Source organism: Amyelois transitella, chromosome 17 (assembly GCF_032362555.1).
Source record: "Amyelois transitella isolate CPQ chromosome 17, ilAmyTran1.1, whole genome shotgun sequence".
NCBI lineage: Eukaryota > Metazoa > Arthropoda > Insecta > Lepidoptera > Pyralidae > Amyelois > Amyelois transitella.
Genome location: NC_083520.1, coordinates 9,731,277 through 9,841,576, shown reverse-complemented (window position 1 = coordinate 9,841,576; position 110,300 = coordinate 9,731,277). Strand labels below are relative to the sequence as shown.

Genomic DNA, 110,300 nt, shown 5'->3' with positions numbered 1-110,300 from the left:
TGGAGAACAATGCTGCCTATTAACAGTGAAGGCAAACGTCAAAGGTTTGTGGTCCGTGTAGATGGTGAAGTTTGCGGTTTCCACCATATGCCGAAAATATTTTATCGCTTCGTAAACGGCTAAAAGCTCTCTGTCATAAGGGCTATACTTTTTCTGAGTTGATGAAAGTTTGTGTGAGTAAAATGCTAGAGGTTGCCAAACGTTATTAATACGCTGCTGAAGTACTGCTCCGATCGCAACGTCTGAAGCGTCTGTAACAATTGCGAGTTCGGCCGAGTAATCTGGGTGAGCAAGGAGTGTAGCTTCGGATAATGAAGTTTTGCAAGCTTCAAATGATTGAACTAGCTCAGGGGTCATGTCAACTGGATGCGAGCCTTTGATTTTGGGTCCCTGAAGTAATGAATTCAACGGCGCCTGTAGTTTAGCAGCGTTAGGAATGAATCTGCGATAGAAATTGAGCATTCCCAAGAAACGCCGGAGTTCTTTGACAGTCTTGGGAATAGGGTACTCCCTTACAGCCTGGACTTTGTCATCGACAGGTTTTGATCCTGCAGCAGACACCATATAACCTAAAAACTTGACAACATTTTGGCCAAATGTGCACTTCGAAGTGTTGATAAGCAATCCATACTCTTTGAGACGTTCAAACAACTGACGTACGTGCTTCCTGTGCTCCTCTGCGCTTCTCGAAAAAACGAGAATATCGTCGATGTAACCATAACAGAAATCTAGGCCAGATAGAACTTCATCGATAAATCTTTGAAATGTTTGAGCTGCGTTTCGTAATCCGAATGTCATGTACGGAAACTCAAACATTCCAAACGGTGTCGTGATCGCCGTTTTGGGAATATCATCTGGATGTACAGCAATCTGATTATAGGCTTTCACCAGGTCTACAGTTGTGAAGATGGAGCATCCTGCAAGCTGGTGTGCAAAGTCCTGTATATGGCGGATTGGATAGCGGTCAGGTATGGTCCTAGCATTAAGTGCCCTATAGTCACCACAGGGTCTCCAGCTGTCATCTTTCTTCTTAACCAGGTGAAGAGCAGAAGACCAAGGGCTTTCCGATCGCCGGGCTGTACCAACTGCTAACATGTCCTCAAATTCCTTTTTAGCTGCCTTAGCACGGACGGGATCAAGACGTCGTGGCTTACATGAGACTGGATGTCCAGGTGTTGTCCTGATATAATGTAGCGTGGTATGTTTTGCAACAGATCGCATACCTGCAGGTCTGGTAATCTCTGGATATTCACGCAGAATCTCATGGTACTCAGTTTCACCCATTACTGCCTTAACTGAAGCAATGTCGTCAGTAGTTCCTGCCTTCTCAGAGATCGCAGCCACGTGCAAAGTAGTAATGCCGTCAACTAAACGTTGATTTCTGCAATCAACCAGTAGATTGTAGTGACTTAGGAAATCCACACCAATGATGGGTTTCGATACATCAGCTAAAGTGAAACTCCAAGAAAAATCTCGACGAAGACCAAGGTTCAGGTGCAACTGTATAGGTCCATAGGTATTAATAATAGTTCCGTTCGCTGCAATAAGATCGTACTTGGATCGGGTACAGGGCGTCCTGACAGCTGATCGTGGGAAAACGCACAAGTCTGAGCCAGTGTCCACCAGGAACTGCGCTTTCGAGGCACGGTCGGTGACGAAGAGACGGCCTGTAGATGAGGGGCAGTCGTTGGCCGCTACTTCCGACCGCCCTGTTCGTTTCCCGTGTGGAATGAGCAAGGTTGTCTGCATTTATTCGCTTTTGATCCAAATGTGTAATGGTAGAAACAATGAGGGTGGTCTGGCGGTGGCTGTCTCGGCCTCGAGCGACTTCTTGAGCGGTTGAACTTGCGGAATCTAGATTTGGAGCGCGATCGATTTCTGCCATTAAAGTTGCCGGTAAGAGAAGCTAATTGTCTAGTCAGCTCACTGACCTGTTTTGCCAGTTCATCTAAGGTCGAGAGACTTCCAGTAGAGGTGCTTACCGCGCAGGCTTGAGGTGTTGTAGGAGCGATCTCATGTACCTTGTCCGCCAACTCTCCCAACTTATCTATGGAAAGATCCATCTGTGAAGCAATTACTGTTTGAATATTTTGAGGTAAACGACTTGTCCAAATAGTGGTAAGAAAATCCTTAGGTACAGAGGGACCTGCTAAGCTCTCCAAATGACGTAAAAATTGGGAGGGTTTCCTATCGCCGAGTTCCTCATGCATCAATAATTGTTTAACGCGCTTTTCTTTCGACGCGGACAACCGTCTAATCAGTTCCGTTTTTAATTTATTGTATTTGTCCCTTTCCGGAGGCCTAGTTATAACATCTTTCACTTCTATTGCATATTGATGATCAAGTTGTGCCACCAAATAACTAAATTTAGTTTCATCTGTAGTTATTTTCGAGAGTTCGAACTGACATTCTAACTGGGCGAACCACAACGCCGGTTCTTCGGGCCAAAATGGTGGAACTCGTACACCAACTCGCCAAACCTCATCAATTTTATCCACTTTTTCTGAGACAGACATAATAAAAATAAAAATCGCTCACCGCTTGTATAGACCAAACCCTTTAAAAGAAAATCCGTTTTGTTTTGTTTCTTTTTGACAGAACTTTTTCTAGAATGTTTGAGAAAAATTCAGAAGGAACAACAAAAATTCTTCTTTGTCGGGGTCACCAATGTAGAATGCCTGTGATTCCTTGAATTAATGTTTACCTTCACAACCTTCTAACAAAATGAAACTGAAGAATGTATATAAATGTTTAATAAAGAAATGCGATTTTAACAAGAGCTATATGTAGAGCGAAGTATCGGCTCGGCGATGAAGTCTCAAGCGGCGTCATGCGCGCGCAGACATCGTTCTTAGTTTTTCAAATTCAAACGGCACGCCACAGCTGTATTACGCTATTTTAAATCTTTTAAATTCATGTTCGCGTGATGAAATTGTAAGTACATTCTAATTTAGGCCTACTTATTAATAAATGGATATTAATAAAAGACGTCTGTGAATCAGAAATAGAAACGTCAAAATAATTATCAAGTATAGCAGTTTTTACTTAATGGTTATGGCAATATTCATTTCATTCTGTCTGTGATTAGATTTGGATGTTGTGATTTCGATTTCATATAAGTTTTCAAATGAGAGCACAGACGTACTTTATATATGTTCGCTAGACCAAATATAATTTATAAAATGACTTGTAAAGGACAAGTTAGTATGTGTATGGTTATGACTCAGTAATATCCTCTCGATTTAAATTGCCGACATGCCAATGGCAACGGGCTATAACTGAGAGAAAAAAGTACCGAAGTGAAAACAGTTGACTCTGGGTCTCGTCACTAATTTTAGGTCTTTTTCTTTCTGAAGTTGGATGAAGGAGTGTGTATACTGAAGACATAATGTTTATCAATATTTGAGAACTCATCTAATAGTATTAGTAATAGTATTAAATGTCAATAAAGTTCCGCGTGCCGTATGGTTTCCGGCACTATAATAAGATAACGCTATCTCTTACCTGTTAATGTTGTTGAACTTGGGATTCTTCTAGTAGGCGATGGGCTAGCAACTTGTTACTATTTGAACATACTAGAACGTGGCCTTTCAGTATTTTCAAGACTGTTCGCTCTGTCTACCCCGCAAGGGATATAGACGTCATTATATCACAGACTTTCGCAGCTATTAAAGCGCCATAATGACAAAAACTTACAAAACATGTTTTACATCGCATACAAATATAAACTCCAGAGTATGTACATTATAGAAGTCAATGGAAGTAAGCGGCGTGACTATTCACGAACAATGCCATTGGAGTTTATTTACGAACTTCCCTATCTCACTTACCCTGCGGCTAACTTCATAGATAATGTCACATACGGATGGCGGTTGAGCTCGAATCATCAAAGTTTACTGTTTTGAGCAGATTTGACACGAGAATCTTCGTGTGACAATGAGATTCCTAAATTATAAAATTAATTAATTTTTCCTATAGAACATTCGTCTCATTTTTAAGAAAACCAGCAGGTCGATTCACGAACATTGACAAGACATATATATTATGCCTCAACTTTATTCTGACTCTTACTTACGGTTAACCTCAAAGAAAGAGAGAGAGGGAAGTTAAGAATATGAAAGCTCGGTGACCGGTTGCAGGGGACAAATTACAACGTGAGTAGATAGTAGAGATAGCAAGTAAGTAATTATGACAAGTTGGCAACACTGCTTTCAATATGTCTGTTTATCGGTCGTTCATTCATTCGCCTTGCTAAAAAAGGTTGAAACGAGAAATGTTGGCATTTTATTAACGAATAAATACGTGTTATCTTTTTGTTACAAGTTTATTTCTTTTAATTAACAACAATTGTAAAACCGAGGTAGGAATATACCTAGTAATTGATGGCACTGACGTTGCTTGTTTACTTTGTGAAGTAGGCATAGGCAGCCCGTAGAGTTCTTGAAAACGCCGTGAAATATTGACGAAAGCAGAATAAAGTTGTACCCAAGAAGTTCGCCAGATAAATGTTATTAGTGTTTACTGATGGTGTAAACGAATCGTGTCATTTCGTTAGTAATCTGCATTTGGATGGTCTCTCCTTTTCGTGCTCATAGTTGCAACAGTCTGCGGTTCCGTTTTGCAACAATCATTAGAGCGTTGAAAACGTGTCAGACTTCCCTACGATAAAGGTTGCTGAATTATATCTATATAAATTTACCACATTACAATGTTTTTTCTTCCAGGTGAAAAGGACAATGGGTATACAATATAACTTGTAAGAAGTAAGGTAAATGTCAATATATTTATTTGTTTGTGATATCATGTGTCAATGTGGTTTATTTATTTACTAAATTTATATTTCAGATAGTATTATGGCATCAGGGGCATCATCATTGGAAAGCAATGGTAGCAACGGTGAGTATAAATTAACTGAGATGGCATGATGTCATGATCCATGTATTCTTGTGTAGTGTTACTGTATATGTACTTTCTGATAAGATAGTTATGCAGTTTAAAACTGTGTTTGTTGTAGTTATAACAGGAATTTACTTAGTGGCAAAAGCTAATAAACTTGGGATTCTTATTGTAGGAGATGGGCTTGTAACCATTCACTATTATAATTTCAATTTCGTTATTTAGTTAAACAGCTGAATGTGAATAGAACAGAAGACCGCTGAAATTAATAGAGACACTGTTGTTTTTTATTTATTAATTCTTTTGTACAAGCTTTTAACTTGCAATGTTTATAATGTACATATATACCTACAAACTTAAAAAAAACATTCAAACATACAGTTTCGCGGTAACTATATAAAACAATATACTTGGGAAAGAGTCATTATCATAATAAATGAAAAAAATATATCATTATCCTTTCAGAGTCAATATCACACAGTTACGTGAGCAACGAACGGCACAATGCAACTCAGCTGCCCACCATTCCTATACCGATCGAGTATGATGTCCTCACCCCGAGCCAGTGCTACGAAAAGCCAAGTAGTTACACGGTGAAGGCTCATGGTGCCCATGTGATGAGCGGGCCGTATGAACCGCTGGCACAGTATGACATGCTCAGCAAACAGACCACTGAGAGTATCAAACAACAGTGCGAGATAAATCAGCTGCGGAGACAGCATACAGAGACGTCAAGGCGGTGTGATCATGTTATGAAGGTTGGTTTATTTCATTCTCTATGTTATTTAAATGATATTGAATGCCCATCAATGTTGTAAAAAATATCATTTCCCCTCCCTCAGGAGTTGGAGTATGTCCGCGGTCAGCACAGAGCAGCCATGAACCAGTTGGAGGTGTCCGCACAAGAAGCCAACAGCCTCCGAGGCAAATACAATGACCTGCTGAATGATAACCAACGGTAAGTTCTTGATTAAATAACAACAACATAAATTGGAAATGTTTAACTCATAGACCTAGAAAAAAAGGAGGATTCAAATTCAAATTCAAAATTTTTATTCATTATTATAGGATACTATATATCGCTTAATAATTGTCAAAACGTATGGTTTAACAACATTGGTTGACGTCAAATAAATTACTTAAAAACTAAGTTTACTGCCGCTTCCAAGGCGTCAGTGCAGAAGAAGCGGTAGCAAACTGCACTGCAGCATTTTCTTCAACAACGTCAACTTCACAATATTAATTAAACTTAGAATAGAATGTGGATGAGAGAATACATTGTTCAGATTTATGTATTTATGAGATTTAATATTGAAGAAAGAAATATATATATATATATTTTATGGATTGCCAATTTTAAAAAGATTTATGTACAGAGTGTACTGAATTTTGATTTATTTTTGATTGAGTGTGGCTCAAAAAAAGTGGAAGTATCGTAATGGCGGCGGTGTATGCCATTTCGTGAGATAAGCCATGACGTAATGGCGGCCGACTGTCACACTATTGATGATTCATTTTGTCATAAAGTACAACTCCTCTTTGCCTTTTTTTCTACATATATGGTTTTACTATTTATTTAATTAAATTAATTGTAACAAAATATGACAGAGCACTTTTATATAGACGAGATAGAGAGAGAGAGAAAGTGTTGCCAGGCGACAATTTGTATGTGAAATATGACCAGGATTAAGGCCAGTATTTTAAACAGTTAATTTATTGAATTTTTAAGCTTGGAGCGCGAGGTACAACATCTTCAGCAGGGCAACACTGACGGCAGCCCGGACTTGAGACACACGCTTGGCAAATACGAAGCACTCAAGGAGGAGTTCGAGTGTTACCAGAAGAGGTATTAATATATTTATAGCAACACCTTAAGTGCCGTGTGGTTCCCGGCACCAATTATAAAAAAGAATAGGACCACTCCATTTCGTTCCCATGGATGTCGTAAAAGGCGACTAAGGGATAGGCTTATAAACTTGGAATTCTGCTTTTAGGCGATGGGCTAGTAACCTGTCACTATTTAAATCTCAAATCTATCAAAAAGCCAAAAAGTTGAACAAGTCAGTCTTTTCAAGACTGTTGATTCTGTCTACCCCGCAAGGGATATAGACGTGACTGTATGTATGTATGTATGTACACCTTCAGTAGACTGCCAATATCAACAGAAGGCTCATGTACTTTTTACATACAAACTTGCTTTTATTTTCACTTATAAAATGATACATGTGCAAAAAGTGAGAAATTCCGTAGTAAATTTTCTATTGTAAAAGAGTTCAAACTAAAATTTATATAATTTTTAATTAAAATACAACAACATTTTATCTTAATTTGAGTCAATACTCTTTTTAATTTTTGTAATTCATTCCAGCCTTTAATTTGTCAGGCTGACAATGTAGTCGCATTGACTCTTACACACAAAAGATAATTTTCTTATTGCATATGTAATTATAATTTTATTTTCAGATACGAAGACTTAATAGAGAAACACAATGCGACCTTAGAGAAATTCCAGATAATTCAGGACGAGAACAAACGACTCAAGACTCAGTGCCATGAGCTCACACAAGAGAGGAATTCTGTCGTAAGTTGATGACATTATCTTAACATATGGAATAATAATATTGTGTGGTTCCCGGCACCAATACAAAAAATAATAGGACCACTCCATCTCTTTCCCATGGATGTCGTAAAAAGCGACTAAGGGATAGGCTTGTAAACTTGGGATTCTTTTTAGGCGATGGGCTAGCAACCTGTCACTATTTGAATCTCAATTCTATCATTAAGCCAAATAGCTGAACGTGGCCATTCAGTCTATTCGAGACTGTTGGCTCTGTCTACCCCGCAAGGGATATAGACGTGACCATATGTATGTATGTATGTGTCGGAGATTGTATATATGCTCCAATCTGTGAAATCTTTGGTTGCGCGATTTAGACTCTTCGCTGCTATTGGCTAAACGCGTCACATTCTTCGCTATGATTGTGTGTGACATTTGTGATGTCGTCACATAGTTTATACTCGTATAACTCTTTCTTAACAGTTGCATTCACCTTATGGATCTCTTTTATGTATAACATAAAATAAAATGCTGTATGTGAAGTATTATATGAGACTGTTAGAAAATTTATAGGTTTATTCTACTTTACTCGTATTACTCTGCCGTTGCCGGTCCCAAGCCCGGATGAGAAAAGAGGAGGGTTGATCTGGAGGAGAACAACCCAGTCGTAAAACTCCAAACGCCGAGCATCGGGCGGCGGTTAATTAACCCGACAACTCTGTCATAACGGAGCGGTTACGCGAAAGCCGAGAGGACCTAAATCGCCTCTAAACGTTTCGCCCGTGGAAGGATTTGGGTGCCCACCACGCTGTAATTACCCAAGAAAAACTCTTCATGGAAAGTTTAACAGTGCGGAATAGTTCGTTGGACGATCCGATTTACAATCGGCGCCTTTCGGTTACCGGGCCGGAAGGTGTGAAATTGGCTACCGAAGCTGCTGCTGAGACGGGTCGCCGGGTCTCAGTTAGTGGACATGCTACTGGTGAACCTAAGAGAAATATCTCTATCCAACGACATCAACGGATTGCTACCTGGAACGTCCGAGGCCTTCTGGCATCGGGGAGGCTGGATATTGTAGAAAAAGAAGCAGAAGAACATAAACTGACGTTACTGGGGATAACTGAGACGCATATGAGAGGCCAAGGTCACCAAACGACCTCAAATGGAAACACTTTATATTATTCAGGATCTACAAATTCCAGTTTTTGCGGTGTCGGTATGTGGATCCCACGCTACCTGAATAACTATGTGCTGGGATACAACCCAGTTAATGACAGAATACTGACCCTCAGAATAAACACACGCCCTTGCACGCTTAACATAGTCGTGGTATATGCGCCAACGGCAGATGCGATTGATGAGGTCATAGATGATTTCTACACATCACTGGAATCAACGCTTTCCAAAATACCTGGTCGCGAAATAACTTTATTGATTGGCGATTGGAACGCAAAGGTAGGCAACACTACTCTCGATGATCACATAAGGAGCGTTGTCGGAAAATATGGGCTCGGTAAAAGAAACGAGAGGGGAGAAAGATTGTTGGAATTTTGCATCGAAAGAAAAATGACGATCATGAATACATGCTTTCAGCACCACCCAAGGCGTCTTTATACGTGGATTTCCCCTGGAGATCGATACCGGAATCAAATCGACTACATCATTATCAACACTCGTTGGAGAAGCTCTATTTTCAATGTGAAAACATTCCCAGGTGCTGACTGTGGTAGTGACCACTGCCTCCTTGTGGCCGGATTTGCTTTGCGTTTGAAGTCAGTCAGAAAAGGTCCCCCTTTGAGACCGCGCACACTACATCCAGCTGAAAAATTAGCATTCAGGGATGAAATGAGCTCTGCCCTAGCAGTTCTAATGCCTCCGACAAGCGCAAATGCGAATGAACAGTGGAACCACCTCAAAGAACTGGTACACAAAACAGTAGACAAAATATCCGAACATCGAGTAAAACCCAATCGACGGCAATCTTGGCTCTCTGATGAAACGTGGGGTAAAATCCAAGACCGGAAAGAGGTGAAAAAGTCTGGTTTGTCTAAGCAAGAAGATCGTGTCGCATATTCGGAATTGGGCCGACTAATGCAACGCCTGTGCCGCCGCGATAAAAACAATTTCGTTGGGAACATTTGTCAGGATATCGAGAACCATGCGCGAAAAGTACAAACAGCGGACCTTTTCAAGAAAGTAAAGCTGCTCTCGAAGCAATCCAAACCCAAAACATGGGTTGTGGAAGACGAGAATGGAACCCGGCTGCAGGACTTGGATGAGGTGGCTGAAAGATGGCGGAAATACTGTGAGGAGCTCTACAAAAATCCTCTCGATAACTCAGAACCTCCAACGCAATGGGAGAGTGGTCTTGCTCTGGACCCGCCTATTCTGCTTTCAGAAGTAACATCAGCGATAGCTGCCCTGAAGGATAGAAAGGCACCTGGACCTGATCAAATAACAGCAGAGATCATAAAAGCAATGGGAATTGAGGGCGCTAAAGCAATTCATAAAATCTGCGACGCTATTTGGCGCACTGGAGAATGGCCCCATGATTGGGCTAAATCAGTCATTCTCCCGCTTCATAAAAAAGGCTCAACTACCAAGTGCGAAAATTACAGAACTCTAGCCCTAGTATCACACGCCAGCAAAGTATTATTGCACATTATCAATAATAGAATCCGCTACTTCCTGGATTGGCAGATACCACAGGAGCAGGCTGGCTTCGTCAGGGGCAAGGGCACGCGTGAGCAGATCTTGAACGTACACCAAGTGATAGAGAAGTCGTATGAGTTCAACACTCCCACCATCCTGTGTTTCATCGACTACAGCAAGGCTTTTGACTGTGTTACCTGGTCGATCCTATGGCAGATACTAGAAGAACTTGGTGTACCTAAGCACTTAATAGCATTGATCCAATCACTCTACCAGAACAGCCAGGGTGAGGTAAAGGTCGAAAAAACTACTTCCAAGCCTTTTAAGTTTGAAAAAGGCGTCAGGCAAGGTTGTATATTATCCCCTGTTCTATTTAATATCTACGGAGAGTATATCATCAGACGGACTCTGGAAAACTGGGAAGGTGGTGTCACGATCGGCGGCACCAGAATCACAAACCTCCGGTACGCTGATGACACAACCTTGTTGGCAGCTAACGAGGCCGAGATGATGAGCCTCCTTACTAAAATGCAAAAGATCAGCATGGACTTGGGCCTCAAAATCAACCACTCTAAAACCAAAGTCATGGTAGTTGACCGCGCTAACTCACTCCATCTGACTGGTGCTCTGGGTCTGGAAACGGTGGATAATTTCATCTACTTGGGTGCTAATATTAGTAACACAGGCTCATGTGAAAAAGAGATCAGGAGACGCATTGGCATGGCCAAAAATGCAATGTCTCAGCTGGGAAGAATCTGGAAGGATCGCAACATATCTCGGAAGACGAAGACCTCGCTAGTGACCACTTTAGTATTTAGCATCTTTAGCTATGGCTCCGAAACATGGACTATAAAACAAGCAGATCGTAACCGCATTGATGCTTTCGAGATGTGGTGCTGGAGAAAGATGCTCCAGATTCCATGGACTGCATTTCGCACAAACAGGTCTATTCTTCGTGAACTCAACATCCAAACTAGGCTTTCCACCATCTGTTTACGAAGAATCCTGGAATTTTTTGGCCACATAGCCCGCAAAGATGGCGACAATTTGGAACAGCTGATGATCACCGGCAAGGTAGAGGGGAAACGATCAAGGGGACGTAGCCCACTTAGATGGACTGACCAAATACGTTCGACTCTGGATAAGGACCTACATGAGGCGCTCCACACCGCTAAGGACCGGGCAAGGTGGAGAGACGTAGTGCGCTCTAAACTGACTTGTCTCCGGGGAGTTCACGACCCTCAGTAATGAGGTTTACGACGCAAGAAGAAGACTCGTATTACATTCTAAATAACTGGAAGTCTGACGTAACGCTATCAACAACACATTAAGTTGTCGAAATTAGTGACATTGTAAACCAAAAGTTCATGGTCTATTTGTACAAATCCGATTAAGTACCGGTTTCACATGCCTGTCATTGAATTAATCGTATAGACCAACTATAACATGGTCGCGGTGTTGGGTCATGGTCATCACGTCTATATCCCTGGCGGGGTAGACAGAGCCAACAGTCTTGAAAATATTGAGAGGTTACGTTCAACTGTTTGGTTTAATGATTGAATTGAGATTTAAATAGTGACATTTAACCTATCCCTTATTCGCCTTTTATAACATCCATGAGCAAGAGATGGAGTGGTCCTATGCCATTTTTGGGTCATATAAAACAGTTTTTCTCGTGGCGTTCAAAAGTGAATGAACTCTTTTTGTCCAACAGATTCGCGAACGTAACGTCCTGAAGCAGCAAGTTGTCAGCATGAGCAGACAGTGGGAGGGGCGCAGCGACCGCAGCGACATCAAGCGGCTCACTGACGAACGCAACGCCGCCATGGCCGAGTATGCGCTCGTCATGAGCGAGAGGTGCGCCTCTGTGACTGTCTCCCTCTCTCTAGCGGCAGACAGCGACCGCAGCGACATCAAGCGGCTCACTGACGAACGCAACGCCGCCATGGCCGAGTATGCGCTCGTCATGAGCGAGAGGTGCGCCTCTGTGACTGTCTCCCTCTCTCTAGCGGCAGACAGCGACCGCAGCGACATCAAGCGGCTCACTGACGAACGAAAGTCTGGCACGAAAATCCATCTTAATCACCATACGCATACATATAGCTGAATCTTCTTAACAAAACATTCATTCATACAATCAAGTCTATATCCCTTGTGGGGTAGACAGAGACAATTTTTTATTTCATTCGGTTTATAATAAAATCTTTTTCTACCCAGAGACACTGTGCACAAGGAAATGGAGAAGTTATCCGACGAGTTAGAGGCGGCGTTAAAACGTGTCTCGGCGTTGGAGACCGCGCTACAAGCGCAAAGGGAGGAACAACGAGCGGCCGCTCTGCATGTAACTACATACATACATACTTATAATCACGTCTTAAATCCTTGCGGTGTAGACAGCCAATAGTTCAGCTGTGTGGCTTAATGATAGAATTGAGATTCAAATAGTGGCAGGTTGCTAGCCCCTTGCTTAAAAGAAGAATCCCAAGTTTGTCCCTTAGTCGCCTTTTACGACATCCATGGGAACGAGATGGAGTGGTCCTGTTCTTTTCTTTTTTAAGATCTTTATCATTATTTAATCATATGCCATTTAATCATAATTAATTATTAAAGCTATGAATAATCCTTAATCTCGGTTTCGTTCTCTTTGAGAAGTTCTGTAGGGGAACCGCGCGAAAGACGATGTTGTGTCAGATATATTTATGGCCCAATACGCACTGTGATTGGCTAGTTGCATATGACGTTTGAGATGTCGCCATAGACGTTATTGGTTGAGCGCGTCGTGTTCTCACTGTGATTGGTTGATTGAGAGTTACGTTAGCGAAGTCACAGTTAGTTTATCATTACGATCTTTATTTGTCCTTTATACAGGTGACATTTAAAACAACTGCATCCTTTTAAACATAGACTATACCCATGCTTCTGAGCCGTTTGAGCTTATTTTTATTTAAATTAAACGTCATCATTTTCACATTTAAAAAACCCTCAAAAACTACGTCACACGCTTTAATACATACCTACCAATACTACAAAAAGAAATTAAAACTAAACATGTAAATAAATGTCTGAAAATAAATTATTTTTCTAGTATCAATATCAAGTAAGTACAGAGTTGTCGAAATCGCTCAGCTGAATGAATTGTGTCGTTGACCTCTGAATCTTACGCACCGCTTTTCTGCCGGCCGGGGTGATATGACGTATTTAGGATCTTGAATTTTGATACTTTTATTTTTTTCGTACTTTCTGAAATATGAACCGATATTTTTCTTTTCACGTTTTTAAATATCCTTTAGATTAGTACACTTAACAGTAAAATTTATGCAGTTGAATTAAAAGTCGCCCTGTATATGGTCACCTCTATGTCCTTTGCGGGGTAGACAGAGCCAACAGTCTTGAAAAGACTGAATGGCCACGTTCAGCTATTTGGCTTAATGATAGAATTGAAATTCAAATAGTCACAGGTTACTAACCCAACGCCTAAAAAAGAACCCCAAGATTGTAAGCCTATCCCTTAGTCGCCTTTTACGATATCCATGGGAAAGAGATGGAGTGGTCCTATTCTTTTTTGTATTGGTGCCGGGAACCACACGGCACATTCTGTTATATAATATGTTGATTGAAAAAACTGATACCCGCAGGCGGAGAGCCTGCGGCGGGAGATCGAGTCGGCGCTGGCGGAGCGCGACCGCGCCATCAAGGAGTGCTCCGACCTGCGCGCGCCCGCGCCCGCCGCGCTCGCCAAGGCGCGGTCAGTGCGCGCGCGCATGCATACAGACATACATACATACACACCATACATACCATACATTATTATCATTATTAGGCAGTTACTTTAGCACATACATACATAAAATCACGCCTCTTTCCCGGAGGGGTAGGCAGAGACTACCTCTTTCCACTTGCCACGATCTCTGTATACTTCCTTCGCTTCATCCACATTCATAACACTCTTCGTGCAAGCTCGGCGGTTACATACACACATACATACCATACATTATTATCATTATTAGACAATTGCTTTAGTACTATGACTTTTTATGTCGTATCGACAAAATTCGATGACGCTGAATAGCTCAGTCTACCGTCGAGTCAAATCGAATGAAAACTCGACCTTATTGCATTGAATTTAAAATACAAAATCAAAATATCTCCTGAGTTTCTTCGTGTAAAAACCTGACTCACCCAATACAGAGTCCATGCTCAAAGGCGTACCCCGGACTCCTCTCCAGATTGGTGAGGATGCAACCGGGACTAAAGCCAGGAGGAAGAAGAACACGTCTGTTTTCCACCTAGGTATTTTTAAGGAATTTCCACTTGTTACAAACTTAATACTTCTCCAGTTTCATTTACACTCTTTTCATACATTCTCGGCGATTAGGCACTCCTTACATCTCCCTTTTTATCAAGTTATCAACAAATGCTTTTTTTTTACGACCCTGCGTTCATAATTGGATTTCCTTTACAAAAATCATTGTTAAAATCAAAATAACGTAAATTTTTTTTTGTTTGGAACCTAATTACACTTCACTAGTGCTAAGAAGAAATATAACATATTACGAAAAAACAGTCATTGTATTAAGAATAATACATATGTATATACAATGACGGACTTATCCCAATCGGGATTTCTTCCAGTCAACCAAGCGCATATAAAAAATCATTGAGGATGCGTTATAATAATCAATTTGTTTAATTTTTTTTTTCACAGACAAGACAACTCTGCGTATCACCACTTGGGACTTACAAGCGGTGGGGGTAACGACGGATTTCTCAACGGACAACACTCCAATGATCCATCATTGGACAAGTTGCAAGGTACATTATACATACATACATAGGTACATATGGTCACGTCTATTTCCCTTGCTTGTAGATAGAGCCAACAGTCTTGAAAAGACTTAATGGCCACATTCAGCTATCATGCAAATAAATTATTCTATTCTATTCTATTCTATTCTGGCTTAATGATAGAATTGAGATTCAAATAGTGACAGGTTGCTAGCCCATCGCCTAAAAAAGAATCCCAAGTTAAGTACATTATCTTATGTACATACAAACATACATACATAAATCACGCCTCTTTCCCGGAGGGGTAGGGAGAGACTACATCTTTCCGCTTGCCACGATCCCTCTATACTTCTTTTGCTTCATCCACATTCATAACTCTTCATGCAAGCTCGGCGGTTTCTGGTACTCCTGACGAAGCTGGATTTTAAGCTTTCCAACGATATTTTCCAAAAGCTATCAAGTCATCTACATAAATCTATTTTCCATTCAGTGTGAATTGCGCCTAGTAAGAGAGCCAACGTACGGATTGTACCTTCAATAGTAATTCAATAAATGCATTACTCTCTTTATGCAAGCTCGTCAGTTTTGGGTACTCTTGACCAGACCTTTTGCTAGAACGTCTCCGATTTGATTAAGTGATTTCATTTAATTTTATCCTTTACTAACATTATAAATGCAAAAAGCTACACCGATTTTAATTTATTTAAATCGGTCCAGCTGTTCAGTTGTGTAAGCGAAACAGACAGACAGACATACATATTCAATTCAAAATGTATTAAATTCAAAATTCTTTAATCAAATCTTCTGAATGCTTCCCAGGGTTGGTGGGAATGTCGTCGGACTCCGCAGACAAGGAGCGAGCGGAATCCTTGGAGCAGAATCCAGAAGTGGAGAGACTGCGCAAACAGCTGGACCGGATGCAGAACCAGCTGGCCGATGTCAAGCGGGAAGCTGAGGTGACATACATATTTCTTCTTCTTATTTATTTATTTATGTACACAAAATTATATACAGAAGCATTTATTACAGTAATTCTAGTACAAAAGTGCTAGTTATTTCAAAAGAAATCTCTTCCAGTAGACCCATGAGCTTCTTCTTGCCGTGTGGTTCCCGGCACCAATACAAAAAAGAATAGGACCGCTCACGTCTCTTTCCCATGGATGTCGTAAAAGGCGACTAAGGGATAGCCCAACAGCTGAACGTGGCCTTTCAGTCTCTTCAAGACTGTTGGCCCTATTTACCCCGCAAGGGATATACACGTGACTATATGAATGAATATGTTAGAACTGGAGTGGTCCTATTATTTTCTATGGGTGCCGGGAACCTCACGGCACGTTTCTTTTTACTCAGTAATACATACAGCATGTTTTAATCAAATATTTAGTTGGCCTCGTGGCGCAGCGGTAGTACGCTTGTCTGTGACACCGGAGGTCCCGGGTTCGAATCCTGGCCAGGGCGTGATGAGAAAAGAACTTTTTCTGATTGGCCTGGGTCTTCGATGTTTATCTATATAAGTATTTATTATAAAATATAGTATCGTTGAGTTAGTATATCGTAACACAAGTCTCGAACTTACTTTGAGGCTAACTCAATCTGTGTAATTTGTCCCGTATATATTTATTTATATTTATGTATTATTTAATATTCTTTTTTGTCACAGGTGTCTAAGAGAAGACGCGACTGGGCCTTTTCGGAAAGAGACAAGCTCTTGCAAGAGAGGGAAAGTGTGAAGGCTTTGTGCAATAGGTTAAGAAAGGTATGTATATTTCATTTTATAACTGAGTTTAATTAAACTTTAGCGTTGCATTATACTGTTTTTACAATTACTACGAGTATTTTAGTCGCTCGGTGATCACGGATTGTTGTAACATGATTTGAAACGTCTGAGATAAAGTTAAATACGTTTATTGTTTGTAGTTTTTTTTTAAAGAATGTTTATTTATAATGTCATATATTTACCTACATACTGTACAAATTATGTCAATGTTATGTCAAAAATTCACATGCACTTATGTCAAGCTCGGGCCACACATGTTTATCATTAATATAATCCTTCATGCTGTAATTAATTTTACTAACAAAATTATTGTCATGTTGTTCACATACATACAATCTTATGATCACGTCTTTATCCCTTACCGGGTAGACAGAGCCAACATTGCTCTGGAGCTTGGATTTAAAAGGCTTTGAATATATTAAAGTATTTATTATATACATACTTAAAATATAGTATCGCAAATAGTTCAAGGCTCACTCAATCTGTGTAATTTGTCCCGCCTATATATTTATTTATTGTTTTGATATATGGTGCAATAAGGAATTGTCCTTGTATGGATTGAAATGGTTTGATGCAGGAGAGGGACCAAATGGTGGGAGAGCTGGCTGATGCGCGGAGACACGGCGGGAAGCATAGCGAAGCGACTAAGGACGTCAGAAACGTAAGATTATACTTCTTCCTTCTGGCTGTAGTCCCGGTTGCATCCTCACCACTCTGGAGAGGAGCCCGGGATATGCCTTTGAACATGGACCCTGGATTGGGTGAGTCAGGTTTTTACACGAAGTGACTCCCATCTACCCTCTGCAACCTTTGCAGGGGAATCCGAAGATGTTTTCCCTCACCATAAGAGCATCAGTTAGTAAGTAGTGGCACTTATCTTACATACACACATAAATAATCAGTTCTATACATATAAATACACGCACACACATACATAAATATATATATTTAAAATAACCATGTATATATATATATGTATATATACATGTATATGCCCTGTTCTTTTCTATTAGTGCCGGAGACTACACGGCACAACCACATAGTATAGCCACCTGCAGAATATCTTGAACTTCCTTCGGTTTTGCTTTGTATGAGGTTATGGTTCTCTAGAGGCGAATCTACAATCGACGTAGTATATCAAGCTAGACAAATTTACACAGAAAAAGGCTTTATTACAATGTAGTAAAGTTCCGTCTAGGAGAATTTAACATGCGGTTGTGCGTACAAATAAAAGACTAGTTTAAGTGTAGTGATTTAAGTGATGTGACGTCAATAAGTGATACCATGTATCCAATTTTGAAAATAAATCTATTCTATTCTACCGTTGAGTTATTATCTCGTAAAACGAACTTGCTTCTAGGCCAACTCAGTCTGTGTAATCAATATCAGTCGAGTAAAAAAAAATTTTTTTTCTCTAGGATTTCGAATGGGACCTGATAGACGTGGAACTGAGCGGTCTCAGTAAAGACGGCGATCTGGGATTCGAACTCTCTGGCGGCAGGGAGGATCCGTACTACCCCAACGACTGCAGTATATACGTCACGGCGGTGAAGAAAGGGTCGCCTGTTGAGGGCAAGATCAAGTGAGTTTTATTTTATAGTAGCTGACCCGGCAAACGCTGTTTTGTCAATTATTTTTATATATTATTACGGAACCCTATTTTATTCCAAAATATAATATAGTCTATGTTACTCGTGGATAATGTAGCTTTCGAATGGTAAAAGAATTTTTAAAATCGATCCAGTAGTTTTTGAGCCTATTCATTACAACCAAACAAAGAAACAAACAAAGTTTTCCTCTTTATAATATTAGTGTAGACGAGTACATATATGTAGTTACGTCTATATCCCTTGTGTGGTAGACAGAACTAACGGTCTTAAAAAGACTTGATAGGCCACGTTCAGCTGTGTGGCTTAATAATAGAGTTGAGATTCAAATAGTGACAGGTTGCTAGCCCATCGCGTAAAAAAAGGATCGCAATTTCATAAGCCTATTCCTTAGTCGCCATTTACGACATCCATGGGAAAGAGATGGAGCGGTCCTATTCTTTTTTGTTTGGTGCCGGGAACCACACGGCTTTATTTTATAACTATACTTTTTAATATATATTTTTTTTAATTTTAAGATTAAATACCATTTGCCTTTAATTCCAAACTTAAAGGGAATGTTGTAATGTGAAAGAAGATATAGTAACAGGAATAGAAAATGGTATGTTAAGATGGTTCGGTCATGTGGAGAGGATGAATGAAAGCAGGTTGACAAAGTAAGGAGTGTGTGGAATGAAAGAAATAGAAAGAAGAGTGGGAAGGCCTAAAAGAACTTACCTTGATCAAATTAAGGACGGCCTGGCAAAAGGTCAGGTTAATAGTACCCGAAACCGCAGAGCTAACATGGAGAGAGATATGAATGTGGATGAAGCGAAAGAAGTGTGCAGAGATAGTGGCAAGTGAAAAGATGTAGTCTCTACCTACCCCTTTTAACGACGTATTTAAAAGTTGATTATTACGAAACATTAAACATTAAGTTAGACCAGATTTTAAACTTTTGCGTTGCATTATACTAAACGCGTAGCGTACTGTTACAAGAGGTATAAGGGTGATTCTACGTTAAGAGGGACAAGAGGCGGCAACATTAAAAAATCATACATTATTTGAAAATTTGAAGGAAATGACAATAATAAATTATAGTAAATAACAAAAACTATGATACCACTTAATTGCAATATCTAAATTGGCTTAGTTTGGGTATAATTGCATGTTAACCGATAAAAAAGTATCTACCCTGGCCTGTCCCTTTACTATTCTGTAACAGAGTTTTTGAAATTTAATACATTTCTTATATATCCTGTTCTGAGCTTTATTTATTTTAAAAAGATGCGTAATCAATCGTTTTAAATACTTAAATCAACTCAAAAATAAACATAATTTCTATTTTTTAAAATAACGCAAGTTTTGTCCCTCGTATTTTATGTCTCTTCCCCTGGACATTTTTGGTCCTTTTAAAAATGGCGTTAAAGTGCGAAGGTGTAGCAAATTTAAGTCTTGGGGCATTTGTTTCAAAGTTACGTTAGCTACAAACGTCGTCAGAGCGAATCGCGTGCCCTCATTGGCGGATAGTCCGACCACGTCACTCGTCTCGCGCGGATGTGTCAGTCAGTGCCGTCTCTCCACTGGTAAGTTTTATTGAATTGTTATTCATACTAAAAGTTTGTTTGTAATTTGTTATTACTTCAATTTCTGCCTAGTTTACCGTATTAGTTTGTTTTTGCGTAACAGTACAAACTTTTCTGATAGTATCCTTTTTTCAATGAAAACGTCTCTACCCTGCCATATTTCCCCTGCCTCATGAAATGCCAGGGTAGAAACCTTACTTCCAGGGTAAATACGGAAGTACCATATCAGTCCTTTCTTAGTATTGTACATATTTATCATTCGTAAAAGAGTAATTTGTTAACATAAATACGTTTTTTTTTAATTTGAGTTATGGTGTACGTTACTTCTACACTATGTAGTAGTTTTATATTCGGAGTTTTATACGCTATTTTGCTGTCTATTTGGGCAGGCTTGACTTAAAATAATTATGTGTGTGGCTATAAAATATCCCACGAATAACATATTTAATATCTTTAAACTGTAACTTCTCTTTATTTTAGATCATGGCTCCCCGAAAAAATCTAATTCGTGAGGAACGTTCAGAATAGAAGCGTGTGCCTAAGATTGCGGTACCAACGCATAAAAAAATGATCCCGAAAAGTATGCGCAGCAGAAAGAAAAGGAAAAGAAGAAATATGAAAAAAAAAAGAAAAAGGAACTATTAAGTCTGTAAATCAAATGACATCCAGAGAAAAACGAAAAGCTAAAAAATTATGTCAAGAAAAAGCAAAACAACGGAGATGACGTTTAGCACTTCAAGATATTAGTAATGTAACCCCACCTAGTTCAGACAATGAAGTCTCTATCAATAAATATAATAACCAACGAATGCAAGCTGGGTGGCAGAGGTCGATTCGTGCAAGACGTGCAAGAAATTTATTGATAAAAAACAGGCTTCTCAAAGCTAACTTAAATCAACAGTACAAACAACAGTAACCAATTTGTATTTTCTAAGTGATGGGCCGGTCACACAATACCGAAATAAAATCATGTTCCATGCATTAGCAACAAAATTACATGATTTTTACCCAAATGTCATAAACTTTACATGGAATTACCACAAAGCTGGTCACGGCAAGGGAGCTCCTGATGAAGTAGGTGCGACGTGCAAAAGAACTGCGGATAGAATTGTTGGAGCTGGGAACGACATTTTTGAAACAAGATTTCACGAACTCCCTCCAAAAAAACTGTCCCAATATAAAAGTGGTGACTATTAGTGACGATGATGGGATTTGGAAGCTTTCTCAGGTACCATGAAGGTCCATCAAGTAACTTATAAATAAATAAATAAATATATACCGGACAAATAACACAGATTGAGTTAGCCTCGAAGTAAGTTCAAGACTTGTGTTACGAGATACTAACTCAACGATACTATATTTTAAAATAAATACTTATATAAACATCCAAGACCCAGGCCAATCAGAAAAAAATCTTTTCTCATCATGCCCTGGCCGGGATTCGAACCCGGGACCTCCGGGGTCGCAGACAAGATCACTTTGTGCTTGGTACCATGGAATTTACAACAAATACGAGACCGCGCCTTAATGTTGACAATGTCTATGGGTCTGAATCTGACGACGAGCCATAATCAACTACAGACTGTCAAAGCAGCTACAAACATCTTCTCTGCCTTGTGCCACTGTTTCCGAATATGCAAGCCAACTTGAAGACGAACCTTCAACTTCTGGTTTAAACAATAAATTCAACAATGGCGATTTTGTCTTGGTCAGAATTTTACATAAAGACACAGAATATCGATACGTAGTTATGTGCACAGGGATTGAAGAAGATAATGAAGAACAAGTAATATTCTGTAAAATTTGTGACAACACTGGTAAAAATTTCAGGATTGATGACAACAGCGTTTCTTTCATCTCATGGGACCAGATTATAGAAAAGATACCAACCCCCAACATAAAAATAAAGGGCAGCATATTTATTATGAGTTTCACCAAAGTATTAACGTATTTGAAAGCCATGATCTCATTTGTTATCTTTTTATTTTATTTCTTTAAATGGAAGTTCCAATTTATGTTTATGATTTAACAGAGTATTCATGCTCTATATTCTTATATCACATCGCATTACATGCAACTTATGTGCCATTAAATAATAAATATTTTCTAATATAGGAGGGAATGCGTGTAAATTAAACAAAAGCTGAATCGATACTGATTTATTGATCATCAAGTATATAGTATATAATAGTATAACATATTACAATTAGGGCTACACTACACCACGGGGGTGCAAAAAGAATAAAAATAAAAATATTAGTTTTATTTTTATGATTATAAACAAATACAATGTTATATAGGTATTCGTGTAGGTTTCGTCGACGAAAATTACCTACTGTAAGAATATTAATTAATACAAAGTATACCTATGTGCTAAACAACACAGATAATCTTAATATTAGACGATTATATTATAGATATAGGTATGTATTTAGGTATACTGTTGACGACTACATTTTACAAGGTAAGTACAATTTTTTTTTTTTTTTTTTACATATTTAAGTATACGATTATTGTACATATTTAATAAATGTTAACATAATGTAAGTACTTAACGATGTATTATTGATATGACATAATAAACCTTTTTGTCCTATTTTTGTGTACTACGTCTACTTTATTATCATCTTTTGCAATTTTCACATTACATCCTAAATCTTCTATGACAGTAAAAGGACCGAAAAATTTACAATCTAACTTTTTACCTACTTCATTTTTAATTAATATTAAATCTCCAGTATTATATGATACATCATTTAATGTTTTATCATATAAACATTTCCTCTTTTCTTTACTATAAATTAAATTCTTACGAGCATCTTGAAGAGATACTTGTAAACGATGCTTTAAATGTAAAGGATAATTTTCTGGATTATACAAGGGTTCTATATTATTATTATTTCTAACTCTACAGGGAATTTTACTAGGTTTACCAAATACCAATTCAAACGGTGTGTAGTTCGTCTCTGTGTGAACAGTATTATTGTAGCTATAACACCAAAATGGAAGCCATTGACTCCACGTATCTTTTTGATCATCACAATGTATGCGTAAAAACGCACCTAGGCTCTTATGAGAAATTTCAATAGCTCCTAGCGATTCGTGGTGGTAAGCTGTAGATGTCAACTTTTCTATACCTAATAAATTACAAACCTGTTCCATTGTAGATGAGACAAACTCCGTTCCGCGATCTGTTGCAATAGTATCTGGTATTCCAAACCTAAGTATAAAATTATTGACAAACGCATGTGCAATACTTACCGTCTCTTTATTTTTTAAAGGATAAGCTTCGACAAACTTTGTTAATTCGCATTGGATTGTCAAGATATAGCGATTATCATCTGAGTCTCTCTCTAAAGGTCCACAAAGGTCTAAATAAATTTTCTCAAAAGCATTGGAAGCAGTTGTAGTTATCTCCATTGGCGCCTTGGTATATCTACAATGCTTCATTTTTTGACATTTGCTACATTTATTTACAAAATCCTTAATATCCTTATCTAAACCAGGCCAAAAAAATAACCTCTTAATGTTATTAGTCATTCTACGAATTCCAGCATGTCCACTGGTTGGTAACAAATGGAAGTCATGCAAAATATACTGTTTGTCTTCGTCATTCTCTATTCTCTTAACACTCTTTATTATATAAAATCGTGGACCGGTCCAATTCGTTCTATTATTTATTTCTTGTAACAAATCATTTATGAATGTTTTTATCTCATTATTTTTTACTATGCATAGTTCTTTTACTTTGATTATTTTACAAAATTCCATTAACTTAGTCACAAGTTCGGCTCGCGTAAAATGTGCCCTAAAGTCAATGTTTATATAAATAGTATTCTTTATTTTGCAATAAATGAAACATTCTTTTTCTAAATCTACGTTATTTTTGCTCCTCAATTTATCTAAATCCTTTTTTTCTATAAAAGTCAATTCCATGTAATCGTTCGGTATTTTAAACAATTCCACAACTCGAGGCTGATCAGACCTTTCATCAGTGGGATTACTTAAAATAGAACTTTCACTACTTTCTTCCAAATTTTTACGTTGTCTCCTAGTCAAAACCATTATAATGTCTTCGTTCATGCTTTTCAATGTATCTGACGTAATATAAACTCTAGACAAAGCATCTGCAACACTATTATCTTTACCTTTTATATAGTTAATCTTGAAATCGTATTCTTCTAAAAGAAGTCTGAATTTTAAAAGTCTACTGGATGGGTCTTTCATTGAAAATAAGTAAACTAATGGTCTGTGATCTGTTAAAATTGTAAAATTTCTATTGTATAAATATGGTCTAAAATACTTTATTGCCCAGACTATAGCAAGTAATTCTTTCTGAATCGTAGGGTAATTTAATTCCGCTTTGTTTAAGGGTCTACTGGCATAAGCTATAGGTTTCATATTTTTATTACACAACACTGCTCCGACAGCAATACCGGAAGCATCAGTCTGTAAAATAAACTCATTACCTTCGGAAAAATCCGGAAAATCTAAAACAGGGGGTGAACTTAATTTTTCCTTTAATTTTTCAAATGCAACTGTACACTCTTCCGTCCACTTAAATACTTCATTTTTCCTTGTAAGCTTGTTTAAAGGTGCAGTTATTTCAGCAAATTTTTTTATAAATTTACGGTAGTAATTACAAAAGGCTACAAATCTTTTGATTTCGTCGGTATTAGTAGGTTTTGGATAATTTTTAACTACTTCAATTTTAGCTGGGTCAGGAAGTACACCCTTTTCAGAAACCAAATGTCCTAGATACAGTATTTCTTTCTTTAAGAATACACATTTTTGAGGATTTAATTTCAAATTAATTTTTCGAAGCCTTTCAAACACATCTGTTAAATTACGATTATGAATTTCAAGGTTACGGCCAAAAATTACAAGGTCATCTAAATATATGAAACATTTTTCATAGTTTAATCCTGACATCGCTATAGACATTACACGACTGAAAACACTTGTGAACGATGTGCAGTTTCTACTGTCTTTATCTAAGCTTATTTGAAAATACCCTTGATATAAATCTAAATGTGTAAAGTAAATTGAACCTGCTAATGAATCCAATATGTCTGTTATATTGGGTAACGGGAATTTATCATCAACAATGCAATTATTTAATTTTCGGTAGTCAACAACAAAACGCCATTTTTTGTCTTTGCCATCCGATTTCTTTGGAACTAACATTATTGGACTAGACCACTCACTTCTAGACTCCTCAATGATATCATTGTCTAACATATTTTTTATCTGATTGTCTATCTCTTTTTTTAAAGATTGTGGTAACCTGTATTGCTTGACATAAACTGGTGTCGTGTTTGGTTTTAATGTAATAGACTGTTCATTAACATTTGCAGAAGATAACTTATCTCCTGGCAAAAAGAAAATATCTGCATATTTGGAACACAAAAGTTGAATTGAATCTCGTTCTTCAGTATTTAAATTTTTTAAATTTATTAAATCTAATAAACGTTTTGCTCGTTCTGAGTTTCTTGAGCAAGACTCGAATTTATATGTATCGTAATCTGACAACAAATGTAATTCTGGTTGAAATGTAGGCAACTCAATTTGATGTTCATTGGTGTTTAATATTTTAATTGGTATTCTATTATTTGTTACTCTAACTATAGATCCTGCCATGAACAAATTTTCCGCTAATTGCTTTGGATAAACAACATAATCCTTGTCACTACTAGAAGAAACATAAACATGATGGAATGATTCGCTTCGTGCTGGGATAAGTAACACTTCTCTAGAATAATCGATTGAATCATAAAGTGGCAAACAACATTCCATTCCGTTTTGGGATACAGTGACTACATTTGAGCTCAGATTGATATTTGAACCGTAGTAACACAGAAAGTCTAAGCCTAAAATTCCATCTGCCTGTAATGGTATGCTATCGAATACGTAAAACTTATGATTGAATACTATTCTAGAATGATCACTATTATGCTCCAAATTAAGATAAATATATCCTGCCGAACGAATTTGTCCGCCTATTCCGTTCACGATAGTGTCGTCTTTATTTAAAGTTACGTTTATAGGTAAAGAATCTCTTTTTATGACAGATAAAGATGCACCGCTATCAACCAAATAAAAATGTAATTTCCTATTAACATAAAAAGACAAAAATTTTGTTTTACCATCTAAAGTCAAAATGTTATGTTTAAGATCGAAAAAACTTTAATTCATTTGTACTAGATGTTTCGGGTTGAACCTCCTCATTCGTTTGTTCATTGTAAAATACACGATGATTCGAACCACGATTCGAAGAATTTTTCATATGTCCCCTACCACGGGTATTATAACGAGTACGATTCTGACCGCTTCTATTATTAAAATGTCCTCTATTAAAATTGTTAAACGAAGTGTTTTGACTGCCACGAAACTGATTTCCTTGTCTAAAATTTCTTACATTGTTATGCTGATACCTCGAATGTTGGAATCTGCCATGCTGCATGCGAGTATATTGAGGATACATACCTCTTCCACGGCGCGAGATCTGCATGATACCTGCTGAGGCCGTCGTCGAAGACGTTGCAGCTACCTCCTCGTCTTTAGCCGCCTGGATCGCGTCCTTGAGATGCTCGTAGTTTCGAGCTGTAATGATGGTGCTCAGACGGGAATCCCGCAGTCCATCTGAAAACCGTTTCACCGCCAACTTTTCATTCAAAGGTTTCAAAACAGCGTATTTTTCTGAATTACCCTCTGCTTGCGAAATTGTCAAATCGGAAAACAATTTTTCGATTTCTGCCCCATACTGATCAATTGTACGCCAACCCTGAGTAACATTTTGCAATCGCGAATGAATTGATGTAAAAGATTTTTTAGATAAAAGAAATTTTCTTAAGTCTTTAACAAGGTCACTTACAGATGAATATTCCTTTTGCATACGAAGTTTAGCATTTTCTGTAAGTCTGCTTTTCAGCACAAATTTTATCAAAATTTGTTTTCCTGGATTGGACAACATTTCAGCATACATTTCTATTGAGTCAATCATGTTTTTCGTATTATTTTCATTACTGTTCATTACAGAGATAAACTCACAGGCCGTCTTCAAATCAAACTCCATTTTTGAGTCTAAAAATTCAGCAGTTTCACTATAATTACTATCACTATCACTACTTATTTCCTCTTTAGGAGTTGAACATAAAAGTTTAATATTGTCGTACACACTACGAATTTCAGTTGTTATGGAGTTAATACTATCTACTGTTTTACTACTCAATCCTTTCTCTTGACACAAAACTTTTACAATACTATCACAACGTTTCAAAATTAAATCTGACTCACTTAATTTATTTTTTATAACGTTTCCCTTGTACCTAGATTTTCCTTTCTTAATCAAATACTTCTTTATTTGTATGATATCTTCCAAGCATTTTAATAATTCTCTTTCCATAACTTAGTATAAAATAGCAATAGAAAAAGTAATATAAAATTACGTACCATATTAATTCCCGTGAGCTCCAGTAGTAGTGGCACCGAGACGTATCATATATGGACATCGCTATGTAAACAATACACGGTAAAGTAATAATTTTGTTAAGTACTTATCATTATGAAATATTATTTATACCACAATTATGCTTTAGCTTTAACACTTTAATATGGATAAGAATAATTTGTATATAAGTATAAAACGTATAAGTATATTGGTAATTTAATATAGAGGTATAATTACTTAATGTCCACTAAATAGGTAGGTATCGTAATCCGTAAATTCTGCCGTATTCGCACTCAGTCCCGACTTCTATACCGCAACAACTCTTAATTTTTATTAACGTAACGCATCACTATATATATCACACTGTACACACCCGAGAGATTTAAAACGCACGTAGTAGGATGAACATCAGGACTGGGTCTGCTAGTCACGTAGTTGGTCGTCATCGTCAATCACGCTAGGCCTGGAACACAGGATCACCCCTATCCTGCTGCCGTCGTATGATACTAGAATATCTGGTCAATATTGCATCTCTAACTTCTTGTCGTATCACAAATCCCTGCCAATTTTTAAAAATTCTGTATATGAATATCAGGCCGCCCGTGGCCACCAAAACCAGCAGTAAGACCAAGATTATATTATTGGTGTTCATATATTTCTCGAATTGGGTCGTATTACTCCCTCCAGATGCAACTTGGGCAATCACCACATCTTCGTTCTTGTTAGATTGAGATGCACCCATTTTTCGTGAAATTTACCAAATTTCCTCCGTGTAACAATAGCGTTGTGATCGCTTCACGAATCTTATTATTGTACTCTTCCAAATGCATTTTCGATCACAGAGAGCCACACGGCCACACACGATGATAAAATTCCGTAGTCCTTAAAAGGCGCGGTATCGGGTCGCGAGCGCGGAGACAGACTAGGCAAGGGTCGCCATCTAATATAGGAGGGAATGCGTGTAAATTAAACAAAAGCTGAATCGATACTGATTTATTGATCATCAAGTATATAGTATATAATAGTATAACATATTACAATTAGGGCTACACTACAATTTTCTTTAAGAACTAATAGAAAAAAATATTGTGATTTTTGTTAGTAGATACTAAGTAATTTTGTTTTCTATGTCCTAATAATTAAAGTAACATTAAAAGACTGTATTGAAATTAAGTCTGTTATTATAGTTGTAAACTATTACAAAAAGTTAAATATTAAAGTTGATTCTTATGAATAAAATTGATTTTCTTTCAATGTATATTTCCCCTGTAAGGTAAAGTATCCTTCCCTGGCCTTCATGTATCTACCCTGGATCCTGTATCTCCCCTGGTACGTAAAAACTCTTGTAAAAATAGATAAACTAACTGGCCATCTTCAACAAGTATACAAAATATCTGTTTACATAGTTCTTTATTGGAAAAATATGTTATTTCAAATATTTTTATCGTGCCACTCTTCCTAATATCAGATGCTCCTTTAACGTAGAAATACCCATAATAGAAGTCTTTAAAAAAACCAATTTTTTTACATATTTACTAAGGATATAGAAACTTAGGTATAGAACACTTCACGAGGATTATTATCCTTGGGCAATCGCTCGGTAAGAGGTCTGAACATGAACAGAACTACTGAGTCAAAAGTGCACGGGCAAAATGCTGAGTGTGCAAGCTTAGCGCCTAAGGATGCACTAAGCCTGACATTTTAGGGATGTATTAATTACTCACACGTTTCGAATCAAGTTACAATGATCGTGGCCGTACGTTTTGTATCACGTAAATTAAAGGTACGGTACGTACGCTACGTTAGGTACGTTAATCAATAAGTACATATATTAAACAGGAAAAAAAAAATTGTCTGCACATTGAATATATCTGAGGCGCTCCCGGCAGAGGGCGGTCGGGAATACCAGTAACGTACTCAGCCCCAGTAAGGGGGGCGGATATAAGACGGATCCGGATATTCGGCGGGAAGCACAAAACCTGCCGGTAAAAACTTGTAGAGAGTCAAGCATAGGCGCGCCCTTACAGAGAGCCTAAGAGCATTAGGGCGCCCTTCTCCCACGATTCGCACCGTATAACAAGATGTTGGTAGGTGCATGAGTGGTGGCGGGCCCGGCAGAGCCCAGAAAGGGTAAATGTACATTGAATATATTTTCAAAAAAATAATTTATTACGATGAAGAAATAGTAACCGAGCATGAATTTGCAAAAAAATAGTCTGCCTGTTTGCACACGCTAATATATCCGGAATAGTATAGCTCTTATGTCTGGCCAACATATGGGGTATAATTTATCTTGGATTCTGGAACAGCTGATGTCGAACCCTAACAGCACAGCTAAACTATAGGAAATATCGAAGTACCGTCTTTTAACAAAAGTTGTTCAGCCTGATGAGCATTTTCTGTTGGCGTATAAAAATCGAAGATCTAGAAAACCTTAAAGAGATAGTACTGTAAATCGATGAGTGGATGAATGAATGTGGAACGAGTGAATAAATGAATGTGGAACGAGTGGATGAATGAATGTAAATTAAGCGAAACAAGTATTCAGGGATAGTGGTGCCTGGAAAGATATAGTGTTTGCCTAGCTGCTGTCAAGAAAATAGCTGTGATTTAATGCATGTATAGCGCAGTTTGGGTGTAATTCCTGTTTATTTGTCGTGTCGTATGTCGTAACAACCTGGGATGTTATACAAAGTGACAGAAGCGTGTGGCGTGTCTGTGTAGGCCAACGGGACTTCCTTATGACTTGCGTTATGTTCAAATTAAATGATCAGGTGTCTAAATATCTATATCATTTGGTAGTTGTTTGTAAATATCGTATTATTTCTGCTCTTACCCTAACACCCTGACTGTTAAACAGAGAGATGAAAGAGCTTGTGTATGAGGAGTGAATGAATGTAGATGAAGCGAAACAAATGTCGGGGTTGTGATATGTGGCAAACGTAGTGTTGCCATAACCAGCGCTGCTGCGGTTAAAATATCTAAAAAATGTTGGTGGTTGTTTGTAACTATGGTATTATTTGTGGTGCCCAGGGTGCTAGACAGGGTGACGGAGGCGTGCGGGGTGTCCGTGTGGGCGAGCGGGGCGGCGGCCGCGGCGGCGCTGCGCGCGCAGCTAGCGCGGGGCGCGGCCGGGCTGCGGCTGCAGCGAGCGCGCGCCGCACGCACCACGCTGCAGCTGGCGGACGCGAGGGGCATCGCGCTGCAGCACGGTCAGCACGGACACACACACACACACACACACACACACACACACACACACACACACACAGCTAGCGCGGGGCGCGGCCGGGCTGCGGCTGCAGCGAGCGCGCGCCGCACGCACCACGCTGCAGCTGGCGGACGCGAGGGGCATCGCGCTGCAGCACGGTCAGCACGGACACACACACACACACACACACACACACACACACACACACACACACACAGCTAGCGCGGGGCGCGGCCGGGCTGCGGCTGCAGCGAGCGCGCGCCGCACGCACCACGCTGCAGCTGGCGGACGCGAGGGGCATCGCGCTGCAGCACGGACACACACACACACACACACACACACACACACACACACACACACACACAGCTAGCGCGGGGCGCGGCCGGGCTGCGGCTGCAGCGAGCGCGCGCCGCACGCACCACGCTGCAGCTGGCGGACGCGAGGGGCATCGCGCTGCAGCACGGTCAGCACACACACACACACACACACACACACACACACACACACACACACACACACACACACACACACACACACACACACACACACACACACACACACACACACACACACACACACAGCTAGCGCGGGGCGCGGCCGGGCTGCGGCTGCAGCGAGCGCGCGCCGCACGCACCACGCTGCAGCTGGCGGACGCGAGGGGCATCGCGCTGCAGCACGGTCAGCACGGACACACACACACACACACACACACACACACACACACACACACACACACACACACACACACACACACACACACACACACACACACACACACACACACACACACACACACACACACAGCTAGCGCGGGGCGCGGCCGGGCTGCGGCTGCAGCGAGCGCGCGCCGCACGCACCACGCTGCAGCTGGCGGACGCGAGGGGCATCGCGCTGCAGCACGGTCAGCACGGACACACACACACACACACACACACACACACACACACACACACACACAGCTAGCGCGGGGCGCGGCCGGGCTGCGGCTGCAGCGAGCGCGCGCCGCACGCACCACGCTGCAGCTGGCGGACGCGAGGGGCATCGCGCTGCAGCACGGTCAGCACGGACACACACACACACACACACACACACACACACACACACACACAGCTAGCGCGGGGCGCGGCCGGGCTGCGGCTGCAGCGAGCGCGCGCCGCACGCACCACGCTGCAGCTGGCGGACGCGAGGGGCATCGCGCTGCAGCACGGTCAGCACGGACACACACACACACACACACACACACACACACACACACAGCTAGCGCGGGGCGCGGCCGGGCTGCGGCTGCAGCGAGCGCGCGCCGCACGCACCACGCTGCAGCTGGCGGACGCGAGGGGCATCGCGCTGCAGCACGGTCAGCACGGACACACACACACACACACACACACACACACACACACACACAGCTAGCGCGGGGCGCGGCCGGGCTGCGGCTGCAGCGAGCGCGCGCCGCACGCACCACGCTGCAGCTGGCGGACGCGAGGGGCATCGCGCTGCAGCACGGTCAGCACGGACACACACACACACACACACACACACACACACACACACACAGCTAGCGCGGGGCGCGGCCGGGCTGCGGCTGCAGCGAGCGCGCGCCGCACGCACCACGCTGCAGCTGGCGGACGCGAGGGGCATCGCGCTGCAGCACGGTCAGCACGGACACACACACACACACACACACACACACACACACACACACAGCTAGCGCGGGGCGCGGCCGGGCTGCGGCTGCAGCGAGCGCGCGCCGCACGCACCACGCTGCAGCTGGCGGACGCGAGGGGCATCGCGCTGCAGCACGGTCAGCACGGACACACACACACACACACACACACACACACACACACACAGCTAGCGCGGGGCGCGGCCGGGCTGCGGCTGCAGCGAGCGCGCGCCGCACGCACCACGCTGCAGCTGGCGGACGCGAGGGGCATCGCGCTGCAGCACGGTCAGCACGGACACACACACACACACACACACACACACACACACACACACACACAGCTAGCGCGGGGCGCGGCCGGGCTGCGGCTGCAGCGAGCGCGCGCCGCACGCACCACGCTGCAGCTGGCGGACGCGAGGGGCATCGCGCTGCAGCACGGTCAGCACGGACACACACACACACACACACACACACACACACACACACACACAGCTAGCGCGGGGCGCGGCCGGGCTGCGGCTGCAGCGAGCGCGCGCCGCACGCACCACGCTGCAGCTGGCGGACGCGAGGGGCATCGCGCTGCAGCACGGTCAGCACGGACACACACACACACACACACACACACACACACACACACACACACACAGCTAGCGCGGGGCGCGGCCGGGCTGCGGCTGCAGCGAGCGCGCGCCGCACGCACCACGCTGCAGCTGGCGGACGCGAGGGGCATCGCGCTGCAGCACGGTCAGCACGGGGACACACACACACACACATCCCATACACACACACGGACGGACGGACACATAAACCTTTTAAAGACAAAAACGAAACTGTTTTCAAAACGAACATACAAATATATAATCACGTCTTTATCCCTTGTGGGGTTGACAGAGCCAACAGTCTTAAAAAGCTGATGGGCCACGTTCAGCTGGTTGTCTTAATGATAGAATTGAGATTTAAATAGTGACAGGTTGCTAGCCCATCGCCTAAAAGAAGAATACCAAGTTTATTAGCCTATCCTTTAGGCGCCTTTTACAACATCCATGGAAATGAGACGGAGTGGTCCTATTGGTGTCGGGAACCACACAGCACCAATAAAAAATAAATAAACAAAAAGGCAAAACGAACACAAAAAGAGAGGCCAAATACATAAAACATAGTTAATTAAAGAAGTCCATTTTGATGAAAAACTCGCCGCTCATAGAGTATAATACTTGTCTTTTGTATACAGAAATATAAATTAAAATTATTCATTTTCGTTTAGGTATTTTCGTCAGCAAAATAACAACGAACAGTGCGGCTGCCAAAGACGGCAGCATCTATGTTGGCGACAGAGTAGTTAGTGTGAGTATTCACTTTTTAATTATAAAGCTGATGTCTTGAAGTGTCGCTTATTAATTTTGGGATTTGTAAAATAAAAATACGGAGCTGTTTTTGAATCAAATTTGACTATAATTCGTAAATCGAAAAGTAAAAAACAAAACACAATCGGTCTTCAATGCGTCACTAAAGAGGATGGATAGGAGCTTCAACAGCTGAAGAGTTTGTTTGTTTATTTGAATGCGCTAATCTCAGGAACTAGTGGTTCGAATTGAAAATTGTGTTGAATAGACCATTTATCGAGAAACGCTTTAGGCTATATAACAATTATTCATCCTTAATAATCCAGAATAGTTATTTTGGGCATCATTGAAGCCCTACTATTCTACGCGGTCGAAGTCGCGGGCACAGCTAGTCTTACCTATATATAAAATTCTCATGTCACAATGTTCGTTCCCGTACTCCTCCGAAACGGCTTGACCGATTCTCATGAAAAAATTGTGTGCATAGTAGGTATAGATATATTTATTCATTTTTATGTATAAATAATCCTCTAGTAAGTAGTAACCAGTTATAAGTAACCCCATACTTATTATACACACACCCACCCATATGAGAGTCGTTTCGTATAAAAATCTGACTCATCCAATCCTGGATCCAGGAGGAAGGAAGAAAACTGTAACATTCATAACATTTGACGGCCTCTGTGGCGCAGCGGTAATACGCTTGTCTGTGACACCGGAGGTCCCGGGTTCGAATCCCGGTCAGGGCATGATGAGAAACGAACTTTCTCTGATTGGCCTGGGTCTTGGATGTTTATCTATTAGTATTTATTATAAAATAATAGTATCGTTGAGTTAGTATCTCGTAACACAAGTCTCGAACTTACTTCGAGGCTAACTCAATCTGTGTAATTTGTCCCGTATATACGTATATAATATATATATATATATATATATATATATATATATATATATATATATATATATATATATATATATATATATATATATATATATATTCTATTCTACAATTTTGAAGTTCATTAAGACTTTAACTTATTAGAACCAAAGGCGTGATCGTCATTCTATAACGAATGTATATTTCAGATAAACAACCGGTCGCTGGAGGGCGTCAAGAGCGTGTCTGAAGCGATGGCGTTACTCAACGAGTGTCAATACGATGTGGTGCTCACTGTACTTAGGCCGCTGTACTGTGATAGGGACAGGTAAACTCATACATACATACATGTGGTCACGTCTATATCCCTTGCGGGGTAGACAGAGCCAACAGTCTTGAAAAGACTGAATGGCCACGTTCAGCTATTTGGCTTAATGATAGAATTGAGATTCAAATAGTGACTGGTAGCTAGCCCCTCGCCTAAAAAAGAATCCTAAGTTTGTAAGCCTATCCCTTAGTCGCCTTTTACAACATCCATGGGAAAGAGATGGAGTGGTCCTATTCTCTTTTGTATTGGTGCCGGTGACCACACGGTAAACTCATCTATCATCTATTTGCACGGCTGAAGAATTTTTAATAACTAGAGAGCGATCGCGACACCGTCCGCTAAAAATCTCGAAAAATCTTAGCGGACGTCTCCTAGTCCCGTTATATATAATCCAGGTATTTTCATGCGAAATTTCATTTTTTTTTGTATACAACGTGTAACGGAAAGGGGGTTATCATATGAAGTGGGTGGATACTATACCTTTAACAGTTTCTTCCTACTTCTACTACTGGGCCTTATCACCATGTTCATAAATGCATGTCGATAAAATTTCGCAATAAAATTGTTACACGTTGTATAATAATTTGAGTGCGTTTGAGAGGTCATCATCATCGAGGCCTCATTTTGATGATGAGGCCTTACGAGGCCTAACAGAGAGAAAATCTTTTCTGAGGACGACCCCCGTGGGTTTGTTCCGGCCTACCATACTGGAACCCCTCCAGCGCTGATCTCAATGTCAATTCTATCATTGAGTCTAACAGCTGAACGTGGCCTGTCAGTCTTTCACGACTGCTGCATCTGTCTACCCCGCAAGTGATTTTATGGATGGATGGATAGTGTAAAGCGAAGTACAAAGTGATAAAATATTGCATCTCGAAGTGTTTATTTGCCATAATTTCGATTTAACGGTATTTGTTGTTGTTTTTAAAAGTCGTAATACCACGAATAACGTTGAGACAATGCTCTTAAGAATTTGGAATTAAACGTGCGTCCGTTTGGATACGATTTGCGCTAGTATCGATCATTATGTTGAACGATAATGGATCTTTTGTGTGTTTCTTTTTGTCGTATCGACTCTTGCGCATGATATCTGCGTGGACCAGTTCAAGTGGCCACTAGTGTTGTCAGAGGGATTTTCAGTTTTTGTAATACATATATTGATTGTTTATTTTCTATAAGGCCCTCAATGGAATTTCCTATGGTAAATAACTGTGTATATGTGGTGGGTTTATAAATTTGTTTGTCATACATACATATATGTATATCAAACAACAAGTCACGTCTATATCGTAAATCCCTTGCGGGGTAAACAGAGCCAAGTCACAAGAAAAGACTGATAGACCACATTGTTCGCAGTAAGTTCATAAAAGAGCCATGTTGTTTACGGCACTTTAAAATTTAACCACTTACCATATCTTTCCCATGGATGTCTTAAAAGGCGACCAAGGAAAAGGCTTATTAACTTGGGATTCCTCTTTTTTTGGCGATGGGCTAGCAACCTGTCACAACTATTTGAATCATTAAACGAAACAGCTGAACGTGGCCTGTCAGTCTTTTCTTGTGACTTGGCTCTGTCTACCCCGCCAGGGATATAGACGTGATTATTTGTATGTATATAATATTATTAAACTTCCCTAATTGAACTTAAGTTAAATACCTAAGCTAATACTAGCTAATTAAAGTATTTTTTTTTTCTCTCCAGGTTATCTGTGTACGAGCATTCGTATTCCGACGGCAAGATGGTGAACATTTGTTCGCAAACAGAGGAGTCCTACTGTCACTTCGTGCCTCCGTCCGAACCTAAGGTACATACTAATAGCATGAATCTTTAAGAGGCCGCCGTGTGGTACAATCAGGAACAAAGGTCTTTTCGAAAACAGGCTAAAATGAAAAAAAAAACCATTAATAACTCAATTTTTTCAGAAAACCAGTGGACGAAAAGGATCATATTATTGCGACAAGAAGTCCACTGTAACATATATGTAGTCCTCCCCACAAGATATAATGCGAACATACATACATGTGATCACGTCTTTATCCTTTACGAACAGACAGACAGAGCCAACTGTCTTGAAAAGACTGATAGGCCACGATCAGCAGTTTGGCTTAACGATAGAATTGAGATTCAAATAGTGACAGGTTGCTAGCCTATCGCCTAAAGAAGAATCCCAAGTTTATAAGCCTATCCCTTAGTCGCCTTTTACGACATCCATGGGAACGAGATGGAGCGATCCTATTCTTTTTTGTATTGGTGCCGGGAACCAAGATGACGCATACAAGATGACATACATAAATTATATTTTCTTTCTATAAAATTCCCACTGGAGCGAAGCCACACGGAAAAGCTAGTCAACTATATATATACATACATACATAAAATCACGCCTCTTTCCCGGAGGGGTAGGCAGGGACTACCTCTTTCCACTTGCCACGATCCCTGCATACTTCCTTTGCTTCATCCACATTCATAACTCTCTTCATGCAAGCTCGGCGGTTTCGGGTACTTTCGACCTGACCCTTTACCAGGACGTCCTTAATTTGATCAAGATATGTTCGTCTAGGTCTTCCCACCCCGACCTTTCCCTCCACACTCTCCATGTATATCTGCTTAGTCAACCTGTTTTTCATTCATCCTCTCCACATGACCGAACCATCTTAACATACCCTTTTCTATTCCTGTAACTACATCTTCTTTCACATCACAACATTCCCTTATCACGCTGTTCCTTATCCGGTCACTCAATTTCACACCCAACATACTCCTTAACGCTCTCATTTCCACTGCATTTATTCTGCTTTCTTGCTTCTTTTGCCATACCCAACTTTCACTCATGTCGGGACCAACACGCCCCTGTGCACAGCCAGTCGAGCCTTTTTGGATAGTTTCTGACTGCTCATAAAGGCATGCAAAGCTCCATTCACCATGTTCCCCGCGTTCACTCTCCTTTCAATATCACTATCACACTTGCCATCTGATGTAAACTTTGATCCTAGATATACAAACTCTTTCACTTGCTCAACTTTTTTTCCTCCAATCAAAATATTACATGCTGACATTTCTTTCTCCATTTCAAAAACCAGTGTTTTTTTTACTTACGTTCACTTTCATTCCTTTCTCTTTTAAAGCTCCATGCATACAGTTTACCATCTCCTGTAACTCCTCCGCTGATGACGCCAGTATAACCTGATCGTCGGCATAGAGCAGACATTTGACGAGTAACTCATTCATCCTTAATCCACTTTCAGACTCTTTCAAATCTGTCAAACAACTATCCATAAATAGGTTAAACAGCCACGGTGACGCAACACATCCTTGCCTAACGCCTTTCTCAATCTTAAACCACTCAGTGTGCGCTCCGTTTATCCTGACACAAGCACTCGAATCCTCATATAAGGATTTCAGTGCTCGTATTAAGAGACTGCTCACCCCATGTATACTACTCTGTCAAGAAAGTAGCAGGAAAAGATCAATAATACACAAACTGTTTGTTATTCATCCAAATTTATTTTATCACCTTCAAAATATGCTCCTTTAGAAACGATACACTTACGCCAACGAATAATCCAATCATCAAAACATTTTTTAAACGCTGTTTCCGGAATTGAGGTCAGTTCTCGCCGCGAATTCTCTTTTATGTCTTCTACCGATTGAAAACGGGTGCCACGAAGTGGTAATTTGAGTTTAGGAAAAAGAAAAAAGTCGGCTGGAGCCATATCTGGTGAATATGGTGGTTGCTCGATGGTATTTGTTGAGTGTTTGGTTAAAAATTCGTTCACAATGATGGCCTTGTGCGAAGGTGCATTATCATGGTGCAAAATCCAAGAATTTTCTTTCCACAAATCTGGCCTTTTTCGTCGGATTTGCTCTCTTAAACGCCGCATAACACTCAAATAATATTCCTTATTTACCGTTTGACCTTCCGGCAAGAATTCCGAGTGCACAACACCGCGATAGTCAAAGAAAACAGTCAACATGACTTTGACTTTTGAACGACTTTGGCGTGGTTTTTTCGGTTTCGGTTCAGTTGGAAGGCGCCACTCCGAAGCTTGTTGACTAGTTTGCATGTCAAACTCGTAAACCCACGTCTCGTCACCAGTAACAATGCGTTTCATGAATGTTGGGTCGGAATTGACTCGTTCTAGCATGTCCTCAGCGACTCTCATGCGATTGAGTTTTTGAAAAAAATTCAGGTCTTTTGGGACTAGCCGAGCGGCAACATGTTTCATACCCAAATTATTAGTTAAAATGGTACGGATCGACTCGTGAGATACAGAAAGTTCGGTGGCTATCTCTCTCAAAGTTGAATGAGGATTTTCAGTCACTATTTCCTTCACTTTTGCGATGTTAACTTCAGTTGCAGACGTTGATGGCCTACCAGAGCGAGGCAAATCTTCCATCACATCTCGACCGCTTTTGAACGCTTTGTACCACTCATAAGCACGAGTTTTTAATAAAGTCGATTCACCGTAAGCCTTCTGTAACATTTTCAGTGACTCCGAACACGATATTCCATTGGCAATGCAAAATTTAAGACAAACTCTTTGTTCGATGTTTTTATCCATTATGAAATTAGCAATACACACTAGATATGATATAACTAAAAATAGCACTGTATTTAATGTAAACAACAGATGCAACTCAAACTCCGCGCCAAAATGGAAAACAGTTGTGCCAATCTAACAACAACAAAAAAAACAAAAATTTGAATTTGGAACCATAAATAAATAATCCATTCCCGCTACTTTTCTGACTGAATGTAGAAAGTGCTGACCACAATTCATTCCTCTCAACTCTGTCATAGGCATTTCCAAATCCACGAATGTGCAATAGACTTTTTGATTCTTGGCCAAAAACTTTTCGGCTATGCACCGCAAAGAAAAGATCTGATCAGTACATCCCATTCCCTTTCGAAATCCCGCTTGAGCATCCCATATTTTATCATCAACATCGTTGACTATATATATATATATTTAATATTTATTGACGTTAGCAGGTGCACACAGAGCACGGCATGGTGGACCTCGACCGCCGCTACGTGTACCACCTGGCGGCCGGCAGCCACGGGAAAATACAGGAGAGAGGTTTGTATTGCAATATATATTGAGTGTGTATGTATTGGATACATACATACATAAAATCACGCCTCTTTCCCGGAGGATTAGGCAGATACTATCTATTTCCACTTGCCACGATATCTGCACAGTTCCTTCGCTTCATCCACACACACACGAAATTAGATGATAATTTTCGATTTGATATGGGTCTTGAATGTTTATCAATATACCTATGTGTTTGCGAAGCACCTTTTACTTTGTTTCATTCGTTTCATACTTTTGATCACGTCTATAGATACCCTTGCGGGGTAGACAGAGACAGCAGTCTTGAAAGACTGTTAGGCCACGGTCAGCTGATAGGCTTAATTATAGAATTGAGATTCAAATAGTGACAGGTTGCTAGCCCATCGCCTTAAATAAGAATCCTAAGTTTAATAGCCTAACCATTTCTCGCCTTTAAGACGTCCATGAAAAAAAGATGGAGTGCTGCATGTTTAAGCACGTGTAAATAAGACATTGGAAGGGAAGACCTAGCTAGATGAACGATTATTGGTGACCGCTGGGATCGAACCCGGGTCTCGTTGCTTCAGAGGCGAGAATAAGACAACTGCGCCAAATAATTCATGGAAAGATTCATCGTATTTAGCAGTAGTAGTAGTTAGTTAACATAAATGTATAGAAGTCTATCTGACTCCTCATTTAAAACACGTGATGCACAGTATTAAAATCGATAAACAAGAAGAATGAATGAAATATTTGGTATGGCTTTGACAACGGTATCCGATAGCCGTCAAACAATGTTATCACTAATCGAGATAAAGATATATCGTCGCGATAAAGTTAATACTCTTAATAGTATACCATTGATTGTTTGATTAATACATTATCAATAACTAGAGGCCGCCCGCGACTTCGTCCGCATGGAAACCCTATCAATCCCGCGGGAACTCTGGGATAAAAAGTAGCCTATGTGTTATTCTGGGTCTTCAGCTACCTACATACCAAATTTCATGGTAATCGGTTCAGTAGTTTTTGCGTGAAAGAGTAACAAACATCCATACATCCATACAAACTTTCGCCTTTATAATAGTAGTAGGATTAAGCTGCCTGGATGTGTAGGTTTTTGATACGATTTTTTCTCTCGCCGTAAGAGAATCTAGAAATAAATTAAACTCGATAAGTGTCTTTGTCTTTGACCGCTGTAGGGTTTGAACGCGCTCGCTTAAGAAGGATAATTTAACCGATCAACCCTCAACCATAAACAAGTGCCTCATGTAAATATAAGTAAATAAATATTAGATTACACAGAATGAGTCAGCCTCGGAAGTAAGTTCGACACTTGTGTTACTAGATATTGACTTAACGATACTATATTTTATACTAAATATGTATTTATATCTATAAACATCCAAAACCCAGGCCAATCAGAGAAAGTTCATTTCTCATCATTCCCTGGACGGGATTCGAACCGAGATCTTCGATGTCACAGACAAGCATACTATATACATATACATACATACATACATAAAATCACGCCTCTTTCCCGGTGGGGTAGGCAGAGACTACATCTTTCCACTTTCTACGATCTCTGCATACTTCCTTCGCTTCATCCACATTCATTCATTGGATGTGGATATATACATATATGACGTGATAATCACGTTACTAACAATATGTGCCGTGGGCCACACTGAAAAAGATACCACTTTCCTATCATAGACGCGTATCGAAGGCGTTATAATACTTTCCTATGCGGCCCATTGTATTTGAGATGCGACAACTCTCCACTCGTCTATCTATCGATGAGATATCGACGTGATAAGGGATTGATAAGAGATTGATAACAGGCCATTGATTGCAGGCGCGTGGGATATGATCCGCGGCAAGATCGAGGCGGTGACGGGACGGAGCAAGTCTAAAGACAAACAGAATAAGGTGAGTTTTACAAAAATATTATGTTATTTACATACATATAATCACGTCTATATCCCTTGCGGGAGAATAGACAGAGCTTACAGTCTTGTAAAGACTGATAGGCCACGTTCATTACAGTTATTATTGTTATTTACAGTTAAAATATATAAAAAAGACATGTTTCGTCAAATTTTTTTATTGAATTTATCTTGTCATTGTTGTTTATTTTTATAAGTACATACATACATATTACGGCTATCTGCCTTCCGGGGGGTTTTTTTAAAGTAGGTATAGAAATTTTGAATAAAAGATTCTATGTTATTTCTGAGACTTTTCTATATTGTAGTGTAGGTTCTAAACGGTACCGTCAACAATGGGATTAATCCGTCTTTTCCAATTAATTTTCTTTTTGTAATTTTTTTAATAATCGATTTTTGTGCGCTTGGCTTCAATATGGCCTGGCGATAAGTAAGATGAGACCTAAGGTTGTGTACGCAAGCTCAAATAGTGCCTATTCACTTTTGCCATGAAAATCCCCAATATATGTATCGGGAAAGATCATAGCCACAGCAGCTCTCCTTTCCCCTGCCTACCCCTTCGGGAAAGTGGCGTGATTTTATCTATGTAAAAATTTATTTTTTTAAATTCCCATGGGCATGCCGAAAACCTATGCGCGTACGCAATCACCGTAACAAAATATTTGTAGTTGAAAATTTTGGTAATATGAAGTGATCATTCACATGGTATTTTTTTGATTATTGTTAAGGTGCCAGAGAGCGACGCTATCGCGGAGTTAGATTCCGTTATCGACAGCTATCACGGAAAAACAAGTGAGTTTCTTGTATTTATGGTTTTTATGCCATCTTTTTTTTAATATAAGATGTTGTTATTTTTTGCTTAACTTGTAGTTAATGGAAATTTAAAGACCTTGACAATATTATTGATCAGTGATTTAATCTGTAGTTATATTTAGCACTTATGCTCCGTATTCTTATTTACAGTAAAAGAAACAAGCAGTGTTTTGAAACGATCGCGAAGGAAAAACAAAGATTCCCACAATGACGTCAAAAATGGCGGCACTTGGCCCAAAGCTCGCGCTAACTTCATTCTGGAGGAGAACTCCACGGGCACCATAGTACAACCCCGAAGCCGGAAAGAAAGACCGCCGCTGTCTATCCTTCTGAGTCCACCAACAAAACTACCCCCGGAGCCGCAACGATCGAACACAAACAGAAACTCGAACCCCATACCTTTAGGACACGCGCCCTTGACACAAGTGACCGCCCCAACAAGACATTCCGTCTACAAATCCATTGAATCTTCCCCTGCAGTAGAACACTTTCCTAAACCTGCCCCATTGACTATTCACAACCCTTTCGCTTCCCCGAACAGCATGAACTTCGAGAAGATTCGAACGCTCGAAAAAGATAAAATATCAATCAGTGATTATTCCGACCACGATATTACGCCAAATCGGCTTAGTTTGGTTCTAAATCCATCAGATGACTCGTTGGATTACCAACCGGTGACACGTAATAGAACGAAAAGCCCCCATTCCTTGGACTTCATGGTCAACAAGGGCCCCAGCTCTCTAGACTTCGTCACCAGAAAGTCACCTAGCTCTTTGGAGCATTCAATAAAAAATCATCCAGGTAAAGACTTGCTTGAACAGTATTATTCGTCGAAAAAGTCATCTTCGCCCAAAACTGTAAATAAGTATCCTTCAGACAGCGACAGTTTCGGCCCTGACAGTCTGAACAGTAATCCTAACTATACCATGACGGGAACTTTACCAACGCAGTCTCGTCTACAAGCGCAATACCACTACAGAGGACCTTTTGTGAACCCACATCCTCATACAAGCAGATACCCGCACCTTGCCAGCCCCACGAACATACCTCAAAGCCAATCCGGCGAAAGTATCGGAACAAGTTACGACTTACACTCGTTCACGTCCCACACTCACAACATGTCTGATCTCCAACCAGTGCCCCGAGCTACCAGAGTCGGCGACTACCATCACACGTACGAAGGCGGAACCTTTCCGAGGAAAAAAGAGAATCAGAGATTTCGTATTCCGTCCAATCCGAGCGTTACGTCCAAAAACTCCGCTGGCAAATTAAGTACCGGGTCCATTGAGAGAAGTTCAGAGAGGAATTCACCTATGCCGACATTCCACGTCGAGGTTTTGAGTCCAGGAAAGCAGTTGACGCACAAAGGAACCAGGAATTCGATGCCGGAATATTGCGGGATGGGTTTGGATAAACCTTTGCCAGGTGAATTGCGAAGAGTTCACATAGACAAGAGTCAGCAGCCACTTGGCATTCAAATATACTGCCCGTCTGGAGGTGGGGTGTTCGTTTCGACCGTGAACGATAATTCCCTTGCGCGCCAGGTCGGTTTGCAAATAGGGGACCAACTGCTCGAAGTGTGCGGGATAAACATGCGGTCGGCGACTTACCAGCTAGCGGCGCGCGTTTTGCGACAAATAGGCAACTCTATCACCATGTTGGTGCAATACAGTCCAGACAAATACAAGGACGAGGTGGAATTGCCCGGCAGCTCGTCTTCCGGGGAGAGTTCTCACGACGAAGAGGTTTCCTTGTCCGGGTCTCCGACACCAAGGAATTCTCCGGGGCCGCAGCAGTCGATCAGGATGGACACGCCGTCGAACGAGGTGGCGACGTTGAGCCGCTCGGGCAACAAGGACCTGCCCCGGTTCCTGCTGATAGAGATGAGGAACTGCTCGGACCTGGGCATCAGCCTGGTGGGCGGCAACGCGGTGGGCATCTTCGTGCACAGCGTGCGGCCGGAGTCGGCGGCGGCGGCGGCGGGGCTGCGCACGGGCGACCACGTGCTGGAGTACAACCGCGCCGACCTGCGCGCCGCCACGGCCGAGCAGGCCGCGCTCGAGTTCGCCAAGCCGGCCGACAAGGTCGCCTGTTGCTTTTTATTTATTTATTTATTGGGTAGAGGCACACCAATAGGAATCATCAGAGATCGGAATAGGTAGATTGAATTGGGGTCAATGAACTGAAACGTATATATTAATATGGACATACCTCCGGGATTGCGGGATTTGTAAATTATTCAGATTTTTTCCGGAATTTTTTACAAGTGGGATGAAGAATATATTAGTGGTAGCTGTTTTCCCCCGACTTCGTTCATGTAAATTGTAGTCCTATGTTACCCGCGGACAATGTAGTTTACTGTAAGTATAAGTACTGAAATGGAATCCCGGAAAAGAGGCTTATCCATGTTATTCTTTCTATGGTAATTCATGATGCAAGTACATAAAATCAATCTACCTATTCCGATCTATGGTAATCACACAGTACATTACTTTAAAGATGAAATTTAAGTTTTTTCTCAGGGAGATATATATATATATGTATATTTTTTTTCTCAGAGATATATATATATATATATATATATATATATATATATATATATATATATATAATCGAAGTTGTTTATCTTTGTTCTTGATTTTTGTTTTTCATATCTTAATAAAATGTGGAAATATTATAAAAAAAAAATTTATAAGAGACAGTAAACCGAAAATATTTGATATTTTCTTTTTGTGTTGAATAAACCATATATCGAGGAAGGCTTTAGGCTATATAACATCACGCTGCAACTATTACGAGCGAAGAAATAATGGAAAATGTGAAAAAGTCGGGGAAAATTATACATCCTTGAGGGCTTCAATGATGCCCAAATTATATTCCACGCGGACGAAGTCGCGGGCACAGCAAGTATTGTAATATAATTTATATTCAGCAAAGACAACTATTTGATTGATTGATTGATTGTTCGATCCTGCCAGCAGGTGAGCGTGCTGGTGCGCCACGAGCTGCAGCAGTACCACGAGGTGAAGGACAAGCCGGGCGACGCGTTCTACATCCGCGCCGGCTTCGACCGCGGCAACAAGTACACCGCCACCGGCCTCGACACGCTCGACGAGAACGCGCTCTGGTTCCGGAAGGTTTGTTTGTTTGTGCGTTTGTTTGTTTGTGCGTTTGTTTGTGTGTTTGTGCGTTTGTGTGGTTGTTTGTTTGTGCGTTTGTGTGGTTGTTTGTTTGTGCGTTTGTTTGTTTGTGGTGTTTGTTTGTTTGTGCGTTTGTGTGGTTGTTTGTTTGTGCGTTTGTGTGGTTGTTTGTTTGTGCGTTTGTTTGTTTGTGGTGTTTGTTTGTTTGTGCGTTTGTGTGGTTGTTTGTTTGTGTGTTTGTTTGTTTGTATGTTTGTTTGTGTGTTTGTTTGTATACATACATACATACATAAAATCACGCCTCTTTCCCGGAGGGGTAGGCAGAGACTACCTCTTTCCACTTGCCACGATCCCTGCATACTTCCTTTGCTTCATCCACAAACATACATACTTTCTTTGTTTGTTTGTATGCTTGTTTGTATGCTTGTATGTTTGTTTGTAATAACATTATTGCACAACCATTTACTACACAGTTACAAGATATATATACATACATATAATCATGTGTATATAAATTGCGGGGTAGACAGAGCCAACAGTCTTGAAAAGACTGACAGGCCACGTTCAGCTGTTTGGCTTAATGATAGAATTGAGATTTAACTAGAGACAGGTTGCTAGCCTATCATCTAAAAGAGGAATACGCCAAGTATATACGCCTATCAATTAATCGTCTTTTACGACATCCATAGGAAAGAGATGGAGTGGTCCTATTCTTTTTCTATTGGTGCCGGGAACCACACGGCACATAGTTATAAGATATACTACTTGAATCTTAATTCTGTCATTAAGCCAAACAGCTAAACGTGGCCTCTATCAGTCGTTTTAAGACTTTTGTCTACCCCGCAAGGGATATAAACGTGATAATATATATGTACGTATCTTTACGTGGAATTACGTTTTACCGTACGAAAAACGAGTTGATATCTGATATATGTATATCACAAAGAAGCATTCTGTTCCAGGACGAGGTGTTATTCGTAGATAACACATTGTACAAGGGCGCTCCAGGGCTGTGGCGCGCCTGGCAGTTAGATTGCAAAGGCGCCAAGCAACGCTGGGGCACAATACCTAGCAAGTTCAAGTGAGTATTATATCGTACTTCTTAGCAAGTTCAAGTGAGTACTGTAAATGTAGAGGACGTTACGCCGTGTGGTTCCCGGCACACAATACAAACAAGAATAGGACCACTCCGTCTGTTTCCCATGGATGTCGTAAAAGGCGACTAAGGGATAGGTTTACAAAATTGGAATTCTTTTTTTAGGCGATGGGCTAGCAACCTGTCACTATTTCAATCTCAATTCTATCATAGAGCGAAATAGCTGAACGTGGCCATTCAGTCTGTTCAAGACTGTTGGCTCTGTCTACCCCGCAATAGATATAGACGTGACCATATGTATGTATGTATGTTACTCCAGAAGAATGGCACGCGCGACGCCGCTTTTAAAGCGAGTTTACTTAACTTTCGCTGTTTCGATTTTTATTATGACGTGAAAAGGGACAGCGATACTTTTTGTCGATACACATAGACAGTTATCAGAATTTCAAATAAATCGCACGTATCGCAAGAAAATGAATAAAATAGGCGCATTAACTATTTATTTATATTGTAGTATATGTATGTTTATTTATTTGATATTTGTTATTATAAGATAAAATGTTTTAGGTTAATTAGCATCAGAAAGTTTATTTATGTTTATATCTAATTAATTATTATTATGTACACAAGCCACTGCCTTTCATTACATTTTCCTGTCGTGGGCCTAATGGAAGTCATTTCTCTAGAAATAACTAGTGCCCTCGTTCTGAATTTTTCTTCACCCCTCTATTTTAATATTTTTCTTGGTGTACATATAAGTTAGACAAGGTACAGTATCCCTTTAATTCTGAATTACTCGTCTCGCCTCGCATGGTCGCCCCAATCTGTTATCGTGAAGATCTCCGAATTTTTATTATTATCTACATACGTATATCCATACAAGAATGAAAACATTTATGTCATTCGCAGAGTGGAAGAAATGCTCCGAAGATCAATTGGCCCCCTAGAGAGTGATGCCCGCCGAGCCTCCACCACAGCGCGGCGTTCCTTCTTCCGCAGAAAGAAGCATCGCGACAGCAAGGAGCTGGCTTCCTTCTCCAACACAGAGCTCGGCTGCTGGAGCGACAGCGGGACTCTAGCCGACGACGCGCCAGTTCTGTGCTACCAGAGGGTGGAGAGGCTGCACTGTGAGTAGTTCCTTCTCCAGCAGATAGTGACACCGCGACAGCGAGGAGCTGGCTTCCTTCTCCAACACAGAGCTCGGCTGCTGGAGCGACAGCGGGACTCTAGCTGACGACGCGCCAGTTCTGTGCTACCAGAGGGTGGAGAGGCTGCACTGTGAGTAGTTCCTTCTCCAGCAGATAGTGACACCGCGACAGCGAGGAGCTGGCTTCCTTCTCCAACACAGAGCTCGGCTGCTGGAGCGACAGCGGGACTCTAGCTGACGACGCGCCAGTTCTGTGCTACCAGAGGGTGGAGAGGCTGCACTGTGAGTATCAGATAAGATGATAGGAGGTTCGAATATCCTTCCATCCTCGCGGGATGTGCCTTTTGACCGCGATCTTGGATCGGGCAATTCAGGTTTTTACACGAAGCGACACCCGTCTGACCTCCGCAACCTTTGGGGGGGAACTTAACCCGTATTGAATCATATACTCTGTACTAGGTGAATTGGACATTTATAAGAAATATAGATAAAAAGTGAGAGTAAGATTCTAAGACACGGTAACCATACGGCAGATTTTCCTATTTCAATAATTTCTTTGTAGATTCGGTAATATAATGTTACCATTTATCCCGGCCAGGGCATGATGAAAAAAGAACTTTTTCTGATTGGCCTGGGTCTTGAATGTTTATCTATATAAGTATTTATTATAAAAACGATAGGTACTATCTATCGTTAAGTTAGTATCTCGCAACACAATTCTCGAACTTACTTCGAGGCTAACTCAATCTGTGTAATTTGTCCCGTATATATTTATTTATTATTATTATTTCTTTACAGATGGTAGCCACAGACCAGTAGTAGTTCTCGGGCCACTCAGAGAATGCGTATCAGCAAAGCTGGTGTCAGATTGGCCCCACGTGTTCGGCGCAGTACGCGCGGCGCCGCTGGCCTTGGCCGGCGCTGCGCCCGCGTTGCAGCGGGGGACCCACCTGGAGCCGCGGCCGAGGGCGGATCCCGGCTATCTGGATTGTATACCGCTGCAGTCTATACGGGATTTGGCTGATAAGGTAACTGTTGCATTTAGGTACTATAGCTTTATTCAAAGCTTTTATCTATAATATTTGACCAGGCCAGCTGAACGTGGCCTTTCAGTCTTTTCAAGACTGTTTGCGCTGTCTACCCCGTAAGGGATATAGACGTGATGATATGTATGTATGTATGTATGTATTTGACCAATCTCACAATAATTTCAAAGAAAAATCTACTATCACAAAACATTTGTTGGACACATACATAATTAACAGTAATAATGTGAATGTGCAATGTGCATGTATGTACCACGAACAATGATGGACAGTGAAAAGGTCCTCACACAGCATAATGTCGCAGGTGTAGACACCGCGACGCAGATGATTCTGCCAGAACCGTAGATGAGCTCAACGAAGCCACGCGAAGCGGAGATAAATGTACTAGTTATAGGGCGAGTGTCCTATAAAGTTTGTTAATTGCTCAGCAAAAAATAAATAAATAATAGCTGGGGTTGCATCCGCTTTGCAACGGGGTACGCATCTAAAGGCAAATCATGGGGCATATCTCGAGTGATTTAGTATTGTATGTACCGCTGCAGGCAATACGGGATTTGTTTGATATGGTAACATTTTATTAAAGTTGCAGTTGTTATTACTCATACAGAGCAGGATACGAATTGTGACGAAATTACCAAAATACCTGATTTTCACTGTGACGAAATTAACGAGATGCTTGAATTAAATAGTCTCGCCTGATTTTAATTAGTGAACATACATACATATGAGCATGTCTTACGGGGTAAACAGTGCCAACAGTCTTGAAAAGTCTGAAAGGCCACGTTCAGCTATTTGGCTTAATGATAGAATTTAGATTCAAATAGTGACAGTTTGTTAGCCCATCGCCTATAAGACGAATCTTAAGTTTATAAGCCTATTCCTTAGTCGCCTTTTACGACATCCATCGAAAAGAGATGGAGTGGTCTCATCCTTTTTTCTATTGGTGCCGGGAACCACACTGGAACCATAAGGAAAAAATCTGCTGTAAAGCCTTCATACACACGTCTTGTTACTACGAAACTCAGCCGTCTCGTCCGATAGCTTGACTAAATATTACCCGTTTATTACACATACATTCACATATAATCACGTCTATATCCCTTGCGGGGTAGACAGAGCCAACAGTCTTGAAAACACTGATAGGCCACGTTCAGCTATTTAGGTTAATGATAGAATTTAGGTTCAAATGGTGACAGGTTGCTAGCCCATCGCCTAAAAGAAGAATCCAAAGTTTATAAGCCTGTTTGTTATGTTCATGTTTAGTTTTATATTTAGTTTATGCCTGTTTATTAAATTCATTCAATTTGTTACCCAGAACATCCACTGCATCCTGGATATCAGCGTGGCCACCATAGAGAAGCTCCACAAGCAACAGATCTATCCTATAGTGCTCTTCATCAAGTTCAAGTCGTTCAAGCAGATCAAAGAGATGAAAGACCCGAGTTACCCCACTGAGAAGGTCTCCGCAAAAGCCGCCAAGGAAATGTACGAACATGGGCTTAAAGTGGAGAATGAGTATAGGAGCTATGTGTCAGGTAAGGATTTGGTGTCGAATTTTGAAGAAAACATTTGGAATATCCCTTAGATTCTTGAACGGGCCGAGGGTCTTTTAGGTCTAGTCTAAATAAAAAAGAATTTTTCCCGTTCAAGATGTCTTGTCGTCTCGTCTTAGTGTCGATGTCGATTGTCCTTTTTTTCATTAGTCTGTCAGTCAGTTTTGGTCATCTAAATTGTCAAGTCAAAAAGTGTTTGTCCATGAAGGCTGAACGGCCGCTACAGCTTCTGGACCGGTTAAGCTAAGGGTGCTATTGGGAATACGCAAAGTGGTTCTGAAAGACCGGCAGAGCCTTGGAGATATCTTAGAAGAAGATTAACTTCGAGATACGAACAGCAATTGTAAGTATAATATCTTCTGCTCGCGGCGTTGCTTGCTTGAATCTTCATAAAGTTCAAGTAGATCCAACAGATTTAAAAAAGATGTGAAGGACCCAAGTTACTCCACTGAGAAGGTTTCCACCAAAGCTGCCAAGGAAATGTATGAACATGGGCTGAAGGTGGAGAATGAGTGTAGGAGCTATGTGTCAGGTAAGGATGTGGTATTGTTTTTAAGAACTTGAAAACGTTTCTTAGCCATAAATGTATGGGTATGTTTGGAACACAAGAATGAAAGAGAGGTTCTGAAAGAGACGCAGAGCATTGAAGCTTACAACTGGATTAAACATTAAACGTACCAGCTTTCTTCAGGCTATTACAGCCTTCTACCGAAGACTACTACTAGCTAGAGTAATGGTGTATTCTTGTTGAAGATACTGACCTGCCAATTTCCATTCCAGCGGAGATCCCCGCCGGCGTGAACATCGCATACATCTGCACACAAATCAAAGAGGCTGTGAAAGAGGAGCAGAACAAGACGCTGTGGGTGCCCTCGGCGCAGGCCTGACCCCTGCCCCCCGCCCCGCCCTCGCACCCGCCCCCCGCCCCGCACAAGTCCGTCTCCTTCTGCCCGCACAGCCACTTCCGCTCCGACACCGACATCCGGTACTACGCCGACCCGCCCCGGGGGAAACCAACCAAGAAGACCCACACGACAGACTCCACTGACAGCGACCTCAAATATTACTCTGAGCCCGACGCGAATAACTACTTCGAGATCGATTACGAATTTCTCAAAGAATTGAGGAGAATAGCAAGGAATAACTGCCCGAAGTGCAAACGCAGGAGGTCGAGGAAGAACCAAGATCAGAATCAAGCGAAATACAAAAGGGTGAGACCGCGCGGCGCTCGGTTGAAAGAGAATTTCGTTTATTGCAACGGAAAGTACCATAGCGATAAGGAACATTGTCAGTTGTGCTGCAAAGTGTGTAATCGATCGACTGACACGTTAGACTCGATTGATGACGAGTACTCTTTGGTATCGAGAAGCTACAGCAGTCAGCCGTCGAGCAAAACCATCAGTTCCAGATCCAAATCGACTCCGAGAAAACGCGAGCGGAAAAACTCGGCGCAATCGATCAAATCCGTCTCGTTCTTAGAATCGAGTAACGACGAATCGAAAGACGAGACCAATTATACGGCGAAGAGTTTCACCAATGATTTGAAGAAGTTCCTACTGAAGCCGTCGACGCCGCGATTGAGTTTTCGCGATAAATTCATTATTAGTTTCAAACAGGAATTTGAAGCGACCAAGAAATCGCCCAAACTCAAAGCTATAAAGGGTCTGTGGAAATCATATTGATTATTTATGTTCACATATGAATCGTCCGCGATTTTGTGGCGTATCAACTTTACAATATTAATAAAATCTATACTTATTGGCTTAATTATAACCATATTTAACTATGATAGTAAATCGTATGTTCTGAGTGAAAATTTACATTTGATATTGAATTCTTTAAAATATAACAATTTTGCAAATACGTCACAAAATCAAGATTTCATTTTATATTCCTAAATTTATACAAATCAACAATTATTAAAATATTATACTCGGTGCTTTATTTTGGAGGTTCTATATTTAAGTTTTACAAATCAACGTAAGTGTTCATAAATTGGTCTAAAAATCTAGAATAAACCAAGGTTCTGGTGCTAGAACTATTTAAGCTTGAAGCTTGTATATATTTATATTACCAATGGGATATTTCATTGCTATAGGTACTTTCGCGTTGCATAATATATTGTTATGATGTTTAAACGATCATATAACTTTCTTTTGTCAAAGTTTCTGTCGCGTTACAGCGGCTGCGAGCACGTTGTGGTCTTGAAACATCTCACTCATATCGATGAGGCATAATCTCGATTTCCCATTCTTCCTGATAGAACATAAACGAAACAAAAAGCTAGAAAGAGTGGGGAGATGAGACAAATGACTATTGCGGTGTACATCTTATCTGTAGCATGCGAATGCAATATATACTTTAGGAAATTCCCATTTCATTTCATTATTCACAGCAATATTGAAAGTATCGTATCTTCTGTAGGCAAAAATGTTGGTAATATATAAAATTGTCTTACGTAAGTATTTAGAGCAATAATTTATAGAGTCGATAAAATATACTAATTAGAGCGTAACGTGTAAGAATAGTTATGAAAAATAAAATCATTGTTAAAAGTGAGGCTATATGCACAGTTACACGCACTGACATATTAAAGTAGTTTAAAATTTCGACCAGGTTTTATCTTCGCAATAAATTTACTTATATTTAACATCCATAGATTTTCTTCTACAACGTTTTACTGGTATGAACCGGTTAGAAGTAGAAATTTAGTCTGAATTTAGGGACAAAATGTCAATATATTCCCTCGGTGTCCCTAACGAATCCCTAAGACTGTAGTAAATAGTAATTTACTAATTAATGTTATAAATTCACCGTCTGATCTTTTATATTATGATGATATTTTATTCCGATTTTGCATAAAATTGTAAATAATGTGCCAAAAGCATTCTAGAAACTAGGGCGGAAAAGACTAGAAATTTTCTTGTAAAAATATATCTATATGTCTTTTGGACTATTTATCCTATTTATTTTATATGTAAGCAATTGTATTATGATAATTTATATATTTTTTATAAAATTCGTTTATTGTATACTAATTTTCTTTGACACGTATGACTTAATTTTTGTTATGTCATATAAAATTATTTTTCATGTTTAATGTTCAGAATATATGATGCTATGCTATGCTTAAGAATCTGAGAGAGATAGGTTATATTGCTTTCACACTTTTTTTATATAAATAGATATGGTTGATAGACAAAATAGCAATATGTGGAAGAAATCGAGATAAATAGTATAATATTCTGAAGATGATTATTCATTTAATTATAAGTCCGAATTATTATGAACATCGAGACGAAAATGAAATGTGATTGATTTAAAATATTTTAATTTGTGAAATAACAATTGACAGACCAATTTGTAATGAAGCACGCTATTACTTTTACAGTTTTAATTTGAAATATTGGCTTCATAGAAAATCGACTCTCTAGGAAGTCGATTTTAAAAGATCAGGATGATTACTCGGGGCACCTATTTTTTGCCTATATATTGACATATGCACCTTACGATACTAATCTTTATGTGTCAATTCCACGGTTTCAACGACGTTTGAGGTGACTGAAGACAAAAAACTAATACAATTGTGAATAGCACCAACGCTTTCAAAAATGTACTAAAGCCGATAACTCACTTGCTATTGCATAAACGTTTTCGCCTGCATTCATATTCATAGTGAACTGTAAATTGTCTTTTTGTTTGTATTTTGATCATAAAACAAAAATTAGTGCCCCGACTAACAAATCCTTTGCATTACAAAATGCAGAAGTAGCGATCTCAAGATATCACGTGTGATGATGAGGCTTATGGATTGTATCATCAAGTTTAGTTTAAGTTTTTGTACAGATTACGAGTTTATTATACGTTTCAAGTTAACACTATCAGTTAAGGTTTAGTCTCGATTTTGGGCACGCGGCTAAATATTTAACGATTGAAACCTAACTAGGCATTGTGTAACTGTCTAACAATAAATAAAAAAAAAGGTGCTGCAATTATGTAAGGTAATTATGGCGTTGTTAAAACGTAGATAAAGAATATCTTTTTTATTCCAAAACCGGTGAGACAATGTCATTTTTTATTTAATTTCTTTAAAATAACGTATGCCTGATTGCATTTTCAACTGTATGCTCCAAGGATCACAGTCCACTAAATAAAACATGTGATACTTTATAAGTTGTAAAATGGTATAGTACTGTTTCTTATCAGTAACTTCCTTTACACAAAAACTTACTTTAAGGTTTTGAGTCCAAGAAATTAGCACTTCATACAAATCATGTACGAAGATTGGTCTTATTCACGAGACTTTTAAAATTGTGTACGCTTAATCGGGTTCATATCAACTATTTAATTGTTCTCATCGTTATTGGAAGAGTAATTAAAAGATTTTCAAAAATAAACGCCACCTTTATAAATGGAGTAAATTACTTGCATTTTTTTCAAAGGTTATGCACCGCGTGCCTGCAAGCAAGATTATAGACATTTTATTGTTTATCGTAAGTGCATTATTATCTTTTGCATTGTTCAACTAACGAAATAGACCGTACAAATGATTTTTTTTTATATTAATGTTGCACTGATTTCTTTTTTTTTAACAATAAAATATCAATAAATTAAACCTTGGCCGGGACTTTAATCTGGTATGCGTTTATCAAATCTGTAGTCTCGTTTGAAATAAAATTTTAGCAATAAAGATAGATTTTTGTTTTGTTTTTAGGTATAATTTCAAACAGAACTTCTTAGATTTGATAGACATTTCATGATATAGAATTGGGGATTTTTACTGAGTGAGATGTGATTTTCAAGCGAATAAATATCACTAAAAAGAAGCAATTCCTTTAATATACCCACAGATTTTAGTCCCAGAAGTGTCATTTCTAACTGGCCTGCAAAAATAAAGTGGTTCATTAATAGTTACCATTAAATTTTAACAGCACAAAATTAAGTTCCGATATATTGTTTACAAAATACTAGCGCGTAAGGTTATTAAATAATTTGATCTGATAAGTTAAATAAGTTGGTTGCTAAATATCGTTTTATATACTGTACATTATAAATTATATGTATAATATCTTATAATTATCGTTAATGTATTTGAAATGGACAATAAAAATCAGTATTTAAATTATTAGAACTTTTACAAGGTAATGTATTTTCTTGTTTTTTTTTTTGGAATATATTTGTCTGTTAATGTTTTTCTCGTATTTGTATTGGTATTATTTTTTGTAGATTGTACTACTTTCAACTCATTTTTCCTGTTAAATATAATGTGAATTTATCTATTATATAATTATAGATTATAACATTTTTTGACGGTAGTGTGAAATGTATCTAAACTAATTTATCACGTTTCATTTCTTGCGAACAATCAGATTGGTCGATTTATGTATGATAGATAGAGATAAAAAACTTTGAATATCAGTCACGATTTAGTACAAAAAGTTACTATTATTATGTGAATTTCCAAAAATCCAATCTTAGTAGTTTTCCAGTCTTCTCAATCAATCTATAAGTACAGAAGTGATAATTACCGCCAATTCACGCTTATACACGAACTTGTAAAGATGAGTTGAACGTAGCACGGTTCTTTAGCATTGTATATTATGTACGGCCAAGTAATTACCCCATGCGGATATGTTTAGCGGTAATGTTTCAACGAACTGTTTACAAATAGAGAGAATCAAATATATGAGAGATATTTGTGTTTCATTTATGCCGTTTGGTTTACTAGTACTCCACCTGTTTCTCGTGGATGTATGAGCGTCTTGGAGAATATGGACTTTCACCTAGGTACCAATATGATCCAAACTGAGTTAGGATAAGAAAGTCAAGGCCCAAGTTTCATTGAGTTAATCTGACTTGCATACATGATTGTGGTCATAGGTTACTCCGGGCTCTGTTCAGGAATGACCCAATGCATAATTTGTCTTATCTTCCTCCTCTTACTGTCTCTGAGGTAACGAAAGTAGAAAGATAGAAGAGAGGGATTAATGAAAGAGAGGAACGGGTTTTTTATTCGAAGTTAGTGAATGGCCTGCAGCTCTCAATCGGGACACTAGCCTGGAGCAAAATATCCTGTGCTATTGCTAGTGAAGAATCACTAATAGCGATATAAGAGTGGCGCCCATAAATACATAAATTATTGTTATCATGTAATTGGACAAATTTGTAAAATAAAATTCTTTGCGGATTGCAAAAAAATAAAAAATAAAATATTTTTAAAGAACTGTAGACCAAACAACACATGCTCGTATTTAAAAATAGGCCTAATTCGAGAGCAAAAGTTTTAGTGTACGGTATGTGACCACAGACACTTCAGTATGACTAATTTCATTTTTAATTAACTCCGTTGAGATATCGACCGTGACCGGCGGCGTAGCTAAAAGCTAGGGGCATAAATGAATTTGGGACCCACCTCAACATGTACAGAAATAAATAAATTAAAAGTGTTGCTATGATCCTTTCAATATCCGCACTTCTTTACTTATAGAAAAGAAAAAGAGATAGCAACAATAAAATTCGGCATAGACAGAGACTACGTTTAATTATTAGTTAATACAATGGTATTGTGATAATCCCGCTTGGTAATGTAAATAAATCAGAATTTATAAAGTATTACCCGTTGGAAGTGAAGAAATTTTTGGGGTCAAAATCTTGTAATTTTTTTTGAATACATCTTGGGGAGCTCTTGGCGTCTGTCGGTTGGTGGCTGGCCCTCCAATAGCTACGCCACTGACCGTGACCTAGTAGTGATTGTCGAACTTTTGTTTCACCTTCCTATAATAAAAGACACATGCCGCTATCGTAGATTTTAAGATCATATCGAGTTTACAAACATTGTAAAACAACAAAGTATTCCGGTCTCCAAATACTCAGCAGAAGATTTTGTGTCCAAAGACTTTCCTGTTTCTTCGATTATCCAATTTTGATCGGGCACTGTAACGGAACATCGCCTTTTTCGTTCCGACGGTAATGACCTAAACGAACGTAACAAACTACCTAGCTTTTACACATTCCTAAGATTTATCGACTTATCTGCACGTGAGCAATCGGAAACATGCAGTTAGCTCGCACCTTATTAGGTTTTATGGCAGCTTAAGCCACATAATGGGATTTAAGTGCTTCTAGAGATCTTGCGAATTTTAGTACGTACCTACGCCGAGTAATCTCGGGTTAATTGTGTTGCTTTGCTACATACCTACTTATCTAGGTAGATAAAACGACGGAGAATAGTTTGAGTTGACCCGGTCTGTGGATAAAAGTAGGTAGCGGGCCATATTGGTCCTATAAATTTTAATAGCTTAAAGTTAGCATAACGTTTTTTTACATTCCTAATCAGTTTCGCATACTCCATAAGGTATATGTAAACTTTATGCGAACTTAAATGTATGCCATTAAAATTTATGAGCCCAAATGTGGACTCATACGTGGCTAGGTACCATGATTCAAAATTTAAATATTCGTAGTCGTTTATAAGGTTAACGTGAACCACGACAAAGTGGCTCAATGTATCAGTGAAAAATGTTCTTTCTACGAGGAAAAAAACTACTCCAATACTGACACAAATTACAGAACTTGGAAGTCGATCCACACGTTCTAAAAATGCAGCGCACATCCTGGAGTACGGGACATGACCAGTTACAGTAATTAGAGAAAGCGCCCCGATATCGCTGATGCTCTAGACGCCACAAAAACTTAACAAAAAACTACAGAAGTATACCTTTTGTACTTATCTTATAAACGATTCGCTTTTTTGTTACTTTAATTTTACGGCCGCGATCTTGCTTGATGCGAAAGGTGTCTGTCAGTCTATCCCCGACTATTGCTCACGCAAGCGCCCCGCGTAATTCGCAGTTCAAAAATGGCCAGTAATATACACGCGCGGGAAAAATTGAGTTTATTTTTTTTAAAACCCAAGCCAAGGAATTTACTTTAAATTCAAATAAATAATAAAATATTTTTTTAACCAAAGATTTGTTAGTTGCAATTATGAAATCTATAAATATAAAATGCCTACGAATTTTTTGAAGTGTTTAGTGGTTGTTGTAGTGATATTAGTTTTAATAGATACATGTGGTGGCGGGAAAGTAGTTAAAAATAAGAAGAGAAAGGTGAATAAAAGGAGTGATGTGGTTAAGAAAACAGAAACAGCAGGGAAACTGTACAAAAATGTTACTTCGTCACCGGAACAGGGAAGAGGATTTGCGTCCAGTAAGTTTTTATAGTGGCCTCTATTTTCATACCTTTAAGAAATTTGGGGTTGCCAACTTGGAATGTTTGCAGTGCCAGTTTGGTAACCATTTTGCCACAAGGACCTAGGTCTTGCGGGGGAATGAAGTTTGCACAATTAAACTGATAACTTATACAATTAAATTCTTAAACTAAGTCAACAGGTTACTAAAGAAGAAAAGGAAATCTCCCCAAAAACCTTTCACTGCAATCGACTAGTTTTGGGAATTCCCATCTTTGAAATATTTTCCTAGAGATACCTCTTTATAGAGTTTGTGATCAAAAGAATCTTATAAAAACAGATCCTATCATACTTATGCTAAAAATAGGTTAGAACAGTTGAACGGTACCAGTCTTTTCAAGACTGTTGGCTCTGTCTACCCCGCAAGGGATATAGACGTGATTATATGTATGTATGTATAGGTTAGAAAAAAATATTTCTAATGAAGCTTAATAATAAAGCTTGTCTTAAATTAATATGCATAGACGTATTAAAAGTTTATTTTTAGAAATTTTATGACCTCAACATTATTGAATATTACACGCATTTCTTTACGAAAATAATTGTCGAAATTACTTTGGACTTCGAAGCAATTAAGAAAGAAATTATAATGAATTATGGTCACGAATCACTCTCCGTTTCGTACGTTGTAACATGACTATGATTTTGAATGTTTTATGTATCTTTTTGACCTGCTTTCAAAATGTGAGAATTCCGGTAGGTATTTGATTAAAATTATACTTCGGTATCTGTTAGTATTATCCTTGGCAGTTAATAGAAGCCGTGCCTTTATATTTTACTGTTTAACGCATCAGAATACATCAGTCATTTATTTTTGACTAATTGGATCCCACTGCTGGGAAGAAATTCTAGTAGCTTTCTCACTCACGCTTAAAATAAAATAGCCTAATTAATTAAAGGCTAGCCAGTAGATTCGACAGTTTATTCCGACATTATTCATTTCGAATTTCAGAAGAATCAGAGAATTCAGAAGGTAACTTTGAAAAACCTCAGGTCATTTATCATGTTATATTTAAAAGGAATATTGTGGCAATATATCTATATAAGCCACAAGCCACAGAAATAAAAAAAAAAACACACGCGACACTACAATATTATTAAAAATATTGCGTATAACCTCAATCTGCTGACAAGTAATATTATCTTTATATCCTAAAAATTACAAGTGCTGAAAAATATTAACTACCAGATTCTATGTGATCCACTGATGAGACAACAAACCTTACAATATAAAGATAAAAGCTAACCAACGACATGTTATAAGGTACTGGTTAAGATATAAAAAGTAGCCGGTGGATGTTTTCGAACTGGTTTTATTGGGTCGAGTAACAGATTCGCGAAGGACCCGGCCTCGTGGTCCGGTAAACCATCTGTATCATTATTTATTACCTTTGGCGTTAACATAACCAGTTTTTGTCATTGAACTTTTTCTATAATATTGTAAATACTTTGGATTGATTGATGAAGAAAATTCTGCAGTGCAGTTTGTTACCGCTTCTTCTGCACTGACGCCTTGGAAGCGGCAGTGAACTTAGTTTTAAGTTATTTATTTGACGTCAACCAATGTTGTTAAACCATACGTTTTGACAATTATTAAGCGATACGAAGTATCCTATAATAATGAATAAAAATTTTGAATTTTTGAATACAATTTTGAATTGTTCCTGTGCAAAAATGGAATATTATTATTATTGACTAGCGACCCGCCCCGGTCTAGCACGGGTAGCATTTATATATATAAAAAAACGAACCAGTAGTTCCTGAGATTATCGCGTTCAAACAAACAAACTCTTCAGCTTTATAAAATTAGTATAGATATGCCTTTCCCCAGCATTTAATATGTTTGAAATATTAAAAAAGGCCTGAAATTAACATTCGTATTTACGATTACAGTTTTAGCTGTCTCAAACATATAGACATAATTTTCAAACATACAATGACATACATACATACATATGGTCACGCACGTATACACACACTATATCCCTTGCGGGGTAGACAGAGCCAGCAGTCTTGCAAACACTGAATGGCCACGTTCAGCTATTTGGCTTGATTATAGAATTGAGATTCAAATAGTGACAGGTTGCTAACCCATCGCCTAAAAAAGAATCCCAAATTTGTACTAAGCCCATCCCTTAGTCGCCTTTTACGACATCCATGGGAAAGAGATGGAGTGATCCTATTCTTTTTTTTTCGAATTGTGCCGGCAACCACACGGCACATAATTTTCATCCTCTGAAATTGTTTAGAAAGTTTCATTCGTAGCGCTTTGCATTAATGGTTCTTGAGTTTTGGCTGACAATGCAAGTAATTTGACGCCTACCTACTCTTAGATGACAGAGAGCTGTAATAAATGGACGGAAAGGGAAGCGGAAAAAGGGGCAGAATTAAATTGCCTCTAATATTGTGGGGATCCACACTGGGATTAACAGCTGTTGTCAAACGAATTGTTACTGCTACGCTGTTGATAGGGGGGATTTATCCATGTTGGATAATGCTTGTGGCTTTTAACTTTAATTTTAGACACATACCTACATATGGTCACGTCTATATCCCTTGCGAGGTAGACAGAGCCAACAGTCTTGAAAAGACTGAATGGCCACGTTCAGCTGTTTGGCTTAATGATAGAATTGAGATTCAAATAGTGACAGGTTGTTTAGTCCATTATCGCCTTAAAAGAATCCCAAGTTTGTAAGCCGATCCCTTAGTCGCCTTTTACGACATCCATGTATGTATGTAGATATTAGATAAGATAAATGTACAATATTTTCACAATCTACAACCCACACTCGTTACAAACATGGATTCTCAAATTTATTTATTCCATTAGTAAGATAGAAATACAGATTTTCAAGATACATTTGACATTTTGGGTCGGCAAATATTGTATGTTTGAACACGCACCCGCGTTTTACCATTGGTACATTCAACCGCATATCAAGTCACACATCTATACATATGGTCACGTCTATATCCCTTGCGGGGTAGACAGAGCCAACAGTCTTGAAAAGACTGAATGGCCACGTTCAGCTATTTGTCTTAATGATAGAATAGAAGCCTATCCCTTAGTCGCCTTTTACGACATGCATGGGAAAGAGATGGAGTGGTTCTATTCTTTACCCTTGGTACATTCAACCGCATATCAGGTCACCCTTGCTTGGAATTCTATGACGCGGTAATAGAGGCGATTTTTAATTTGGATATGTTTATATGCTGACTGTACCTACTTATTTGTATAAACTTTGCACATATCGTCAATATTTACTATGCTTTAGCGATAAATGTTACAAGCTGTTTGTTGCTCAATCGATCCTGCATATCCTGGTATCAATTTCTTTTAAATTTCTTATTTATTTCACAGCTGAATATATTTATGGGCAATAGTACATACATACATATGGTCACGTCTATATCCCTTGTGGGGTAAACAGAGCCAACAGTCTTGAAAAGACTGATAGGCCACGCTCACGCCATGGTCAATAGTCTGTTTTTAACGTCAACATAACTAAAATATAATTTTATCTACTTTAGCTTCCAAAGCGCATGTGCAGAAGAAGCGGCGGAACAAACTGCAGCAATTTCACCGGACGTCAATCGACGAATATATTTATTAAATCTAAATCGTAGACAAATTCATATTGTTTTAATTTAAAAAAAAAAAAATAAGAAATCTGAGTATAAATTTAGGATTTCAATACAAATCCCGGATGAAGCGAAGAAAGTATGCAGAGATCGTGGCAAGTGGAAAGAGGTAGTCTCTGCCTACACCTCCGGGAAAGAGGCGTGGTTTTATGTATGTATGTCAATAGAATAATATGTTGTAGGTTAATATGTTAAGGATATCCCTGGATAAAAATTTGGCAAATCCAAAAGACACAAACATAAGTTTCGACTTCTGTTGGTCTTATAAATATATATATATCTTATAGATATCCCCCATAAAGATTTTTGCTAGCTTTCAAGTACTACATTACAGACATCGGTCAGTTACTAATTTTTTTATAATGCTGAATGCATTATAAAAAAATTAGTGCTGCTGTAGATATGTTATGTATGGATAAATGTATTAATGAACCTTTCTAAAAACGGTGAGATCAAATTCTAATGAGGTGATAGCTCTCTTATTCTCAACTTCAACGAGTTAAACTTTTTGCAACAAATCAATAATCCATTATTGAGAATGATTTGCGGTTTATTTAGTTTAATTTTCAATTCTATTGTAACTAGATATGACTAAGCTGTTAACACTTCGAGATGTCATTGCGTTTTAGTGAATGGCACGGGAAAGTAACTAAAGTTTTTTTAAGGAAGAAGAGAAAGTACTTTTGGTGTATCTAAGACTTCTAGTGCATTTAAATTACATGTCTAGAGATTAAACTTGAGATGATTGATGATTTGATGACATACATACATATAATCACGTCCATATTCCTTGCGGGGTAGACAGAGCCAACAGTCTTAAGGCGACAAACTAGCAACCTGTCACTATTTGAATCTCAATTCTATCATTACGCCAAACAGCTAAACGTGGCCTATCAGTATTTTCAAGTCTGTTGGCTCTGTCTTTCCCACAAGGGATATAGACGTGGCCATATGTATGTATTTAAAAGATAATTTTTTTTTAGTACATACCCCATTTAATTTGCCCATCTCTTCTCTATAAAGCTTTTAATTGGTAGTTTCTAGAAAGTAGTATCTCATTAAGAACAGAATCTATATTCTGTACCATCATAGACAGTATATATTTTATCGTGTTGCATTAATAAATAATATTACTCGACCTATGTTAAAGTTGTAATGCATATAATTTTGCATTATTTTATTGATTTTTTGTACACGGAAAATTAAATATAACGCGTGACAACGGTTGGAACGAGACATGAAGATGAAGAGAGAGAAGTGAAATCCAATCTTCATAAAGAACACAAAAAGTCATGCGCATCGTCTACCACGTCAATAAATTAAATATCCATTGAGAACACATCTTACAATTTTGGAGAAAATGGTATTATTTATGTGACACCCGCATTTTTATTTAGGTTTCGAGGGCCAACGTGCTTTCAATTTCAAATAAGGACGACGTGGGCTGATGGTGGCTACATTTTTATATTGCATGTTTGGTCGGAAGTATGATATTGTTTTTAACTTTATATATCTTTTTAGAGGCCGCCCGCGACTTCGTCCAATGTGGAATCAATTCAGCGGGATCTGGATAAAAAGTAGCCTATATGTTATTCTGGGTTTTCAGCAACCTACATGCCAAATTTCATTGTAATCGGTTCAGTAGTTTTTTGCGTGTAAGAGTAACAAACATCCATACTGACATACTCACAAACTTTCGCATTTATAATATTAGTAGGATTAGGTGGAAGTGTAACATTGAAACTGTCATATGTTTATTTTAAAACCTTTGGTTATTTTTAAAAACCTTTCTTTCTTTGCCGTGTGGCTCCCGGCACAAATAAAAAAAAGAATAGGACCACTTCATCTCGTTCCCATGGATGTCTTAATAGGCGACTAAGGGATAGGCTTATAAACTTGGGATTCTTTTAGGCGATGGGCTAGCAACCTGTCACTATTTGAATCTCAATTCTATCATTAAGCTAAACTAGCTAAACGTGGCGTATGAGTCTTTTCAACACTATCGGCTCTGTTTAGATCGCAAGGGATATAGACGTGTGTAAGTATGTATTTTATATCCGCAACCAATCCATATAACCTTTCACCTCAGCTTTTGACCTATTCGTCGACATTAGCCATTTATTTACAGCTAGTAAAATATTTTACGCGGTTAGTGCGGTATCGTTCCCGTGAGAGCGGCCCGGTTGCGGGGCAGGCGACGTTTGGTATACCTATTAAGCACTTTCATTTTTTGGTAACTTTTGTTTTATCTATACTATCTAATATTATAAAGCTGAAGAGTTAGTTTGTTTGTTTGAACGCTTTAATGTCAGGAACTACTGGTTCGAATTGAAAAATTCTTTTTGTGTTGAATAGACCATTTATCGAGGAAGGCTTTAGGCTATATAACATCACGCTGCAACTATAAGGAGCAAAGAAATAATGGAAAATGTGAAAAAAACGGGAAAAATTATTCATCCTTTAAGGGTTCAATGATGCCCAATATAACTATTCCACGCGGACGAAGTCGCGGGCACAGCTAGTGTCTTTATAAGAATAAAAGTCTATAAACCTAACCTAAAAACTACCTATCCAACCTACAATAGCGCACCGTCATACATATACTTATTACGGAAAATAAACATTATCATCGCCCATCTCATAGAATGGATGGATTAACTCCAGCCAAGATGGATGATACGCCACATTGACCTGGATTATTTAGCGTGGGTGATGAGCAGGGCCAGGCGAAATAACATTTTAGTAACCCTCTACTGGACTACATACATACATATAATCACGTCTATATCCCTTGTGGGGAAGACAGAGTCAGCATTCTCGAAAAGACTGATAGGCCATCAGCTGTTTGGCCTAATGATAGAATTGAGATTCAAATAGTGACAGGTTGCTAGTTGTTTTGCCCATCGCCAAAAAGAAGAATCCCAAGTTTATAAGCCTACACCTTAGCGGCTTTTTACTACATCCATGGGAACGAGATGGAGTGGTCCTATTCTATTAATTTATTAGTGCCGGGATCCACACGGCGCCTATAGTAATAGTATTCTTGTTTTATTTCGTATGTAAAGTTTCTAAAAGATCTATCTCTAAGTTTGCCGTAGAATGTACTAAGGGCAAGCGTGGTTTATAAACCAGAAATTATTAACGTATTTGAAGCCTACGCACTCGTTTTAGGGCTTAAATATAACGGACTAGACAATAACATATTTACGCTTATAATCTCTATTTTTCCAAGAACACTTATGTTCATTGTGAGGTTTATATAGAAGGCCGAACTAGGTAATTTAAGAGCCCTAGGTAACCCAGGGTCCATAGACGGTTCTCTATCTATTAGCATAAAATTTTGTGTCATAATTTTACATGGCATACCTTTGTTTAGCCTAATAATTGTTACGCATAATATTATTTGTCATAACTTTTTAAGCATACTTATTATTAGCATAACCTAACCTAACCTAACAAGTACTCGCCTTATAGCGCATTACAATACATCCGCTCCGCGCAAAAATAAATTAGTCTAAACTATATTTATGCCTATTGAAATAGTATGCCAAAACAAATTATGCCAAAAAACTATTATGACAAAAAATAATATGCGTAACTCGTTATGCCAAACTAAAATAGGACAAAAAAAAATTAGTCGAATGAAAGGGATCCCCCATAAACGGACTTTGTAAGTATTTTTTTTTATAAATCCGACCCGTGCCTAACCTTGTGAATGAAAATAAAATGTGTATTTAATCACCGCGCGTTTCCACAAGCGTCTTACATTCATATTCAATTCAGTCTGCATTTGTCTATGCGTGTGCCGTTTGCATAGATTTCGCTAATTTATTTATACGAACCCCGTACGTGATGCCGTGTGGTTCCCGGCACCAATAAAAAAAGAATAGGACCACTCCATCTCGTTCCTACGGATGTAGTAAAAGGCGACTAAGGGATAGGCTTATAAACTTGGGATTCTTCTCTAAGGCGATGGATTAGCACTCTGTTACTATTTGAATCTCAATTCTATCATCAAGCCAAAGCTGAACGTGACCTTTCAGTATATTTAAAACTGTTGGCTCTGTCTACCCGGTAAGGGATATAGACGTGATTATATGTGTGTATGTATGTTAGTTCCGCTATATCTGTCTATCCATCACCATCCTGTCTCAGATGCGAAAGTTATAACAAAAGAATTGCTAAAGTCAAAAGATACTCGTCAACCGAAGAGCGGAAAATTACCTAGGTGTTATCGTAAGTCTGATTATACTATGCTTAAACACATCTTTTTACGTTTATTAAGAACATACAGCTGACTGTGACCTTCCGGTCTTTACAAGACTGCTGGCTCTGACATCCCCGCAAGAGATGTAGACGTGACTATGTATGTAATTTGGACCCTAGACCTTAAAATTTTCGCACTTTAACGTTATTAGAAGCATCGGCGCTTAGCCAGACTACCATACCGAAATTAAATTGTAATTATTGTCTATTTTGCCGTACGTAACTAATGATGAATTTATGCCGTGTGGCTCCCGGCAAAAATAATAAAAATAATAAGACCACTCCATCTCGTTGCCATGGATGTCATAAAAGGCGACTAAGGGATAAGCTTATAAACTTGGGATTCTTCTTTTAGGCGATGTGCTAGCAATCTGTCACTTTTTTTAATCTTAATTCTATCGTTAAACCAAACAGCTGAACGTATATATCAGTCTTTTCAAGACTGCCTGACGTCTATATCCCTTGCGGGGTAAACAGAGCCATGTTTACCCCGCAAGGGATATAGACGTAATTATATGTATGTATGTAATTATTGTCTAAGACATTAATTTACGATGTAATTTAAAATTTACCACCTTCGAATCTGTACGTTAAAGATTATCAGTACGTTATCTGAACATCGGCGCGAAATCGACGCGTGCGCTCACTTTTGCTATTGTTGTCACTTTCGCGATCTATTTACTGTTAACAATGGTAAATAATTGTATTTTTATCATTAATTATTGTGATACTAACTATCGCGATCTGTTTAAATGCTGTTAACAATGGTAAGTTATTGTATTTTTATCATTATCTATTAATTGTATTACACCTGTTTTTGCTTTTTAATTTTAATTACAATTGGAAAGTGAACGGTCTAAGTTCTATAAAAAATACCTAAACTATGTAATCTGTCTTTAATCCTAACTAATATTATAAATGCGAAAGTGTGTTTATTTATTTGGTTGTTGTAGAGATTTACATGTTTTACATACATACATATGGTCACGTCTATATCCCTTGCGGGGTAGATAGAGCCAACAGTCTCGAAAAGACCGAATGGCCACGTTCAGCTATTTGGCTTAATTATAGAATTGAGATTCAAAAAGTGACAGGTTGTTACCCCATCGCTTCAAAGAGGAATCCCATGTAGGTATATAAGCCTATCCCTTAGTCGCCTTTTACGACATCCATGGGAAAGAGATGGAGTGGTCCTATTCTTTTTACTATTGGCGCCGAGAACCACACGGCGGCGCTTTGGTACATTTCCGATTCAAAACTAAATTTGTTATGCACAATACCTTAAAGTATTTACAAACAAACAATTGTTTAGTTCACACGCCGCTGTTACTAACTGATTTTCAACAGTACCTCAGTGTGAACCGGCACACAGTAAGCTTTATAATAATAATAATCGTGAACGTGACTAACTCATGGAAAACTGGTTTTAGATGGACAGACATGCCGAATATGTAGTTAAAATTATATCAACGTACATACATATAATCACGTCTATATCCCTTGCGGGGTAGACAGAGCCAACAGTCTTGAAAAGACTGAAAGGCGACGTTTAGCTGTTTGTTTGGCTTAATGATAGAATTGAGATTCAAATAGTGACAGGTTGCTAGCCCATCGCCTAAGAGGCCCATGTTTATAAGCCTATCCCTTAGTCGCATTTTACGACTTCTATGGGAATGAGACGGAGTGGTATTATTCTATTTTTTATTGGTGCCACACGGTACTTTTAACACTTTAACAACACACTTTTAAAAATTTAAAGTTATTTGGAAGTTAATTTGCCATCGTGTGGACAGTACGCTGGTTTGTCTCCTAAATAAACAAACGAACGAACAACAATAATCGCGAACAAACTTGCGTGCTTAAAACTTTTATGGGAGTCAAAACGCGCTACTAAATTGCTGTCTTTCCGTGAGAAAATTGCCATCCATATTTTGCGAGGGAAAGTGGTAGACAGCTGCTGATAACACGCACAGGGTGGTTGAGAAAACGGAACGTATACTCACGAGGTTTAGTGACCATAATAGATCCTGGTCACATTCGCGGATGAGGATTCTCGTCATCTCAATAGCTAAGGTAAAATGACAGAATCTATACTAATATTGTAAAGCTGAAGAGTTACTGTACGGCGTACTGTGACAGACAGACGAACATGACGAAACATGTTCTAAATAAACGTAAAAAGATGTATCTATACTAATATTATAAAGCTGAAGAGTTTCTTTGTTTGTTTTAACGCGCTAATCTCGGGAACTACTGGTTCGAATTGAAAAATTCTTATTGTATAGACCATTTATCGAGGAAGGCCTTAGGCTATGTAACATCACGCTGCAACTATTAGGAGCGAAGAAAGCGAAAAAAGACGGGGGAAGTTATTCATTCTTGAGGGCGAGGTCAATGATGCCTAAAATAATTATTTCACGCGGACGAAGTCGCGGCCACATAATGCCATGTCAGACATGTAGTTTCTGCCTACCTACTTCTGAAAAGACTAAGTTTAGGCTTTTTGCTTGCATTTACATATAATCACGTCTTTATCCATTACGGCGTAGACAGAGCCAACAGTCTCGCAAATACCGAAAGGCCACGTTCGGCTATTTGGCTTAATGATAGAATTGAGATTCGAATAGTGACAGGTTGCTAGCCCATCGCCTAAAAAAGAATCCCAAGTTTGTGAGCCTATCCCTTAGTCGCCTTTTACGACATCCATGGGAAAGAAATGGAGTGATTCTATTCTTTTTTGTATTGGTGCTGGGAACCACACGGCACGGCAATGTGAGAAAATGGATGTGAAAAAAGTACTTATAAGGAGACCCACATGCAAAAACATGTATTACTTTACATATAAGGTAAAGCGTACTTGCTACACAGGTTACCGAGTTCCACTTAGGACCAGTCATACGAGCGCAGCCAGGCGACAGAGCTAGTCCAGCGGTCAGGTGACCTAAATTGTATTGTGATGTAAGGCGGTAACTTTCGTTAGTAATTGTGTATCTTGGACGAGATCGTCGGATGAAAGTTATTTAATGACCAGTAATGTGGAGATGCTATCTCAGTGTGTTATAGTATGTTTAGATTTATTACAATGGTGATTGTTTATTTTGGAAATCGGTAACTATGTTGAGTTTTTCAACAATTCATCTTTCTTATGAAAAGTGTATGTACCATTATTAAATTAACATGTTATATTTATAGTAAATTTTTTATATACTTCTTAATATAATTAATTTGTCGTGTGGTTTCACTCCATCTGGTCCTCGTGGATGTCGTAAAAGGCGACTAAGGGATAGGCTTATAAACTTGGGATTCTTCTTTTAGACGATGGGCAGCAACCTGTCACTATTCGAATCTCAATTCTATCATTAAGCCAAACAGCTGAACGTGGCCCATCAGTGTTTTCAAGACTGTTGGCTCTGTCTACCACGCAAGGGATATAGACGTGATTATATGTATGTATGTAATACATGTAGTTACTTTAAATAAAATGGCACATGGCACACATACAATGGCACAAAAAAAGGCACGGCCTTCGTCAATTAACATCAAGTTCAAAGTAACATTAGTTCCGGTAATAAAATCAGCTGTCGCATGTAGCACAGGATTGTAGGACGACGCCTGTCAAACTAGTGTCATTAGCTCAGCTCCGGGTTGCACCGGGCAGATATAATCTGTGGTTTTATGTCGACAGACAACTTTTTAAATGTTACTGGCTGTTAAAAGTGATTTTTTGAGAAAAAAAATTTTTTTTTTTTTTCATTTGGGAAGTCGAACGTTTTGAAGAGATTATTATGCCAGTATCGAGTTTTACTCAGTCATACGTCGTAGGACTGAAACTTTTATGAGATATCTTTGTCATGGTTCAGTAATAGCTGTGGATGCTTAACTTTGTCCTTTCTTGGGATTTTTGTGACACAAAGTAAAAAAATCACTTAACTCTACAACACTTAAATAAGAATCAATAATAAATTTATAAATAGAAAACCGCCTCAAATCGATGTCATCCTTTTTTGATGTCGGTTAAATTTCTAAAACCTGCTCCTTAGTGTAACAAATACTTTCCCTGAAAACCTTATCAATATCGGTTCAGCGAAACGCGAGATAATCGCGGACAAACATAAATACATACATATGTACGTACATACATATATGTACATACGGGTCGAACTGAGGTATTACAAAGTTTTCTAGCTAATCTGTGTATAATACAAAATTACTTTCGACATTTTGCTTTGTCTGTTTATTTATTTGTAAATATATTTATTCCGGGTTAGCCCGCGGCAGATATAATCTGTGAGTTAAATATGTCGCTCGACCACTTTTAACTGGACCACTTTTGACAATGTCACTGGCTGTTACAAGTGCTTTTTGAGAAACTAGCTGTCAAAAAAAAAAAAAAAACAACTCAAACGGTGTTCTAAATTTCTCAAGCGAGTCGGTAGAGTATGGAGCTGAGATATTATCTGTCTCGTTTTATCTCTTTAAAAGTACTTACCTTATTCTATCACACGATATCTATTATTATTATATTCGTATATATTTTAATAGTGCCGTGTGGTTCACTTTTCTTTCTTCTATTTTTAAGCCAAACAGCTAAACGTGGCCTTTCAGTCTTTTGGAGACTGTTGGCTCTGTCTACCCCGCAAGGGATATAGACGTGACCATATGTATATATAGTGACAGGTTGCTAGCCCATCGCCTAAAAGAGGAATCCCAAGTGTATAAGCCTATCCCTTAGTCGCCTTTTACGACATCCGTAGGAAAGAGATGGAGTGGTCCTATTCTTTTTTGTTATGGTGCCGGGAATCACACGGCACTTATCTACTTTATACTATCACTATATCCAATTAGTATGTCTATACTTTATTGATACCTAAAGCACGCGATTGTTCTCATTTCCACTCAATTTGCATACGTTTGGCACACAAATTGACCACAAAGTTGATGTGATATGCTTCTGTGACTTCTGGTCATAGGTTTCTAGTTTAAGGTAAACATACATATACATACTGAGATACATATACTAAGTTTTATCTAAATAAATAGAGAAGCAACTAGAACAATTGCCAACGGGATGATGATGAAACTAGTTACATGCATACATTCATACATACATCCATACATTCATAATTACATACATACAGTCACGTCTGCATACCTTGCGGGGTAGACAGAGCCAATAGTCTTGAAAAGACTGATAAGGCCACGTTCACCGGTTCGGCCTAATGATAGAATTGAGATTCAAGTAGTGACAGGTTGCTAGCCCAACGCCTAAAAGAAGAACCCCAAGTTTATAAGCCTACACCTTAGTCGCGTTTAACTACGGCTTTTAGTTACTTAATTTTGAATTTTTATTATTCTGTGGTAAGACTACATAATAATGCAAGTCGCATGCGCGTGTTTTTGGTCGTCCAATGCTTTCTAATTAATCACTGTAGAGATGGCCTCTGTGGCGCAGCGGTAGTACGCTTGTCTGTGAACCGGGTTCTAATCCCGGCCAGGGCATGATGAGAAAATAACTTTTTCTGATTGGCCTGGTTATTGGATGTTTATCTATATAAGTATTTATTATGATATATAGTATCGTTGAGTTAGTATCTCGCAACACAAGTCTCGAACTTACTTCGAGGCTAACTCAATATGTGTAATTTGTCCCTAATGTATGTAATGTATATTATGTATGTACTGTGGTCATGCTGCAGTGGTCTGTTCACACGGTCAGATCTGATAAAGACTGGAAAACACACACATTGAATACAGGGAAGTATAGTCATACACGCAATATGTACTTTGCAAGTTATGAATTTGAAATTCCGGGTACTTTAGAAAAAGAACCTTTTTGCTAGATTGATTTGATGTTAGAGGCTATTAAGAAATATGATAAAATAGATTTATTTCAAAATTGGATACAAGGTATCACTTATTGACGTCACACATCACTTAAATCTAATTATTACTACTACCGCTTTCAAAGTGCATGTGTAGAAGAAGCGGTGGAACAAACTACACTGCAGCATTTTCACCGAACGACAATTTACAGATATAGATCTATTAAATCTAAATCGTGGACGAATGCACATTGACTATATTAAAAAACATGAATAAATGCTAATTATTTACCTTTTTTTATTTTGTGACGTGTGGCGTATAGATGTCGCCACAAATCTATTATATAAAAAAAAGGATCATAGTCAGAGGGATAAACTGATTTAAAGTTCAAATTCGCACTTCTGACTCCACTCCAGAAGGGTTCCTCACCTTTTGTAACTGGAGAAAGAAAGTATCTTCCTCGCGGATTATTAATCTTGAATTTTACTTTTTTGATTATTAAATACAGAACTATCTGTTGATCTTTGTCGAAACATTTTTTGATAGAAATTAAAACTGCACTTTCTGTAATAACTCACTGAACTTATATTTTTTGTGTTTGGTTTATACATAGGGGTATTAATATCCAGGACATTATGAAAAGTGAACATAATTCGAAACATCGAACATTGTAACATGCGCTCTTAATCTCTCTTTTTAAATATTTGGTCAATATTCTATTTTTGTTCTTTTTTTTTTTAGTGGCCAGCATTACCACATTCAAATTATTGTACACTTGCTCTGTGTGAATTAATATTAATTCTCTTTTTAATCAGTACTTACAAACATTTTTAAATCTCAAAGTAAAATGTATTAAAAGCATTCGTGTAAGCACTGAAAGGATAGCCAAAGAAACATATTTCATATGAATGTGACCGGCATTTCATTCGTATGACTAATGAAACTCTCGAGTAAATATACTTAGTTCGTATTTGTTTTAGGGCCAACTGCATTGATTAATATTTTGTGCAGTTTATAGCCCTGTTACTAGTTCATACCTAAATCACGTCTATATCCCTTGCGGAGTAGTAAACCAACAGTCTTGAAATAAACTGATTGGTCACGTTCAGCTGTTTGGCTTAATGATAGAATTGAGATTCAAATAGTGAAAAAGATGAATGCTTATTTTCTAAGCCTATCCCTTAGTCGCTTTTTACGAAATTCATGGGAACGACATGAAGTGGTCCAATTTTTTTTTATTGGTGCCGGGAACCCAAGTATTTTAACCATAAACGTTTAATCTCTCACCTATAATTACTGGGGAAGTACATGTGGTTAGCACCACATTCCAATTACACTCAATGGTCCAGCATGTCATGTAATTGCGGTCACTTTCACTAGATATACATACACCGACACCTGCCCCCGTAGTATAGCACGCGCGACGCCGTTTTTATCGCGCTATAAACTATACCCGTCCCGTTTCGCGTCATACTAAAAAGCGAAATAGCGATAGGTTTTCGCACGATTAAAACGGCGTCGCGCGTGTCTTGTTACGGGGTCGGTTCTATTGACATTATATTGTATCTGTAGTAATATTATAAAGTTGAAGAGTTTGTTTGTCTGAACGCGCTAATCTCAGGAACTGATTAAAAAACATATTTTTTAGAAGCGAAGAAATAAAGGAAAATTTGAAAAAAAAAACGCGGGAAATTATTCATCCTTGAAGGCTTCAATGATGCCCAAATTACAATTCCACGCGGACAAAGTCGCGGGCATAGCTACTAAAATATAATACATCTTTCTACTTGCAATGATTCGGAAAACTTCTTTCGCCTCATCCGCTCATTACCATACCGCACTCTGCTTCACATTATACATAATTATGTATAATGTGTGCCAAATTTTACTATGGGTAATATAGATTTGAATACATAATTATGTACTATGCACAATTTCATGGTGATAGGTTCAGTGATTTTGGCGTGATAAAACGGAAAAGCATACACTTTGACTTATGGATAATTCGCCAAAATTTTGGCATATCATGCATGCATGTGCATTAAATTAAAACAATCAGTTGTATTTTATTTACAATTTTTGTTTAGTTATGTATCTTAATTTGTGTGTGTGTCCATCGCCTAAAAAGTAATGTTAAGGCTTTCTTTTATCAGTGATACATACATACATATAATCACGTCTATATCCCTTGCGGGGTAGACAGAGCCAACAGTCTTGTAAAGACTGATGGGCCACGTTCAGCTATTTGGCTTTAAGATATAATTGAGATTCAAATAGTGGCGGGTTGCTAGCCCATCGCCTAAAATAAGAATCCCAAGTTTATAAGCCTACCCCTTAATCGCCTTTTACGACATCTATGGGTGAGAGATAGTGTGGTCCTATCTTTTTTCAATTGGTGCCGGGATGATCAGTTATTGTTATCGTTTTCTACAAATAAGAAAAATACAATTCACTCTATCATATAAACGACCTTAACTCAAACTAAAAGGTTTGTACATTATTCAAATAGCTACAAAAGTGTCGTGAACAAAATCGATTCGGTTTTGGGAAGCCCAGTGAGGAGCCGACAGCGTTTTAATAATGAATGACACGCTTTCAGACCGACAGCACTGTAGACGCGACACGATGCGACCACGAATCTGATATCACTATTCATCCTATCCTACTAATATTATAAATGCGAAAGTTTGTGAGTATGCCGTGTGGTTCCCGGCACCAATACAAAAAAGAATAGGAGCACTCCATCTCTTTCTTATGGATATCGTAAAAGGCGACTAAGGGATAGGCTTACAAACTTGGGATCCTTTTTGGGCGATTAGCTAGCAACCTGTCAATATTTAAATCTCAATTCTATCATTAAGCCAAATAGCTGAATGTGGCCATTCAGTCTTTTCAAGACTGTTGGCTTTTTTCTACCCCGCAAGGGATATAGACGTGACCATATATATGTATGTATGCATGTACATACATACATAAAATCACGCCTCTTTCCCGGAGGGGTAGGCAGAGACTACCTCTTTCCACTTGCCACGATCTCTGCATACTACCTTCGCTTCATCCACATTCATAACTCTCTTCATGCAAGCTCGGCGGTTTCGGGTACTTTTGACCTGACCCTTTACCAGGACGTCCCCAATTTGATCAAGATATGTTCATCTAGGTCTTCCCACCCAGACCTTTACCTCCACACTCTCCATGTATATCTGCTTAGTCAACCTGTTTTCATTCATCCTCTCCAAATGACCGAACCATCTCAACATACCCTTTTCTATTCCTGTAACTACATCTTCTTTCACATCACAACATTCCCTTATCAAATTATTATAAATCACAAAGAATTTGTTTATAATAGGAATAGTTGTGGTATAAGCATCTCATAGTTTCGATTATTTTGTATCAGTACTTAAACGTGTCACGTAATAAAAGTGCCGGAATCTGTTTTAGTTTTATAAAATGGCTAAAAGAAAACTAACAAACGATGAAATTCAATGTGCTCTTGACAAAAGTGATGACGAAAACAGTTATGTGCATCAATTCCATAGCGACGATGAAAAAAATTTTGCTGCTGACAATTGTTCTGATAGTGAAAGTAATGCGACAGAACAAGCTTCTGAAGATGATGATGAACAATTATGGAGTGACAATGATGATATACCGTTGCAAGTATACGTTTCAACTCAAACTTATGACGGCAGAGATGGAACGAAGTGGAAATTAGAACCTGAGAAGCAAAGTAGAACTCCTCGCCACAATACAATTCGTGGTGGTATTCATAAAGTAGTTCTACCGCCGGGGAAACACATAGAAGATCCAATAGATAGCTTCAAGCTTTTTTTTGACGAACATATCCTAGAAATCATAGTGAAACATACCAATTCTGAGGCGCAAAGAGTGTTATAAAAACGATGGAAAGTAACGGACACAATCGAAATGCAAGCATTTATAGGTCTGTTATTGACTATAGGTGTCAATAAACAAGGAGGGGTGGACTTTAGAGAAAATTGGGACCCAATATTTGGAAATCCAATATTTCACGCTACAATGGGTAAAAACAGATTTGCTTCTTTGCTACGGTTTTTGAGATTTGATGATAAAAATACTAGATCTCTCAGAAAGTCAAAAGAAAAACTGGCACCTATTAGAGAGTTATGGGAATGTGTAAATCAAAACCTAAAAAAGTTTTATTTGCCAGGAGAAAACCTGACAATTGATGAGCAGTGAGTACCTTTTCGAGGACGTGTATCATTCAAACAATATTTACCGAGTAAACCTGATAAGTATGTCACATTTGTCCTGCAAAAATATCTAGAACATCTAAACAATGTTGCGATAAATGCAACCGAAATGTATGCTCTGAGCGCTCTGTAAAAAAAAATCATAATGTTTGTGAATAAATATTAAATTAGTTTAAACAATTTCAGATAGTAATAGAATAGTGTAAAAAATATATTATTGCTTAAAACAACATTACAGTTTATAACTATTATCTTTTTCTGTAGAAGTATACATGGTGTCCTTATTCAAACCTATTTTTAAAAATTTAACAATTATTACTTAATAATAAAAAAACTATTCTTAATAACAGACTAAAAATGTAATGATACAAGATCATAAAACCTTAATTACATCTAGTCGGTCGGATCGCGTCTCGTCGCAAGTGCGTCCATCATTTTAGATTCGAGATGAGGGCCTTAAATAAATGAACTAGTGCGAGAAATATTGTCGGGGGTAACAGTGTGATGGGCGGGGCGAGGTCAGTGTGGTCAAGGTCAGAGTTTATAGGGACTGAAGGGTTGTTTCGGTTATATTAGGCGACAGTTTACGAACAATATATTGTGATTGCGAAATTCAAAGCGTCGGTGGCTGAACACACAAAAGTGAAATGCTTATAGTGGGACAGGTTCAAATCCTGTCGCATACAGAGGTGATGTTCTATAAAAAATTTGCTGTTTAAATAATAATAATGTTATGTTGGAGCCGTGTGGTTCCCGGCACCAATAAAAAAAGAATAGGACCTCTCCATCTCGTTCCCATGGATGTCGTAAAAGGCGACTAAGGGATAGGTTTATAACGTTGGGATTCTTCTTTAAGGCGATGGGCTAGCAACCTTTCACTATTTGAATCTCAATTCTATCATTAAGCCAAACAGCTGAACGGGAACTATCAGCCTTTTCAAGACTGTTAGCTCTGTCTACCCGGTAAAGGCTGAAGACGTGATTATATGAATGTATGTTGCGTTGGAAAAAAGAGATTATTTTCATTTCAAGACATCTATTTATGTTTTCACTTTTTCTTATTACAGAGGTATCTTTATCGTATTGAGAGGGGTTCGTAACATGTACTATAGACTCTTTTTCGAATAATGTACATTAGTTTGATTGCTAACAGATGCTCATGACATTGTAAAAAAAACATTGCGAGGAAACCTGCACATTCAAGTAAATTGACCTGCAACCATGATCTAATATGGGCTTGGTGTGGTGGTTTAAGGTCAGAGAGGTCAGACGGTAGTCTTCAAAGTTCATTAACAATATTACCAGCAAACCATACCTTATTCATGAATCCACAACGCCTTAAGCCTTGTAGATCCTTATTTTACTATGGGTAATATAGATTTGAACCCGTTACCCACACAATGCTCGGCTTTACCAGGCACTCCCTCAGGACTTGATAAAATTTCCGGGAAGCATGCACCGCTGCGGGCTGTATGCGTCTTTGTGGTGACTACGTTAGGAAAATTTCAGGGATAGTCAGTGTTAAAAATGATTAAAATTTTGGCTGATTCTAAGAAGGATAATAAACTTGGGATTCTTCTTTTAGGCGATGGACTAGCAACCTGTCACTATTTGAAACTCAATTAAAACATTAAGCCATTCATATGAACGTGGTTTTTTGGTAATTTCAAGACTCTTCGCTCTGTCTACTCCGCCGGGATGTAGACGTGATTATATGTTTGTATATAAAAATATTTTTATTTAAGTAGATATAAATAATTTCTAATTTAGTATTTTATTTCAATTTCTTTGCTACTTGTGTTTTCTTTATTTCGAACAAAAAAGAGCATTCTGATTCTTATATTAATATAATAAATGAGAAACTAAGTTTATTTGTCTGTTATCTCTTCACCTTGAAATTATCTGCGGATATAATTCACAGTCTGAAAAAGAACATAACGTTCTTTTTATCCCGGTAAAAACTACAGTTCCCTTGGAATTTGCTGGAAATCTATATCCTTTTGTAGGCGGCGCTAAATTACTTTGCTTATTATTAATAGCGCTAATTTGATGCTACGAGTGAAAATAAGTTAAAAATAAAACATCTGATAAAAAAAATTGTCTCAAGACACTAAAAAATGATAAATTAGGTACTTAACTTTTACGAATAGTTATAAAAGTAACAAAGAACAGAATAAAATTAAATAATGCGTGTCTTAATGATAATGTAAAAGGCGTTAAGGGACATTGAATATTATTACACCTGGCATAAACCCTGGTTACATCCTCGTCATGATCCTCTCTGGAGAGGCGGCCGGGATGCCCCTTTTTGATCGTGATTCTAGATTGGGTTAGTCAGTCAGGTTTTTCCACAAAGCCACTCCCGTCTGATGACTGCCTGGGAACCTAATATTTAATACTTTTTATTCTAGTTTAGCATAATTTGTACTTGTGTCTGGTTCCCTAGGACCACTCGCTCTATTTCTCATGGATGTCGTAAACGCGACTAAGGTATAGGCTTATATACTAGGGATTCTTCTTTTAGGCGATGGGCTAGTAGACCTCTCACTATTTGAATCTCAATTTCATCTTCACTCTTTGTAAGACTGTTGGCTCTGTCTATCCCGTAGAGGATAAAGACGTGATTATATGTATGTATGCTGAGCTAAACTTTTAAAACTTGCGTGCAAAGAAAATAAATTGATAAAAATGTAATGATGATGGCGCTAGTGTGCAGTCTGCGCCATTTTTAAGATAATTTAAAGGCGTTTAGGCACATTGTAAAAGGACTATAAATTTTGGTCGGTTCCTCCTTGTTATCTGAGCAGCATGGTATTCCTACGGGACAATATTTCATGGTATCCAGCTTAGCACCCCGCCTTCAGGGTTTAGTGGTGTGCTCCCCTTGGATCTTTGCGATTGTTACTTAGATTAAGATCGTTTATACTAAATAACTCTACAGATTTTTTAGGAAAATAATTTGTTGGGGTTTTTTGCTATGTTGTAAATAATTTCTGGATCCTGGTCATAAGTAAATCTCGAGCACCTGTCTAAATAGGTGAGGTTCCAGTCGGGTCAAAACACCACCTGTAAGCACGGCACGCGCGATGCTGTTTCGGCGGTTTTTATTATAACATGAAACCGAGCAGCGATAGTTTTTAGAGCGATAAAAACGGCATCGCACGTGCCTTGTTATAGAGGCAGAAGATAGACAATGTAGTAAAGAATATAATTATTATTTTACTTGAGGCCGCCCGCGACTTCGTCCGCATGAAACCCTATCAATCCCGCGGAAACTCGGGGATAAAAAGTAGCCTATGTGTTATTCTAAGTCTTTAGCTACCCACATACCAAATTTTATCGTAATCGGTTCAGTATTATTTGCGTGAAAGAGTAACAAACATCCATACTGACATCCTGACATACTCACAAACTTTCGCATATAATATTAATAGGATATGGATACTTATAAGGCTTTTAGAGGTATTTCTTAGTTTACCGTAAGAATTTTTTTTTAGTTTGGATAAATGCTTTTTCCGAAATTAATTGGTCGAACAGAAGAAATCTTTCCGAGGATAAATTTGATGTTGTATATTTTACAATTATAATGTTTATAATTCTCTTCTTTTCGTTTAATTGCTTTTGTATAAAAATAATTTCAAGGCAAAACAATCGATCTTGAAAAAATATTGAGAGTATCTGACATACGCAACATACATATATACATCATACATCAGAGAAAACTTAGCAAACTGTAAATTATAATCTTTGCCCGCATCTATGGAGCGAATAAAAATGCATAAGAGGAGCGCAACAATACAATATTTTTATTTTATTTTGAATTAGATCTCATCCTGTACGGATGTCGCAGCCTTTATACGTTTTATGTTAACTCTCAGATACGGAGCTTAAATTACTTAAACCGAGGTTAATTCCAGGTTTTGTCGAGTTATCTCACCTTAACGTGCACTTAACTAGAATTTTGCTTGAGTATTGTCAAGTCAAGAAATAAAAAAAATATGCACGTATTTAGGTCAAATACGTACATTTTTGTTTTATTTATTTCATTATTATATCTTTATAAAATGTACCTTTAAATTTCAATCATCTTAATGTATTTTATTGTTAAAAAGATTTTGATCCAAATTTTCATCAATATTCGTCCATATGTATGTTTGGCTACGTACGACGACACAGACAAGTCAGTCAAACTTGCTACAATGTCGATTCTGTCTACCCTGTTAGGGATTATATACATATATGTATGTATATGAGTAGATTATTACACGCGATAAAAATTATAATTCTCACTTTCGTGTCGTTTTTCACTTTCATTATAACGACGATGATATGAATGACAAACACAAAATAATAATATTACTGTTCTTAGGTCGAGTCCACACGTTGTTAACTGTGAATTGTTTTTTACTAAACATTACTTTATGCCCGGGGCTTTGCACTACCTAGATTTGTGTACCGTGGGAATTTACAAATAACTTAAGTTCATAAAAACGAATGATTCGTTCAACTTTAACCATATAAATAGTTATTTATATCGTAATATTTATGCTGTGTGGTTCCCGGCACCAATAGAAAAAAGAATAGGACCACTCCATCTCTTTCCCATGGTTGTCGTAAAAAGCGACTAAGGGATAGGCTTACAAACTTACGATTCTTTTTTAGGCGATGGGCTAGCAACCTGTCACTATTTGAATCTCATATCTATCATTAAGCCAAATAGCTGAACGTGGCCTATCAGTCTTTTCAAGAGAATTGGCTCTGTCTACCTCACAAGGGATATAGACGTGACCATATGTATGTATGTATGTATATCGTAATAAACTTCTGGTTAATAAACTTGGTATTAATTTTTTATAAGCTAAAAAGTGACCCCCTACCCTATGAGGGTTAAATACGTGATTAAATGTTAACTTTGATTGTATGTATGTATGTATGTAAATCGATGTCTCGCTCGCAGAATAAGACACTTATATTGCATTGCATAAATCTATACTAATATTATAAAGCTGAAGAGTTTGTTTGTTTGTTTGAACGCGTTAAATCTCAGGAACTACTAGTTCGAATTGAAAAATTCTTTTTGCGTTGAATACACCATTTATCGAGGAAGGCTTTAGGGGGAAAATTATTTATCCTTGAGAGCTTCAATGATGCCCAAAATAACTATTCCACGCGAACGAAGTTGCGGGCACAGCTAGTGTTTTATAAACGAATATATAAAAACACAATGTTTTTTCTGTGTGTTCTTGATGACAAATCGGCATAATATTTCAATGCTATGTGACACCATAGCTACCGCAGCAAATTTTTTTAAACCCTATCATTTGTCACTCAATATTTGAGCGAATTCTAAGGAATTGATTATGAGATGGTGGCATATAAAAAAAACTTTATTAAAATACAAAAAAACAAAGTTTAAGTTGTTAAACTCTACTTTCTGGGATTCTTTTTTAGGCGATGGGCTAGCAACCTGTCACTATTTGAATCTCAATTCTATCAATAAGCCAAATAGCTGAACGTGGCATTTCAGTTTTTCAAAACTGTTGGCTCTGCCTGCCCCGCAAGGGAAATAGACGTGACCAAATGTATGTATGCATATTCAACATCTATTACGATTATTATCAACGCATCGCACAAACGTACCAAGCGTTTAAAGGCAACAGAACTAATTTGCCACAATACAATTATGAGCCTCTTCGCCGCCATTTTAGAGAAAGAATGAAATCAACTTAATTAGGCCCCGCGACTTGCTTCTAGAAGATACTGGAGTTTTCATTTCAAACAAAGATGTCTTTTGAACGAACGTTAATTGCAATTCATTTTCTCGGTAACGTAATTTGTTTTTTTCTTTTTTTTTTTTGTTACATTTGTTAAATTCCATTAAAAAGCCATACAGCTGAACGTGGTCGTTCGGTTTTTTCAATACTGTTAACTCTGGATACTCCGCAAGGGATATAGACGTGATAATATGTATGTATGATGGCGAATAAACTAGCCCACCAAACGAAAAAGCATTAATGCGAGTAAACAATAGAATATTTAGACAAGTCCCGCTTCCCGTTGTAACAAAACGCATGTAATATTCAAAGCATTGTTCCTTATTCCAGCGAAAATAGGTTAATTGTACCACATAACCCTACTGTGACCTTTCATAGGTATACCTATAGGAAAAAAGAATAGGACCACTATTCTACTAATATTACAAATGCGAAAGTTTGTGAGTATGTCAGGATGTCAGTATGGATGTTTGTAACTCTTTCACGCAAAAACTATTTAACCGATTACGATGAAATTTGGTATGTAGGTACCTGAAGACCCAGCATAACATATAGGCTACTTTTTATCCCGGAGTTCCCGCGGGATTGATTCCACGCGGACGAAGTCGCGGGCGGCCTCTAGTATATACTTATATATAATACTATTTGAATCTCAATTCTACCATCAAACCAAACAGCTGAACGTGGCCACTCAGTCTTTTTACGACGTGATCACGTCTTTATTCCTTACGGGGTAGGCAGAGCCAACAGACTTGAAAGGCCACGTTCAGCTGTATGGTTTAATAATAGAATAGAGATTGAAATAGTGAAAGGTTGCTAGCCTATATATATAATCAGGATCTCGGAAACGGCTCCAACGATTTTCATGAAAATTACAGATTAGGGGCTTTACGGCTCAAGGAATCGAATTATCAAGGTCCTAAGACCGAGCAAGGCTCGGTCAACCAGGTACTATATATATAAACTTAGTTTCTGACATGCTTGTAATTCCTCTTTCTATTTTCCCAGGTATACTGTCCCTGGGCAGAGTGTTCAACTTCTTCCCCGTGGGAGGCGAGCGGGAGTGCAAGCCGGCCGGCGACACGATTTCCCGGACCGGCATCTGTCTCAACCCGTACGACTGCCGGCAGAGGGACGGCCGGGCCGGCGGCGACTGCGCTCACGGTCTGGGCGTTTGCTGTGTGTGTAAGTTATTAAATTAACATACATACATACATATATTATTATGAGCTTGTATGAAGAGAGTTATGAATGTGGATGAAGCGAAGGAAGTATGCAGAGATCGTGGCAAGTGGAAAGAGGTAGTCTCTGCCTACCCCTCAGGGAAAGAGGCGTGATTTTATGTATGTACATTCAGTCAGAAAAGTATCGGGAATGGATTATTTATTTATGGTTCCAAATTCAAATTTTTGTTTTTTTTTGTTGTTGTTAGATTGGCACAACTGTTTTCCATTTTGGCGCGGAGTTTGAGTTGCATCTGTTGTTTACATTAAATACAGTGCTATTTTTAGTTATATCATATCTAGTGTGTATTGCTAATTTCATAATGGATAAAAACATCGAACAAAGAGTTTGTCTTAAATTTTGCATTGCCAATGGAATATCGTGTTCGGAGTCACTGAAAATGTTACAGAAGGCTTACGGTGAATCGACTTTATCAAAAACTCGTGCTTATGAGTGGTACAAAGCGTTCAAAAGCGGTCGAGATGTGATGGAAGATTTGCCTCGCTCTGGTAGGCCATCAACGTCTGCAACTGAAGTTAACATCGCAAAAGTGAAGGAAATAGTGACTGAAAATCCTCATTCAACTTTGAGAGAGATAGCCACCGAACTTTCTGTATCTCACGAGTCGATCCGTACCATTTTAACTAATAATTTGGGTATGAAACATGTTGCCGCTCGGCTAGTCCCAAAAGACCTGAATTTTTTTCAAAAACTTAATCGCATGAGAGTCGCTGAGGACATGCTAGAACGAGTCAATTCCGACCCAACATTCATGAAACGCATTGTTACTGGTGACGAGACGTGGGTTTACGAGTTTGACATGCAAACTAGTCAACAAGCTTCGGAGTGGCGCCTTCCAACTGAACCGAAACCGAAAAAACCACGCCAAAGTCGTTCAAAAGTCAAAGTCATGTTGACTGTTTTCTTTGACTATCGCGGTGTTGTGCACTCGGAATTCTTGCCGGAAGGTCAAACGGTAAATAAGGAATATTATTTGAGTGTTATGCGGCGTTTAAGAGAGCAAATCCGACGAAAAAGGCCAGATTTGTGGAAAGAAAATTCTTGGATTTTGCACCATGATAATGCACCTTCGCACAAGGCCATCATTGTGAACGAATTTTTAACCAAACACTCAACAAATACCATCGAGCAACCACCATATTCACCAGATATGGCTCCAGCCGACTTTTTTCTTTTTCCTAAACTCAAATTACCACTTCGTGGCACCCGTTTTCAATCGGTAGAAGACATAAAAGAGAATTCGCGGCGAGAACTGACCTCAATTCCGGAAACAGCGTTTAAAAAATGTTTTGATGATTGGATTATTCGTTGGCGTAAGTGTATCGTTTCTAAAGGAGCATATTTTGAAGGTGATAAAATAAATTTGGATGAATAACAAACAGTTTGTGTATTATTGATCTTTTCCTGCTACTTTCTTGACAGAGTAGTATGTATGTATGTATACATACATACATATAATCACGTCTATATCGCGCTCACGGTCTGGCCGTTTGTTGTGTAAGTTATGAAATTACATACATATGGTCACGTCTATATCCCTTGCGGGGTAGACAGAGCCAACAGTCTTGAAAAGACTGAATGGCCACGTTCAGCTATTTGGCTTTAAGATAGGATTGAGATTCAAATAGTGACGGGTATGTATGTATTTCATTAAATCCTTCATCATTATCTAGTGCTGCCTGAATTTAGGCACTTTATAATTCCGGTCTTTTTCATGGGTTTCGTAAAAAGCGACTAAGGGTTATAAACTTGGTGTTCTTCTTTTAGGCGACGAGCTAGCAACTGTCAACTGTGACTTTATATGAATCTCAATTCGATCAGTAAACCATACAGCTGAACGTGGCCTATTAGTATTTTCAAGTCTGTTGGCTCTGTCTACCCAGCAATGGATATAGACGTGATTGTATGTATGTATGTAATTGCCCTTTACAGCATGTTATGTAAATGAATATTTTTGAAGATATGGTAGATTTTAAAAGGAAAGATACAGGCTTCTCCCTATTTTGGACTTGTGAAAATAAATAAGTAAAAATGTAAAAGACAAATGCTTTTAACGAGAATACAAAGATATTCTGTAATATATTTCGGTATCAGGTTTGCACCCGTCCAAAGCCGGGGCAGGTCGCTACATACGTACATACATACATATGGTCACGTCTATATCCCTTGCGGGGTAGACAGAGCCAACAGCCTTGAAAAGACTGAATGGCTACGTTCAGCTATTTTACTTAATGATAGAATTGAGATTCAAATAGTGACAGGTTGCTAGCTCATCGCCTAAAAAATAATCCTAAGTTCGCAAGCCTATCCCTTAGCCGCCTTTTACGACATCCATGGGAAAGGGATGGAGTGGTCCTATTCCGGTCGCTAGTTGACTTATAATCCTGTTCAGTTCATCCAAAGAAATGTAGGTTATATTTGCTTCTGTCATTCAACAAATATAATAAGTTATATTAGTATGTAATCTTGTCTGTCCGCCCTTTGTGATATATTTCTCATAAAATGTCTGAGAGACGAGACGAAATGTTGGCTTATGGTCCATGATATTGGAATGGAAATGACATTATTTTGTTTGTATGTTCATATGTACGATAAAAGGTCAGGTCGATATCTATACTAATATTATAAAGCTGAAGAGTTTGTTTCTTTGTTTGTTTGAACGCGCTAATCTCAGGAACTACTGGTTCGAATTGAAAAATTCTTTTTGGCGTCGAATTGAACATTTACCGAGGAAGGCTTTAGGCTATATAACATCACGCTGCAATTATAAGGAGCAAAGAAATAATGTAAAATGAAAAAAAAACGGGTAAAATTAAGGCTTCAATGATGCCCAAAATAACTATTAAATGGTCAGATCGAATGCTGTGTGTCAGTTTATAAGCCTATCCCTAAGTCACCTTTTACGACATCCATGGGAAAGAGATGGAGAGGTCCACTCTTTTTTTACTATTGGTGCCGGGAACCACACGGCACAAACATACATACATACATATAATCACGTCTATTTATACATTATGTACTTTCATGTCCCCTTTTTTCTCCTAAACATGTCTATCCATTATCTTTTCGGCCCATTTCTTATCAAATGTCGTATCTCTGTAAAAAGTTTTCCTTAAATATTTTATGTCGTAAATGTGCCGTGTGGTTACCGGCACCAACAGAAAAGAGAATAGGGCCACTCCATCTCTTTCCCATGTATGTCGTTAAAGGCGACTAAGGGATGGGCTTATAAACTTGGGATTGTACTTTATGGAAATAACAAGCAATCTGTTACTATTTGAATCTGATTTTTACCATTAAGCTGAACGTGGCCTATCAGTCTTTTCAAGACTGTTGGCTCTGTCTACTCCGCAAGGGATAATAGACGTGACAGTATGTATGTATGCATCTAGAGCCAATAGTTTTGAAAAAATGCTTAGGCCACATTCATCTGGATGGCTTAGAAATACCTACACATTCGTAAAATCACGTCTCTCTATCTGAGATTCAGACATTCACAGGTAGCTAGCCCATTGGTACTTTCAAAAATCTTACATACATACATACATATGGTCACGTCTATATCCCTTGCGGGGTATACAAAGCTAACAGTCTTGAGAAGACTGAATGGCCACGTTCAGCTATTTGGCTGAATGATAGAATTGAGATTCAAATAGTGACAGGTTGCTAGCCCATCGCCTAAATAAGAATCCCAAGTTTGTAAGCATATCCCTTAGTCGCCTTTTGCGACATCCATGGGAAAGAGATGGAGTGGTCCTATTCTTTTATTAGTGCCGGGAACCACACGGCACTGCTGGGAACCTTGACTGACATTGATATTTAGAAATCTCAAACTGCAGATAAGCATTGTCATTCGAATAGAAATCATAATATATAGGGATTTATCTCCAAACCAACCCACTTTCATCGGAAAGCTGCATTGTTTTGTTTATCGGGCTGTCTGTCCGTCAATCTGGGTTTAGTGTTCATAATTCATTGGTAATGTGTGCTTCAAATGTACATCGTTATGTTAAAGTTAAAACGATGAGAAAACTCAAATAATGACAGTGTCAGGCAGATAATTAACGTTAATTATTCATCTATATATATTATAGTCACGTCTATATCCCGTGCGGGTTAGACAGGGCCGACAGACTTCAAAAACTGAAAGTCCACGTTCAGCTTAGTGTAGTTATGATGGAATTAAGATTCAAGTAGTGACAGGTTGCTAGCCAATCCTTAGTTTATCAGCTTTTCCCTTAGTCGCCTTTTACGAAATCCATGGGAACGAGATGGAGTGGTCCTATTCTTTTTTAAAAATGGTGCCGGGTACCACACGGCACTATTGAAAAATGATTTTATAAGTATATATGTTCTAGTGGCTTCTGAAATATATTTTCTTAGCGAAAGTATGTATTTGATAAATAAAGATACCATTGAGATATATAAAGACAACATGATGTCGAAAGTACTTACTCAATAAGTAAGTATAATATTGAGACGTCTTTCCTTGTAACATCGAAATCGAATATGTCCATCGGGATTTCCTGTTAAAAACTTCGTGAATTATCTTAAAAATATCCAAGTAATACTAACTTGGCTTCCATTTTATGTGTTATAGTCTTACATTCTAAAACAGACAAATTGAATTGTTTCTTGACATATTATTTTAGTACCGTACGGTTTTAGGAATTTAAAAATAAGACCACTCCATCTGTTTCATCGTGAATATCGTAAAAGCCCAAAATTTCATCGAGAAAATATGTATCTGCGAATTCATATAATAATAATTCGACATATTTTTGTCTGTCAATCAAACTCAACTTCATTGGATATAAAGGTACGTCAATTTGAGTTAGCGAATGTAATATCGCTGTCTGTTACTATATTGACATAAATTATGTCAGGAACGTTGTCAATGGTCTGACGGCCTCTGTGGCGCAGCGGTAGTGCGCTTGTCTGTGACACCGGAGGTCCCGGGTTCGAATTCCGGTCAAGGCATGATGATTAAAGAACTTTATATGATTGGCCTGGGTTTTTGTTAGTGCCGTCTGGTTTCCGGCTCTATATCTTTGTCACGGATGTCGTAAAAGGCGATGAAGGGATAGGCTTATAAACTTGGGATTCCTCTTGTAGGCGATGGGCAAGCAACCTGTCACTATTTGAATCTCAATACCATCATGAAGTGATACAGCTGAATGCAGCCTTTCAGTCTTTTCAATATAATAAAATACATATAAACATACATACATATCGTCGCGTCTATGCCTATCCCTTGTGGGGTAGACAGAGCCAACAGTCTTGAAATGACTGAATGGCCACGTTCAGCTATTTGGCTTAATGACAGATTGAGATTCAAATAGCGACAGGTTGCTAGCCCATCGCCTAAAAAAAGAATCCCAAGTTTGTAAGCCTATCCTTTAATCGCCTTTTACGACATCCATGGGAAAGAGATGGAGTGGTCCTATTCTTTTTTGTACTGGTGCCGGGAACCACACGACAATAATAACATGCTGTATAAATTAAAATCTGTCAAAAATTCTAACAATCTCACGAGAGCGAACCCCGTTCAATGGAAATTAATTTGTTAAACTTGTATAATTTTAGATTAATTTAATTTGCTGCGCCCTAACAGGGTTCATGTTTGAACTAATGTACTTTTTATATCATATGTACAATTTATGTAAACACATGAGATGCAATAAATGATTGAGTATTGAGTATTCAAAAGTTAGTTCACTAGCGAGCGACGCGTACAGTAACAAAAAAGGTCGTCGGCGACGTGATGACAAGTTTTCCATTTTCCTGGAGTTCGAGTTGAATTAACTTTTTCATCGCGCGATGCCTTATCGCGGTTTTGCGCCCGGCTAACCGAATGGTTTTTTTTTTAACTTTTTTCACTCCTTATCTCCAAAACTCTGCAGTGACAGCTTACGATGCGGGTGAAAAATTAATCTATAAAAAAGATGTTACATACGTATGTAATCACGTTTACATCCCTTGCGGGGTAGACAGAGCCAACTGTCTCGAAAAGACTGATAGGCCACGTTCAGCTGTTTGGCTTAATGATAGTGTGGCGACATCTATACGCCAAAAGTCACAAAAATAAAAAATCTCGACGCTATCTGTCAAAAACAGTGAAAAATCTAAATCGCGCAAGTAAAGATTTCACGGATTCAAATATTACAACAAGAAAATGAAATGGAAAATCTATCTCCCATAAGCCCTAAGGTAATTCTTTATTTCCAATATGATATTCCTTGCACCGATATTAATAACGGACAAGTCACACAAACCCAGATAATGAACACATGCCGGGGCACCAATGTTTTATATCTATACTAATATTATAAAGCTGAAGAGTTTGTTTGTTTGTTTGAACGCAAATCTCAGGAACTACTGGTTCAAATTGAAAAAATATTTTTACGTTGAATAGACCATTTATCTAGGCAGGCTATAGGCTGTATAACAACACGCTTCAACTATAAGGAGCAAAGAAATAATGGAAAATGTGAAAAAAAAACGAGGAAAATTATTCATCTTTAAGTAAGGGCTTCAATAATGCCCGAAATAACTATTCCGCGCGGACGAAGTTGCGGGCACAGCTAGTATATATATAAATTTGAATTTGGAATTCCTAACCAAAGCGAAGAAATTTGTGATGAAAGTGGCCAGAGCAAGATGACGCTAATTTCATACGTAAGGACCTACGTACATACATACATATGATCACGTCAATATCCCTGCCCCGCTAGGCAGACAGAGCCACCAGTCTTGAAAAGACTGATAGGCCACGCTCAGCTGTATGGTTTAGTGATAGAATTGAGATTCAAATAGTGACAGGTTGCTAGCCCATCGCTTAAAAGAGGAATCCCAAGTTTATAAGCCTATCCCTTAGTCGCCTTTTACGACATCCGTGGGACAGAGATGGAGTGGTCCTATTCTTTTTTGTAATGGTGCCGGGAACCACACGGCACATGAGGACCAAATATATAAAAATATATACGGGACAAATTACACAGATTGAGTTAGTCTAGAAGTAAGTTCGAAACTTGTGTTACGCAACTAACTCAACCATACTATATCCAATAATAAATACTTATATTGATAAACATCCAAGACCCAGGCCAATCAGAAAAAGTTCATTTCTCATCATGCCCTGGCCGAGATTAGAACCCGAGACCTCCGGTGTCACAGACAAGCGCACTACAGCTGCGTCACAATGGCCGACTAAGTCAATATGTGTTTAACCAACGCTATACAATCAATGTTATCAATTATATCAGGCCTCTGATACCTTATGTTCGTACTGTATTATCATAGGTATTTGGACATGCTTTGATATGGAAATTATCTTAAATATATGTTTTACATGTTATTACAGAGTAAAAATTATCTATATAAACTTGAAATTCTTTTTGGCTTTGCCTGATGAAAATAAATTTACAGAGATTGAGTTTAGCCTCGAAGTCAGTTCGAGACTTGTGTTATCTTATCTCTTATTAGGTACTAGCTTCCGCCGGCGACTCCGTCCGTGCAGATATCGGTCTTCGCGTGGATGGTTTATTTCTAACTAACCTAATTTACCTTATAACCTAATTACTTTACCTATTTTTTCAAAGAAAATAAAATACCAACCTAAATAAACCAATTTACGATGAAATCTAAAACTACGTACGTACTAGGTATTTGGGTTTGGTATCGATCCATTAACACCCCCTGCTATTTATTTTTTCAAATTTTCAATGTACAGAATTGATCCTTCTACAGATTTATTATATATAGATATGCTATTTGACATAATATTCGTATGGAATTCATTTATTTTATACTAATTCACAATTTTTTTTATATAGACAATATGCATTCGTCCACGCTTTAGATTTAACAGATTGTGAATTAGTATAGTTAGAATAGCAATAAGTACAATAATAGCAATAAGTACAAAGACCTGTGCAAACTTGTACGATCAAAAGTGGAGAAAGACATCAGGGAGTACAAGGAAAGGAAAGTAAGGGCCATAATAGAACGACACAGGGGACCAAAAGTGTTTAGGAAGCAACTCGAGCCCGGCTGCCAAGTTATCGCCAAACTCAAAAACAAAGATGGGAACTTGATTGTGGACAGATTGCAAGTGCTTAAGGTGATAGAACACTACTACTCCAACCTCTACGCTCAAAAAACTAACGAACCAGACCACACCAACCGCTTAACTATTAGAAATGTAGGATCAGAAGATATTCCTGAAATAACGAAAGAGGAAGTAATGTTTGCTCTTTCCAAACTTAAAAATGGAAAAGCGAGTGGCGAAGACGGGATACTGCCCGAAATGCTCAAGGAAGGCGGAGAAAAACTCTTGGATGCCCTAATAGTTTTCTTCAACAGATGCCTACATTCAGGAGATCTACCGGAAGGTTGGAATAGCGCTGTGGTAATTATATTGTACAAGAAAGGATGCAAGACGGACTTAAATAATTATAGACCCATAAGTCTGCTATCACAAACCTACAAGCTCTTCTCCAAGATTATCACCACCAGGATAACACCTAAACTGGACTTCTACCAACCAATCGAGCAAGCAGGCTTTAGAGCGGGATACAGCACAATATAGCACATTCTGGCAATGAGAGTCCTCATCGAGAAAACTACCGAGTATCAAATGCCACTGTGGTTGGCATTCATTGACTACAAAAAGGCGTTCGACAGCGTGGAAACTTGGGCCGTACATAACTCGCTAAGGAACGCAAGAGTTGATCATAGATACAACCAGCTGATCGCCAGAGTTTACCAAAACGCTAAAATGAAAGTGTCAATACCGCAGATGACAAACCCTATTAACATCAAAAGGGGAGTAAGACAGGGAGATAACCTATCGCCTAAATTGTTTACGCTGGTTGTCGAGGACGTATTTAAAAAACTGAATTGGCAAAAACGAGGTATTTCCATATCAGGTGCACGTTTAACCAACCTTCGATTCGCGGACGACATAGTCTTATTTGCTGACAACCCTACTGAATTACAAGCGATGATCGAGGACCTACACAACACATCATTACGAGTAGGACTGGAGATGAACCTCGATAAGACCAAAGTTATGACATCCGAACAACAAAACAACATCAGGATTGAAGTAGGAGGGAGAGAAATTGAGCAAGTCCAAAAGTATGTGTACTTGGGTCAAGAAATTAAAATAGGCAAAGAGAACCAGTGTAACGAAATCGACAGACGAATAAGACTGGGGTGGGCAGCCTACTCCAAGCTTGAATATGTTTTTAACATGAACCTGACGTCACGACAAAAAGCCCAAATTTTCGACCAGTGCATACTACCCGTCCTGACATATGGCGCCGAAACCTGGGTGACTACCCAAGAAGTGATACACAAGCTTGGGGTGGCACAAAGGCATATGGAGCGGAAAATTGTAGGCGTCTGTCTGAAAGACCGTGTGACCAATAAGGACCTAAGACGGCGCAGCAAAGTCACGGATGTCGGCAGAAGAGTTGCGAAGCTCAAGTGGGAGTGGGCTGGTCATATTGCCAGGAAGTCTGAATCTTGGTGCAAAAGATTGCTGGACTGGAGACCTTGGGACCAAAAGCGACCCAGGGGAAGGCCACAAATGAGATGGAAAGACGACATCAAGCAGGTGGCGGGCAGCAATTGGACTCTTACTGCCCAAAATAGAGAAGAATGGAAGGAGATGAAGGAGGCCTACATCAGAATGCTGATAGAAGAAGGCTAAGAAGAGAAAGAGAGAGAAGAGAATTAGTATATATTTGTAAATTGACGTCCGGTGAAAACGCTGCAGTGAAGTTTGTTACGCCGCTTTAATCTATTCTGTTACGAGATACTGTCCTGGGCTTGCGGCCTGGCATTATCTAGACTTGATTAAGTCATACAGCTGAACTATCAGTCTTTTCAAGACAGCTGGTTCTGTCCCCGTTAAGGATAAAGTCGTATTTGACGAAATATTCTTATTAAGGACGTCCTGGTAAAGGGTCAGGTCAAAAGTACCCGAAACCGCCGAGCTTGCATGAAGAGAGTTATGAATGTGGATGAAGCGAAGGAAGTATGCAGAGATCGTTGCAAGTGGAAAGAGGTAGTCTCTGCCTCCCTCCGGGAAAGAGGCGTGATTATTATGTATGTATGTATGTTTTTTAATGTAGACAATGTGCATTCGTCCACGATTTAGATTTAAGAGAACTATAGGTATTTGTAAATTGACGTCGTATTTTATTGTACAATCGCATGTGGCTGACAATTCAATATTCGCGTTGTGCATTCGGTCGGCCAGACTTTTTCAAACAATAATTATTTTTCTCTGAAAGCGGTCGGCTTTTATGTTTTTACAACTTTTCATTAATACTTCTGACCGTAAACCGCTGTACGGTTTTAATCAGCGTATCGGCTTTATTTTTGTACTGTTAAAGATTAAAAATGTTTTTTTTTTAATTTTCCGAAAGGTTTTTCTTTTTTTTTAACAATATACGTACGGCTTACCTAATGGCAAGGCTTTAAGCGGCTTATGGAAGACCGCTTAATGCGCATGTAAAAAATATATGCGTTGAATTGCTTTGCGGGTATTATTGTTCACTTTTTTATATTAATAACTAGCTTCCGCCTATTTCTTTCGCTTTTAATTGTAAATTATCATTATAATCTTCTAGGTATTAGCCTAGAAGATGACCGTGTAAAATGAATAATCCCGTTAACATCTGGTCTTGTAGGAATTCTGGAAAATCCCTAGTGTGCCCCTTAAATTCCAAGTTTCTAGCTCCAGTGGTTGGAGCGTTGCTTGGTTAGTCAGTCAGGCACTCAGTACCTAAAGAGTTTTATGTATATAGAAGATTCAAGTAGTTAAAGCAGTTATTAAGTTTAAGCAAAAGGTCAGGTCGACGAGCTTGCATGAATAGAGTTATGAATGTGGATGAAGCGACAGAATTATGCAGGGTAAGTGGAAAGATGTAGGCTCTGCCTACTCCTCCGGGAAAGAGGCTTGATTTATGTGTTTATGTAAAGTTAAGTTATTAGCTTTAGTGTGAAAGATTAACAAACACATAACAGTACTCAAAAACTATCATTTTCATTATATAAATAGGTATTGAAGATAAATATTCTCTAGATTCTTAATATCCAAACTAAATCTCAACTAACCCAATCAAGGCTTTTAAACTTGGGGTTCTTTTAGGCGATGGGCTCGCAAGTCGAATTCATCATTAAGTCATCCAGGTATATCTACGACACTTGAATGACTATTAGCTCTGTCTACCCTGTTACACAGAAAGACGTTCGAATGTTCGTCACGTACTCCTCCAGAATGGCTTGACCGATTCTCATGAAATTTTGTGAGCATATTGAGTAGGTCTGAGAATCGGCCAACATCTATTTTTCATACCCCTTAGTGATAAGGGATGTCCACCCTTAACTTTTTTTTTTAATTTCTAGACATTTTTTTTAATGTTTTAATTTTTTTCTTTATGCCGTATTAAAAAATACTTACATACAACCCTAAATTTTTATCACCAACCTCTATTTTTTATAGCCATTTTAGTAATTTAATCATTTTTCATCATCGGTCGATAACTGATCAAACGTCATTTAATATTATTTATATGGCAAAACAACGTTTACCGGGACAGCTATCTTCATATAAAAAAAGCTCTCGTGGTCAAAATTCAATCGACATATATGAAATTGAACTACCGGTAACGAACGAGGCTCATCAAATTACTGGTACCGTTGCCGGTACCGGTCAGCTGATGAGTTTTTGCGGTACGTCTGCGGTCGGCACAGACAGATATACATGTGTCGGCGAAGATGTTATTAAGCTTCAGATACATACATTCATAAAATCACGCCACTTTCCCGGAGGGGTAGGCAGAGACTACATCTACGTCGTCTTTCAGTCTTTTGAAGACTGTTGGTTCTATTTACCCCGCAAGGGATATAGAAATCATTTGGAAGCGATAGTAGTTATAATTAGATTTAAGTGATGTGACATCCATATGTGATACCTTGTATCCAACTTTGAAAATAAATCTATTCTATTCTGATGCTATCATTAAGCCAAACAGCTGAACGTGGCCTTTCAGTCTTTTGAAATTGTTGGCTCTATCTACCCCGATATAGAAATCATTATATATATACATACCTATGTTTCTATTTCAGTCGAGGTGACATGCGGTGGAAAGATCGAGAACAATCTGACGTACTTCATGTCGCCTGGTTTTCCGGAGGCCTGGAACGAGAAGGGAGACTGTGACGTCACTATACACAAGACCCACGCGGGGATCATGCAGCTTAGAATAGACTTTATACAGTTTACGATCGTAAGTGTTTAGAAGTGCCGTGTGGTTCCCGGCACCAATACAAAAAAGAATAGGACCACTCCATCTCTTTCCCATGGATGTCGTAAAAGGCGACTAAGGGATAGGCTTACAAACTTGAGATTCTTTTTTTTTAGGCGATAGGCTAGCTTGTCACTATTCGAATCTCAATTCTATCTTAAAGCCAAATAGCTGAACGTGGCCTATCAGTCCGCTCAGGACTGTTGGCTCTGTCTACCCCGCAAGGGATATAGACGTGATTATATGTATGTATGTATATGTGTTTAGAAGTTGTACATACACAGATCTTCTCTTCTCATATTCCTGGTGATTGAATATCCCCCTCCCTATAAAGCTGTTGGAAAATGGGATACAAAATTACTCAGTTCACATTCTTTGTGCCGTGTGGTTCCCGGCAATAATAAAAAAAAGAATAATACCACTTTATCTCGTTCCCATGGATGTCGTAAAAGGCGACCAAGGGATACGCTTAAAAACTTGACAGTTATCCTTAAGGCGATGGGCTAGATACCTTTCAATATTTGAAACTCAATTGTATCATTAAGCCAAACAGCTGAACGTGGCCTATCAGTCTTTTTAAGACTGTTGGCTCTGTCTACCCCGCCAGGGATATACACGTGATCATATGTATGTATGTTCGCATTATATCTTGTGGGGAGGTCTACATATATGTTACAGTGGACTTCTTATGGCAATAATATCATCATTTTCGTCCACTGGTTTTCTGAAAAAATAGAAGTTATCAATGTTTTCTTCTTTTTAGCCTGCTTACTGTTTTCGAAAATACCATTGTTTCTGTTTGAACCACACGGCGGCCTCTTATAGTATCATGCTATTAGAGGCCGCCCTGTGACTCTTGAATTGAGAACAGGACCTCTAAATAAAATAAATAAATATATACGGGATAAATTACACAGATTGAGTTAGCCTCGAAGTGAGTTCGAGACTTATGTTACGAGATACTAACTCAATGATACTATATTTTACAATAAATACTTATATAGATAAACATCCAAGACCCGGGCCAATTATACCCAACCTCTCCATTTCTGTTGCATGGATATAGCAAAACACGACTAAGGGAAACGCTTATAAACTCGAGATTCTTCTTAAGGCGATTGGCTAGCAACCTGTCACTATTTGATTCTCAATTCCATAATTAAGCAGCTGACTGAGGCCTTTCATTGCAGTCTTGGAAGCCTCAACTTATAGACGTGATTAGGTATACATACATACATATCACGTCTATATCCCATGCGGGGTAGACAAAGCCAACAGTCTTGTAAAGACTAATAGGCCACGTTCAGCTATTTGGCTTTAAGATAGAATTGAGATTCAAATAGTGACAGGTTGCTAGACCATCGCCTAAAAGAAGAATCCCAAGTTTATAAGCCTACCCCTTAGTCGCCTTTTACGACATCCATGGGAGAGAGAGAGAGTGGTCCTATTCTTTTTTCTATTGATGCTGGGAACCACACGGCACTAGGTATATATATTGATTATTGTTGTAAGGGATAATAGGCTTACATACTTGGGATTCTTTTTTAGGCGACGGGCTACCAACCTGTCACTATTTGAATCTCAATTCTGTCTTAAAGCCAAATAGCTGAACGTGGCCTATCAGTGTTTATAAAACTGTTGGCTCTGTCTACCCCGCAAGGGATATAGACGTAATTATATGTATGTATCTATGTATTGTTTATTGTTTTAGGGTCAACCAAATAGGACAACGGGTGTGTGCGATGAGGACGCCATGATTTTGGGGGAAGGAGATAGTAATTTCACATTGTGCGGACAAAACTATGCACAACATTGTAAGTAATTAATTAAAAGTGATCGTTTAAGTCGTCGTAAGATCGTTTAACTGCAATTGTTCCAAGTTGTTGACTAAATGTCTTCTGTAGATGTTTGAGAAGTAAACTAAGGGACAAATATATTAACAGTAAATCACGGGTAGGGTTTCTCTTGAGTCGCGTGGGTTTAAACATATAAGCCTTTTGACTCATTTCGGTAATCGCTGCACCTATTTATTTATGCATATTGTTTATTTATTGTAGTTTTTATGTATGTTTATTATAATTATTTTATTTTATATTTTTGTGTAAGTGTAAATATATTTATTAAGTTTAACCCCACATAAAGTTCTCTGTCAGACCCAAATGTAGACCCTGGTAGATAGGTAATGCTTCTTGCATTAAGTCCGCCAATTGTGCTATACATTTGTATTTTGTGCAATTAAGTTTATATAAAAACTTAATTGTTTGTTTCTTTTTTAGGCGACAGGCTAGCAACCTTTCACTATTTGAATCTCAATTCTATCATTAAGCCATATAGCTGAACGTGGCCTTTCAGTCTTTTCAAGACTGTTGGCTCTATCTACCCCGTAAGGGATATAGACGTGATGATATGTATGTATGTAAGTTTATATAAATAAATAAATAAATAAACAAAGACAGAATAATCTTTACCATAATATTTTTATGGTATTTAAGATGACGCTAATAGATAAAATTTTACGGGGGGTCAATTCACGAACTTTGATATTCGTTCAATACATTTTTTTAAGGTACTGAAATAAAAGTGAACAATCTTGATACTTGAGTGTTTGTGTAAAAATACATTTTAAAATTAAGTTAAAACCATGAGCTAAAACTTTTCGCATAAAGTTAAATTCAACTCGATGTTGTCTCTGTCTACTTCGGAAGGAAAAAATCCGATATATATGTATGTGTATCATTTTGTTTAGTATATGGGTCAGGCCGCGAAAATTGTCAATTGTATCACAAAAGTAACACAAGACATTTTGAGTTACCATAGCACAAATGTAACCCAAAAGCAACGAACATTTTGGGTAAAGTTCGTTTCAGATTGGTGACTAAAATAACCTTAACGAATATAAGTAAGTAACTGTAGTAAAAATGAAGTAGGTAATGAAAAAGGGTTTGAATAAAAGACTTTTGTAGGTAATTTTACCAATATTTTTAATTTCAAAAATATTATGAACACAACTAACTTTCTGTTGTACTGCACATACCACTTCTACTAGCAGGGAAAACTTGTAGATTCCCGATTATCCGAAATTCCGATTATCCGGACTCGCGTCACGGCTCCAGTAACGCGCTACTAGACATGTGGCGACAAGTTTAAACGCGCCTCCGAATGTTTACTCCCGCTCTCATCTCAAAGAAGAGACTGACACTGAGGATGAATGTCAAGGAACATCTCACGCAGAAGATTTTGAAGCTCTAGAAATAGCTTTTAAGTGATTTGAAAGACAGGAGAAATCGGATTCCTTACAGCTGTTACAACTGAAGTGCATCAGGGATTTGGCTGCAATGAAAAGATGTGATTCATTGCGACAAAGATCAATAACAAGTAATTTTCAACCAAAATTGTAAATAACATTAGTACATATTACAATGTCATTCATATTTGAACCACATATAAAAACCCCGCGTTTATTTGGTTCTTTTATATCACTTGTGTACCACAGATATTACCAGTGAAATTAAACCAGTAAAATTAACTCATCGCGGTTTGTAAATTTCGAGAATATTTTTTTAAAGTAAATAGAATAGGTAAACATTTTTTTAGGGCTCTCAAATAACGCAATACCTACAACCAAAACAATGACTTTTATATTTTTTCTGTTTGCCTATTTATATGGCTGGAAGAAGCACGACGGAGAGGAATCAAACATCAATAATTATTATTTCAACGGGAGATTGTAGGTAGCAATATTAAAACTAAACGACTTTCAATTCACAGAATGTGAATGCGGCTTTACAAATCTATTGTGTTACGCAACACGTAAATTTGTGTTACAATAACACAGAAGTAATACAAGCGTAACACATATGTCATACAAAAGCAACACAAAAGTAAAACATTTAAAACATTTTTTGGTTATAACTTGGTTATTTATTACAATTAGACGCTTATGAGCGATTCCACGCACACTTTTAAACACTTTGCATAGAAATTCGGTACAAAAATAAACAAATCTCTGTTACTTACCTTCAAAATCACAATTTTAATTTTTTTTTCAATCGTAGCAAGTTATGTTACGGACTTTCAAAATGCCTCCTGTGACAAAATAACATGGCTGCCTTTTTTACATTTATATGTCGGTAACAGTGATGCCATATTAATACTTTGTTTTGCTATTTGGTAGTTTTAATCGAAACAATGGGTGTATAAATTCGTCACACAAAAAAAAATGTAACACAAAAGTAAGACGCTTTTTTTATTTTAAACTGTCGTCAAACAAGTTATATCTGGAATTTTTGCAACGGTATTACAGTAACAGTAGGGGCTATCATATTACTCTTCGATGGTAAACATATATTTAAGGTATACTTTACAATTTATGGAGTATATTCTTCATAATGGTAGTTCGACAAAATGCGACAAAAAGTCACCCAAAAAATTGACAATTTTGGCGGCCTTACCCATATGTCGGTAACAGTGATGCCATATTAATACTTTGTTTTGCTATTTGGTAGTTTTAATCGAAACAATGGGTGTATAAATTCGTCACACAAAAAAAAATGTAACACAAAAGTAAGACGCTTTTTTTATTTTAAACTGTCGTCAAACAAGTTATATCTGGAATTTTTGCAACGGTATTACAGTAACAGTAGGGGCTATCATATTACTCTTCGATGGTAAACATATATTTAAGGTATACTTTACAATTTATGGAGTATATTCTTCATAATGGTAGTTCGACAAAATGCGACAAAAAGTCACCCAAAAAATTGACAATTTTGGCGGCCTTACCCATATTCATTACCAAATTTACAAAAAAAAAGCCAGAGTTGAACCTACAGAGATTTTAACCTTCGTCGATTATTATCGCCGCGTGGTTCCCGGCACCAATACAAAAAAGAATAGGACCACTCCATCTCTTTCCCATGGATGTCGTAAAAAGCGACTAAGGGATAGGCTTACCAACTTGGGATTCTTTATAAGGCGATGGGCTAGCAACCGTCACTATTTGAATCTCAATTCTATCATTAAGCCAAATAGCTGAACGTGGCCATTCAGTCTTTTCAAAACTGTTGGCTCTGTCTACCCCGCAAGGGCTAAAGACGTGATTATGTGTATGTATGTATGTTGTAGTACCTATAGATTTTTACCTCCGTCGATTATTAATTGGTCAAAATTATCAAATGACCTCACCTTGGTTCCAGTATACTACACATTGCCGAGCGGGTCAGAGAAGCGTGAGGCCGGTGACCTCCCTGACACCAAGAGTACCCGGCTCAGCATCAGACTTCGCAGCTCGGAGATGCCCAGTATTTGGCTGATGCGGTTCGCACAGATGCCTTTGGCCAACTCAGCACCTCACGACTGCCTTCAATATTACACTGAAAACAATGGTAAGTGCCGTGTGGTTCCCGGCATCAAAAAAAAAAAAGGATAGGACCACTCTATCTCTTTTTTTGGTTGGCTAGTTAACTTGGTCAAATATTTTAGGAAGAAAATATACCGTGGCCTGTCAGTCCTTCAGTAATGCCGGCTCTGTCTGCTTCGCAGGGGATGTAGACGCGTTTATTCTAATATGAATGTATTTCAAAAAAAACTTCTGGCGATAAATTGGCAAAGATAATGCAATTGGAAGACTGCAAGTATTTGACTTAGTTCACAGAAAGATTAAAAAAACATATCTATGAACAAGTTTAAAATTACTTTTGTGACGACTGTGCTTATTCAAAAATTTAACACTGCTTAAATGCGTTACTTATTTACTGTGATTTGTATAAGTTTAAGGCTTATTGTAAGTGAATTTAATACGTAATGAGTCAATAAAGACCTTCAAACCTAAGCAATGTGGATGAAGCGAAGGAAGTATCCAGAGATCGTGGCAAATGGAAAGAGGAAGTCTCTGCCTACCCCTCCGGGAAAGAGGCCTGATTTTATGTATATATGTATGTAAACCTAAGCAACCCTGTAAGTATATTTTTATTATCACTAACTAACCAACTTTCTTTCATCAGGTACAATCAAAACCTTCAACTACGCATATAATGGACGCCATATTGCCGGCCACGATTACAGAGCGTGTGTCCGGAGGAACATCGGCTTCTGTTCAGTTCGGTACACGCCGTGTGACAGCCGCTCCTTCAGGATCGGCGGGCGGAATGGAGCATCCAGCTCGGGTAAGTATGGAAGTGAAGTGCCGTGTGGTTCCCGGCACCAATACAAAAAAGAATAGGACCGCTCCATCTCTTTCCCATGGATGTCGTTAAAGGCGACTAAGGGAGGGGCTTACAAACTTGGGATTCTTTTTTAGGCGATGGGCTAGTAACCTGTCACTATTTGAATCTCAATTCTATCATTAAGCCAAATAGCTGAACGTGGCCATTCAGTCTTTTCAAGACTGTTGGCTCTGTCTACCCCGCAAGGGGTATAGACGTGACGATATGTATGTATGTAAGTATGGAAATACATCTTTGTGAGGACCTTGGCGGTTCATGATCAGAGGCGCGCCCTGGGCTCCACTCCGGAAGGCTGAGTTTGAAACTCGACTCGACATTACCGGCGCCGCGATTGTCCATAATATTATTGGCATAATTACTCAGCCTGGGAAAAGGTAACGGTTAAGACTGAAACTTCTCCGCTAGAAAATTCTGGAAGACATCAATTTATCATAAAAAAGCGTTTTGGTTCTTCTTTCAACAGACAAGTTGTTCAACGCTTAATAAACTTGGGATTCTTCTTAGGCGATGGGCTAGCAACCTGTCACTATTTGACATCACTGAATTATACAGCTGAATGTGGCCTTTTAGTCTTTTCAGTGATTTTGTATCGTATATTGTGTAATGATGGTCTGACCAGGTCACAGAAGACTCTCCATCATACAGAAGACCGCAATAGATGGAGAAACTCGCTGCAGCTCTTTCATCGGAGTCCCGATCCTCACTAATGAGGAAACCATTTGAGGTGGAGGACTCTAAGTGTTTAGTCTTATCTGAAGCTAAACTCTGATAAAAGAGTATGAGAGAACACATCTTTATTGCCAATGAAAATGAAAAAAGCTTGCCATTAGCAAGACAAATTTAAGTCATATAGGGACATAAATAAAAAAATATACTATTTAGTATCAGATAGTGAAAATGGATCTATTTTTAGAATACTATTACGGGCCCGGTCAGACCGGTGAAGCAAGCGCGACTGTGGCGCCATCTATTGAGACTGCAGAACAACCAGCCGAGACTGTTGACGGTTCAAATTTAAATTATTCTAGAACCCCTTACGTTGACATGTCTAACCCAACAAAATTTCCATAATTTCCTGATTCTGGATGTAATTTGTTTGATGTAGAATTAACATTACTCCTAGCATCATATGTGCTTATTACAATAACTGTTGAATCTTTTTCATGTAAGCTAGTATTTTTATACTTATTATTTTCTAATGTCCTTGTTCATGATATTGAACATGATCCTCATAATGCAACTAATATTGTCATATTGTTGAATGCACTTGTCTGCTCTATAAAAACAATAACTTTTTCCTTAGTTAATATCATCAATTCTTCGCCCGAAAATAATACATAGTTAGAATACCCTCTAGACTCGGCAATTAATTTAAAATTAAACCCTTCCTGCAACAAAGCAATCTAAAAAAACGTCAATGCATGACCCCTATCTATAGCAATTCCTGTCAATATTTTTTCATCAAGATCACCTGAATAATTCTTCAAAATTTCAGATCCTCCAGTAATGGAAGAAGGCATGATGCCAGCTGATGATGTTCAGACACAAGAAGATGAAATGGAAGGTTCCGGAGCTGATCCTAATATAGCACCTTCTATAGCTGTTGAAAATAATGCAGCTGCGCCGGGCATGTTATCTAGAGTAAGTTAAAATATTAATTTATTAATTTATTTAGCACACCAAACAGATAACAAACAATAAAAATCAAAAATGTGCCGTGTGGTTCCCGGCACCAATACAAAAAAGAATAGGACCACTCCATCTCTTTCCCATGGATGTCGTAAAAGGCGACTAAGGGATAGGCTTACAAACTTGAGATTCTTTTTTTAGGCGATAGGCTAGCAACTTGTCACTATTCGAATCTCAATTCTATCTTAAAGCCAAATAGCTGAACGTGGCCTATCAGTCCGCTCAGGACTGTTGGCTCTGTCTACCCCGCAAGGGATATAGATGTGATTATATGTATGTATGTATGTAAAAATCAAAAAATGTGTACACAAATAGAAGTGATATTCAATAAATATTTAGGACTACCCACATATTTTCTTATTAATGTAAGGGTTTTAAAATTATATTACACTCATGAGTTTTGTTTAAAAAATATACAGATTATATGTTTCCTATACATGGGGTAAACAGATTTTTAGATTGAAGAAATTGAAGCTTATAAAATAAGCCTTTTTGTGGGTGGGTTGTATATGTATTATAAATTCTGGATAAAATCCTAAATCTAAATCTGGATAAAAAGATAAAATCTTTATCCCTGACGGGGTAGACGGAGCCAACAGTCTCATATAGAGTGAAGGGCCACGTTCTGTATGGCTCAATGATGGAATGAAAATTAAATAGTTAGAGGTTCCTAGTCCATCGCCTAAAAGAAGAATTTCAAGTTTATTAAGTCGCTTTTAACGACATCCGTGGAAAAGAGATGGAGTGGTCTTATGCTAAAGTGCTGGAAACCACACGGCACTTGTGAACCGATAAAAATGTTCTTGAAAATCATAAGTCGCTCTCTGAGGGTTTTGTAAGCTAGAATATTGAAATTTCCATTTATTTATCGTACTTTTCATTGTACAATTCATCACTGGTCAATAAAGCCTCGTAGACTCGAAATGTATAATTGTAAATATGATTTAATAAAATAATCCTTCTTTTTTGGTAAAAGAAACAAACACCATGTTAACTAGGTATATTAACTGTACAAATACTGGGGAGAATGAAAATTTCAATTGATTCTATACAGAATTCCTACAACAGCTTGTATCCTAATAGTACAATAACTTGTCATATTTTGATTAATCTTGAAAAACCTAGTCATGCAATCACCTTGTACTAGGGTCGCCTATGTAAATTCCTAAATACTAAGTATCTCTAGTAGTATTAATCTATAACTAATTTAGTGCATGTCAGCACTTTTGGGGACTTCCATATAGCCGAATACATAGTTGGAGACTGTTCTTGTCGTGGACCTCCGACAGACGTCCCATTTAAATATTACAATATAACTTTTGTTATGAATTTTAAATAAGATAATTTTAAATAATTTTGTATAACTTTTTAAAATGTCTATCATACGTTCCCGAAACCTTGCTTATTTATTTATCATGATAATCATATCGTACAGTCAACCTACCTACCCCAACTACCTTATAAATAATGAAAGTTATTCACAAATTTCGTAGTATTATTTAAATTTCTATCTAGCGTAGTTTAAAAAATTGGAATTGGTGAACAGTAGTTAGACTAACAAACACTAACCTTTAGATATGGAGTTTTATCTTCCCATCTTGGCTGTGGGGGCAGAGTGGCCGATCCTGGGCTGGCGAAGAAGATTTACAAGATACTCTTAACAAGATAGCAAGAAGACAGAGCCAAAATACCGAAACTGGAAGACGGTGGAATTATGGAGATAGCAAAGAAGAAGACAGCAGATGGAATAGAAGAGAAAGAAGATTTGATGAAAATAATAAATGGAATCAAAATAATAGAAAGAAAGATGTGAAAAAGAAAGGTACTGATGAGCAAAGTAAAACTTGGAAATGGAATCATTGGTCGCCTTACGCTCAGCATTATAGTCAAGGAGATGATAAATTGAGATATCATGGCTATGGGAAGTATGGAGCTGGGTTGGGTGGCAGATATGGAAGGCAAAGATGTCGCGACAGGATTACTATACCGTGTGAGAACGAGTATTTCGTTTCGGTAAGTTCGCTTTATTATGATTATATACATTGATCTTTTTATCACTAAGGACGTCCTGGTAAAGGGTCAGGTCAAAAGTACCCGAAACCGCCGAGCTTGCATGAAGAGAGTCATGAATGTGGATGAAGCGAAGGAAGTATGCAGAGATCGTGGCAAGTGGAAAGAGGTAGTCTCTGCCTACCCCTCCGGGAAAGAGGTGTGATTTTATGTATGTATGTATCTTTTTATGTCGTAACAGCAATAACAAGTCGTTAAAGATCTTGATCTTCTAACAGGTAACCGATAGTTAGAATTTAGCCAAATTTAAAAGGGAACAAAAATAATATCAGGAATTCGCGAATGCTAAGCGCACGTATGGTCCTGGTAACTTTTGCTTTCAGATTAGACATTTTTTTATGTTTATTCTTTTAGTCAGTTCTTTTATTATTTTAGTCAGCTTTATATTACATACATATACAATCACGTGCATTACCCTTGCGGGGTAGACAGAGCCAACGGTTTTGAAAAGATTGATAGGCCACGTTCAGCTGTTTGGTTTAATGATAGAATTGAGGGTTCAAATAGTGACAGGTCGTTAGACCATCGCCTTAAAGAAGAATCCCAAGTTTATAAGGCTATCCCTTAGTCACTTCTTACGACGTTCAGGTGCCGGGAACCACACGGCACTATATTACATATAAAGACAAGATTTTAAAATACAGAAATTGCAGAAGAACCCATTCTTTAATTTAGAGTAGTTTAAGAAGTATGTACCTACGAGCAATTATAAACCTAAACTTCTTTATTACAGAGTCCATCATTTGTGCCGGGTGTTTGTGATCCCCACCACTGTGGAGATTCCTTTTGCCCAGGGGTCAGCTTCGACCAGTGTCGGGTCGAGACCTCCATAACTCCTTTCGCCGTGTCAGTACATTTTGGACAAGCAACGCCTAAGAGGAATCCAGAAGAAAATATCGGAGCTTGTATAAGATACAGTCAGTTGCCTTGTGATTCTTGAGAATGTGGAATTTATCAAACAGTATTCAAAAGATTTTTTCAAACAGATTTTTCTATAATGCTAAATCGCGCAAGCATTGTTTTTTTAACATTTCTAAATTTGAACAAAAATTTTAATGTATACCTTTGTTGCGCTTTAATAAGAGGAAAATATAATAATGATACCCGAATAATTAAATTATCTTGTAATTTTAATATGCTGGAAAATAATCACTACATTTTATACAAATAATGCAGCTTTTGTGACCTAGATTTATTTAATTATAATGAAAATGTTTTAGTAGAAAATAGTGCCATTGCATTTAAATTATTAATGTATTGTAAATAATTATAATTTTAGTAGTGAATTTATTTATTCTGTAAATGATGTACAAATTTATTTATTGTTCAAATTATAAGAGACATGAGATTTATTTGTTGTTTTATTGATATTTTATTAAGATTTAGTTATTCCTTGTGTGTGAGCTATTTGGCTTAATGTTAGAATTGAGATTTAAATAGTGACAGGTTGCTAGCCCGTCGCCTAAAAGATGAATCCCATGTTATAAGCATAGGCTTGTAAAAGGCGACTTAGGGATAGCCCTAAGTCGCCTTTTACAACAACCGAGAGAACGAGATGGAGTGGTCCTATTCTTTTTTTTATTGGTGCCGTGAACCACACTGCACATTTTAATAATAAATAAAAAATATATAATTTTTTCTTTAATTTATATGTGTTTTTATTTAATTTCAATTTGTCTCTATTTATTGTACATTCTGTTTTCGAGGCACATTTTATAAAATTAATTTAATATTAAAAATAATTTTAAGCATTCATTGTAAAATTTTCAATTTTACACTTACTTAACTTCAATCAATTTTGCGCGACACTGTACATAATGTCTCGCCAACTTTGCCAACTGTGATTGCGGTTTAATTATGTACGCGACTATACCCGTCCTGATACAAATTTAATACTTTACTTGGGGACTTCAGACTTGCAGTTTCCATTTTGAGAACACATGTGAACCAACCCTTATATATATTTGTAGAGAGTGAAAGGAACAACTTGTCAAATGTCTATTAAGTGCCGTGTGGCTCCCGGCACCAATAGACACAACAGTAATACCACTCCATCTCTTTCCCATGGTTGTCGTAAAAGGCAACTTATGGATAGGCTTATAAACTTGGGATTCTTCATTTTGGGCAATGGGCTAGCAACCTGTCACTATTTGAATCTCAATTCTATCATTAAGCCAAACAGTTGAACGTGGACTTTCAGTCTTTTGATAACTGTTGGCTCTGTCTACCCCGCAAGGGATAGAGACGTGATTATATGTCATGTTAACAATTTTCGCTTAAAAACAGATGACCTTTTTTTCATGAAAAGAGTTATCAATGTAGATAAAGCGAAAAAAAATAGGTATGCAGGGATCGTGGCACGTGTAAAGCTGCAGTCTCTGCCTATTCCTCCGAGACAGAAGCGCTGTTTGTTTATCGGATGTTTTTGCGTGTAAACACGGCCTTATCATGTATTAGACACTGGTATTCGCAAACCGGCCGATTTGAATTCATCTTCGCGTCTACAAGCTTCAGCTGGATTTCTGATGACCGCTTTTTGGTCGTGTTGTGGACATAAGTAGTTTTATTATTCAATAGCTGCGCTCTGTGAGTTTATTTAAATAAAAAAATAGTTCATTTCATTAATATAACCACGTCTGTATCCCATGCAGGGTAGACAGAGCCAGTAGTCTTGAATAACTGACAGGCCACGTTCAGCTGTTAGGCTTAATGATAGAATTGAGATTCAAATAGTGACAGAGTTGTTAGCCCATCGCTTAAAAAAAGAATTCCAAGCTTATAAGCCTATCGTTTAGCCGCTTTTTACGACATCCGTGGAAAGGAGATGGACTGGTCATACTTATTTTTATATTACTGACGGGAACCACACGGCAAAAAAATAATTATGATATTAATTACTACAAAAAAAATATTATCGTCTAAAATCTAACTTTTAACAACCCTATAAGTCTAAATAAAGATTAAAAAAAAAAACCCTATAAGTCCTCTAGTGGCTAGTGTAGCGGCCGTTCAGCCTCCACGGACGGACAGACACTTTGACTTGACATTTTAGATGAATAAAACTGACTGACTGACTGATGAAAGAAAGTATGATCAAAATTTGACTAGACGACAATAAGACGACGCTTTGAACAGCCAAAATTGTGTTTTATTCAGACACGAACTTCCTGACTCTCGGTCCGTTCAGCTAGTGAGTAGTGACAGCTTAGCCGACATAAAAAAATGGAGGACATATCCATAACCAGGGAATCTAACACGACCATCTGTTATTTGCCACAACTGGCACGGAACGATGATTTACGAGCAACGCCGAAATGCTGGGAGATTTATATTTTTTAATCTGATAACGAAGTGCGAACCACAGCGACATAAAGCGAATACATTTTTATAACTAAATCACTGATAGAAAATAAAATAGACAAAAAATTTTTAGGAAGATTAGGTACCTGTTTACATACATACATACATAAAATCACGCGTCTTTCCCGGAGGGGTAGGCAGATAGATACTACCTCTTTCCACTTGCCACGATCTCTGCACACTTCCTTCGCTTCATCCACATTCATAACTCTCTTCATGCAAGCTCGGCGGTTTCGGATACTTTTGACCTGTTTACATAGATACATATAATTACGTCTGTATCTCTTACGGGGTAGACAGAGCCGACAGACTTTTTATTTATTTAAATTTCGTATAAATGAATTCTACATTTCTTTTCTAAGTTTGAATAATTGCGAAGTTGACGTAATTGAAGAAAATGCTGCAGTATAAAAAAGCGCTTGTAATGTCTTTTAACATAGTTATCTGTGTAATGTATTTTTTTATGCTCAGCACGTGTCGGTATAAATTCGACAGCAAAAACGAAAAAATTAAACAAACTGAGTCTGTTCCTTAACGGCTCAAAAAATATCTAAAACCAATTTCATAAAATTTCGCACTGGAAAGGTTCAGCTGTAAAAAATACAGCTGTAAACTTTTTTAGAAAAATGTTGTGAATCTAAGCAAAAGAAAATCTATAGAGTGTAAATCAAGTTTCAGAATAGTTACAGTTTAAGGTCGATTTTTAGATCTGTACTTCATAATATCCGTGTGGTTCCCGGCACCAATACAAAAAAGAATAGGACCACTCCATCTCTTTCCCATGGATGTCGTAAAAGGCGACTAAGGGATAGGCTTACAAACTTGAGATTCTTTTTTTAGGCGATAGGCTAGCAACTTGTCACTATTCGAATCTCAATTCTATCTTGA

General features: G+C 38.4%; 2 protein-coding genes across 2 annotated transcripts; both read left to right on the top strand.

Moving 5' to 3' along the window:
* Positions 1-4,219: 4,219 nt before the first annotated feature.
* LOC106137783 (disks large homolog 5) lies at positions 4,220-54,008 on the top strand. Its single transcript, XM_060948924.1, has 30 exons — positions 4,220-4,360; positions 4,725-4,768; positions 4,846-4,896; positions 5,362-5,654; positions 5,739-5,854; positions 6,626-6,742; positions 7,360-7,477; positions 11,820-11,962; positions 12,323-12,446; positions 13,741-13,850; positions 14,811-14,917; positions 15,710-15,846; positions 16,551-16,646; positions 17,245-17,328; positions 18,086-18,249; positions 30,323-30,501; positions 33,428-33,507; positions 34,593-34,711; positions 36,414-36,516; positions 39,703-39,793; positions 41,628-41,701; positions 42,447-42,510; positions 42,682-44,615; positions 45,513-45,668; positions 46,634-46,752; positions 47,677-47,894; positions 48,713-48,942; positions 50,276-50,495; positions 51,294-51,379; positions 51,449-54,008. The coding sequence occupies exons 3-30, from the start codon at positions 4,854-4,856 to the stop codon at positions 52,193-52,195; spliced, it is 6,072 nt and encodes a 2,023-aa protein (XP_060804907.1). The 5' UTR covers positions 4,220-4,360; positions 4,725-4,768; positions 4,846-4,853; the 3' UTR covers positions 52,196-54,008.
* A 4,395-nt stretch (positions 54,009-58,403) lies between these two features.
* LOC106137780 (uncharacterized) lies at positions 58,404-107,057 on the top strand. The gene is made up of 9 exons (XM_060949014.1): positions 58,404-58,721; positions 83,510-83,686; positions 95,891-96,051; positions 97,781-97,883; positions 101,265-101,453; positions 102,072-102,233; positions 103,789-103,934; positions 105,558-105,995; positions 106,786-107,057. The coding sequence occupies exons 1-9, from the start codon at positions 58,520-58,522 to the stop codon at positions 106,990-106,992; spliced, it is 1,785 nt and encodes a 594-aa protein (XP_060804997.1). The 5' UTR covers positions 58,404-58,519; the 3' UTR covers positions 106,993-107,057.
* Positions 107,058-110,300: the final 3,243 nt, after the last annotated feature.

Excerpts from the sequence above, each read along its gene's own strand:
- LOC106137783 (XM_060948924.1), top strand. The coding sequence starts at position 4,854 with ATGGCATCAGGGGCATCATCATTGGAAAGCAATGGTAGCAACG. Across the intron at positions 6,743-7,359 it reads TTCGAGTGTTACCAGAAGAG|ATACGAAGACTTAATAGAGA; the intron begins GTATTAATATAT and ends TTTTATTTTCAG. Across the intron at positions 16,647-17,244 it reads TGTGCAATAGGTTAAGAAAG|GAGAGGGACCAAATGGTGGG; the intron begins GTATGTATATTT and ends GGTTTGATGCAG.
- LOC106137780 (XM_060949014.1), top strand. The coding sequence starts at position 58,520 with ATGCCTACGAATTTTTTGAAGTGTTTAGTGGTTGTTGTAGTGATATTA. Across the intron at positions 102,234-103,788 it reads GAATGGAGCATCCAGCTCGG|ATCCTCCAGTAATGGAAGAA; the intron begins GTAAGTATGGAA and ends TCAAAATTTCAG. Across the intron at positions 103,935-105,557 it reads CGCCGGGCATGTTATCTAGA|ATATGGAGTTTTATCTTCCC; the intron begins GTAAGTTAAAAT and ends ACTAACCTTTAG.